The sequence below is a fragment of the Bos grunniens genome, chromosome 13 (genome assembly GCF_055505025.1).
Source record: "Bos grunniens cultivar Pamir isolate PY7600 chromosome 13, Bosgru_T2T1.0, whole genome shotgun sequence".
In the NCBI taxonomy this organism is placed as follows: Eukaryota; Metazoa; Chordata; class Mammalia; order Artiodactyla; family Bovidae; genus Bos; species Bos grunniens.
Genome location: NC_141177.1, coordinates 15,551,139 through 15,695,317, shown reverse-complemented (window position 1 = coordinate 15,695,317; position 144,179 = coordinate 15,551,139). Strand labels below are relative to the sequence as shown.

General features: G+C 45.2%; 2 long non-coding RNA genes across 3 annotated transcripts in view; both read left to right on the top strand.

The window, feature by feature from the left end:
* LOC147360243 (uncharacterized) overlaps nt 1-473 on the top strand; it is a 3,497-nt gene extending 3,024 nt beyond the window's left edge. Inside the window, exon 2 of the long non-coding RNA XR_015139044.1 lies at nt 1-473. This exon is cut by the window's left edge and continues 1,737 nt beyond it. This is a non-coding gene — a long non-coding RNA (uncharacterized LOC147360243).
* A 72,865-nt stretch (nt 474-73,338) lies between these two features.
* LOC147360242 (uncharacterized) lies at nt 73,339-136,414 on the top strand. 2 transcript variants are annotated; one of them, XR_015139042.1, is made up of 4 exons: nt 73,339-73,560; nt 84,005-84,038; nt 135,881-136,197; nt 136,306-136,414. It is a non-coding gene; the product is annotated as an uncharacterized LOC147360242 (long non-coding RNA). The 2 variants fall into 2 exon arrangements; XR_015139043.1 differs by lacking the exon at nt 84,005-84,038 and having other exon boundaries at nt 73,340-73,560.
* The last annotated feature ends 7,765 nt before the right edge of the window (nt 136,415-144,179 follow it).

Sequence of the window (144,179 nt, the reverse complement as noted above, 5' to 3'; positions counted from 1 at the left end):
TTGTTATTTGGTTCCTGCTATAGTAATGCTACATAACAAATAACCCCAAACCAGTGGCAAACAAGAGCAAACATTTTTTTTTCTCTCTCTCATGGGTCTGTGGCTTGACTGGGGTTCAGCTGGTCTTGGCTGGGCCGGAGTGGACTTCAGGAGGAAAGCTGGGTTCAGATCTGCTCCACAGAATTTTATTCTCCTTGGACCAACAGCTCCCCAAAGCATGGTCTTCTAATGGAGAATGGGAGAAACTTAAGAGAGCAAGCAAACTGTCCATGCACACCTGAGCTTCTGTTTGGTCAGGTCTGCTGTCATTCTATTGGTTAAAGTGAGTCACATGGCTCACATGGGCCAAACATCAATGGGGCAAGAGACATAAGCTCCTCCCCTCAGTAGGAGGGCCTACTTGCCATGCAAGTTACATGATGAGTTACAAGGTGAGATGCACGATCTTTTTTAAAAAAAAATTAATTAATTAATTTTTGGTTGTGCTGGATCTTCGTTGCTGCACTCGGGCTTTCTCTAATTGTGGCAAGCAGGGGCTACATTTCACTGCAGTGAACTGGCTTCTCGCTGTGGTGGTTTCTATGCACAAACTCTAGGCACACGGGCTTCAGTAGTTGTGGCTTGTGGGCTTAGTTGCTCCATGGCTTGTAGAATCTTCCCAGACCAGGGATCAAACCTGTGTCCCCTGCACTGGCAGGCGGATTCTTATCCACTGGACCACCAGGGAAGTCTGAGATGCACAATCTTAATGTGATGAAGTAAGAATTAGGACCAAAGATGCAGTTGACTATTTATCCAGAGGGGTTTGGAGATTGATGTATTGGGGTTAAACCTTTAAGTTGTGTGCACATAATTTCATACTTATTTGGGAATGTCTGATAAACTGTTGGGCTGTATGGGCAGGAAGCTAGTTACAAGAGAAACAGGATTCTTACATGAGCTCTTTCTGGGATAATACAGAGCCAGGGTCACAGAATTTACCCAAGTAACAAAACCTCACTCCTTGAAGGAAGGGGTAATTCTCTGGCTTCATGCCCTGCCTGGTCCCTTTCCTCACCATTGACTCATGACTGGTTCCTGGGGAGAGTTTATTGTTTCTGTAAAACTCTGAGTTACTGGGGACTGCTGCTGCTAAGTCACTTCAGTCGTGTCTGACTCTGTGTGACCCCATAAACGGCAGCCCACCAGGCTCCCCTGTCCCTGGGACTTTCCAGGCAAGAACACTGGAGTGGGTTGCCATTTCCTTCTCCTACTGGGGACTAAGAGGCGTTAATTACCTGAGTCTCCTCTGGGGACGTTCACATAAGAGGGGAGAGGGACTTTCTTCTCTCAAACCACAGCCCTTCTTTGTGGGACTTTGAAATCCTACTGGCCGTAAAGCAACTGCAATGACTGTGCTTGGCACAGGGCAGGGCATGGAAGTGCCCAGCGGTGGCAGAAACAATGTCCCACAGAAGCAATGGTACCTTCAGGAAGTGGTGTTGGTGGCCACCTGCCAGAACAACAGGTTCCTAATGGGTGAGGAGAGGCAGAAAGAGTGAAGAACAGGTGCGTGTGGCCTCCTGGGTCCGGCCTTGGAGACAGTACGTTCACCAGTCCTGGTGTCACTCTCCAGCACAAGAGATGGTCCCAGCCATACTCAGACTCAAGCTCCATGCCCAGGCAGCCCTCTCCAGACTTTAGGGGTATGATGGGTTAATTCAATCCAGCAGGTGATGGCAGGGATTGCAAACAATTTTTTTCAACACCGTTCTCCTGTTCATTAAGGATCAAGTATCTTTGGGTGTGAGAGTTGGACTGTATAGAAAGCTGAGCACTGAAGAATTGATGCTTTTTGAACTGTGGTGTTGGAGAAGACTCCTGAGTCCCTTGGACTGCAAGGAGATCCAAAGAGTCCATCTTCAAGGAAATCAGTCCTGAATATTCATTGGAAGGACTGATGCTGAAGCTGAAACTCCAATACTTTGGCCACTTGATGCGAAGAACTGATTCATTTGAAAAGACCCTGATGCTGGGAAAGATTGAGGGCAGGAGAAGGGGACAACAGAGGATGAGATGATTGGATGGCATCACTGACTCAAGGGACATGAGTTTGAGTAAACTCCAGGAGTTGGTGATGGACAGGGAGGCCTGGCGTGCTGCAGTCCATGGGATCGCAAGGAGTCGGACACGACTGAGCGACTGAACTGAACTGATCTCCTCTCTGCCAGTACCGTGGAAGGGCCAATTGAACAAAGGACACTTGCTGCTTTGAGAAACTCATCATCTAGTGCAGGGCATGCCCTGGCCCGTGGGCCTGAATTGGCCCACCACACCATCCTTTTTGTATATAATTTTTTTTGAAACACAGCCAAGCTTGTTTGTTTATACGATGTCTCCAGTTGCTTTCAGAGAAGGCAGTGGCAACCTACTCCAGTACTCTTGCCTGGAAAATCCCATGGATGGAGGAGCCTGGTAGGCTGTGGTCCAAGGGGTCACTAAGAGTCGGACATGACTGAAGCATCTTAGCAGCAGCAGCAGCCAGTTGTTTTGGTGACAAGGACAGAGTTTGAGTGGTTGAGACAGAGACCATGTAGCCTCTAATGACTAAGCTATTTACTATTGGCTCTCCACAGGAAAAAATGGCAATCAATAGTCCAGCGAAAAAGTCAAACAGATAAATGCTATGCTGCTGCTAAGTCACTTCAGTCGTGTCCGACTCTGTGCGACCCCAGAGACGGCAGCCCACCAGGCTCCCCCGTCCCTGGGATTCTCCATGCAAGAACACTGGAGTGGGTTGCCATTTCCTTCTCCAATGCATGAAAGTGAAAAGTGAAAGTGAAGTCGCTCAGTCGTGTCCGACCCTTAGCGACCCCATGGACTGCAGCCCACCAGGCTCCTCCATCCATGGGATTTTCCAGGCAAGAGTACTGGAGTGGGGTGCCATTGCCTTCTCCAAAACAGATAAATAGGCAATGACAAATATAATAGTCCTGTGACAGAAGTAAGTGCATAGCTTTGGGGGTGGGATGGGATCAGGCAATGCTTCCTGGAGGAGGCAACGTCTAATCTGAAACCTAAAGGATTGGTTCAGCAATTTCAGCAAAGGGTAGGGAGAGATGACTGGTGGAGGAAAGGAGGAACAAAGGCAAGAGGTAAGAGTGAACATCGGGTCTGGAGCTTAGAGTACCTGGAATCTAGGGTGAGGTGGGAACCAAGAGAAGAGGTTGTAAGTCGTTCAGGCAGTGTGTTGGGGCTCTGATTGTCTTTGAGGAAGTCGATATTTATCACTGGGATGGGGGTGGTATGCTCTGTACTATGTTGATGATATGAATATGTTTTGCTTTTTATTCCTTTCTTGGGACTGGGTTTCATTGTTTTCAATTTACAGACATGAACATTGAGTGTTGCAGTAAAGGAACGGGCACTTGTGGAAACAGGGCTGGACAGAAGGATGAACCACTTGTGCTTCACAGCCTTCAAGTGCTGGGCAGCTTAAGACTTGTTCCTGCAGCCACACTCAGCCTTTCCACTGGGGCCACTGCCTGGGGTTGGGCTCCCTGGGCTGTGTGTGGGCTCAGCTCCACGTCTGGCTCTTCTTCCTCTTTTCATGCATTAAACCAATGCCCTGTGCCATCAGTCTCTACCTCTTTGGGGCCAATATGATCTGCAAATCCACACTCAGGGTAAAAACTTGGTGACTTAAGGCAGCCGCCCTTCATCACCTGAGTGTGAGGCACAGCATCATCACTCCCCTTCGTGCATGCGGGACAGACTTGCCAGGGGATCACCAAACTCCCCCCTTGAGTCTGACACAGCCTCAGAATCCTCAACACAGTCCTCCATCCATCAGCCAGTATAAGTCTCATCCTTTTCTCAATCCAGGGAGAACATTGAGCTCATACAGTTACTTTCAGCACAAACCTAACCATTTCCCCCAGGCAGCCTGCCTTTTCATCAGCTTTGCTTTTGAACCAGAATTCAACACAATCCAGCAAATGTTCACTGAGAATCCACCAAGTGTCAAGGAGCAGGGATTGAATAAACATGATTTCTGTGCCCTAAGGAGCTCACATTCTGATGAGAGACGTTGATCTCAGCTACCTCCAAAGGCAGCCTTCCTCTGCTGTTATTCATGGTGGTGCTGGGCGCGCTCCATGCAAAACTGGATTCAGCATCCCCTCCATCTGAGATGGGGGACTATTTCTGGATGTGGCTGTGTGGCCCGGAAACTCAGCCTCTCAGACCAGTGAGGGAGGAGAAATACAGATGGAGAGGTGGCAGGCACAGGGGCAAGGGAACTGCGGTGGCTCAAGGAAAAAGACGAAGTCAGGTTTGGACCAGGTTGGGATGGATGAGCAGTGCCTCTGGCCTGAGGGATGGGTACAGTACCAGGTCCCTGGAATTTTCTGAGAAGTCAGTGCGCTCTGTGGCTCAGCCACCCATCCATTCCAGGTCCAGTAGCGGAAAGAGCTGACCAGCAAAGAGCTGAAGGATCAGGTCCCCCAGATAAGAACAGAGCAAGAAGGAAATGTGGTCAGGCTCTAGAAAACTGCCTATTCTTGGAAGCTGGGGGCTGATCCTTCTGGTTTACCTTCTCATTGCCCAGCACTGATTCAAGGACACTGGTTGGTGGGGTGTCCTTGTGTTTAGAACTCCCTGGGGGAGCTTTTGTGGGCTTCCACTGCAGGGAAAAGCATGGTCATTGCAGCCTAGACCCCACCTCCCCACCCTGAGAGCTGGCGGTCGCATTATTCCCCAAAGGACACAAGTCCCTTCTCAGACCTCGTCACAGCCTCTGATCACTTGCCTTCCCATGGAGATTTCCAGAAGCTACTAACTAGGGCCATAAATAGGCAGAGAAGGGAATGTGAGCATGAGTGTGTCTGTCTCAGGCTCTATGTGTGACACACACACATGTACATACACACACACACAGATCTACTTCATCAGAATCAGTTTGCAAACTTCATTTCTTTAGGATGAAGAGAAAAGAAAATTATTATTAACATATCAATGGCACTTCCATGCTGGGAACAAGATTACTCTCAGGCACACACAAGCGCCCGGGGAGTCACAGACGCTGTATTTTAAATGTGTTCTGTCTCCGTATCTCGCTTTCTCCCACCCTGCCCCCACTTCCCTTTTATTTTTAATTTTTTTTTTATTCCTCCAAGCTTGTTTCTCTTGAAATTTCCACCTTGTGGTTGTGTACTGCTGACTTCACATTTGCTGTGGTGTGAACTCCACATCTGTGAATGGATGACAGGAAAGATTAATAGCCCTGCTCCCTTCTCCTTGACTGTGGGCCCAGCTAATGAATAAATAAATAAATAAATAAACAGAGCTCCAATCCCCTAAATAGAGACCCAGAGCCGGGGAGAAAACAGCATTTTGCTGAATCCATTCTTTAAGGAAAAACCCAACCTCTAATGATCTCTGATTTACATAGTCGGCAGTTTTTTGCTAAACATTTTACAAAGACACAAAAGTTTGGGGTGGAGAGATGGCCCCCATGCTTTTGGCAGATGGAGGCAAGGGCCCCAAGAAGCCCACGAGCCAAGCGGGGCTGGTGATGAGAAGGAGCCGACTTCCCACCCGGACTCTCTTAGGTCAGGGACCACTGAGTCAAGTGATGATGGAGAGGGTGGCAAAGTGACCCCTCGAGGGTCCCGTAGTGATCCCTACTTACCGGATGACAGGAAGTGTGAGATCTCATCAGCTTCCTTCTTGCTCCCAGTTCCAGTGAGAGAGAAGCTCAGACTGCGAGGGTGAGGCTTCTCAAACTTGAAGAGGTGCATCAATTTCCTGGACATCTTGTCACAATGCGGATCCTGATCTCGTAGTTCTAGACTGGGGCTGAGAGTCATCATTTCCAACAAGCTCCCAGGTGGTGGTGCTGCTGCTGGTGGTCCAGGGACCACAGTTAGGATGGCAAGATGCTGGGGAGGGAACAGCAGCCCAGGCTGTGTCCCCTCCTCTGTGGCTCTTGTCTGAGGCAGCAAGACAGAATCGTCTTCCTTCCATCCCCGGAGCTCAGCTGTTTTATCTGGTTCTCCAATCTCTGTTCACTCTATGGGCCTAATTATGCCCAGGCACCCCAGCCAAAACCAGCAAGTACGTCCTCTCTGAAGCAGGCATGGAGAATTCTGACCTTCACTGGCTGCATTTTTAAAGTCCTGTTGCCTCTCTCGGTCACTGCATCTTTAACAAGATCAGTCTTTGGATAGGAAGATGCTGTGCAAGGGGACTTGGTTGAGGGCAGGCAGGTTGAGAGGCCACAGTGGCTCCTGAAGTCTCTGGTTAGGCTGACCAGAGGTAGGGTTCAGGGGCAGTGAAGTTAGAGGGGCTGTGAGCTGGGCTCCTCTGTACAGCCAGGAGTCTGCGGGCTAGAATGCACATGTGCCAGCCGCTGATCTTAACTTGCTATCCCGGTACCTGTCAACTCACTTGTGATGAGAAAGCAGAGGTGAGACCAGTTCTGAAAAAACAGGAATGGGAAGCCCACCTGGTGCCAGACACTCCCCCCATTCATGGTCTCTCTGCCTCAAGCAGATTTGATCCAAGGAAACCAAGTGGCTTTTCAGCAGGGCAGGTGGGCCATTGCCCACGTGGTAGGGAAGAAACAAGACTGGGATGACTTCCTGCTCTCTCTCATCCATCACTCAGCCAGGACGACTGACATCCTTTTTCTTGATTCCTGGCCCGTGAAAGCCTCAAGGCCAGTTACAAGTCACCCCAGTGCAATTCACCCTTACTCTCTGGATCAGCCTCAGATGACCCCAGTCCAGTCAGAGGCAGCTGGATCCATCCCACTCCTGGCACCGCTGCCCAGTCTGTTTGCTCTTCACCATCCCATTCATTCCTCAGAACCTCAGTTTGCTCATCTCATCTCATGAAACTGGTTAAAAATTGAGTTTTTGTTTAAAGTCAGTGCTCTTCCCAGGTGAAACTACTTTTTTTTTTTTTCTTGGCTTGTTTTAAGGGTAGTAAAGGGAAGGGGAAAACTTTGCTCTTTTAATTTAATCATTACATTCAGTCTATGATGACATATTTGATTATTAGATAGCAGTGCCACTAATAAGTTGTCAGAAATTAATTGCAAGCATCAGTTCCGCACTTAGTTTATGGCCAAGACAGCTATCTTAAGATAAATGGCTCATATTTTGGTGCAGGGTTTGATGTTCAAAACAAAATGTGACAACAATAAACAAATGTTAAAAAAAACAAGAGGGGACCATGACATCTTCCTCTTGCGGTTGAAGAGGGGAGAGGAGACAACACTATAAGTTGCCTGGGCCAGGATATCAGAACATCATCACGACCTCAGACCTGGGAGCCTCTTCTTTCCACTCCCACCACCTGAGCCCTTTCCCCATGGCCCTGTTGGGCCGTATCTTACCAGCTTAGCTGGGCATCACTTCCCCTAGAAATGGTTCATGAAACAAATCCCATGAGATGTTTTGCAAAAAATATATTAGAAAAAGATAAAAATTGGGAAGCATAACATTTCTCTCTTGCATGAGAGAATTGGTTTAACTTTGCTTGATTCTGTCTTGCCCAGATGTGTTTGACCATGGAAATTTTTTCAGTATAATGCAACAACTGGGGTCAGGAGATGGGAACAGCTGACAGTCTCCTCCTCTAAAGCCTGCCCTCAAAGGCATGGCTGGTGGCATCCAGGTGGTATGATACCAGGGGAGGGTGGGTACCAGCTTTTCGCCATCCCAGTCACGGGTGCAGGCATTTCTGTCCCATTCTTTTCTCCCGAGCTTCTGACCCCATGATTGTCTGTGGCGTTAGCTTCTGATACCTGGGCATTTTAAGCTGTCCCCTTGCAGAGAAAGGTGAGGACTTAACCTGGCAGCCACAGAGATCAGCGCAACCAGAGCCTCCTGCTCTGTTCAGCTCCAGGGGTGAGTGTAGTGAGAGAACCAAGGCGGTCTGTATCCCTGAGGCTGACGCTCTCTGTGGCCTGACCACATCCCCCTGGCGTTCATCTTCCAGAAGGTACTTACTTGGCATCCTGCTGAACCCATCTGTGACTTTGTTAGGAAGATTTGTCTCTGCTATTCCTTGGGGAAACCTGGAAGGGCAGCCCTTGGGACAAGTGAGTGCCTGATGTGTGCATGTTAGTGTTTCCACTCCTGTATCAAATTACCACAAATTTGATGGCCTAAACAACAGAAATTTATGCTGTCACAGTTCTGGAGGCCAGAAATCCAAAATCAAGATCACTGGGTCAGCAAGATGCCCTGGAGGAGGGCATGGCAACCCACTTCAGTATTCTTGCCTAGAGAATCCCTTGGACAGAGGAGCCTGGGAAGCTATAGTCCATGGGGTCGAAAAGAGTCAGACATGACTATAGGGACTTAGCACAGCACAACACAGCACAGGGCTGAAATTAAGAAGGCCCCTACTCCCTCCAGAGTCTCTAAGGAAGAAGCCATTCCTTGCCTCTTCCAGCGTCTGGTGGCTGCCTACACTCCTTGGCTTGTGGCGACACATTACTCTCATATCTGTCTCTGTGGTCATGTTGCCTTCTCCTCTTCTGTTTGTAATATCTCCCTCTGTCTCCCTCTGATGAGGATAGCTGTGATTGCATTTAGGGCCCACCTGGATAATCCAGGGAAGTTTCATCTCAAAACCCTTAACTTAATCATGTCTGTAAAGCCCTTTAGTTACCATTTAAAATAACATTTGCAGGCTCCTGGGATTAGGACCTGATATCGCTGGGGCAACCGTGCAGCCTGCTGCATGGGGGTTGGAGGGTAAGTGGCCCGCTTCTTGCCCCTGGGGTAAGGTAGGACTGAGTCCTGTTCTACTGATCTCCTCCTCCAGGGGATTTTCCCGATCAATCCAGGGGACTGAAGAACTGGTGTCTCTTGTGACTCCTGCTTTGCAGCGGGATTCTTCACTGCTGACCCACCAGGGAAGCTTAACAGTGACTGTAGATCCTCCCAAACAGGAAGGTTGTACCACATCCTTTCAGAGCAGATTTCATTCATCAAAGGGAGAGCCTCCCATCTGTATCCACCCCGACATGTCACCGTGAAGCAGGAATCGTGGTGGGATGTGAATCGGTTCCACCATGGCCACCATCATTTCTTTGATTCAGAGATTTGACCTTATATGGATACTGGGGACACAGAGGCCCTCATTAAGCTAAGCAACTCGCAAGCGATGTTAAATCTGACAGCTGCTTAGAAGAAGAAATATCATGTGGAGGAAGGACGTAGGGCCGGATGAGATTCAGAGAATGGCCCTGTCTCCACCAGCTACAGAGAAAAACAGGCCCTCCACTCATTGACGTTTTGGAAAACAACTTGCTTTCTGGAAAAAAAAAAAAAAGCCCTGATTTATAGTAATTGCCAATTTCTGTGGTGTCAATACCCCCACTGTGGCCAATTTCAAGTTACCAACTTGCCCACTGGCTTGAAAAATTCCTGAAATTTTAACAATCTGCTCTTGCAAGCCAGTATGAGCTGGCTCCAGCATGTCATGACCCAGTCCTTTTTTTCATCTTATTTTAAAATAATTTTTATTTTATTTGTTGGGAAGGATTTTCGTTCAATTTTATTTACATTTTAAACTTACAGAAGAATTCCAAGACTAGTAAAATAGGCTCCTGTATACCCTTTACCTTGATTCACCACGTGTTAACATTTTTCCATATTTGCTTTGTTTCTCTTTCCAAATACATACATGTTATTATTATTTTTATTATTGTTATTATTATTGCTGACTCATTTCAGGCACACGACTCTATTCTGAGGTACTTCATCATTATATCTTAGAACCCTTATCTTAAGGAACCACATTGGCACTATATTATCATCTGATTTGTAGCCTGTATTTAAATTTCACCATCTGCCTTAATGGGGCTTCCCCAGTGGCTCAGTGGTAAAGAATCCACCTGCAATGCAGGAGACGCAGAGAGGAGGGTTCGATCCCTGAGTTAGGAAGATCCCCTGGAGGAGGAAATGGCAACCCACTTCAGTAATCTTGCCCAGAAAAATCCCATGGACAGAGGAGCCTAGCAGGCTACAGCCAATGGGGTCCAAAAAGTCAGACATGACTGAGAGATTAAACAACCACAATTGCCTTAATATCCTTTATAACTATAACCATATACATATGTACACACACACACACACACATACACACACACACACATTTTCCTGGTTTAAGATCAATGTTGCATTTCTTTATACTGTTTCTTTTCTCTCCTTTACTGGGAATTATTTTCTCATACTTCCTAGTCTTTTATGACATTGACATTTTTTGAAAAGTCTAGGAAAGTTTGTCAAATGTTCTTTTTTATTTTTTAAGCCCATTTTTAAAAAAGATAATTATTTATTTGGCTGTGCCAAGTCTTCACTGTGGCATGTGGACTATTCCATTTTCATTGTGACACACGGGATCTAGTTCCCTGACCAGGGACTGAACCTGAGTTCCCTGCGTTGGGAGCACAGAGACTTAGTCACTGGACTGCCAAGGAAGTCCCTATTGAATGTTCTTTAATTTGATTTCTTTCCCTCAGGATTAGATTCAGATTATGTATTCAGGGGTTGTTATGGGCTGAGTGTTGTGTCCCTTCCCTCCTCCTCCCATTCATATGTTGAAGCCCTAAACTTGATGGTGATTGTTTTTTGAGATGGGTCTTGGGGAGACAGTTCTGGTTAGGTGAGGTCGTAGATTCGGGGTGCTCCTATAAGTAGGGACACCAGAGACCAGTCTCCCCATGAGCAGCACTGAGGAAAGACCTCATGGGCACACAGAGGGAAGGGAGCCATCCACCAACTGAGAAGAGAGTTCTCACCAGAAATTAAATCTTCCAGCATTTTGACCTTGGACTTCTCCATCTCCATACCCTTGAGAAGTAAGTTTCCATTGTTAAGCCATCCAGTCTATGGTGTTTCCTATGGCAATCTGAGTTGATTGACATGCAGACAGAGATAGTATTTTTAAATTTTTTGACACATATGCTATCTTAATTTATATGATTACTATTAATTTAACTTATATAAGGAGTATAGGGAAAAAGATAAGGAGTGGAGAAAATAAATATCACTCACGGTTACCCCGCCCAGGAAGGGCCACTCCTGACATTTCACTGTGTATCCTCTCAATGTCTTATCTCTGTGTCTGCATATTTTTTTTTTTTAAAGGGAATTATATGTACATACTGACATATCAAACTTTTCTTTTGTTAGTGAACATATAATGTACATCCCTCCATATCTTGTGATGCCTTTCTGCACCACCTATGGCTATAGAGTATTGCTATACATTTATATTATTTTTAATTTTTTTCTTCTAAAGCTTAATTTTGGTCATATCCATCATAACTTCCTTGAGGAAAATTCCCCATTGTGGAATAGATGTATCAGAGTTCACACACGTTCAACAATTTTGATAGATTTTGCTAGACTATCTTTTACCGGCAGTACATGGCATGTGCCATTTCCCTACAGCTTCCCCATCACTAGGAATTCTTTTATTTTAACCTTTGACATGGACAGAAAAATGAGTCCTTATTTAAGAAAATATTTTAATATGGCCGATGACCTTCAGAAAGATATGGAGATTAATAAAATGAATGTTTACGTACCTTGCATTTGGCCGATTATCCGACTTTACATTTTCCATTTTGACTTTGGCTTCCTTTTAGCCATAAACGACACATGATGAACACATTTGAAGCCTCCTGAACTCTTCCCGATGCCTTTCCAATTTTTTTCCCAGAGAAAACACCAGCGTGAAGTTGGAACTGACCACTCCAAGTGTGGTTTTTAAGCCTAGCACGGGAGGCAGGTGGTTGTTGTCATTCACATTTCCACAATGACTAATGACCTTGAGAATTTCCAGATGCTTTTTGCTCACTCCCATGCTCTGTGTCGTGCATTGGTTGGTCAGGTCGTGCGTCTGTTTTTATTGTTGTTGCTGTTTGCTTGTTAGGAGGCTACAACCCCGGGGTAGGCTTCTGCACTCCCCACCCGGCCCCTCCTCTTTTCTGAACTTCGTGTAACACAGGTCTGGCCTTGATAGGCTACTCCTGAAAGTGCTTCAAGGATGCCTCCATCTCTTGTAGGCCATGTTCAAATGCCTCAGTGAGTTGATACATTGATATGTCCCTGACCTGGCCCTCTGCCACCCCATGTTCAACTTCTCCACTCTGATGTCTTCTCCCAACCTTCTGGGTCCTCTGCATCAGCCCCCATTCTCAAGCATGGCACCCATTCATGACCATGAGTTTTTGATTATGCCATTTCCTTTTCTTGGAGTGAATGGCCTTATGGGATAAAAAACTTTTATTTATCTGCAAACTCCACAAGAATGGTTACCTGTTTCTCCCATAGTGATTCTGTTGAACTTTGCATGCATCTCGGACCACTCTCTAGATGGAGATTATTTGTGGACTCCAGGTATCAAATGGCTTTCCCTAATCCTTTGAATTCTAGATAAGATTGATTAGAGCTTCCATTATATGTCTAAAGTGTATTCAAACCCTCCCAAGTTCTCTACCTCTCTTTCTGGGTCTTACATTTTCGGTGACACCTCTGCCTTGGGCCTTTTGTCTCCAGAATTTCAGTCTTTGATTAACACTTGCAAATCCAATTGGAAAACTCAGCCCAAAACTCCCTCCTCCCAAGCATTCATTGGATGCCAAGTGCAGTAGAACTCAGGTCATATTTAGGGGATGAGGGGTTGACACCATTGGAAAATACCTTCTTCTTCTTTTTTAAAAAATTATTAATCTTTTAATGAAACACTTCTTCAGTGTATCTTACCCAGGTGACAATATTAAACATGTATAACATTAAAGTCACAAAAATGCTACTTTATCTCATTCTTCAAAGAACACATCAATTTAAGTTATAGGAAGGGATGTCCTAGATAAGAACTCAGAAGACTCGCATTTGGGTCATGGTTCTATCACTAGGTAGTCGTTTGATCTCCTTGCCGCATCTCAGTTTACTAATCTGTAATATGGGCTTTTGTCCAACACTGAGTATATCCATCTAGAAAATATTCTCATCTTAAACAATATCAAACCTGTCCATCATCAGGGCTTCACCCAATGTCACAGGGCAACACCTTCCCCAACTTCTTCCCTTCTCAACTGTTTCCCTTTTTCACACTCCCCTGTTCTTTCCTCTCAATAGTAAAAAAAAAAAAACCAAAACCCAAAAAACAGAAAAACTCTTCCTTGTCACATGTAGAGAAGTTCAGTTATTTTCCTCTGCTGACTCCCTGCCAGGTCCTTGGGTCCTCCCTATCTATTGCAAGTAGAGGCCTTTTCACCAAGACAGTCTGCTGTCTGCTCCCAGGGGTGCTGGCTCGTAAGAAGGGCTCACCTCTGGTACCGTGGGATGCTTGCTTGTCACCACCTAGGCACTGGGGCCCCTTGAGAACAGAGGCCATGAGACAAACTAGCTTCATTGTTGCGGGAATGGTTATGAGGATGAAATGAGATTTTTTCCCTCCTCTTTCTTCTTATTAGGACTTGTTACTGATATTTACAGTGGTCTTTGTATAGACCTAGCTGCCTATGTGTCTGAGTGCTTCTCGACTCTTGCGGCCTCAAGGAAAGTGATCAGAGAGCCCAGATGCCAGTGTGTTTGGGAGCAGAAGTGGGACATGGCACCCTTGGGCTCTGCAGGGTTTGCCTGGCAGCAAAGGCACCCTCGCAGGAGCCGTTTTTCCCTGGCCTGATCCAGCCCATTCATGGTAGCATGCCCGAGCCTTTCCTTTGCCTGACATTTCTGAGCTCTACCTCTGTGCCATATTATTATTATTATTTTTCTCCAACACCTCTTCCCTAGATTGATCAGGTGTCACCCTTTCTTTGATGTGAGTAATATTTTTATTCCCATTTTAGAGATGGAGAAGTTGAGGCTTGGAAACGTTCCGGCAGAACTGGGGCTCAAATCCAGGCAGTTCAGCTCTGCATCTTATGTATAAAAGACTGGTCAGGGAGGGACTGGAGCCTTGGAGAAGGGACAGTTGTCCACACTGACCACTGGGGCCAAATGCCTCTGAGTAGGGGATGACTTGGGTGTTCTAGGAGCCACGCAGTAGAGGAGCCAGTGTTTGAGCCCAGTTTGCTCCACTCACCTGTGTTTCACTTTTTTACCGGGTAAGGCTGAGTGACTTGATCCGGGTCTCCTGATTTTATCGTGAGCAGTGGGATCAGACTCGAGGCCTTCTAGGTCCAGCTCTGGCGCTCCTTCTAGCACACTATGTGTGTTAGTCGCTTAGTCGTGTCTGATTCTTTGCGACCCCATGGACTGTAGCCCGCCAGGCTGCTCCATCCATGGGATTTTCCAGGCAAGAATACTGGAGTGGGTTGTTATTTCCTGCTCCAGGGGATCTTCCCAATTCAGGGACTGAACCTGGGTCTCCAGCATTGCAGGCAGACTCTTTACCATCGGAGCCATCAGGGCCCTGTCTCAAGATTGTCCATCTGTTTACCTGATTTTCTCTCTTTGCTTTTTTAAGAGTGTATTTATTTATTTAAGCATGTTTGTTTATTTATGGCTGTGCTGGGTCTTCATTGCTGTGTGTATTTTTCTCTAGTTTCAGGGAGTGGGGGAACTGCACTGAATGAGGGAGTGGGGGAATGAGTACTCTAATTGCAGTGCTCATGCTTTTCATTTCAGTGGCTTCTCTTGTTAAGAAGCATGGACTCCAGGGCATGTGGGCTCAGTAGCTGCGGACCATGGACTTAGTTACCTGTAGCATGTGGAGTCTTCCCAGAGGAGGGATCGAACCTGTGTTCCCTGCATTGGCAGGTGGATTCTTAACCACCGGACCACTGGGGAAGCTCTATTTATTTGCTTAATTTATTTCTTTGGCTGTACTGGGTCTTAGCTGTAGCACTCAGGATCTTCTATCTTTGTTGAGGCAAGTGAGATCTTTGGTTGTGGCATGCAAACTCTTTGTTGTGGCATGTGGGATCTAGTTCCCTTATCAGGGGTTGAACCCAGTCCCCCTCCAGTGGGAGCTCAGAGTCTTAGCCTGTGGACCACCAGAGAAGCCCCTTTCTTTGCTTTTGCCTCCTTGGCGAGGTGGCCAGGTGAAGACACACCAGGACCCTCCAATCCAGTTTCCAGTGGCCTGATGGTGTCTATGCCTGCAGACTCTGTGGGCCATATTTCAGGGGCTGAGGAGGGCGCTGGAGGTATGCATGGGGCCCAGGGTCATGTTGTCCTGCCTGTGTGTTCTTGCCTCATCTGACAGTGTGTTAGCAAGTGACAGATCTGGTTCCTGATGACATTTGGTGAGACCTGGACAATGATTTTTGCTTCCTTCCCTGCTCTAACACACACACACACACCCACACACCCACACACACCCACACACCCACACACACCCACATACATCTTGGTACCAAATGGCTCTAGATTTTGGGAGCAGACCTGTCCTTTAGTTCCAAGCCTTCTGATCTGATGTGGGGTTCTGGGGGCCGATGATGGGGACATCGACTTGTCACTTTGAATTGCAGAGTTTCTATCCATAATGCATAAAGGGGCCTCAGTGAGTGGCCACAGCCTCCCGCCATCCTGCGGCTCAGGGAAATTAGACAGCTTCAGAGCCCCTTATGAAAATGCAATGTATTACCGTTGCTTTTTGATGAGTGAATTATGCATTGAAGAGTGGCAAATTCCAAGATGCTGCCTTTATTAGGAGCTTGATGCAGAGCAGGGTGGACAGTACTCCCTTCCAAGCTTGTGATGGAATGTTTAATAACTTTTTCTGACCATGCTTCCCGGAGGTGGTGTTTATAATAGGTATTCCCCTCCCCCCTCACTTTCATTTTATCAAAACATTGATGTTGAAGATTACTGCTCTGTTTATGCAATTGGAACCTCTTCCTAGGTCAAGGGGCAGAATCATTTGGAATGACAAAGGCAGCAACAGAAATCATTTTTTTAAACGAATCTGTCTCATGTGCCTGTGAACTTGGACTTCTCAGGTTTTTAAAGACCCATCCATTTGGAGGGGCCAGACACTTCCTGAACTTCAGGCCTCCAGGCAGGAGACAGGGGGTTCTTTTGTCAGATGGAGGCCTGTGATGGTACCCAGGACACAAGGGTCATCTTCTCCCATGCTTGGGGCAGGAGAGGCTCATGGAAAATCACTTAGAGATTTAAAAAATTTTTTGGCGTGCGGGGTCTTTGTTGCATTGTGTAGGCTCCTCGCTGCGGGCTGGCTTTCTCTAGCTGTGGTGCACAGGCTTCTCATTGCGGTGATTTCTCTTGTTGTGGAGCACGGGATCTAGGGTGCCTGGGCTCAGTAGTTTCAGCACACACAGCTTAGTTGCCCTGAGGCATGTGGGATCTTAGTGCTTGGACCAGGAGTCGAACACAGGTCCCTTGCTTTGGCAGACAGATTCTTATCCACCGGACCACCAGGGAAGTCCCCCACTTAGAGATGATCTGAGCATTTCCCTCCCTCTGTATGCTTTGGTCCAATTCTGACTGCCATGGCAGGTGGGGTTAGGGGCTTGGACTGCCCGGGTACCCATGCTGGGCATGTTTTCATGTTCATCTTGAGTAAAAGAATTTGTGCCCCTGTATGAGGTGCAGGATTTGTGATTTCTTGCTGTTTCCTAGACATTCCCAGCCCAGCAAACCAAACACTCCTTCTAGTGAGCAAATCTGATCACGTCACTCCTTTGCTTTGAAGTCTTCCATGGCTCCCCATTGCTTATGGGGCAAAATCAAAACCCGCAAGCCTGTCCTAAAAAGTGAATGATGGTTTTGACCCACTGACCTTGCTAGCCCTCTTGTTACACCTCTGGCCCTCACAATCCACGCCAGCCAGACCAGACCATTGTAACTTTCAGGCTGGATAACTTTGGAACTCCCAGAATTTTCTGGAATCCTTTTATAACTTTGCACACATAGTTCTCTCAGCGTGGAATGCCTTCCTCTACTTATCTGTCTGGCAAATTCCTACCCATCTTTTAAGACCGAGCTTTGACTCTGTCTCCTATGGGATGTCTTCCTTGATTTCCTGGGCAGACTTAAGTCCTCCCCACCACATCCATGTACTCACTGTGTCTGTACATACCTCCATTCTAGCTGTAATCGTATCTGGTTTTAATGACTGACTTGTCTTTCTTCTCAGTTTGTTTCTTTTTTAAAAAATTATTTTTATTGGAGTATAATTGCTTTACAATGTTGTGTTAGTTTCTGCTGTACAACAAAGTGAATCAGCCACGTGTATACAAACATCCCAGCCCTCTCAGACTTCCTCCCCGCCACCCGCCATCCCACCTCTCTGGCCATCTCAGAGCACACAGCTGAGCTCTCTGTGTTATATAGCTTCCCACTAGCTGGCTATTCTGGGCTTCCCTTGTGGCTCCGCTGGTAAGGAATCCGCCTGCAATGTGGGAGACCTGGGTTCGATCCCTGGGTTGGGAAGATCCCCTGAAGAAGGGGAAGGCTACTCACTCCAGTATTCTTGCCTGGAGAATTCCATGGATCACAGAGTCGGACACGACTGAGTGACTTTCGGTTTTCAGCTATCTATTTTGCACATGGTAGTGAATATATGTTAATCCTGCTCTCCCACTTTGTTTCTTGTTCAACTCCTAGATCGACGTGGTGCTGAATAAAGGTTCATTGTTTGTTTCTGTGACTTCTTGGGTTACCTAACGTGAGGGTGTGCACTAAGTCGCTTTAGTCTGTCCAACTCTTTGTGACCCTATGGGCTGTAGCATGTCAGGCTCCTCTGTCCATGGGATTTCTCAGGCAAGAATACTGGAGCAGGTTGCCATTTCCTTCTCTGGGGAATCTTCCCAACCTGGGATCGAACCCACGTCTCTTATGTCTCCTGCACTGGCAAGTGGGCTCTTTACCACTAGTGCCACCCGGGATGAATCTTGGCCAAATCCCTTCATGTGTTCAGCACATAAGTACTGAACACCTATTACCTGCCAGGCCCTGATAGAGCCTGACCTTTTATTGGCAGTGTATTGACCACGTATTGGCAATGTAATTTTGTGAAAGTTCTTAACCTCTCTGTGCCTCAGTTTCCTCATCTGTAAGTGGGGATAATGCCAGCACTTATTGATGGCAAGTTAGCGATAATTAAATGGGGTGATAGAGATTTGATGTATCATGACAGCTCCTATTAGCACAGCTCCTATTGGCACACAGTAAACACATCATAAATATTAGTGGCAGCGATAATGTTATTATCATAATTATATTGTCTTAGAGTATGCTAATACTATATAATGTATTTATTATAATATAAATATTATTATTATTCTTTACATTTCTGGCTCTCCTTGCACTGGCTGGGTCTCCATCCTTCCCTGGCTGCCTTGCCCTGCACTTGGCAGATGGGATGTGGATCATTTTAATTAGGTTTTATTGGGCTGTTATATGGGTCATAATTGCGGCCATTATTCATTTTCATGGGGCTGCTGACACAGCCTCGATTTAGACGTGATGATATCTTGACGAGACAAGTTGCCGAATCAAAAGGATCCCGGTTTGAGGGGCTGGAGCTGCGGCAGGAAAAGAGCCCTTCTGAGCCCCAGAGGCTGATTTAGAAAAGTGCAATGCCAGGAATGTTCATCAGAGAAGGAAGAGATGGTGACTTGCAATAGTACCCTTGGTGTGGCTGTTGGGCTTCCCCCACAGCAGTGGGTCATTCATCCCACTTGGCTGTGTGCGCCGGGCTCACCACTAGGTCCCCAGTGCCTTGGACAGCATCCAGCACAGAGGAGATACTGGAAAAATATTGCTGAATGAAAGTTACACTTCCAAGTGTTCAGGATGGCCAGGGCGTGAAGTGTGACGGAGCACACAGGCTTGTGATTGTGATATGGGAGCTGCTGCACTGCCCCTGGGTCCGGAGGCCTGTGATGCTCTTGAGAGCCATTGAAACTGTGGAGAAGTCAGTTGCAGGCCCATGGCTTGGTCTTTCCCTTGAGCTCCAGTTCTCTAAATCAACATGTTCTTAAGTTGAGAGCTGACTCATTGATAAAGACCTTGATGCTGGAAAAGATTGAGGGCAGGAGGAGAAGGGGGCAATAAAGGATGAGATAGTTGGATGGCATCACCAACTCAATGGACATGGCTTTGAGCAAACTCCAGGAGATAGTGAAGGACAGGGAAGCCTGGCGTGCTGCAGTCCTGGGGTCACAAAGAGTTGGGTAGGACTCAGCGACTGAACAACAACTAAGCTAGAATAGATGAATTACTGTTTTCTCACCTCCCTCATGGGATGGAGTCATATTTCCCTGCCCTACTGATGTTAGTCTTGCTCAGATGACACCAAAACATTAGCAGACCTGATATAAGAAGAAGCTGTAAACATGCTTGTATGGTCGGCTCTACCCGCAGCATTGCTAGAGATCGGCTGTTATGAAGACACGTCAGTCTCAGCGTGAATGTGGCTGGAGCAGACCTGAACCCAGTTTTCAGCCTGAAGACAAGTGAAGACAACTTCTGCTGGAGGTGGAGCCTAGAAAAGCTGAACCCAGCCAACCTGTGGACCTGGGCATATGAGAGCAGAGGCTGGTTGTTAGAAGCCTTGGCATTTTGGGGTAGCTGTTACGTGGCATTGGTATGGAGTTGCTGACAAATACTAAGCCCTAAGGCATTTCCGCTGGAATGCATTTAACCCTTTGGGCTTCTATATAAAATTGTTTGAAATGAGAGTTCAACCGTTGAAAACAGGTTGAAACTTCTAGACCAGTGGTTCGCAGACAGGTGATTCTGCCCCCTAGGGGACATTTAGCACTACCTCGGGAAATTTTTGGTTGGGTACAGCCCTGGGAGAGTGGTATCTAATGGGATGCGTTTAGACATCTAGACAGTCCCCTCTGACAATTAAGTGAATTCGAAATGACGATAGTGGTCAACAGAAGTTGAGAACCCTGCTCTAGACCATGTGAACCTCCAGTTTCTCTCCTCTTTCCTCCCTCCCTTCCTTCTTTCTTTTCTTCCTTCTTTCCCTTCTCCCTCCCATCTTTTTCTACTCACTCCCTCCTTCTCTCCATCTTAAACAAGACAGATATATAGCCAGCCCTCAGGGGATTTATATTGAGTGGTGAACTCAGATATGTAGATGTGAACCAGTGGTGGAATGATGATAAAGGCCATGCAGGTGGCGGTGACAGAGAATGACAGAGGGGACCACTTTTAGTTGGGGTGATTAGGGTAGGCATCTCTGAGCAGCTGGCAGTTAAGTGAAGGGCTAAGGAGGAGAAAGAACGACCACAGGCAACCTGATGAGAGAGTGTTCCAGTTTTGGGACTATCACGAGCAGAGGCACCAGGTGGGAAATGCTTGGTGTGTTCTGGGGATCAGCAGGGACCCCTGCCTGATGCAGGAAAGGTGCAGGCCAACTCCTCCCTCTCCGGCCTGGTACTGGAGTTACTGAACTATTTGCATCAGGTCTCATCTCTGCATTGTGGAACTTCCAGAAATGCCCATGGACTCTGAACCATGGATCAGAGCAGCAGTGAGAGGCAGGAAGGGCCTGCAGCTGGGTCACAAGGTGTGAACGGGTGTGTAGGAGCATCACCAGGGTAGTGTTGTCTCCTGTACCCCCCGCCCCCCACCCCTCGTATGTTGATGTCTTAGCCCTGCCCAGGACCTCAGAATGTGGTCTTATTTGGATTGGTCTTTACGGAGGCAATCAAGTCAAAATGAAGTCATTAGAATGGGCCCTGATCCAAAATGACTGGTGTCTGTACAAAAAGGGGGATTTGGAGTCAGACAGGCGCACATGGAGAATACCATGTGATGATCTAGGCTAAGAGGAGGGTGATTCGTCTACTAGGAAACCGAGGAACATCAAGCATTGCTGGCAAACCACCAACAGCGAGGGGAGAGGCCTGGACGAGAGTCTCCCCCAGAGCCCTCCCCCGCTGACATCTTGACCCTGGACTTCTGGTCTCCAGAACCAGGAGATGATGAATTTCTGTTGTTTAAGCTGCCCAGTGTGTGATACTTGGCTGTGACAGCCCTAGGAAACCAACACAAACTGGCTGGAGAAAAAAGGGCCTGCTTGGAGGGATAGTGAGGGGCTCTGTCTGGGTGGGTGTAGGCTGGGGAGGGGGTTGAGGTCGGGGCAGAGATACTTTCACTGGTTCCCATTTTGGCCTTGGGCCAGGCAATACTGGAGGCTGCAGGCCTGTGCTGACCTGGGGCCGTCACCTCTAGTTCTCAGTGTGTGTGTGTGTCTGTGTGTATGATGGGGATGCAGAGTGTGGCAGGGTGCAGAGGGGAGCCAGAGCCAGAGGTATAATTAGGACCTGAGAAGAAGTGCCGTGGAGCTGGCATTTCCATCTCTCCTGGAAGAGAAAAAAGAAGCGGTTGGTTGGCTGTGACTTCTTCAGCTGAGTCTCATCCCTAATTACACCCAGACGGAGCCTCTGGGCTGCAGCGGCTGGCCCATCTGCAGCCGTGGAGATGCCCAGGATCCAAGCCAGGTGTGGGTGTGCGGGTCCTTGTGTCCAGAGAGTGGCGAGTGGACCTTAATTAGAGAACTAATGGCTGCAACTCGACTGGAACATCCACTGCCTCCTTGCTGGTCTAGAGCAGGACTCCCTCTTCATCTGGGCTTTCAGAGCAGCGCTTGGGTGTGGCTGGGTATTTGTGAGCCAGGATGTGTGTAGCTGGGTGTATGTTCGTGCACTTGCAACCTGTGCTCTGGCGATGTGTGTGCAGCCCTGTGACTGCACGTGCACAGGTGTGGGTGAGTTATGATGTGTGCCTGTGCATTTGTTCTTGTGCATCTCTGTGTGTGCTGCTGGGTATTTAGGACCAGGCACAGACATGTGTAACCATGGTCGTGTGTGTGCTCAGGGGTATGGTGGTAAATACACATGTGTGCAAGTGTTGTGTATGTGTGTGTGCTCAGATAACTCTTTTCCCTTGCGTGCATGCTAAGAAGCTTTAGTTGTGTCTGATTCTTTGCAACCCTAGGGACTGTAACCCACCAGGCTCCTCTGTCCATGGGATTCTTCAGGCAAGAATACTGGAGTGGGTTGCCATGCTCTCCTCTAGGGGATCTTCCCGATCCCAGGGGATCGAACCCAAGTCTCCTGAGGCTTCTGCATTGCAGGTGAGTTCTTTGCCACTGAACCACTGGGGAAGCCCTTATTTGGTGATTCTGTTTGTATGTGTGGATGTATATCTGAGTGTGTTCCTGGTCACTGTGCATATGTACAGTGTGTGTGAGTGCGTGTGTAAAAACAGGGTTCCAGCCAGGTAGCATATGTTTGCTCAGGGACTTGCCCAAGGGAGGGGAGAATGTGGAGACTTCGGGAGTGGTTGGTTTGCAATGGGGAGCTCAGCCTTGCCCTGTTGCCTTATTCAGTTGTGCTGGACTGAATGAAGAGGCTGGTCTGGCCAGCCTGCCATGGGCAGAGCAGAAGGCTGGGCTCAGATAGTTCCCTGGGGACAGCCTGAGTCCTTCCAGGGGGAGCTCTGAGTTTCCTGCTCTGCCTCTGGTCTCCTTGGTGATGCAGAGCTGGGGTTGGGCGCTGGAGGGCAGGGATGTGCTCCTCCATATAGAAACAGGGAGGGGAGCTCCAGGAAGCTCTCATGATGGGACTTCAGGAAGGCGGCTTTATGAGGACTTTAAGGGGCTGGAGGAAGAATGGAAAAGATCTCTTTCAAGTGCAAAACAGAACTGAGAATTAAAAAAAAATTTACTTATTTTTATTTTTGGTTGTGCTAGGTTTTCGTTGCTATGCTCCCACTTTCTCTAGTTGCGGTGAGTGGGGGCAACCCTTCATAGTGGTGTGCTGGTTTCTTGTGGCAGTGGTTTCTCTTGCTGCAGAGCATGGCCTCTAGGTGTGTGGGCTTCAATGGTTTCAGCACACGGGCTCAGTGGCTGTGGTGCACGGGCTGAGTTGTTCCGCGGCATGTGGAATCTTCCCAGACCAGGGATCAAACCTGTGTCACCTCTACTGGCAGGCAGATTCATATTCACTGAGCCAGCAGAGAAGTCCCAGAATTGAGAAATTTTAAACTCCAGATGAGCCCAGGCTGACAAAAAGGAAACGGGTGATGTTTGCAGAGGTAGCGCAATCTATTTGGATGATGAGAATGAAGGGTTTTAAGCAGGTTCAAAGAAGAGATAAAGAAATTGGAGGGGGCAGAGTGGGCTTGGAGGGCTGTGATCAAGGGCTGGAGAGCCCTGAGTGACCAAGCAGAGGAGATGGGCTCTGTGCCCGGGTTTGGCTGGGGTTGTCCAGAGCATGAGATGGTATGGGCAGAGCCTTCTGGAGGGCGAGCTGGATGGGGGAGAATTGACACAGTGAAAAGACTGATCAGTTCAATCTTTATCTTCCTCTCTCTCTTCTGTCATATAGATCATTTCCTAAGACCTCTGTGGACCCTATCCAGCCCCTACTGGGGGTCAAGGATACAGGGCCGGAAGAGAACAGGTATTGGCCCAGAAGTCCTGAGTTAAGTGTTTCCTTGGCAGCTCATTCAGTAGCCTTTTTCTCTGTCTGCCCGACTGCTGTGCTGGGAGTTGTGGACGGTGCAAACAGCTCACAGACCCCAGGTGCTCCTGGAGCCCCCCGCCCCCTCAGCGCCTTCAAGGCCCTAAAGCAAGTGAATCTGCTATGATCCCTCCCGTGGAAGGGGCTGCAGGATGCTGGACCAGAATAATTTCCTAAGTTGTCCTAACTTACAAGACACAAGCTTCTGGTCAGGCAAAGCAGGTAGCTGTGCAGGCATGTACACTGGGCACACACACACCAGTCTTCAGCACCAAGCAGGGCTCGGCCTCATCTAGTCTTACGGTCTTGCAGACTCTTCATTCCCCTGGAGATGAGTCTGGGAAGCATGGAAGGAAACTGAGTGGGTGGCCGGAGGGTCGGGGTGACTGGGAACACAGTCTCTGTGGTGCATGAGGGCACTGATTGCACGGGGAGAAAGGTGACTTGCTTTTGAATTCCAGCTCTGCCCCTAGCGCTGTGTTATCTTGGGGAAGTTATGGCTCCTCTCTGGGCCTCCCCTGCCTCTGAGACTCTGGTCGCTTTGGGTTCTGCAGCTGCCTTTACAATGGCTTCTTTGCCATGACAGTCAGAAAGTCAGCTCTTTCTTTGGCACTCATACCAAGAACTGAGATGGGGCATTTTACTAAAGTTTTGGGATATCAGTGTATTAGTCAGGATTCTCCAGAGAAATAAAACCAGTCAGATATGTATCTGTCTGTCTATCTTTTTATCAGATCTGTCTATCTGTCATCTATCTAGCTATCTAGCTATGTAGATAGATGCATAGATAGATAAACATAGATAGATAGATGGATGCACAGAAAGAGCTCTGTTATGAAGGAATGGCTCACAGGTATATGGAGGCTGAGAAGCCCCCAGTCCTCTGTTCACACACTGGACCCAGGAGAGCTGAGAACCAGGGAGCCAGTGGTGTAAATCTCGGTCTGAATTAGAAGCCCAGGAGCATGATGTCCAAGGGCAGGAGAAGACGGATGTCCCAGCACAAGCAGAGAGCACATCCATCTTTCCTCTGCTTCTTTGCTCTATTCAGTGACCCTCAGTGGATTAGATGATGCAGGTAAGGGTGAAGGGCCATCGGCTTTACTCAGTCCATTGATTCAAAAGCTAATCTCTTCCGGAAGCATCCTCACAGACACACCCAGAAATAGTGTTTTATCAGCCACCAGGCATCTTTCAGGCCAGTAGAGTTGACATGTTAAATTCAGCATCACAGCCTTTGACCAAACACGGACTTCCCTCCTTCTGCTTCTCTGGTCAGAATTGTTGTGACTTTCTATCCTTGAATAGGACAGATGAGTCGTTCACTCTCACACTGGCTTCCGCAGTAGCTCAGCAGTAAAGAACCCGCCTGCAAAGCAGGAGACACAGCAGGAGCTGAGGGTTCAATTCCTGGACGTGGAAGATCCTCTGGAGAAGGAAATGGCAACCCACTCCAGTATTCTTGCCTGGGAAATTCCATGAACAGCCCATGCGGTTGCAAAAGAGTCAAACACAACTTAGTGACTAAACAACAGCCACAAAGCAGAGCTGGATGAGCCTCCTCTTGCCCAGCCTCCTTAGAAACTCACTGGGCTTAGACACAGCTGACTGTCATCCGTTATGGCCATGGGGGATGCTGGGCTTTTGAGAAACATCTCATCTAAACAGAGAGTTTGGAATTTGTAAAAGATGTGAGGACCCGTGTGGAAAATAAACTGCATAGACACTGACAGCTCCGTCGGGACAGAAGTGGATTTGCAAACTGCTCTTGAATGTGAATAGCTCTTTAGATGGCAGGCCCATGTCACTGCTCACCCCTCCCATGGTGTGGGATAGTGGTAAGGTGGGTACAATTATGATGTGTCCCGTTAGAAATTTTCATTGAAAAAAATGAATGAGGTTCCCATTTTTCAGTTGGGGAAATAGAATCACAGAGCTGTTATGTGTTTTGTCTTATAGGTGAGTTAGAATGCCTTTGGCTACAACTAATACAAACCTCACTTGGAACTGTCTTCAACGAGGAGGACAGTTCGTACACTGAGAGGTCTGGACAGAGGGTGGCCCTAGCGTTGGTCAGTCAGCAGCCTGCAGCTTCTCACCAGCTCTGGTTCTTCCGCATGCCCTTCCCTCTATGAACTACTGTTTGCAGGAAGATTGAAGCTTTTTGTCATTTGTGGGTCAGACATTGTGCCCATTTTATGAAGGAGGCAGTTGAGGCCGAGCTGCTGTCCCATAACCTTCCCAGTATGTGTACCAGTTCTTCTCCCTTGAATTCCAGGGCTCCTTCTGACCATGGATGGAGGAGTCTGGCAGGCTACAGTCCATGGGGTCGCAAAGAGTTGGATACGACTGAGCGACTTCACTTTCTTTCCAGCCATATGCTGCCCAAGCCGAGTGCGGGGTTTTACCTCTCTGGGAGAACTCACGCCACAGTTCTGATCTGGTTCTAGGAAGACGCCTCTGTGCTCTCTCACCCTCTGCCCCTTCCATCCCCAGGTAGTGTGGGGATGGACCACCTTGGTTCCAGCTGCAAGAGTGTGTAGAGAGTAGGCCCACGACTGGGAGTCAGTTCAGGGCTGATTCAGAGACCATGAGCGAGACCTGCTCAGAAGGTGTCCATGAAGGATGCAGAGCACCCTTGCCCCTCATCCCCAGAGGTACTTGTTCACAGAATGTGTTACAGAGTCACTGACTCTTCCTAAGGGGTAGTAGACATCATATTTAGAGCAGGTAGATATGGACTTTCCTGGTGGTCCAGTGGTTAAGAATCCACCTGCCAATGCAGGGGAAGACAAGGATTCAACCTCTGCTCTGGGAAGCTTCCACATACTGGGGGCAACTATTGAGCCTGTGTGCCTAGAGCCTGTGCCCTGCAACCAGAGAAGCCACTGCAAGGAGAAGCCTGCACCCCATAACAAAAAATAGCCCCCACTCACCTCAACTCGAGAAAGTCTGCACACAGTAACAAGGACCCAGGACAGCCACAAATAAATAAATGAATAATAATTAAAACAGGCAACAGGTCTGTCTTCAGTTTCCCTGTTTCTAGAGCAGCAGATCTGCTTTATCAGTTTGGGTGACACTAGCTGCTATAACAGGTAAACCCTGCCATCTCAGGGGCTCAGGACAATGAAGTTTATATCTCACTCACATCAAGTCCTCTTGGTGGGAGAACTGGGGGCAAGGTCTGCTCTGCAAAGCTTTTTGGGGATTCAGGTCAATGGAGACTCTGCGCTTTCAGGAGGTCACCCTGAATTTCACCAGCCAGAGCCTGGAGGACTGAGCTTTGGCTTGGGCCATCCTGGGAGAGGCACTCGTCACTCCCCAGGTTCCCTGGGGCTGGGACTCTGACACATGCTCTGTGTTACCCCAGGGGAGATGGAGGTCACAGAGACTGGGGTTACCAGATGTCATCCGGCTCTGTGTCCGGGAAGAGGAGTTAATGGATTTGGGAAGTCTTGAATTTGGACTCTGCTGTACATTATCTGTATGGGACCTTGACTCCCTGTTTTCACATTAAAAGTATGGATGGAGGTGGTCTGCTGTTCGTGTGGGTCTTCAGCCCTTGCATGGAGCCACGGTCCTCTCCCATGGAGTGCTTGCGTACCTGTAGATGCCCTTGGTAATGACTCTTCCCCTGAGGTGCAGACTCCACCGGAACAAGGGCTGGGCCACTGTTAATGAGAGTGGCAACCTTATCAGCCAGCGTGCAGCCTGGCGCTTAGTAGGCATTCCATGAATATATGTAGATGGAGTGTGTATTTGGATAGATTAATACGGATGCATCCACACGAAGGTTTACTCCTTTAAACATGCTTCCTCCATAAATATTTCCAGCTCTCTGCCCCTTCGTGGTGTGTGGTGGGGATGGCGGGGACGAAGGAGGGAAGGCGAGGAGGAGAAGGAGAGGCACGGGCCTCCGGAGCCTGAACTATAAATAGCTCCGGTTGGAATCTGACTGCAGATTCCTCCCGCAAAGTCAGCATCCCCAGGACCTCTCATCCTAGATGGGGACTGGGAGTGCTTCCTCATTAATCACAGCTCTTTAATTAACAGCTCTGAGGCTGGAACCAAAGGTGCTTACCGGGAGAACGCCAGCGGGCCCTGAACTCTGGCCGCCTGTTCTGATTTGGAAGAGCTGGCGCCTGGGGGAGGGGGCCTGGCGTGGCTGGGCACTGAGCCCGGCAGGGGGTGGGGTTTGGAGGGCAAGCAGCTGGCAGGCCAGTCGCCTGTCTCTGCCTCGGACCTCACCTTGCAGAGCTGACTCGACTCTGTGCAAGTTGCAGGCAGCTCTGTCCTCCCAGGGCCCGTGGAGGGGAGATGGCCAGAGAAAGACACTCTCGGACAGCAATCTCAAGACTTGACTGCACCCTAGAATCACTGAAGGAGCTTCAGAAACATTGGTGCAGGGTCCCCTGCGGTCCTGATGTGATAGGTCTGGGATGGGATGGGGCAATGGGAGTTTTCAGAGCTTCACAGGTTATCCTGATACACAGCACCGTTTGAGAAGCACGGTTCAGTGGGAGGCCCTCAGGCTGTACCAGGAGACTGGCTGAGTGTCCGAGGCCCGGGTTGATGAGGGGCCCTCCTCTTCTCTGTGTTGGGTGGACCCAGCAGCAATGGAACCCGCAGTTTCCTTCTCACCCCACATGCCCCAAGGATGCTCAGAAGACTGTCTGCTCTGAGAAGAAGGAACTCAGGGCAGAGGCTGGGTGGGCAGCCTGGAGGGTGGGGAGAAAGCACAGCCTGACACAGGAGGCCATGGTCCTAGGACCCCCGCTGAGCCCACAGTGTGATGATTTTCCTCAACAGATGTCTGACACATTTTTAAACCTCCTGCTCCTTTGTGGGGTGAGGAAATAGGGAGAGACTGGTAAAGGGTACAAATTTTCAGCTATAAGATAAACAGGGTCAAGGGACTTCCCTGGTGGTCCAGTGGTTAAGAATCCACCTTCCAATGCAGGGGACTCGGGTTCAATCCCTGGTCAGGAACTAAGTTCCCACATGCCAAGGGACAATGACTGAGCCCGCTTGCTCTAGAGCCTGTGCTCTGTGGCAGGAGAAGCCCAGTGAGTTGCAACAAAAGAAAGCTGCATGCCACAATGAAGACCCAGTGCAGCCAAAAAAAAAAAAATGATGGATAAGGTCTGAGGATCTAATGTACAACACGGTGACTATTGTACCATTGAAATTTGCTAAGAGAGTTGAACTTACATGTTCTCATCACAGGCAGGAAAAAAAGAGATAGATATATGAGTTGATGGATGTTTTAACTAACTAGATGGTGGTACTCCTTACATAATGGATACATATATCACATCACCACAATGTACACTTTAAATATCTCACAGTTTTGTTAGTTAGACCTCAATAAAGCTGGAAAAAACCTATCAAAACTTTTGTTTCTGTATTCTGAGGACTGATGATGAGGCTCCGTACCACTGGACCTGGGTCATTACAGAGTCTTGCTAGTAAAGTTCTATCTGGGCGGCCATCTCCTCATTTGTAACAGGGGAGTATCACAGTTTATAAATTCCCAGATTTTTGTTTGACATGTGGGAAGTACTCAGAAAATCCTTGTCTAAACCCTAAAGTCCAAATCAGGGTTGGCAAGGAGATTTCATCCCACATGCTTGTCCTTAATTGATTGGCAGCAGCCTCCTGAAAAGGAATGTGAGTCCCAGGATGCTGCAGTTGATTAGTGATGTCTGTCAGGGATACGGGAATGGGAAATGATGGATGAATGTCATTAATTTGCCATCCAGGTCTAGATGTAAATTTAATGAAGTTAAGGAGTGTGTTTTTCTTGTTCACCTTTCATTTGGGGAATTTGGCCCCAACATTCTCCAATCTGGAGTAAGTTGCCTTAGGAGATGAAGACACTCTTGGGGGAGGTGGGTGTTTCGTTGGTAGTAGAAACCCCAACACAGGGATTTATTTGCTGGAAATGGGATGGAGCAATGGTGTGCTAGAGCTGGCTGGTCCTGGGAGGGTCTCCCTATTCCTCTCACCCCCAGATTTAGATCACACTGGGGGTAGATTTGTGGCCAGAGACCCACCATCCTGGCATGGGCTTCAGACATCTGTTTACCCACAGAGTTACAGCCAGACATTCAACACGCTTACACAATCTAGCAAAGGCTCTTCTGCCTCAGTTTCTCTGCCTGGAGCCCAGCTTGTCTGTTGGATCCAGACTTTGGCTTTCATTTCGTTGGGTAGATTGTCTTCCTAATTCTCAGTTGGTACACTTAATCCCATCATTTGGCTCATTCTTATGCATCCTTTAGATCATGCTGTCCAATAGAAATATGATGTCAGACACAAATAGGAGTCAGTTATGTACTTTCTTTTTAAAAAATTTTATTGGAATATAGTTGATTTACAATGTTGTACTAGTTTCAGGTATACAGCAAAGTGATTCACTTGTACATATATCCACTCTTCTTCAGAGTCTTACCCATATAGGTTATCATAGAATATTGAGTAGCGTTCCCTGTGCTATACAATGGGTCTGTGTTGGTTATCTATTTTATATATAGTAGTATGTATTTGCTAATCCCAAACTCCTAATTTGTCCCTCTCCCCACAAGATTTCCATTTTGGTAATCATAGGTTTATTTTTGAAATTTGTGAGCCTATTTCTGTTTTGTAAATAAGTTCATTTGTATCGTTTTTTAAAAACTAGATTCCATATAACACTTAATGCAGTATTCTTTCATTCCCTGTCTTACTTCAGTTAGTATGATAATTGCTAGGTCCGTCCATGTTGCTGCAAATGGCATTTCACTCTTTTTCATGACTGAATAATATTCCATTGTATCAGTATATATATATATATATATATATATATATATATATATATGAACCCCATCTTCCTGTACTTTCAAATGTTCTAGCAGTGATATTTAAAAAGTGTAAAAAGAAACAGGTGACATTAATTTTGATAGTTCGTCTTACGCAACCCAAATTATCCCAGATCTTATCATTTCAACATATAATCAGTATAAAAATTACCCATGAGACATTTTGCATTCTTTCTTTGAGATTCAGTGTGTGTTTTACACTCACAGATCCACTTCAGTTGGCAGGAATCACGCTTCACACACTCTATGACCCAGGTGATGGTGGCTACCATATTGAACAAACACAGGTCTGCGTCTCAGGAAAGTCCCATGTCCCCAGGGAGAGCCTTACGCCTGGACACATGGGCTCCCACCTTGGGCTCTCCTTATCAAAACAGTTACTGTATTTTACTGTTCTTGGTAGTTTAATATGTCTTTTGCCCTCTAGATAATGTTTCTTCTTCCAGTACTTTTACATTTATCTATTTTTTCGGTTGCACTGGGCAATTGCAGCGGGGGGCTGCTGCCTAGTTGGGGTGCATGGCTTACTCGTGGTGGTGGCTCCCCTTGTTGCAGAGTACGGGCCCTAGAGAGCTGGCTCAGTAGTTGTGCTGCACAGGCTTAGTTGTCCCCCAGCAGGTGGGATCTTTCCTGGATCTGGGCTCGAACCTGTGTCCCTTGCATTGACAGGCAGAGTCTTAACTACTGGAACACCAGAGAAGTCACAGATAATATTTCTTAAAGGCAGGGCACAAACATGCTAGTTTTGTGCACCTTTCAGCCCATCTTGCCTGGTATATAGCAGGGGCTTGATAAATCCATATTAAATAAGCAAATGGATGGGGCCCTCTGTTGTCCAGGGTCCCCCTACCCCTTCTGTCTTCTTCTCTACCCCCCATCCTTGCCTCAGTTTCTCAGATCCCAGTACATCTCATGGCCACCCAGCACCTCGGTCAGGATGGGCTTTGCTGGCCTTGTCCTAAGACATCTGACAGCCAGGATTATTAGTGGGCAGCCCAGAGAGGGGCCTAATGGACTTGGGCAGGGCCTGGGGGGAGCCAGCACCGTGCAGGGGGCAAGCAGAGCTGCCCGGGATGAAGGATGGCCCTGTGTGCCAGTCCGGGGAGGCGCGCTGCATAGACTTCCTACCGATCGGAGCCAGCAAACGTTCCAGGGACACTGCTAAATGCCTGCTGTAAATCTCGCTTAAAGGGCCATCAAGAGCAGCTTTTGGCTGCGAGCATCTTTGCCATTATTCTTTACTAGGCCCTTTTAACGTAACGGGGAACAAGGCAATATTTTGTTCATCTGTAGCTATTGGAGAGAAGCTCAGAGGAGTTTAATGGAGATCTGGGCTGCAGGCTTATCCTGGGCGGGACGTGGGGTCAGCTGTAGCAGGCTCTGGGGACTTCTGGGGTGGGGCGAGTTCTGGAGTGGTTCCTGTGCTGGTTCTGAGGGGCTGGGCCCTGTGGTCTACGAGGATGCAAGTGGATCCCATCTCCATCTCAGGGTCAACCCATGCTGATTAGGTGGGCTGAGGGGCTGGATATTCCGGAGGCCCCTACTAACCCTTGGGTCCTGAGCAACCTGGGGCGGAGAGCAGGAAGCCCACAGTGGAGGCACAATGGGGCCAGGCAGTCCTCTGTCCCCAAGTCACATGCCCTTTCAGCTTCAGTAGGAACAGCTTTTCATCAGTTCCCAACACAGTCTGTGATCCGCTCCTTTTAGGGACCCTTCAGCCCTGGCCGCCCTCATTCTTGAACTACCTATGCAAGGTGAAGGTCCCCATCAAACTGTTTCCAAAGGAGCAATAGCTTGCAGCCCCTCTCTTGGGGGAGACACCCTTGTCCTTCAAGTATGTGAACTAGTGGGAGAGCAGCCAAGAGTCTGTCTGGCTCCTCCACCAGCCAGGGAGAGTGAAGTGAGAGTGAACGTCGCTCAGTCGTGTCTGAGTCTTTGTGACCCCATGGACTATACAGCGCATGGAATTCTCTAGATCAGAATACCAGCCAGGGAAACTTCCTCGTAAATGTGGGGCTCCTTGGTGACCCTCAGGCAGGGCTGACACCTTGCACAACTCGAGAAGGATACCATTCATATCACACACACACACACAGACACAGAAGTCGCTCAGTCATGTACAACTCTTTGCAACCCCATGGATTGTAGCCCACCAGGCTCCTCGGTCCATGGGATTTTCCAGGCATGAATACTGGAGTGGGTTGCCGTTTCCTTCTCCAATTCATTCATATCACAGTCTAACTGAATAGAACTTCCTAGATTTGTGCAGTGCACAGCCTGGCAACCACACACCACAGCCCTGTCGTCGGTCTCTGGCAGGTCTCTACTTTGGCATGTTGCTGAATGCCAGGATGGGGTCTGACTGAGTAGTTCTCAGAAAGGGTCCTGATGGCTTAGAATCTCTTGATATCCAGAACTATCGCTGTCACTGTTGTGGGTCTGAGGCCCACTTTTCTCTTCTTCAGAATGCTAAATCAGGGGTTGGCAGACTCTGGAGTTTTTCTATTCATGTATGATCTTTGCTTTCAATCTTCAGTATTGAGTAGAAGCCACAGAGATCATATGATCCACAAGTCCAAAATTATTTACTTTCTTGTCCTCTTTTTTTTAAATTGTTTTGTTGAAATCTAATTGATTTACTGTCTGGTCTTTTAAGAAACAGTTTGCCTCACCAAGATGAGACACATCTTTATGGGTCCTAACAGGGGATAGAAGGCAATCGTGGGCAAGTTGCCCTTCCCAACACCATGAAGCCCCGAACTCCTGGGAACTTAGCTGCTACACCGGGGAGAAGGAGCAAGAGGGTAAGAGTGATGCTTTTGACCATGTTTATCTCGAAATGCCTGAAAAATAAAGTTGACTGAATTTATCCAAAAAAAAAAAAGAAGAAAGTTTACTACCCTCATTTTAGATTGTGGTAAAGGAAATATGACTTCTCAATGCTCACCTACCTGACAACTGTGGAGGTCCCTGGGGACTTTGATTGACTCTTTTGATCAACTAAGCCCAGGCATATATACCTGTTTTCTTCCTGTCACTGGCTTAGTAGAACTAGGAATGTCCAAATGTCTTTGTTCTGCCTTGTAGCTGGCACCCAATTCAAGAACATGTGACCCCAGCCCCTCCACACGGATATGAAAGCCAGTGTCCAAAAGTTCATTCTGCAAATGTTTATTTTACCTGCTGAGGTCAGGAACCTGACCCTGTGGTATAGAGGGATATAAAATGCAGGCCCGTGGGTTCCAACATGGAGCATCTCATGGATTAATAAGGGGGAAAATACAGTCACGTGGATAACTGTAATATGCTCTGGGAAGTATTATAGAACAGAAGTCTTGGGGTAGACTCTTCTATGGAGGCTAGTAAGGGAGGAGGGGGACAAATGAGTTGGGTCTTGCAGTAAGAATAGAAGGCAATGGCACCCCACTCCAGTACTCTTGCCTGGAAAATCCCACGGGTGGAGGAGCCTGGTAGGTTGTAGTCCATGGGGTCGCTAAGAGTCGGACATAACTGAGCGACTTCACTTTCACTTTTCACTTTCATGCATTGGAGGAGGCAATGGCAACCCACTCCAGTGTTCTTGCCTGGAGAATCCCAGGGACAGGGGAGCCTGGTGGGCTGCCGTCTATGGGGTTGCAGAGTTGGACACAACTAAAGCGACTTAGCAGCAACAGCAGCAGCAGCAGGTATGTAAAGGAGCATGGTCTCAGTCCTGATATAGTCTCCGTCCCTCTAGAACTGAGTGTGGGAATCTGAAAGACATTCATAAAAATTATTTCTCTGGGTCTGATGTCTGATTTTACAATCTTTCACACACACACACACACACACACACGTCTCCATTTTCCATCCAGACACGCTCGTCTTTATGCACTTAGTTCCATGGGAATCCTTAGGCAGAGATGTTCTGGGACATCTTCACATCAACTTTGCTCATTCACCACCCCCTCCCACCCTGCCCAGGTGCCTGGTGCATAGCTTTGCTCACACCCCATGGACACTCTGAAGCAGAAGTGCACACACACACATCTGCATGGGTGGGCATTGTCCTCGGTCCTCTGCCTCTAGTGTATGTGACCACCTATACCTCACTCTCCACCATCAATAAAGGGCTTGCTGACTTACTCACATACTATTCCTCCTTAGCTGCTTCCTCCACCTGCTCTGTCCCCCTCTCCCAGTCAAACCTCCCTTCTTGGTGAGGATACATGATCTGTGCTGTGATCTGGGGACAAAGAACTGGGGATTCTGTTCAGGCTGCAGCCATACACGAGCTCTCAGACGCTGACTGAGACACTGGCTCTTGTTGAGCTGAGAACCCTGGAGAGTGGGTTACTCACACAGCCTTGCTTTGAGCACAATTCCGCCATTGGCTCTAGTGGCTACTTTTTGGAAATCAAATCACCAGGAAATGTCTAATACACCTAGGAAAGGAGCAAATGAACATGAAACCATAGTCAGGAGAGGGTAAATTTTAGGGCTGCTCACCTGGACTTCCCTGGTGGCTTAGACAGTAAAGCGTCTGCCTACAATGCGGGAGACCCGGGTTCCATCCCTGGGTCAGGAAGATCTCTTGGAGAAGGAAACAGCAACCCACTCTAGTATTCTTGCCAGCGAAATCCCATGGACAGAGAAGCCTCTTAGGCTACAGTCCATGGGGTCGCAAAGAGTCGGACACAACTGAGCAACTTCACTTTCTTTTCTTTCTTTCTTACGCATAGGTCTGAAATGATCCCTTTCTCCATCTTGGTTGGTGTGAAACTAGGGAGTCAGCTGGTATCCCATATTGGACAGAGTGAATATGGCCATAAATCTATTTATCTCACATACTTCCTTATGGCAGATTTCACAGTGGGCAAATATTCTTGATATTTTCCACTCTCCATTTAATAAACACTATAGAAAAGCTTGAAATAATAAACTGCATGGTAGGAAAAATTTATACATGGCAGAGGAATAGTATCCTTAATATCTTTAAAAAGATTCCTGTACTCTAAGACAAAAATAAGCAAAGTTGAAGAACAGGTAATTCACAAAATAAACCTGAATGTCCTTCAGACATGAAGACATACCAGACTTCCCAAAGAATTTAAGAAATGCAAAAAGAAACCATTTGTTACTTGAAAGATTGGCAATGATTAAACATTAAAAATTACTGATTTCTTTAAGGTTGTAAGGGAGTGAAACTCTCATGCACGATGGGAGATCAATGTAAATTCATTTACCTCTTCTGGAGACACGATGTGAGAAAGTTTATCTAAAATTTAAATGTGTGCACCATTTAAACTGGTGTTTCTCCCTTGAGTCATTTATCCTTAGGCAGTAACAAGCAAATGCACAGAGCTATAGATATAAGGAGATTCACCACTGCATTGTGGATAGGGAAAAAAAAGAAACTAACTTAAATGTACATCTAGATGGGACTAGTGAAATCAATTCTGATGAATGACTAAAAAGGGGACTGGAGATATATTTTCTTTCTTTCTTTTTTTTTGAGATATATTTTCAGTGGTATAGAAAGAGCTCCTTGATATGTAAATACAAAGGCAAGACAGGAGGTGAAATAGCTTGATCCATGTGTAAAATGAGGAGGAAAATGGCAACCTATTCCAGTATTCTTGTCGGGAAAATCCCATGGACAGAGAAGCCTGGTGGGCTATAGACCATGGGGTCGCAAAGAGTTGGACATGACTTAGCGACTGGGCACATGTGCAAAATACCACACATTCCTGTGGATGTACTTGAGAGATAAAAGGGCTGGATGCTGATGGGTCATTGTCTTGGAGTGTCAGGACACCGAGGGATTGTTTTGGTTCTTCATTGGGCCTTTTCAAAGGTGTCAACTTTTCTACAACAAGGATGCATTGTCTATGTCAACTTTAAAATAAAACATTGCAGTGCTATAAGCTGTCTTGTTTGCTGCTGGTGGTTTGCCCCTAATGAAGTCTGTAACAATGGAGTCTGTGAAATATTCATCCTCTCTGTTTTTGGACCACAGCTGGCTACCCAAGGCTCACGTGGACCAAAATGGAGAAAGAGGTCATCTTTAGATTGCTGAGTGAATGAGACAGCCATCCCCCCTTTTCACATGGGAACTTCTGTTCATCTCAGAAGAGTGTGTCTTCCTTCCTCTTGGCTTGTGACTGGAGTCCCCTTCTTCTGTCTTTGCCTCTCCAACTGGACTTTGAACCTATTGTCTTATTTGTAATGATCTATGAGCAAACCTCTCCATCAATGGGGGCTTTTGGTGGGAGTTGAAGAGCTAAAAGAAGAGGATTGGGGCTAATTCAAGTGATCGAGGGAGTCAGTCCTGGCTGGGAAGTTCTGCCCTTAAGCATTATATTGTGCTGTTAACTTGGACATCAAGGCTTGGGATGCTATCCAAAGGAGGCAGAGTTCCCCTGTGACCCAGAGAGGGGCTGGAATGAGGGACCTGGAGCTGGAGGACTCTGGGATGTGGCCACATTTGATGACTGATGGTCTGGACTTGTTAATTCCTTGATGCCTTCTTTGATCTCTTCCCAAAAGGCAATGATGTTGATTAGAATGACTTTAGCTACAGTAACCGTTGGTCTCTTGCATTTCTACGTCTGCCCTGTTGTCAAACCTCAAATCCCACTATCAGCCACATGTCTTGATTTCTGATTTGTGAGATCTGGCCCCTGCACCTTTAAATGTTCAATCTCCACCAGCCAGGATGAGGAAAAGATGGGGGGAAGGAAGTTAGTATTTAGGTGTGAGTGTGAGAGAATGGTGTGTTGAAGGACTGGGAGGGAGGGGTGGGTGCTGGGGGATCCCGAGATATTTTCTTTTTTGTCTGTTTTTTTCCACCCTATTTCTTTTTCTGCCATGTCAACACCAAACAAGACAGGACTAAAATTAATGGGGAAAGCAGCAATTAGCAAATTAGGTTAGCGGCGTGTTGCCGAGTGGCACGGCTGCCAGGTGCGGGGTCTCTGGCAGGATATTTATTAGGGCCTGTCAAAGAAGTGACACTTTGATAAATGGAGTTGGGCAATCAGCCTCTGTACGACAGCAAGCATTGTGAGGCCTCAGCTTGTGCAACTCCAGAAGCCAACCTTTGTTATGATTTTTAAAAATTTTAACAGGCACAGAAGTAACACAACAACAACATCCGCCACCATGGAGAGCAGCCTGGAAGCCAGATCCTGATATCCAGGGGCAGTCGTGGGTCTCAGTTCCCTTGGGAGTGGACCACGGGATAGCATGGTTCAAAGCAGCTGATGTTGTTAAGTCTCTCTGAGTTTTGAAAATGCTGTAGAGTTGGCATAAAGCAACACAACAACAACAAAAAAGGACTGGGTTTTAAAAAAACAAGCAGTGGGAGAGTTCTGGCTTTCCTGGGATCAGTTGCAAGGTGGCTGTTTGCTGAGGGGACAGGGTCTGGAGTTGGGTGAAGGGATCAGACACTGGGAGCCGGTGGAGGATGGGTCTGTAGGATTGTGGAAGGGCCTGCGTGACCCATGCCTCCAAGATCGGCTTTCCCAATGGCTTTTCTGCTGAAGGCGTTCCTCCCCTTGGCAAAAAGATGTGATTCGGCTTTCTTCTGCTTCCTGGAGGGAGGTTTCAATAACCAGTTGGAGGGTACTGTACCCAGCTGATGACAGGGTTTGTGGGGCTGAGCCAGATCTCCGGCCTGAGATGGATCACTGCCGTTTCTGGAAACCCTGGTGAAAAGTAAAAGTGTTTAGTCATGCCTGACTCTTTGTGACCCCATGAACTTTAACCTGTCAGGCTCCTCTGTCCATGGAATGCTCCAGGCAAGAATACTGGAGTGGGTAACCATTCCCTTCTCCAGGGGATCTTTTCAATCCAGGGATCGAACCCGGTTCTCGCGCCTTGCAGGCAGATTCTTTACCCTCTGAGCCACCAGGGAAGCCCCGCCATACCTGGTAGATGCCATTAAAGGCCCCAGCTCCATGCACACAGGGAGACCCTGTCTCTGCTCCTGGGCCTTAAATCTGCTGGCCTCAGTGCCAGTGGAATCCTAGTGTCCACTGAGTCCTAGACTTCCTCAGCGACCTGAGACTGCTCGATTTGTCTGGCTCCGGTCACGTGGCTGTAGTCAAAACTTACCAGCTGATGGTGTGACCAGCTCTCCTGGTCTCCTGGGTCTGGAAATCCTGCTCTGATTCCACTGTGTTTGGCTGAGCCTGACTCCTGGCTTTGAAGCTTCCCCATCCTATGGACCCTGTTTGCAGCCGCTGTCTGTGTCCTGCTCTGGGTCAGATGCATCTGGATGCTGACCTAGGCTGCATGGAGCTGAATTTGCTTTATCTCCTTCTGGATATTGGCTACTGGAGGCTGATGTCCCTACCTGGGAGACAGGCCCACAGCCAGGTGGTCAGCCTCCAGCCTCCCCCTTCCAACTTCCTCCTCTTTTCCATCTGCTTCCTGCTGAGGTTCAGAAAGCCACAAGTCTGAACCCGCCTAACTATGACTTTCCTGTGAGTCCTTGGGTCTGGGGAAGACTTCCAGTGGGTGTGTCCCAAAGGTACATTCCAGGCTCACCATTCCCTAAAAACAGGGGTGAGAGAGGATGGTGGAAGATGGGGTCTGAAGGAGGGGGCTTGGATTGTGACTGCTTATGTCAGGTACTGGCCACCAGTGTCTCCTGTCTTGCCCCCACATTGATCATGAGTCTCTGGACATTTCTTTCTTTTTAAAAATTTTATTTATTTTCTTTTTAGCACAAAGGCTTTGTCTAGCCATGGTGAGTACAGGGTGGGCTCCTCTCCAGTTGCAGTACTTGATCTTCTCATTGCAGTGGAAGATCTTTTGTCATGGAGCATGTGCTTCAGGTGCTCGGGCTTCAGTAGTTGTGCCACAAAGGCCTGGGTGCCCCTTAGCATGTGGGATCCTCTCGGACTAGTGGTCAAACCAGTGCTTCCTGCATTGGTAGGCAGATTCTTAACCACTGGACCACCAGGGAAGTCTTGGAACTTTCTTTGGATGTGAGCCAGAGGCCGTTAATAGAGTCAAACACCTTCCCAGTCTGCCCTGGGGCTCACTCACTGCAGCCCCATCTCTGTGGAAGGAAACAGAGGCATCGGTGATGGATGGCTGGGCTCTCAGAACATGTGCTCATCACCACCTTCAGGAGTCTAGGTGTGGGGTGAAGGGCAGAGTAAACCAGCCCACAATCATCTGCTAGAAACTTCCCTAAAAACACAGGTCTGATGTTCTTCCAAACACAGGTCTCACCCTCTTGGTTTAGGTTGGGACAGGGAAGGGCAGACCCTGATGCGGACTCAAGGCTCCAGACGTGCTCTGGGCAGCATGGAGCCCCTGAAGAGGGACCCCTTCTCACGGGCCACGTTCCTACTGCTGGCCAAACAATCCTGTGTTTTACAGGGGGCTTGGCACGGTTCTGAGTTCTCTTCCTCTGCACCGGAGCTTATGCTTGGGTAATGCGTGCTTTGGACCTTCATGTGTGACCCTAGAATTATCCTTGTTGAATTTCTTCTGCTGGTTTTGTTCCAATCTTCTAGTCTGCTGGATTCCTTTTGTTTCTGACAGATTCATTATTTTTCAATCTGAAGGGCAGTGGTCATCTCTAAGTCTCCCCATAAGTCATTCACCAAGTCGTAAGAGAGGACGGCAAGAACTGAGTCCATAGTCCACCTCCAGAGACTTGTCCAATCCCGAGCACTTTCAACATGAGGGTTTTTTTTTTTTTTAAATTACTTTGTGTTTTGTGTTCAGTTGCTCAGTCGTGTCCAACTCTTTGCAGCCTCATGGAATGTGGCCTGCCAAGGCTCCTCTGCCCGTGGCATTCTCCAGGCAAGAATACTGGAGTGGGTTGCCATTTCCTATTCCAGGGGATCTTCCCGACCCAAGGATTGAACCCAAGACTTTGTCTCCTGTATTGCAGGTAGCTTCTTTACTGCTAGAGCCATCTGGGAAGCCCCTTTTATTGCTTCATTTATTTTAAAATTTTATTTAATATTTTTAACCACGCCCCCTCGAGGCTTCCTGGACCTTAGTTTCCTGACTAGGGATTGAATCTGGGCCATTTCAGAGAAAGCATGGAGTCCTAACCACTGGACCACCAGAGAACTCCCCAAGGTGAGGTTTCATTTGCAACAACACTTATTTTCTAAAGGACTTCTATGTACATTTTCCATTTGATCCTCACAATAGCTCTTTTATAGACTCCATAGATTTTTTTGGGGTCCTGTCTTTTAGACACAAGGAAACAGACGATGTGGACCTAGTTACTCTGCTAATAAGCAACAGAACTTGAGTCAACCCATGTCATTGTTTTTTTAAAATCAGTCATTCTAATTTATTGTTTTTGCTTAAACTACTTATTCTCAGCATTTTTTGGAAACATCACATGAAACAAAACTACAGAGATCACACACGTGCAGCGTGATGGATTTCTATAAACCAAGCAGTCTCATGTAACCAGCACCCAGATCAAGAGCTAAATTCTCCCTGTCCTAACTTGCAAGAGCTTAGATTGGTTTTGCCCCTTTTTGATGGAATCATACTGTACAAAACTCTTGTTTCTGGCTTCTGTCTTTCATGTCATCTTTGTGAAATTCACACATAGTATGGCATGAAGTTGTATAACACTCGTTCTCTTTGCTGTGGTGTATCCCATGGTGTGAGCACATGGCGATGCACTTCTCCTTTCTTCTGTTGACGGGCATTTCTGGCGACTGTGAACAGCGTTGCTGTGAGCAGTCAGGAGCCTGCCTTTTGGTGAACCTAGTTTGTTTTTCTACTGAGGCCTCCCAGGTAGCACTAGTGGTAAAGAACATGCCTGCCAGTGCAGGAGACATAAGAGACGTGGGTTCGATCCCTGGGTTGAGACGATCTCCTAGAGGAGGGCTTGGCAATCCACTCTAGTATTCTTGCCTGGAGAATCCCATGGACAGAGGAGCCTGGCGGGCTATGGTTCATAGGGTTGCAAAGAGTCTGACACAACTGAAGTGACTTAGCACTACACACACAAGAGTGAAATTGTTGGGTCATAGGAGTTGTGTTTTGGACCCAGGCCTGTAATCGCAAAAGCTGTCTTTTATCATATTCTTCCATTCACTTATTTGTTAATGTTTCCAAGAAACATTGAAGGGGCATGTTCTCCTGTCTTGCTTGAGTCTGAGTTGCTGTAGTGAACCAGCTATAAGCCTTATATACTCTCAGTCAAAGCCAAATCCTCACACAGCCCTTATTCTGCACCCCCTCCCATACCATCATCTCCCCCTACTCCCTTGCTTCCTCTGCTCCAGCCAGGATGGTCTGCTGTTCCTTACACAACCTGGCACACACACCCTGGTCTCAGTGCTGGCTGTTTCCTCTCTTCGGGTTGCTCAAGGCCCAGGTATCTGCCTGGCTCCCCCTTCCACCTTCTTCAGTTTCAGCCCAGCCATCTCCTTTGTGGGACCTCCCATAACCACCCTACTTGATGCTCTGGCCTCCCTCCCCATCCATCTCTCCCCTTCACTTGCTTGGTTTTTCTCCATGAGCTCACTGCCATTGGTTAGACCACATATGACACCTGGCTGTGTGCTGGCCATGCTCTTTACCTTGTGTAGCCCCTACCTGGACCTGGGTCCTGACCACTTTTTTCACATCCTGTATCCTCACTGCAGGCACAGAGCCTGCATTGGATGGCCCTTCCATAAATATTTGTTGAGTGAATACTTGTCTGAAATGCAGATAACAGGACTGCCCTGTTGGTCCAGGGGTTAAAATTTCACCTTCCAATGCAGGGGGTGTGGGTTCCATTTCTGGTTGGGGAGTTAAGATCCCACATGTCTCTTGATCAAAAAGCTAATACAAAAAACAGAAGCAATTTTGTAACTAATTCAATAAAGACTTAAACATGGTCCACATCAAAAAAAGTCTAAAAAGAAAAAATACAGATACTATCTCTCCCAAGCATGGGCACCTTGTCAAGAAGGAAATTAGAATAATTTCACTTGACATTCTCCCGGGATGGACCTTAGATCTTGGTAATTGTCTCATTTTTGGTAAATTAGTTGCCAACTGACCAGTTAATAAGAAGGTCTACAATTTTTCTTGGGATTGAATCTGATGGTTTCCTTTTCTTGGAAAATCAATACATTATTTATCTTCTGGCCTTGCTAACATTCCTCTTGATTTCGCAAAATCCTTCATGTGACTCTCAGATGACATCAGCGAGATTGTGCTGTGTCTCCTCCTCCCCCCACCTGGGCTGCGATGCTGCCTTGAAGCAGAGTTTTTGCCTCATCATCAACCTTTCCTGTGCACCTGCCCGCTGTCCTGGGCTTTGAGGACACAAAGGCACAGAGGACACTTTCTCTGCTTCTGGAACTTTCTCACAAGTCCGTGGGGTGAGAACTGCAGGCAGAGGGACAGTGGCTGGTGAGAGTAGGGGACTGGAAGGGCCGTGAACGTGGGTGGATAAGGATGTGTCTGGGCATGGGGAGCTCGAGTACTCTGGTGGGAGGTTTTTTGCTGTGGATTATAGTCAGTGAATGTGTATTGAGCTTCTACTATGTGGTAGGCCCTGTGCTGAGCCCTGGGGGACACTGGGGTGATGAGGACACAGATTCTGTCTTCATGGAGTTCACAGCCCAGTAGCCAAATCCATCTATAACTAGACAAATAAATGAGAAGAACACTTTGCTTGTGTTAAGCGCTAAGAAGGAAATACATGTGGTGATGAGATTCACAGTGGGGTGAGGAAAATTATTTAGATGGCAAAGGTCAGTGAAAGCCTCTCCAAAGACCTCCAAGTTGCTGGCCATGGGGAATGAAGGAAGGGCATTTCAGGCACTAGCAGTGGCCTCAGGGAGGAAAGGGCTTCGTGTGTTATAGACTCTGAGAGGAGACCAGGATGTTGGGTGGAAAAGGAAGAAAGTGGTACCCCATGGGATGGGAGGAGTAGGCAGGGCTCAGACCTACAGGGCTTTGTAGGTGATGAGAGGCCATTGGGATTTCTTCTAAGAGCAATGAGGTGCATTTGGGGAAATAGCGAGATTTTATTTTTATTTTGCAAATATCCCCATGACTACCACATGGAGGACAGATTGAAGAGGGGCAAGAATAAAAGCAGCAAGTTGTAGGAGGGCTGCAGAAGATGTTCTGGAAGTAAGGATGGTGGCCTGGGCTGTGATGAGATGGGTGAGACAGAGAGAAATGGCTGGCTCTCAGGTTTGTTTGGGAGTCTGCATCAACAGGACTTGCTGATGGGCTGGGTAAGAAGTTAGGAAGGAGGTAGAGATGACTCTAGTTGTCAGTTTGAGCATCAGGGTGGTTGGTGGTGTCACTGGTAGGAGGAAACTGCTTATCCATAATTCTCTTAGAGGTGAGTGATGGGTTATCAACCATCCAAGTCATCACAGGTGTGATCACCTCCTTCCATCATCAGAGTCCCAAGAAGGCTCTCTGCCTTTATTTTGCAGTCAGGAATCATCCAGAACCTGCCAGGCCCTGTGCTGGGTGAGGATCTATTGTTTGCAGGCTTTGCACAGGTGATGGAGTTTTGGAAATGAATCAAGTATCTCTGCCATGGACAGAGAAGCCTAATGGGCTACAGTCCATGGGGTTGCAAAGAGTCGGACACGACTGAGCGACTAACACTTTCACTTTTAAGAAACTCACAGTCTAACTCAGCTTTGTGTCCTAACCCTGATCCACTGTGATGGTTGGTGCTCTCTGTTGAGAAGAAAATCTGGCCTTAATGAGAAAGAGTATTATGATCAATTGGCCATGTCTGCCAAAGCCACAGGATGGAGGAAGTATTACAGTGCCAGGCTAGCTAGGGTGTGTGTGTGTTAGTTGCTCAGTTGTGTCTGATTCTTTGCAACTCCATAAACTGTAGCCCATAACCCACCAGGCTCCTTAGTCCATGGAATTCTCCAGGCAAGAAAACTGGAGTGGACAGCCATTCCCTTCTCCAGGGGATCTTCCCGAACCAGGGATGGAACCCTGGTCTCCTGCATTGCAGGCAGATCCTTTACAATTCAAGCCAGCAGGGAAGCCCTGGCTAGCTAGTATTTTAAGGCAAATTCTCACCCCTCCCCCATAAAGTGGGCATGGCTCTCAGAACCAGTGCCTCCATGGGGCAAGTTTCTCTGAGGCACAGTTGATGAGTCTTTCCTCTTTAGAGGCAATGTGGTGTGGTAGGTAGAACACATGGAATCTGGAGTCAGTAAATGCTGGCCTGTTGGCTTGCCTGGTTACCACTTATGTACCATATGCTACTGCTAAGTCACTTCAGTCGTGTCTGATTCTGTGCGACCCCATAGACGGCAGCCCACCAGGCTCCCCATCCCTGGGATTCTCCAGGCAAGAACATTGGAGTGGGTTGCCATTTCCTTTTCCAATGCATGAAAGTAAAAAGTGAAAGGGAAGTTGCTCAGTTGTGTCCGACTCTTCAAGACCCCATGGACTGCAGCCCACCAGGCTCCTCTGTCCATGGGATTTTCCAGGCAAGAGTACTGGAGTGGGGTGCCATCGCCTTTTCCGTATGTACCATATCATATCAGATCAGATCAGATCAGTTGCTCAGTCGTGTCCGACTCTTTGCGACCCCATGAATCACAGCACGCCAGGCCTCCCTGTCCATCACCAACTCCTGGAGTTCACTGAGACTCACATCCATCGAGTCAGTGATGCCATCCAGCCATCTCATCCTCTGTCGTCCCCTTCTCCTCCTGCCCCAATCCCTCCCAGCATCACAGTCTTTTCCAGTGAGTCAACTCTTCGCATGAGGTGGCCAAAGTACTGGAGTTTCAGCTTTAGCATCAGTCCTTCCAAAGAAATCCCAGGGCTGATCTCCTTCAGAATGGACTGGTTGGATCCCCTTGCAGTCCAAGGGACTCTCAAGAGTCTTCTTCAACACCACAGTTCAAAAGCATCAATTCTTTGGCAGTCTTGGGCAAATTTTGTCACCTCTGTGAGACTCAGCTTCCTCATCTGAAAAATAGGAATGATGCCACCCCTGGTCAACCGAGTCATGAGGATTACATGGAATTTCTTCTGGCACACAGTAGGCCCTCGATAAACGCAGGTTGTGGTAGAAATGGAGAAGCTATATCTGAAGCCATAGACGTGAAGGAGGGTTTTCTGCTCACTCAAGCAAAACCTGGGCATGAATGCCTTCAAGTCCAGGGGTCTATACCTGTCTGCACCAGGTGAGCTAGGCAGCCTTGAGCCTCCTGCAGTTACAGGGACATTGGTTTGGGCTGTGTGTGGTGGGAGGGAGTTAACACTGGATAGGTTGCAATGTGAACTTGGACTATTTAAATGTTAGTTCTGTGGGTGGAGCTTCCCAGGGGGCACAGTGGTAAAGAATCTACCTGACAATGCAAGAGATGCAGGTCCGATCTCTGGATGGGGAAGATCCCCTGGAGGAGGAAATGACAACCCACTCCAGTATTCTTGCCTGGAGAATTCCATGGACCGAGAAGCCTCGCAGGCTAGTCCACAGGGTCGCAAAGAGTCGGGCACAACCGAGCGTTCACAGCACACGCAGTGGTATGGCTGCCACATGGAAGGGCCAGATGATTTTGTCCCTGGAAACCACAGAGTCTGGGCAAGCGGGTGCATCTTTCAGGCCTGTGCCCTGATAGTGGTCCCAAATTCTAACAGAAGCAAGAACTTAAGCCCTGTGGATTAGTCCGATTTTTACACTCCCCCCATAAACTATTACCACCACCACTGCACCGCTGTAACAACAAACAACAACAACAATAACCCCAAAGGAAGCTCCTTGTTATTTTGTTCATTGAGAGTCACCAGGAGCTAGAGCAATGTCTGGCATAAATATCTACTATTTACAGATAATTATAATTCCCACCATTAGGTGGTAGCAGCTAATATTTAAATAATGTTTACATTCACATCTCATTTAATTCTCACAGCAACCTTATGACTTAAGACAAGGGGTTGGTGAGCTAACCCATATGCCAAGTCAAGCCTGTAGCTTATTTTGTAGGCCCACAAGCTAACAATGATTTTTACATTTTTCCAGAATTGTAAACAAACAAACTCAAAGAAGAATATAAGAGTCCCATCTGACCCACAAGATCTAAAATATTTACTGTCTTACTCTTGGCTGGCCTCTGATACACAGCATTTGTCAGGATAGGCTAGTGTTGTGCTGTGGTAACAAACAGCCCTCAGCCTCAATGATTTAGCCTAATAAAGGTTTATCTCTTGCTGACTCAGGCCAGAGAAGGTCTTTGCAACCCTCCAGGGCATTGATCTTCCAGATGATCAGTCACTCAGGCTCTTCTGATCTGGTAGTTCTGATATCTTAACACAAGGCTCCTTGGTTTTTTTCTTTCTTTCTTTTTTTGGGGGGCGCTGTGCTGGGTCTCTGTTGATATGTGCAGGCTCTTTCTTTCTTTTTTTGGGGGGCGCTGTGCTGGGTCTTTGTTGATATGTGCAGGCTTTTCTCTAGTTGTGGTGAGTGGGTTTCTCATTGCAGTAGCTTCTCTTGTTGTAGAGCATGGACTCTAGGTGCTTAGGCTCAGTAGCTGTGGCACACAGGTTTGGTTGCCCTGAATCCTGGGCTGTTCCTGGACCAGAGGTCAAACCAGTGTCCCCTGCATTGGCAGGTGGATTCTTAACCACTGGACCACCTGGGATGTCCCCTCCATGGCTGGTAATGGCAGGGGAAGAGAGGGTGAGAACCACATGGGGACCTTCCATCGTCTCAGTCAGACACGACTCTTGCACTTGCATGTATATTTCACTAACTGGAAGCTGTCACAGGGCCCCACCTAACCAGGAGGGGCTGGAAAGGAACAACCTGGAATGAGATGAGGAAATTGAGCTCTGGAGAGGTGAATGCCTTGCTTACAGAGCAAGGAAAATACAGAACAAGGGCACTTGCCAGGCAAGAATGATTTCCCAAACCCATGATCTGTTACATTCTCTTTCCCTTCTATACTTCCTGTCCCAGCTGCAGACTCCATTAGACATCTCCCTGCTTTGAAGTGGTTCAGACAGAATGTACCTGTGGTTGCTGGCATGTATCCCAGAGAAGTCCTCTTAGTTCTGCATCTCCCTCCTCCAGCCTCAGTCCTCCTGGCTCTGGCCCCAATGGGGGTGGAAGGTGCCACGGCCTGAGTAACTCATGGCTCCATCGGCTTCCTGCAGTGATGAATGACACCCATCCATCGTGGGCTCCGCTGATGGCCTAGCTCATCCATCATGACTGGGTGCTCCCAGGTGATGTATTAGTGCCTGGAGAATGGATTGCTCAATAGCCAGTCTGCTTGGGAAGAAAACTGAGCCAAAGAGAGGATTCAATCTAATTACCTGCTCAACCTGGCTGGGCTGAGAGGTCCATTGGCAGCTCCTCTTGGGCTGCCTGCAGAAATATGACTTGCAGTTCTGGAGCTATCAGGTCATTCCCAACTCATTGCTGATGAGCAGAGCATTATTTTTGAAGACAAAATACTTTAAGGAGGAGCTATTAGCAGATTTGCTTCATGATGCAAAGCCAAGAAGACTAGTGCTGGGGATCTGTGAAATGTGAACCAGAGAATATTGAGGTGAGGAATAATTGAGATGGATCAGAGTTCAGTGGATTGGTCAATGGTCAAGACGGTGAGCTTTGCAGTCACGTAGTCTTGGGTTTGTGTCCTATTTCTGTCACTTGCTGTGTGACCTTGGGCAAATCATTCAGCCTTTCTGAACCTCAGTTTCATTTCCCATACAGTGAGAATAACGGTTGTGAGGATAACTGATTTCTCTCTCTTTCTCTCAATTCTAAGCAAGCACCCTGATACAAAGTAAGTGATTATGATGGTGATAATAATAATAACAACAATTATTATTATGAGATGATTGGATGACTTCACTAACTTAATGTACGAGTTTGAGCAAACTCAGAGAGGTAGTGAAGGACACCAGGGAAGCCTGGTGTGCTGCAGCTCATGGGGTTGCAAAGAGTCAAACATAACTTAGCAAACGAACAACTGAACAACAAATCATAATAATTATCATAGTTGTCACAGTTAAAAACGTCATATTTATTATCATAGTTAAAAATTTCAGAATTGTTCTTTGTTACTTAGAGGTTGCAGTATTTCCAGGGAGGCAGCCAGGTATAACGATCCCTGAATTTTATAATATTTGTTACTCCCCAACTGAGAAGTGGAATGACTAGTTTCATGGCTAGTTCAGCCAATAGAATATGGAAGAAGTGATGCTGTACCATTTCTGGGCCTAGGGAGCCTTTAAAAGAATTGGACTCTTTTACTTTCCTTTTCTTGGAACATTTGCATTAGAGGAAGCCAGCCGCCATACAAGCCTAAGTGCCTTGAGACTTTCATGCTGTGAGGAAGCTCAAGTTACTTACCTGAAGAGGCCATATGGAGCAAGATGACCAAGCAGCCCCCATCTCCCCCAGGCATGCCAGCTGAGGTGCCAAATATACGGGTGTTCAGCACAGTCGAGCCTTCAGATGATGACAGCAGCAGCAGCCATGTGACTGCGTCTGCACAAAAGGCCCCAGGTGAGATCCGCCCAGCTGAGCCCAGTCCATCCACCGAGAATGAGACATTATTTTAAACTACTAAGTTTTGAGGTAGCTTATTATGCTGTAATAAATAACTGGACAGAAGCCCGTCTGTATAGTGGATTTATTCAGACCAGTATTTACGAAATAAGTACTTTATACATATTATTTCATGGACTCTTCATATCAACCCTCCAACTTTGGTATTCTGATCTCGTTTTAACAGCTGAGGAGCCTGTGGTATGTTAACATTCTCATTCACATCTCTTCATACCACTTGAGAGAGCTCGAATTTTATGTTTATTTGTGCATTAAAAAAGTTTCTCCCTTTCCAGACCATGAGAACCTATACAAGCAGGGACTGCATCTGCTTTATCACCATAGCTTTGGCGCCTAGTAGAGGGCCTGACATACACTTATTGCTGTTGTTTAGTTGCTAAGTAGCTTCCAATTCTTGTGTGACCCCCTGGACTGTAGCCCACCAATGTCCTTTGTCCATGGGATTTCTCAGACAAGAACCCTGGAATGGGTTGCCATTTCCTTCTCCAGGGGATCTTCCGAACCCAGGGATCAAACCCTGGGTTCAAACTGAGTCTCCTGCGTTGGCACGCAGATTCTTTACCACTGAGTCACCTGGCAAGCGACACAGGGTTAGTGCTCAGTAAATATTTCCACGAAGGTCTTTGGCAGCTCTGAGCCCCAGGGGCCTTTCCTGTCTTTCACTACCCCTTATAGCAAAAGGACCCCTTGGTCCCTTTGTGTGTGGAGACTTACAGTGGGGCAGGAACAAAGGCAGAGAGCGGGGCTTCATGACTTTCATTCAGGCAGCCTTTCAGGGTGAGCAGCAGGCTGTGCAGGAGATGAGGGCAGTGGGGAAGTGGGGGTGTTTGGGGTTAAAGACCAGCCGAGCAGATGGATGGAGTGGGGGTGGGGCAGACATTGAGCACAGCTGCTAGGGTGAAGCCAGGGCCGCAGGGGCCAAGCCCCCGGCGGCTGATTTCCTGGATGGTTAGAGCTGAGTTTTAATAGCAGCCTTGGTGGCGACAGTGATTGAATTCACTGCTACGAAGCCCGTGGCCTGGGTCAGGCAGTGGGTGGGGGACCGGGTGCAAGGTGTATGCGCGGTGGCGCATGCGTACATGCTGTGTGCGTGCCTGTTCTGGGTTTGGGCTGGTATGGGTGCTGTGTGTGGTTGTGTGCACCCGTGTGACTTCCTGGAGTTGTGTGTTTGAGCCAAAGGGAATAGCCTACAGAATGGTAATTCCATAGGGATCCATGAAATACACGCACATTGTGCGCGTGCGTGCGCTAAGTCGCTTCAGTCACGACCGCCTCTTCGCACACTGGAGGATAATAAATCAGCCAAAGGGGTTGAGTGTACATGGCTCCTGCATGAGTTCACGCTGCGTATGACATGGACTCAGAGTGGTGTTTATGATGTGAGTGCAAGTGAGCGTGAGCTGTCTAGAGGCGATTGTGCACGTGTTTGCCTGTGTGCATATGTGTGATGGTGAGGAGGACGCACCCGTCAGGGTTTGTCTGCTGCTCTTAGATCGTGACACATACACTCCAGTGGCTGAGTGAAGACACGTCTCCTTCAATAACTGAGTGGCCCAGGGATCCACTGGGTCCTGTTAGAATATACCTGTCATCCTCTCTCTCACCAACATGTGAACATGCAGAGACGTTCTAGAGCTGCTCCAGGCACCATTTGAAAAAAGTATTTTAAAAGGCATTTTAATATACTTAGTTTTTTATTTTCCTTGCAGTGACCTGCAAGATTTGTATTGTTTTCTCCATTTACTAGAGATAGGGTAAATGAGACTCAGAAAGTTTTTTTTTAATTAATTATTTTTATTTTTGGCTACGTTGGGTCTTCCTTGCTGTCCACGGGCTTTCTCTAGTTGCCGTGAGCAGGGGCTACTCTTTGTTGACACGCGCCGGCTGCTCACTGCCGTGGCTTCTCTTCTTGCGGAGCGCGGTCTCTAGACCCATTGACTTCAGTAGTTTGCAGCAAGGGGGCTCAGTAGCTGTGGCGCACGCGTTCAGGGCACTTGGACTTCAGTAGTTGAGACACATGGACTTAGCTGTTCCGCAGCAGCATGTGGAATCTTCCTAGACCAGGGATCAATTCATCTCCCCTGCATTGGCAGGTGGATTCTTAGTCATTGTACCACCAGGGAAGTCTGAGACTCAGAAAGTTGTAATGACTTCCCTGAATTTCCACGATCTTTAAAATTAATGGCAATAAAGTTTATATCTGTCCTATACACAGATGTTTTCCTCCCTTTTTATTAAAGTATAGTTGACTTACAATATTATAAATTTCAAGTGCATAGCATAGTGATTCACAATTTTAAAGGTTATACTCCTGTTACTGTTACCATAAAATATTGGCTGTATTCCCTATGCTGTACAAAATATCTTCATGTCTTATTTATTTTATATGTGGTAGCTTGTGAAAAGTGAAACTGAAAGTCGCTCAGTTGTGTCTGGCTGTTTGTGACCCCATGGAATTTTGTGAGTCCATGGAATTCTCCAGGCCAGAATACTGGCGTGGGTAGCCTTTCCTTTCTCCTGGGGATCTTCCCAACCCAGGGATTGAACCCAGGTCTCCCACACTGCAGGTGGATTCTTTACCAGCTGAGCCACAAGGAAAACCCAAGAATATTGAAATAGGTAACCTATCCCTTCTCTGGGGGTACCTTTTAATAGCTTACCCTATTTTGCGCCCCCCTTCCCTCTCCCCACTGGTAACCACTAGTTTTGTTTTCTCTATCTGTCAGTTTACTTCTTTTTTTGTTATATTTACTAGTTTTAGTTTTGGAGTTCACACAAAAGTGATAACATACAGTATTTGTCTTTCTTTGATTTATTTCACTTAGCATAATACCCTTCAGGTTCATTCATGCTGTTGTGACATAAATTTCCTTAAATTTTTAATGGTTGAATAGTATTCCATTGTGTTTATATACCACATCTTCTTTATCCATTCATCTCTTGATGGATACTTGGGTTGATTTCATATCTTGGCTATTGTAAATGGTGCTGTTATGAACATTGGGGGTGCTTGTATCTTTCTGAATGTTCTTTTTCAAAAGAAAAAATGTTTTCATTTTCTTTGGATATATACCCAGGAGTGGGATTGCTGGATCATATGATAGTTCTATTTTTACTTTTCTGAGGAACCTCCACACTGGCAGCACCAACTTATGTTCTCACCAATAGTGTGCAAAGGTTCCCTTTTCTCCACATCCTCACTAACATATGTTATTTGTGGTCTTTTTTTGATGATAGCCCTTCTGGCAGGTGTGAGAAGATAATCTCATTTGGGGTCTTAATTTGCATTTCTCTGATGATGAGTGATGTTGAGCATCTTTTCATATCTAGGAGCCATTTTGACCTGACATTGGATAATATATGCTGCCCCATCTCACAGAGGCCCTTGTGCCTTCCAAAACTGGGTGTTTTATCCCTCCTGAAGAATGGACCCAAAGCAGTCAATATCATTTTGCTTCTAGAAGATGAGGAAGAAACAGGCTTGCAGAAGGTAAGTAACCTTGGCATGGGACAAACAAGCATAGACGTAATGGGTAGCGTATAGTCTGTGCCCAAAGTGGCTGAACTGTTTTGTATCCCCTCCAGCAATGAGTGAGAGTCCCTGTTGTTCCACTTCCTTGCCAGCATTTGGTGGTGTCAGTGTTCTGAATTTTGTCCATTCTATTAGGTATATCGGAGAAGGCAATGGCACCCCACTCCAGTACTCTTGCCTGGAAAATCCCATGGATGGAGGAGCCTGGTAGGCTGCAGTCCATGTGGTCGCTAAGAGTCGGACATAACTGAGCGACTTCACTTTCACTTTTCACTTTCATGCACTGCAGAAGGAAATGGCAACCCACTCCAGTGTTCTTGCCTGGAGAATCCCAGGGATGGAGGAGCCTGGTGGGCTGCCGTCTATGGGGTCGCACAAAGTCAAACACGACTGAAGTAACTTAGCAGTTAGCAGTGTTCTAAATTTTGTCCATTCTATTAGGTATATAATGATATCTCATTGCTGTTTTAATTTCCATTTCACGGAAATGTGCAGCATCTATTTTTAACCTTTTTTTCCTTTTTTTTCTTTTTTTTTTTGGCCAAGCAGTGCTGCCTGTGGGATCTTAGTTCCTCAACTAGGGATCAAACCCTTGCCCCTTGCAGTGGAAGCATGGAGTCTTAACCCCTCAACCACTGGGGGAGTTCTTTGTATGCTTTTCATCTGTGTATCTTATTTGGTGAGATGTCTGTTAAACTCTTTGACCCATTTTAAGATCAGGTTGTTTGTTTTCTTATTGTTGAGATTTTGGAATTCTTTCCTGGTGACTCGGTGGTAAAGAATCCGCCTGCCAGCACAGGAGACAGGAGATGGGGGTTTGATCCGGTTTTGGGAAGATCCCCTGGAGAAGGAAATAGCAACACACTCCAGTATTCTTGCCTAGAAATCCCACGGGCAGACAAGCCTGGTGGGCTACAGTCCATGGGGTCACGTAGAGTAGGGCATGACTGAGTGACTAACACTTTCACTTTCATTGTTAATGGAGGAGGTTATGCATGTGCGGGAATGAGGTATATGGGAAATCTCTTTATTTTCCTCTCAATTTCAACATGAACCTATAACTGCTTTGAAAAATAAAATCTTAAGAAAATTAAAATTATTTAATATTCTGCTACCTTAGAGATAGGGCTTTACTGGTAGCTCAGCAGTAAAGAACCTGCTTGCCAATGCCAGAGACTTGGGTTTGATCCCTGGGTTGGGAAGATCCCCTGGAGGAGGAAATGGCAACCCACTCCAGTATTCTTGCCTGGAGAATCCCATGGACAGAGGAGCCTGGTGGGCTATAGTCCATGACGTCATAAAAGAGTCAGATACAACTTACCCTCTAAACAACAACAACCTAGAGATAACCACTGTTAGTATTCAGCCTTCCAGATTTTCTTTTCTTTTTAAAAGTGGTGGTTACATTATGTATATATTTTATAATCTGTTATTCCATTTAATACAATGTGAGCAACCTTCTGGTTTAAGGATATATAGAGCCACATCATGATTTTAAATGGTTGCATAATATTCCATCATATGATACCTTTATTTTTTATTAAATTTATTAATGATAATAGTAAGTCCAAAATTCTGGATCTTTAGGCTGCTTGCAAGCTCTTGCTGTTAGAAACAGTACTATGATGAAATACCTTGGAAGATATATCTTCTGGCACTTGCCTAATTATTTCCTTAGAATAAATTCTTTGAAGTGGGATTGCTAGGTCAAAAGCAATGTACTTTTGAAGGGCTTTTGTTACATATTGCCAAATTGCTTTCCAGAGCCACTATATTAATTTGCAGCCCTAGCAGTAGTGCATAGGAGTGCCCTTTTCTTGATTTCCACGTCAATATTGGGTATCGTCAATCTCCTAAATCTTTGCTAATTCTAGCAGTGAAAAATGGCACTTTATTGTTTCAATTTACATTTCTTTGATTCCTAGTGAGTTGGAATGTTTTTTTTCAGAGGTGCCTTGTTAGAATATCTTAGTGGTGACCCTGATGGAATCTCCCCAACGCAGAGGAGAGGATTTGTGTGTTCATTCATCATACACGTGAATTTGCGTCTCGTATGTGTCAGGCAGTTACAGCAGGGAATAGGACAGACACCGTCCCTGCTCCAGAGCCAAAAGACAGCAGTGTGTGTGTCTGGAGGAGGAGTGTGGTCAGGGGGGAGGCTTGCATTTTAGCTCTAGTGACATCAGGTCCCTGAGGAAACAGTGAAGGAACGACAAGAGGCAGTGACTCAGTTACAGTCAGGGCTGCGCTGAGCCATCTTGGATCCTGATGCAAAAGGAAAAATCAGAAATACTAATCCTGTCTTTATTCAAATTTCGCTATTTTATTTATCATAGATTTTTGCATTAATGATGTTTTAAAAAATACAGCATTATAGTAGTAGGTATCTTGATTTCTGGGTTTTATTGGCATATCTTTAGATTTTATGCTGGAGATGAGAGTGTCTTATTCATCTTGCCTTTTTAATCCTGGACCTCCTTAATTTTCCTAAATTTCCTAATATCCCTAATTTTCAAAAATTCAGTGGATACACAGATGAGAGCCTGCAACCTGGACTCAGGGGTCTCCTGACTCATAAACAGATGCTGTTCTGACTACATAACTAGAAAGACTTCAAGTCAGTCTAATAACCATTATTTTGAAGAATTGCTCTATGCCAGCCCCTGTGATAGGTACCAGGGATATAAAGTCAAAGCCCTCAGTCCCGGCTCCAGAAATTGAAAGTGAAAGTCGCTTAGTTGTGTCCGACTCTTTGCGACCCCATGGACTATATAGTCTATGGAATTCTCCAGGCCAGAATACTGGAGGGGGTAGCTGTTCCTTTCTCCAGGGGATCTTCCCTATCCAGGGATCGAACCAGGTCTCCCACATTGCAGGCAGATTCGTTAGCAGCTGAGCTACCAGGGAAGCCCATGGTTCCAGAGGTGATATTCAAAGTGAAAGTGAAAGGCACTCAGTTGTGTCTGACTCTTTGTGACCCCATGGACCATACAGCCCATAGAATTCTCCAGTCCAGAATACTGGTGTGAGTAGCCTTTCCCATCTCCAGGGGATCTTCCCGATCCAGGAATCGAACCCGGGTCTCCCACATTGCAGGTAGATTCTTTACTAGCTGAGCCACAAGGAAAGCCTAGGAATACTAGAGTGGGCATCCTATCCCTCCTCCAGCGGATCTTCCCAACCCAGGAATCCAACTGGGGTCTCCTGCATTGTAGGCAGATTCTAAAGTTCGAGTAAATAATATGCCCCTGTAATTATCCATTAGCTACTCCTGTTCTTAGAAGACATGGCAGGTTGTTATGCCATCTTGTTACCATCCTGGCTGCCATCTTTGGTGGACTGAATACATACAAAGGGCTTGGGCAATGAAGTGTTAATAGCAATCTAAACATAATTATAATAAGTACAAGCTATTTAAGTGCCCCTTATGTGCCAAGCATGACACCAGGCACTTGTACTAGTTAAGTCCAGTGAGGAAAACAGAAACCACTCTAAGTATTTACAACAGAGAGAATTTAATTAGGAATTGATTACACAGGTGATGGAAAAGTTGAGAAGCTAAACAGGAAATGGTGAGGCCATTAGGAATTTATGCAATAGCAGAAAGCTGCTACAACTGGCAGGGCTGGAGAGACAAAGGAAGAAGATGGGATTATCAGAGCCTGAGGGCAGAAGTTGGAACCTAAAATGATTTGTTTTACTGGAGCTGAAACAAGAGGAGATTCAGCTCTTGCTAGAGATGTTGCCTGAGAAGGGAGGAAGGAAGTGATGAGAAATACTGATTTTGCCTTCCTTCTGCCTTTCAATCTCCCACTCATGCCTCCCACTGGTTCAACCCTGCTGGAAACCATCTGACCTTGGATCTGACTCAGAGGTCAGCTCTCTTTGTTAGAGAGAAAAGCAGGGGAATAGGGAGGAACTGATCTGACAGCAAACAAGTCTAAGAACAGCCCCCTACTGCACATAAAACATCTTTAGAAATTCCTCATTACCATCCTGAAGTTAAGTACATGATTACATTTTAAATATGAGACATCAGAAACCCTGAGGAGTTCAGAGATTTACTGCAAGGGCATACAATGAGCAATTGGAGGTCAGGCTTGCTTGGGGTCAAGGTCATACCTTTTCTGCATCCTAGTCTCTCTTTCTGTCCTGAATCCCACCATCATCCAGGGCATCTTCAGTTCTCATGTAAGCCACCCATTCAGTGCCCTCGCCTCACCGTCCCTTGGTCTCTTCATCTCCAGTGACCTTCACTTTAAGTCTTCCTCAGCCACCAGGGCCATCATATTGCACAGCTTCACTGAATTCTATATGATCATTGGTCCTTGGAGTTACGCAATGTTATGGCTCTCTTGACAGGTAACCATACTCATGGCTATGGTATGGATCTGGTCATCACATCTGAACTCTTGACCTCTGAAATCTTAGCTTCTCAGAGTTCCTTCTCTGTTCTCCTTCCTCTTCCTTTCCTTCATGCTCATTGATTTGCCTTTTTGACCTTACTCTGAAGCCATGACTATTTTTATTTTTTAAATTAAAAAAATTAAAAAGATTTTTTTTTTTTTTGCCACACTGCCTGGCTTGTGGGATCTTAGTTCCCTGACCAGGAATTGAACTTGGGCCTTCAGCAGTGAGAGCACAGAGTCCTAATTACTGGATTGCTAGGGAACTCCCCCATGAATATTTATATTCATGTTCTTATCAGTTCTTCCTGAATCTACTCTCTTGCAGATGCCATCTAGGTCCCACGGGTCATACACTACCTCAGGACTTCTGTGCTCCCTGGTCAGTCCTACTGCTGGAGAAAACCATACAACTATGGAGACTGGGTTCATTAGACATTTATGATTTCCATATCTGTTTAATGTCCTAACTCTCTGCTGAGCTGTAGCTGGAGAACTTCTCTTTTCCCCATAGTACCTACTCCTAACATCATGATTGTCCCTTGAGCCCCAGGCTGTTCTTTATTGGGAAAGGTCCCAGTGCCTACATTCAGATGTCTCAATTTTGGACGGATGCCAATAGACTGCCCCAGAACCCACTGGAAATGTAGGAGTGAGAAGATAGCGAAAGTACCAGGTTTTGGGGTGTTTTCATAGAGGTGATGATAAGGACTTGATTTACTGAAGAGAAACGCATCAAGGAGACTGAGATAGAAGTTGGACATTTTCTTCTAGAGCATGTGAAATGCTTCCTTTTTTTTTGATGCTCTCAGTTTTCCAAGAATTCTAGGCTCAGTGGCTTTTCAAGTGTTAACACACACTCTCTCCAGCCTGTGCCTCTGCCTTTAATTACTCTACTGACTGCAGACACTACCTGGAGCCAGGTCCTGGCTGTCGCAGCTTCAGAGGGAGTTTATTGCCAACCATGCATTGTAGGGACTAATTGTGAGCCCCGTGCACCTGCTGGTCCCCCCTGTGGCAGGGACTTCAGGGGGAAGGGTTATTAATGAGCTTGTTGCTCATTATAATAAAACAATGGGGAAGTTGGCAGAGGGACTGGAGGTCCAGGTGTGGTGTCAGCAAAGGTTAGTTGGCATTTCTGGAAACAGGACTTTACAGTCTTATCACCTGCCTCCTTCTGTGGCTCTCGCTGTGACATCAGTGATAAAAGAGCTGTCATTCTGAGGGACACGCACAGTCCTTGTGAGCTCATGGCCGGGGGAGCCACCTTGATGGAGGACTTGCTGAGCCCACACATGGTCCTGACTGGGATGGTCTGGGACAGACGGTGTGCTGTGACCTCAGCCCCGGAGTACTGGGGACAGACCCAGCTGAGCCCAGGTGACCTGGGCGTAATAGATGCAGCCGAGGGGATGGAGTGGAAGCCAGTGGGAGGCCACCAGAATGACTAGCTCCTGCAGGTTGAAGGGCTCTGGGTAACATCCTGCTTCTGGCACAGGTGAAGGATGGGGCTAGGGTGAGGCAAGTGAGGAGCCCAGGGTGCCAAATTCAAGGAGGCTGTGCAAATAAAACCCAGCAGGACCCTGTGGGGCCCTCCCACATGCAAAAACCTTTCTATGTCTCCTGTTTCTTGTTTGTAGGAAAAAGGCTTCAGCCTCCTAGAGCTTCTCTGAGTTCCAAAGGGCAGATTCAGTTACTATTTAGAGGAGTCAGGGAATACAGAAGGGAAAGGCAGTCCAGAACCAATAGTGCAGTGATGCGCAGGGACCTGCTTCCTCCTCGAGGGATGTTCACAACGATCTGATGCACACCGCTGAGTTCTTCTGTAGGACCTAAGGCCCCCACCCAGGTGGAGGTTGGCAATTTCAGGCTGATCACAAGCTTGTGGACCACAGGCTAAAGGTTGGCACCAGATGGCTGATGATTGAAATTCCTAGAACATCACCCTGTTGCCTCATCACCAACCTATCTGAGGAAAATCACACCCTCTGTGGCCCTCCCCTGAGATTTTGTCTATAAAAACTCTTTGCCACCAAACCATCGAGGGGTTCAAGTCTTTTGAGCATGAGCCTCCCATTCTCCTTGCTTGGCCCTGCAATAACCATTTCTCTGCTCCAAACTCTGATGTTTTGGTTTGTTTGGTCTCGCTGCATCAGGTACATGAACTGGGGTTTGACATCACAAATGCAGGAGTAACATTAACAGTTGTTGGTATAGCCAAAAAAAAAAAAAAGGAAAAGAGAATTTCCATGTGGTCCAGTGGTTAGGACTCCACACTTCTACTGCAAGGGGGCCTGGTTGAGAACTAAGATCTTGTATGCCAGACTACCAAACAAAAGCAAAAACAAACCAAGAAACCTAAAAAAAGGAATGGATATGGCACCGAAAATTATATTCAGTATCTTTTGATCAACTATAGTAGAAGAGAAAATAAAAAAAAAAGAGTATATATGTATCTGAATCACTTTGCTGTATAGCATAAATTAGCACAACGATGTAAATCAATTGTGTGTGTGTTAGTCACTCAGTGGTGTCTGACTCTTTGTGACCCAGTGAACTGTAGCATACTAGGCTCCTCTGTCTATGGAATTCTCCAGGCAAGAATACTGGAGTGGGTTGCCATTTCCTACTGAATCACTTTGCTGTACAGCAGAAATCGGCACAACACTGTACATCGACTACACTTCTATTGAAAAAAAATGAGTGAGAATCTCCTTAAGTTTTGTGCCCTGAGTGCGTCACCTTAGTTTGGTCCATCACACTTGGGTGGCTGTACCAGAAGGGCTGGATGCGGATTCCTCCTTGTCCCTTGGGGCCTGGGCAGGTCAGTGGATGTCATTTCCTGGACCCCAGTTCTCCAGGGACTGACCTGGAGACTCTTCTGGAGGCCCACTCAGGAAAAGACAGCTAAAAAGCAAGTGGGCAGTGTCACTGTTAATTCTTTTCTTCTTCCTAAAAATATTTATTTATTTGGCTGTGCTGGGTCTTAGTTGCAGCATACAGGATTTTAGCTGTGGAGTGTGGGATCTAGTTCCCTAACCTGGGATAGAACCCAGACTCCTTGCATTGGAAGCGAGCAGTCTAAGCCACTGGACCACTAAGGAAGTTCCTGTTAATCCTTAAGACATGTGGACGTGTCTAAGAGAAATTCCATAATGTAGTGGCGATAAGTGCAGATTCTTGGGTTAGAACTTCTGGATTCAGGTCCCAGCTTCACCCTTTACCAGCAGAGTGGTCTTAGGCAAGATGTTTAAGACCTCAGCATCTCGGTTTCTCATCTGGATGTGGCCTTCTTTCTGTTCCTCAAGAATCTAAGCTTGTTTGCAGCTGAAAGTGCCTTCTCCAAGGTCTTTGCAGAACCTCTTCCCATTGAAGTCTCAGGTTGAATGTCACCTCTTTGGCAAGGCCTCCCCAGGCAACACTAGCTAAATGAGGCACTTGTAATTTTCTTTTAACTTCTTTTCTAATCTCATTCCTGTTTCAGAATATTTGTGTTTTGTCTGGGGATCATTTAAAATCTAAACTAGCTGATTATTTTACCTATGCAATTGTTGCTTTTCCTTTAAGACCCAACTATTGGATTACAAAAAAATTCTACTAATATTTTCTTTCTACTAGTTTATCTCTTTCAAATTTTATGAATTATGTTTTTTAAAAATGTATTCTAACCTACCAAAAATAACATTTGGCTTGTTTGTTTTTATTATTGGTTGCTAAATTGTAACCAGGAAAGTAACTAGGACTAACAATTTTAGGTACAAATTTGGCACATTTCGAAAGTTTTCATTTGGCTTAAAACAGGGTTTTGAAAGGGACTTTCACTGGTGCCCTGAAATATGTGTGTAGAACCCAGAGATACTGTCAAAGAGATGTCAAGTATATGTCAGTATGCTTTAGGTGCAATACCCTAAAGCATCTTGCAACCTGGGGAGAAGGGTGAGTAAGAAATCCTCCAAGACATATGAAAGGTCTTCTGGGATGGCCATAAAAATTCATCAGCTGTGGAAACACAGCTGACTGATGACCCAGCTGCTGTCTAAGTGAAGCCATCACTGTGTTTGGGCCAGGGTTACACTTCTCATAGCCTACTCCCAGCAGTGACTGACCACAGCAGGGCTGCTAATGCAGACCTACTCTTGTAGTATGCCAGGTCCTACTCCAGGCAACTTTGGCTTGAGGACTCTGCATCCTCCTGGCAACTGGGATTAACACGTAGTCCAAGACCCTTTATATCTATTCCTTCTTCACCTCCTTCTCCCTTGCAGGGACAGACCTACAGTGCTGCCAGGAGGCCTTACTTTATCCTTCAGAGGTGTGTTTTCCAGAGAAACAGAACTGATAGGATTTGTCTGTTTCTCTATTATTTAGCTATCTAGAGACCCAGGAGAATTGATGGTATAGTTTCAAAACTGAAGATCAGGAGTCTCAAGACCTGGGAATAGCTGATGTTTCTATTTAAATTCGAAGTCAGGAAAAACTGATGCCCTGGCTTGAAGGTAATCATACAGGAAGAATTCTCTGTTAGTTGAGGGAGGGTTGGCCATTTTGTCCTATCCAGCCCTTCAACTGATTGGATGAGGCCTACCCAAAATAATTTTTCCTCAGTCTGCCAATTCAAATGTTAATCCCATTCAAAAAAGCTCTCTTAGGAACATTCAGAGATAATGTCTAACTGCATATTTGGGCATCCAAGGGAAGTTGACACATGAGACTCAACTTGTTTTAGCTGAGGCAGGTGGTCTTTAGCATTGATTTCAAAGACTCATGACTTTAGGGTTGAGGTGAGTTTGTGATTGACTTGGGTTTTTACTCATCGTGTCAAGAGGGCTGGTCCACCCAGTAATTTCTACCTTGACTTCATTGGCCAGAATAATTGGCCACTGCTATTTTCAAGGGAAACTGAGCAAAGTAGTTGGTATCTTGGTACACTGTCTCCCTGCAAAATCAGGAAGAATGGGTGTTGGGTGGTGAACGAGTAATCTATAGCAATATCTGCTCCATGAAGTAGATTGTTGATCTGGGGTTCAGCAGAGTTTCAGCAGGGCTTGTAAAAGAATCTTCAGCTATTCTTAGGGAGAAGACAGAGAATATGGACTGGATTTAAGAAAATCCCAATAGATAAATAACTAGCTTTACCTATTTAGAACAGATTAATGTGTGGGTATTATCCTGCAGAGAGGTCTCTACTGGAGCGCCAAAGGGCTCGACTTCATTCCCGATCCTATTTAGCATTTTAATTCATATTTGCTTTTGGCTGTGCTGAGTCTTCCTTGTTTCGCGGGGTTTTCTCAAGTTGCAGAGAGCAGGAACGACTCCCTAGTTGTGGTGCGTGGGATTCTCATTGCTGTGGCTTCTCTTGCAGTGGAGCACTGGTTCTAGGCATGCGGGCTTCAGTAGGTGCTGCACACAGGCTCAGTAGTTGAGGCTCCTGGGCTCCAGAGTTGTGGTGCTCAGGCTAAGTTGCTCTGCGGCATGTGGGATCTTCTCGGATCTGACCTGTGTTTCCTGCATTGGCAGGTGCCTTCTTTACCCCTGAGCCACCAAGGAAGCCCCTATTTAGCATTTTTAATGAATGATTTGGATGAAGAGATAGAAAATCCACTGATGAGATTCACAGATGAAATAGAGATGAAAAATAAAAAGTGTGAAGAGGTTGGATGAAAGAATCAGTACCTGAAAAGACCTTGGCTACCTGTGTGGGGCCAAATCTTAAAAAATGAATCAGCACAAGAATAATGGAGTGTCTTGCATTGGGATGCAGAAGCAATGACCCAAATCCTGGGGAGGGAAGCTTCAGCTTATCCTAGCACGTCTCTAATGTCTTGGGGCTTTTAGTTCATGCTTGACTTCATATAAGTAATCAGGGTGATATGGACCCCCCAAGCCAGTTTGCTCTCAGACAATGTTAATGGAAATACACAAGAGCTGAGATACTGGGCATAGAATGAGAGTTCAGTAGAAGGAGAGTGTCAGAACTGTTGCAGGGAAAAGTCAATTCCATCTCACGTTGGAACTGTTTCTTTGACTTGCTTTTCATTGCTTGTGTTATTATAATCATACAGGAGGGCCTGCATCAGAGGATCCGGCCCCTCTGTCTGCCTGTCAGAGTGCCTTTGTTCAGAGCCCTGCCCACCTGCAGATGGAAGGAAGGAAGACATTAACACACCACCTGCCTGGGGCTTGCCATTCTAGGAGATACTTGCAAGATTAATGGCCTTTTTACTTTGTTTCCTCAACTCCCCCCATCACTGATCTATAAAAGAACCTGGAATCCAGACCCAGATAAAATGGTTTTTTGAGACATCAGTCTGTCCTTTTCTCTGGCAGGTCAGTGGGGCAGCCGGAGGTAGTGGAGGTAGTAACAAATTACTCTGTAACAGACCAGGGGTGGGACTTCTCATGACTCAGTGGTAGAGAATCTGCCTGCAATGCTTGAGATGCAGAACATGCAGATTCAACCCTTGGGTTGGGAAGATCCCTTGGAGTAGGAAATGGCAATCCCCTCTAGTATTCTTGCCTGGGAAATTCCATGGACAGGGGAGCTTAGCAGAGGGGTTGCAAAGAATTGGATGCAACAGAGCTTGCTTGCATGCATATTTGGGGTATCCAGGTGAAAGGTGAACCACTTCGCTTCCTTCAAAAATCTGTCAGGATTTGGGGAACAATGCTTGCTTCCTCATTTTATGAAAGAAGGGGACTTGAGGAGATGAGAACCACTGATCTACGGAAAACTATAGGATCTGGAGACATCCAGGAGGTTGACTGACCAAGGATGGAATAAGATATCATTACAGACTGGTTCCAAATAGGGAAAGGAGTAGGTCAAGGCTGTATATTGTCACCCTGCTTATTTAACTTATATGCAGAGTACATCATGAGAAACGCTGGGCTGGAAGAAGCACAGGCTGGAATCAAGATTGTCGGGAGAAATATCAATAACCTCAGATATGCAGATGACACCACCCTTATGGCAGAAAGTGAAGAGGATCTAAAAAGCCTCTTGATGAAAGTGAAAGAGGAGAGTAAAAAAGTTGGCTTAAAGCTCAACATTCAGAAAACGAAGATCATGGCATCTGGTCCCATCACTTCATGGGAAATAGATGGGGAAACAGTGGAAACAGTGTCAGACTTTATTTTTTTGGGCTCCAAAATCACAGCAGATGGTGATTGCAGCCATGAAATTAAAAGATGCTTACTCCTTGGAAGGAAAGTTATGACCAACCTAGATAGCATATTGAAAAGCAGACACATTACTTTGCCAACAAAGGTCCGTCTAGTCAAGGCTATGGTTTTTCCAGTAGTCATGTATAGTTGTGAGAGTTGGACTGTGAAGAAAGCTGAGCACCGAAGAATTGATGCTTTTGAACTGTGGTGTTGGAGAAGACTCTTGAGAGTCCCTTGGACTGTAAGGAGATCCAATCAGTCCATTCTAAAGGAGATCAGTCCTGGGTGTTCTTTGGAAGGAATGATGCTGAAGCTGAAACTCCAGTACTTTGGCCACCTCACGAGAAGAGTTGACTCATTGGAAAAGACTGTGATGCTGGGAGGGATTAGGGGCAGGAGGAGAAGGGGACGACAGAGGATGAGATGGCTGGATGGCATCACCGACTTGATGGATGTGAGTTTGAGTGAACTCTGGGAGTTGGTGCTGGACAGGGAGGCCTGGTGTACTGCAGTTCATGGGGTTGCAAAGAGTTGGACATGACTGAGCGACTGAACTGAACTGAGCTGAAGAGGTGGTGAGTCCCTGTTGTTAGAAGCATTCAAGCTGGGGAAGGCGACTATCAAGATAAACATTGAGTGAATAGACAGATGAGTTGCACCCTAATAGAATTCCTGTCTGTTCCTGGGGCTCTTCAATTCTCTAAATTTCTGATGATCTCTGGGGCCACCTGGATCAGGGGAGGGACTGATCATGGAGGTACAGATGCTGCTGGTCTGAGGTTCTCAGGAGGTTGATGAAACTCTGACTGTTCTAGGAGGGGACTGATTAAGTAACCATGACGAAAGGTACTGTTTCCAAAGTGGTCTTTAGGTTTGACCACAGAAGGGTAAATTGAGTCAGAATAGGACATTAGCTAATACAGTGTGGGGCATGAGGGGTCAGCAGACTACCCTCTAATTTGAGATATCCTGAACCTTGGGACTCAGGGCTGGAGATGACCAGGTGTGTCAGGATCTTGGTTTATCCGTCTCCTCATTGTGGGTCAGTCATCTGTGGCTTCATTAATCATTAGTTCATGGTGTGATGGGTATGATTATATGGCTGTAAGTAAGTACTGCACTGAAGTTACTGAAGCATTATAGAGCATGTGCCAGGCACCCTGCAGGAGCTAGAGATGTGAGAGAAATCAAATGTGGTCCCTGGACTGGAGGGACTCACAGCTCAGTGATGGAGAGGACCCAAAATCAAATAGATATTTATGGGTAGAAGACCTTGATAGATAGTTGTGTCGGGTATAAGAAAACCTATGTAACTACTTATGCCTGTGGCAGGGGCATCAGAGGATGTCGTTATAAAGTTGAGTCACAGATGGTCAGTGCTTCAAATGAATAAGAGCTCAGGGGAGGCTTTCCAGGTAGGAGGACAGTATGTGCAAAGGGCCAGTCTTGCAATGTCCTGGTGAATTCTGGGAATGGCACTGTTTTCTGAGTAGCTGGAAGAGGGAGGTTCATGGTGAGGGGTGAGACTCAGAAGATTTGAATCTGACATTGAAGGCCATGCTGAGGCATCTTTACTTTGCTCTGTCGGCCTTAAGGATCCACGTGGGGCTGTGAAAATAGGGCAGGGTTGTGATCTGGAATTTCTTCTAGAGGTCACCTCTTGGGGTTCTGGAGTTTGTGGGCCAGGCAGGATGAGGCAGGGGACGGGAGACCAGCTGGACCCAAGCTGACTGCACGGGGCTCCTTTCTTTGCCTCCATTAGGTTGTTTCCAGATTGAATGATTCATAGAAAGATATCTGCTCTCCAACTCTTCCTTCTTTGGGGGGACCTCATTGGCTTGGGGGAGGCGCTCTGTGCTTATTTAGTAATCATGTGGGGTTTCCTGGGAGAACCCCAGTGTCTAGGTGGACTGCTGGGGACAGAGAAGAGACATCACTATTTGCTCTGTATCTGCTGTGTGCCAGGGACTTCACACAAGTCATTTCTTTCTCTTATTTCATTTTTTTTTTAAACTTTTTCTTTTGTTTTGGGGTATAGCCAATTAACAATGTTGTGATAGTTTCAGGTGGACAGCAAAGGGACTCAGCCATATATATACATGTATCCATTCTCCCCCAAACTCCCCAACCATCCAGGCTGCCACAAAACACTGAGCAGAGTTCCCTATGTTACACAGTAGGACCTCATTGGTTATTCATCTTAAATACAGCAGTGTGTACATGTCCATCCCAAACTCCCTGTCTTCTCATCCTAACTCTGAGAGGTTGCAGGTTTCCACGGGTGGAAAATGAACCCTAGAGAAGTGACAAAACTTGCTGAAGGCCTCATAGTTTGTCAGTGGCAGAGCTGGGATTTGAACCTGTACCTATCGGCTCTCAGTTCATCACCAGAGTACCCCCACTGTTTGCCTACCCCCAGGGTTGCTGATGAAGGCAGGCTGGTGGCATCACTGGCTGGTAGACTGCGTGTATCAAGAGCCTGGCCATCCAGGGGTGGCAGACAGGGCTCAGCGACTTGCTGGCAGCTCCCTGGTCCTGTCTGTCCCAGGCTGTCTCCCACACAGATTAATTGCTGCTCGTGGGAGGTGTGATGTTCCCGGTACATGCGGGAGGGAGCGTGCAGCCATGCTGATCGCCAGGCTGTACTGGCACAGCTGGCAGCCTGCACAGCGCCCTCATCAGAAAGCCATCCATCAGCCGGCGGCACTGCACTGCCCTCCAAGTCCAACTGCCGAGCTGGCACCTCTGGGCCTCCTCAGATGTGACAGGCACCCCCTGGCTCAGCACCCCTGGGTTGGGCCTGCATGTTTGCTTCCTGCCAGGCTCCTGGGGGTAGTGGAGCCTTGCCTGATTGAGTGTTTCACTCTTTGGGGGTTAGTCTTGGGAAAACCCCAGGCTGGGGTTCTGGGCATTTCTTGAACAGAGCCCCCTGTCTTCCTAGGGGAAGAAGCTTCTGAGAGGAGCAAGAACTCCCAAGACACAACCGTCCCCAGTGTCCCACAAAGTTCCAGAGGCCAGAGTGTTCCTGTGTATCCCAGCTGAGACCAGGCTGCAGGGCCAGGCAGGGCTGGGGTGTGGCCCAGCCAGACCACTGCTTGGATCTGTGTAGATGGGGAGGTAGGAGGGAGCCTGCCTATGTTCAAAGGGCTCTAGCTATTCTGACTCTGAGGTCCTTAGTCCCTTTTACATGAAACAGGTGCCATTAATTTGAGCTCCCAGGTTTAGAGCACTGATTCTTTTTTTTTTTTTAATTTTTAAACTTTACAATATTGTATTTGTTTTGCCAAATATCGAAATGAATCCGCCACAGATATACATGTGTTCCCCATCCTGAACCCTCCTCCCTCCTCCCTCCCCATACCATTCCTCTGGGTCGTCCCAGTGCACCAGCCCCAAGCATCCAGTATCGTGCATCAAACCTGGACTGGCAACTCGTTTCATACATGATATTATACGTATTTCAATGCCATTCTCCCAAATCATCCCACCTTCTCCCTCTCCCACAGTCCAAAAGACTGTTCTATACATCAGTGTCTCTTTTGCTGTCTTGTATACAGGGTTATTGTTACCATCTTTCTAAATTCCATATATATGCATTAGTATACTGTATTGGTGTTTTTCTTTCTGTCTTACTTCACTCTGTATAATAGGTAGAGCACTGATTCTTAAACAAACCCCTGTGTCAGAATCATCTACAGGCCTTGTGAAAAGTGAAGACTGCTGGGCCACATCCTCAGAATGTTTGATTCACTAGGTCTAGGGTGTTTGGTCTCTAAGTCATGTCTGACTCATTTGTGACCCTGTGGACTGTAGCCTGCCAAGCTCCTCTTTCCATGGGATTTCCCTGGCAAGAATAATGGAGTGGGTTGTTATTTCCTTCTCCAGGGGATCTTTCCACCCCAGGGATCAAACCCTTGTCTCCTGATTGCAGGTGGATTCTTTACCACTAAGCCACCTGTGAAGCCCCAGGTCTAGGGTAGAGTTCAAGCGTTTGTGTTTCTTTCTTTCTTTCTTTTTTTTTTAAAAAAACATACCCTGCTATACATTACATCCCAGAACTTATTCAACACCTCATCTATTTTGCTCATACCCCATCCTCTGTCTCTGGAAACCCCTAATCTATTCTCTGTATCTACAAGTTCAGTTTTTTTTTTAAAGATTCTATATATAAGTGAGATTATACAGTTTTTCTCTTTGTCTGATTTACTTACCTTAGCATAATGCCATCAAGGTCCAACTCATCTGTTGTAAATAGCACAATTTTCTTCTTTTTTTGGCTGAATATTCTATTACGTGTGTATATATCTGTGTCTACATCTGTACCTATATCTATCTATTTATCTATTTCACATCTTTTTTTAATCCATTCATCTGTTGATGGACACTAGGGTTGCTTCCATCTTATTTGTTGTAAGTAATGGTGCAGTGAACATGCAGGTGCAAATATCTTTTAAAGATAGTGATATTCGGATTTGTAACTTGTTCCCAGGTGATGTCAATGCTACGGGTCCAGGGTCCATGCTTTGAGAACTAGTTTAGAGAAAGGCCATTGAAAGCCTTCCTTAAAAAACCTTCTTAAAAATTTGCAGAAATTCAAACTCTTCGTTCCTTTGAGCTGTTGCTGCTGCTAAGTCGCTTCAGTTGTGTTCAACTCTGTGTGACCTCATAGACGGCAGCCCACCAGGCCCCCCCGTCCCTGGGATTCTCCAGGCAAGAATACTGAAGTGGGTTGCCATTTCCTTCTCCAATGCATGAAAGTGAAAAGTGAAAGTGAAGTCTCTCAGTTGTGTCTGACTCCTAGCGACCCCATGGACTGCAGCCTACTGGGCTCCTCTGTCCATGGGATTTTCCAGGCAAGAGTACTGGAGTGGGTTGCCATTGCCTTCTCCGGTCCTTTGAGCTGTTAGTTCCTGCTTAATTATCTGATCGCCAGCCTGCCCAGGTTGTCCTAGACCTGGGAATCTGAGATAAAATTCAGTCCCCTCCTGTGAGTGACAGGAGCTCTTTAAGGAGTGGTCAGCTGACTTTGGTGATGGAAAAGAAACACAAAAAAGCAAAATGGCTGTCTGGGGAGGCCTTACAAATAGCTGTGAAAAGAAGAGAAGCAAAAAGCAAAGGAGAAAAGGAATGATATAAGCATCTGAATGCAGAGTTCCAAAGAATAGCAAGAAGAGATAAGAAAGCCTTCCTCAGTGATCAATGCAAAGAAATAGAGGAAAACAACAGAATGGGAAAGACTAGAGATCTCTTCAAGAAAACTAGAGATACCAAAGGGACATTTCATGTAAAGATGGGCTCAATAAAGGACAGAAATGGTATGCACCTAACAGAAGCAGAAGATATTAAGAAGAGGTGGCAAGAATACACAGAAGAACTGTACCAAAAAGATCTTCACGACCTAGATAATCACGATGGTGTGATCACTGACCTAGAGCCAGACATCCTGGAATGTGAAGTCAAGTGGGCCTTAGAAAGCATCACTATGAACAAAGCTAGTGGAGGTGATGGAATTCCAGTTGAGCTATTCCAAATCCTGAAAGATGATGCTGTGAAAGTGCTGCACTCAATATGCCAGCAAATTTGGAAAACTCAGCAGTGGCCACAGGACTGGAAAAGGTCAGTTTTCATTCCAATTCCAAAGAAAGGCAATGCCAAAGAATGCTCAAACTACCGCACAATTGCACTCATCTCACATGCTAGTAAAGTAATGCTCAAAATTCTCCAAGCCAGGCTTCAGCAATACGTGAACTGTGAACTTCCTGATGTTCAAGCTGGTTTTCGAAAAGGCAGAGGAACCAGAGATCAAATTGCCAACATCCACTGGATCATGGAAAAAGCAAGAGAGTTCCAGAAAAACATCTATTTATGCTTTATTGACTATGCCAAAGCCTTTGACTGTATGCATCACAATAAACTGTGGAAAATTCTGAAAGAGATGGGAATACCAGACTACCTGACCTGCTTCTTGAGAAATCTGTATGCAGGTCAGGAAGCAACAGTTAGAACTGGACATGGAACAACAGACTGGTTCCAAATAGGAAAGGAGTACGTCAAGGCTGTATATTATCACCCTGCTTATTTAACTTCTATGCAGAGTACATCATGAGAAACGCTGGACTAGAAGAAACACAAGCTGGAATCAAGATTGCTGGGAGAAATATCAATAACCTCAGATATGCAGATGACACCACCCTTATGGCAGAAAGTGAAGAGGAACTCAAAAGCCTCTTGATGAAAGTGAAAGTGGAGAGTGAAAAAGTTGGCTTAAAGCTCAACATTCAGAAAAAAAAGATCATGGCATCCAGTCCCATCACTTCATGGGAAATAGATGGGGAAACAGTGGAAACAGTGTCAGACTTTATTTTTTTGGGCTCCAAAATCACAGCAGATGGTGACTGCAGCCATGAAATTAAAAGACGCTTACTTCTTGGAAGGAAAGTTATGACCAACCTAGATAGCATATTCAAAAGCAGAGACATTACTTTGCCAACAAAGGTTCGTCTAGTCAAGGCTATGGTTTTTCCTGTGGTCGTGTATGGATCTGAGAGTTGGACTGTGAAGAAGGCTGAGCACTGAAGAATTGATGCTTTTGAACTGTGGTGTTGGAGAAGACTCTTTAGAGTCCCTTGGACTGCAAGGAGATCCAACCAGTCCATTCTGAAGGAGATCAGCCCTGGGATTTTTTTGGAGGGAATGATGCTGAAGCTGACACTCCAGTACTTTGGCCCCCTCATGCAAAGAGTTGACTCATTGGAAAAGACTGTGATGCTGGGAGGGATTGGGGGCAGGAGGAGAAAGGGACGACAGAGGATGAGATGGCTGGATGGCATCACTGACTCGATGGACATGAGTCTGAGTGAACTCTGGGAGTTGGTGATGGACAGGGAGGCCTGGTGTACTGCAATTCATGGGGTCGAAAAGAGTCGGACATGACTGAGCGACTGAACTGAACTGGGCCAGCTAGAGCAGGGTCTTTTTTCTTTTTTGCAAATTAATTAATTTATTTTATTTGGAGGCTAATTATGGGCTTCCCTGGTGGCTCAGAGGATAAAGCATCTGCCTGCAATGTGGGAGACCTGGGTTTGATCCTTGGGTCGGGGAGATCCCTTGGAGAAGGAAATGGCAACCCACTCTGGTACTCTTGCCTGGAAAATCCCATGGATGGAGAAGCCTGATAGGCTATAGTCCATGGGGTTGCAAAGAGTTGGACATGACTGAGCGACTTCACTTTCTTTCACTTTACTTTACAATATTGTAGTGGTTTTTGCCGTACATTCACGTGAATCAGCCATGGGTGTAGATGTGCTCCCTATCCTGAACCCCTTCCCACCTCCCTCCCCATCCCATCCCTCAGGGTCATCCCAGTGCAGCCCTGAGCACCCTGTCTCATGCATCGAACATGGACTGGCCATTTATTTCACATGTGGTAATATACATGTTTCAATGCTATTCTCTCAAATCATCCCACCCTTGCCTTCTCCCACAGAGTCCAAAACTCTGTTCTTTACATCTGTGTCTCTTTTGTGTCTTGCATATAGGGTCATCATTACCATCTTTCTAAATTCCATATATATATGTTAATATACTGTATTGGTGTTTTTCATTCTGACTTACTTCATTCTGTAAAATAAGTTCCAGTTTCATACACCTCATTAGCACTGATTCAAATGCATTCTTTTTCATAGCTGAGTAATACTCCATTGTGTATATGTACCACAGCTTTTTCATCCACTCATCTGCCGATGGACATCTAGGTTGTTTCCATGTCCTAGCTATTGTAAACAGTGCTGTGATGAACATTGGGGTACATGTGTCTCTTTCAATTCTGCTTTCCTCGGTGTGTATGCCCAGCAGTAGGATTGCTGGGTCATATGGCAGTTCTATTTCCAGTTTTTTAAGGAATTAGAGCAGGGTCTTTATCAGAGTAATGCAACTGTAACCCCATTCAGATGCTTATTATGTTAGTTGTCCTTTGGCCAAGAGTCTTTTGAAAGGATGACCTGAGATGATATATGTGAAAGATCTGGTTTGTGGAGGATGCACAGTCAAGGCTAGTTTCCTCCTTCCATCTCTGACCCATAAACAGAGACAGATTTGGCTACAACTGACAAGAGTCAGACACGACTGAGCGACTTCCCTTTCACTTTTCACTTTCATGCATTGGAGAAGGAAATGGCAACCCACTCCAGTATTCTTGCCTGGAGAATCCCAGGGACAGAGGAGCCTAGTGGGCTGCTGTCTATGTGGTTGCACAGAGTCGGACACGACTGAAGCAACTTAGCAGCAGCAGCAGCAGCAGCAGACCCTCAGAAGAAGCTGTGCAGAGGGGAGAGTCTGGGGAATAACTCAATAGGCTTCCCCTCCTCTTGCAGCCCATCTGATGATAAAAGAGACTTTGCCCCTGGGGTCCTTAACACTGCAAGCCTCCGCAAGCAGGGCTGTCTTCTCCTGGGGTTTGCTCCTTTGACATTTTCCCAGTGCCAGGAGCTGGTCTGGTCATAAGCCCCAGTACACTGACCTTTATAAAGATTCTAGGGTGTTCACACTGCATTCATTTTTTTTTTAAATTTTATTTATGGATTTAGTTTTGGCTGTGCTGGGTCTTCATTGTTGCATGGGCTTTTCTCTAGTTGCTGTGAGCAGGGGCAACTCTCTAGTTGTTATCCACGGGCTTCTCACTGCAGTGGCCTTTCTCGTTGCAGAGCACAGGCTCCAAGCATGTGGGCTTCAGTAGTTGCGGCTCCCAGGCTCTAGAACACAGGCTCAGTAGTTGTGGCACGAGGGTTTAATTGTTCCACGGCATGTGGGATCCTCCTGGATGGGGATTGAACCTGTGTCTCCTGCATTGTCAGGCAGATTCTTCACCACTGAGCCCTAGGGAAGCCCGCTTCATTTAAAAAATCTTTTTATTTGACTGCATCAGGTCTTCGTTGTGACATGAAGGATCTTTAGTTGTGGCATGCAAACTCTTAGTTGTTGCATGTGGGATCTAGTTCCCTGACCAGGGATAGAACCTGGGGCCCCCTGCGTTGGGAGGGCAGAGTCTTAGCCACTGGACCTCCAGGGAAGCCCACACACCACATTCTTTGGGAAAGATTTTCAACTACACCCTTCCTTCTCATCCCACCTCTTGGGGGTTTCACCCATCTGTCCAAAGCTGTTTGCCAGATGCTGGATGTCCTGTGATGGCAGAGAAGTCCTCAAATTTTCCAGAGTCTTCAAAGGAAGGGTCTCAGATACCTCCTGGGGCTTAAACTTGCTGCAGGATAGGTAAGTTTGGTTGGAAATCTCCAGCTGAGTCTCGTTGATCTGTGTTACTGTAAGCACCAGAGAGTATTTTACTTCCTACTTCCCAACAGTTAGCCTTCGAAGCCAAGGCACCTGTTCCAGTTTAGCTGTTGCACTTTTGAATTCCCAGGGAGAATGATTTACCTCTTTCCTTTGCTCTAGTACATGTGATTTTGCGATTTGGGTAGTAACCCCGATTCCCTCCAGGAAAAAACATAAGACGGTGATTCAACAAGGGATAAAGATGTTTTTTCTCCTAGACTGTACATTCCTTCCATGAGGTATGTAATCTTAACTCCATTTTGCATCTCATGCTCGCTTACAGCACTAATCAGGGCTGCAACAGTAGTTAGCACCCATATTCCCCCCTCTCCACTGTTATTGTAATTGGCTGGAGTCATGGATGTCCTGGGTAACAGGGTATCAACTTCTGATTCTATTTGCTGGCTCTTCTAGGGTAAGGATGCCAGAGGCAGGGAGACTATAATGGAAAGCCCAGACAATTGGTATGGACTGTGTCTGATGGGGTCTTATCTTTAGCAAAGAGAGCATTTTTTATTTTAACAAAGGTGATTTTGTTAAAATTAACATAATTTTTATTCAAAACATGGGTGTTGACTTTATCATTTTTGCTTTCTGTAATGCTCTAAAGAGGAAACATCAGTCCACAAGCCATGGAGGAGGAAGATGTTACATTCTGAGACTTGGAGTGAATTCCCTACTTTTAAAAAAATTTATTTTATTTTATTTTTGGCTGCATGGGCTCTTCATTGCTGTGCCTGGGTTTTCTCTAGTTGTGGTGTGTGGACTTCTCGTTGAGACGTCTTCTCTTGTCGCCGAGCACAGGCTCTGGGGTGCCGCTTCAGTAGTTGTGGCACGTGGGCTTAGTTGCCCTGAGACATGTGGGATCTTCCCGGACCAGGGATCGAACCTGTGTCCCTGGCATTGGCAGGTGGATTCTTAGCCAGTGGACTACTAGGGAAATCCTGAATCCCCTACTTTTGAGACAAGAGACAGAAGATTGAGACTTCTGACTGTCAACCCCAAGTAAATGCCTTCATATGCCCCAGGCTCACCCTTCCCACAGCCTCAGGGGACACTGGACCAACCTTTGCCGTGAACCTTGCCAGTTTCTCTTTGCACCAATGCATAATGTCAAATGAGGGGCCCCCGCCAAGGCGCCTGCTGCTTGCTGCCAGGCACTCCTGATGACTTCAGCTAATTTCTGAGTCTGGAAACATTGTTGACAATGTGATTTCTGAAACGTGAAAGGCGTTATCTCGTCGTGCCATCTGCGGCGTGTCTGTCTGAGTTGGGGCTTCCGCTGCCACTCTGCCCCCTCGCAGCGACTCTCACTGCTCCGTCATCATCTCCCACAGCTAATTGCTCCAAACTGACAGGGAGTCTTTTTTCATTTAGAGATACAGAGAAATGGAACTTTCTTGCTGACGTTTCCAAGTCAAGCGTGACTTTTGGAATTGTAATTTGATCTTTTGGTTGGGAAGAGGTTTGGGGAAGGGCCTGATTTCAGCACTGGGTCAGGAACAACTCCCAAGAAAGAAGGAACTTTAAGAAGTGGTGACTGGGGTGGAAAACTCTCCTGTGATTCTAAGTTGCAGGGAGCTGGTCATTAAGTGGAGTGAGCTGCCTGGGAAGGTAGTGAGTTCTCTGTCACTAGAAGTATGCAAATGGAGATGATATTTTTTTATTTGCTTGGAAAGCCTTCAGTGGATTCAAGCTGTGTGGCTTTCAAGACAGAGTCGTAGAAGGTAGCATCTCTTTCTCTCTCTTTCTTTCCTCTCCCTCTCCACTTGTTCATTGTACTCAGCCACCATTTTGTGAGGAAGTCCAACTAGCCCACGCAGAGAGATGACTTGGGAAGCCAACCTTGCCCATCAAACATGTGAGTGAATGGACCTTCAGATGGTTTCAGACCCTAGTTTTTGGGTCTTTCAGCTGAGGCTTCAGATATCATGGAGCAAAGACAAATTGTTCTCACTGTGCCCCTCAAGAATTCCTGGTTCATGGAAGCCGTCAGAGCTAATGAATTATTATAGTTGTTTTATGCCCCTAAATTTTGTGGTTAGTTGTTAGATAATCACAGTCATTATCTCCATACCTACATCATGCTTCCTTCCAATATGCCACTAGAGCTTCTGAGATATATATATATATATATATATATATGTGTGTGTGTGTGTGTGTGTGTGTGTATGTGTATATATATATATATATATATATTTGATCTTTAGTTGTAGTATGTGGGGTCTTTTAGTCTTGGCAAGCATGCAAACTCTTAGTTGTGGCTTGTGGTCATGTGGGATCTAGTTCCCTAACCCGGGATCGATCCCAGTTCTCTTGCATTGCGAGCATGGAGTCTTAGCTACAGGACCACCAGGGAAGTCTCTGATATTTTTCTTCATAGCATTCTTCAAGAGTTTTTAATTACATATTTACACATTCAATTAATTTCTGTCTGCTCTTCCAGACTGGAAAATTTATGAGTGCCAGCAGTATGCCCATTTTGCTCACCAACACTTTGCCAGAGCCTGGCATAAAACGTGTCTAATAAATGTGTTAAATGAATGAACTAATGCATTCATTACCTTTCCCCTTTAATAGCTGCAGACACTTCAAGCTCTGCAAGTGAAAGCTCAAGGCATCATCCTACCCCTTGACTTGATCTTGGCAAAGGCACTGTTGCTTCTTCAGGTACTCAGACCACGAACTTGGAAACCACCTTAGTCATTTCCCATCCTGCTTCTCATAAAGGACTCCAGGTCTGTCCATTCTACCTTAATGCTCACTACTCTTTCGTTCCACCCCCATTACTCCACCTTGGTTCAGTCTCATCATTTCTTCCCTGCATCACGTCAATAGACTCCTGACCGGTTCACTTCTCTCCAACACATCATCTAAACTGGCAGGTGGACCTTTTCACAATGCATATCTGAGCCTTTCATTTTTGGCTGAAAATTGTTCACTGGCTCCACATTGTCTTTATAATAAAGTCCAAAATCCTTGGTGGTCACCCCAAATCATTTGTGGAGACAGGCAAGACAGAAAGTAAAGACACCAAAGCTCCTTGCGGGGTCCTACAGTTCATCAGCGATCTTCCCGGGGATCACCCCACATCTTTCATCTCTTGCTACTTGCCACCTCCTCTTTCCTCCCCGACCCAGTCCCAGATGTGTGCTCCAAACACATCAAGCTCTTTGGGTTCATCCTAAATCATCTGTATTCATTTAGGTGCCAGAGATATAAATCCAACTTGAGCTAACTTAGGTCATAAGAAGAGTTCAGTGGCTCAAGGGATCTAAGGAATTATTTTAGGAAGGGCAGGGACGAGAGTTTCCAGACAACTAGACCAAGGAGTCAAGTAATTACCTCCATCTATTCCAGCATGTCAGTGTCATCCTTTCTCATCACAAAAGGGCTTCTTCTATGCTCTCTTTACCATCCTAATCTTAATGGCATGAAACAACAACAATCATTTATTACCATCTCTCATGGTCCTAAGGGTTAACTTGGTACAGCTGGTTGCTTCCTGTCCAGGTTCTTTCACGTGGGTTGCAGTTCAATGTCAGTTGACGTTGAAGTCATCTTCCTTACTCACATATCTGAATCCTGGGCTGGGGCTGGGATAGCTGGGACTCCAAACACATTTCTCTGTATCTTTCTCTGGTCTCTCCATGTGCTCTCTCTAGAATAGCACCCTAGAAGCCAGAGTTCTTATATGACAGCTCAGAGCTCCAAAGGCTGGTGTCCCAAAAGAGATTGATAGAAGACTCATGGTCTTTTCTAACAGAATCTTGGAAGCTGCTTCTGCCACAGTCTGTGCATCAAATTAGTCAAAAAGACTCCTCCAGGTTCAAGGGGAGGGACCACAGATTCATCTCTTGATAAGAGAAACACCATGTTTGGGACTTCCCTGGTGGTCCAATGGCTAAGACTCTGTTCTCCCAAGGTAGGGGACCTGGGTTCGATTCCTGGTCAGCTAACTAGATCCCACATGCCACAACCTGACATAGCCAAATAAATAAATAAAAATAAATATTAAAAAAAAAAAGAATTCACCTGCCAGTGCAGGGAACATGGGTTCGATCCCTGATCCAGGAACCAAGGATCCACATGCTATGGAGCAACTTAGCCCATGCACCACGACTACTGAAGCCCATGCACGCTTGAGCCTGAGTTCTGCAACAAGAGAAGCCATCACAATGAGAAGCTTGTGCACCGCAACTGGAGAGAGCCCGCACATTGCAACGAAGAGCCAGCGTGACCAAAAAGAGAGAGAGAGAAAGATCATGTTGAAAATCACCATATTTTGCTGCTGGAAACCTGATCTGCGACAATTCTTTGGTTTGTCATCTTACAATTTCAGCCACCCTTTGGCCCCAAGTTAAAATCCCTGAGAGTGGGGTTGGGGGTCCCAGGGCCCATTGTATGTCAGGCGACCCAAGCCCAGTGAACCTGGACTCGGGGAACGACTGTCCTAGAAGCACACGGCGGCCCTGGTGCCGCCTGTGTGGCAGGTCTCAGAGTGGGAGTGGTGCCAGGCAGGCAGTCCCTTGAGTGTTCATGGCTCCAAGAGCAGTATGTAGTGCCTCTACACAGTTCCTCACATCGTGCCTTCTACCCGGAACGCCTTCTCATGCTCCTTTCTATCCTGATCAATCTTCTTTGTCTTTCATCTCTTGTCTCAGGAAGCACTTCCTCCAGGAGGTCTTCTCTTCCTCGAAACTCCCAACGCTGGGTTAGGTGTTTCCTTCTCTCATTCTATGCTTACCTTCTAAAGCTTTTTTTTTTTTTAGTCTATTTATTTATTATTTTTTATTTATTTCTTTGGCAGCGCTGAGTCTTTGTTGCTGTGCATGGGCTTCTCATTGCGGTGGCTCCTCTTGTTGTGGAGCACAGGCTGTAGGTACAGACGGGCTACAGTGGTTGCAGCGTGTAGGCTCAGCAGTTGTGGCACATGGGCTCAGTTGGTCCACGGCAGGTGGGATCTTCCTGGACCAGGGATCGAACCTGTTTCCTCTGCGATGGCGAGTGAATTCTCATCCCTAGTACCACCAGAGAAGTCCTCTATGCTTACCTTGGTTAGGTAAGCCCTTGATTAGGACTAATTACACTAACTCACAATTTCTTTCTTCTTCTTTTTTACCTGCTAAGACAATATATCCAATCTTTTTTTAACTGATGTGCAGTTGATGTACAATATTACTTTCTTTAAAAAGAAAACCTGCCCCTCTTACAGAGCTGTGAGCTTATTCCTAGCACCTGCTTCAGGATCTGGCACCTAGTGTGTGTGTGTGTGCCTAGTTGCTCTTAGTAGGCGCTTGATAGTTGCATGTGGAATGAATGAATTTGCTAGAGCTCAGAGGACGCTGCCCTCACAATGAACTGCTGTGTCCCCTGCTGTGAGCAGATGGCTCGGCTGCTGTGTGCTGGGGCAGAGAGAGGCCAGCTCTCCCCACCACTGCCCAGGGGTGGAGCATCTGCTGGCTGCTGTGGGAGTCCTAAGCTGGCCTGCAGATGGAGGGGGCTGAAAGCCCCCAAGTCCACAAGCTCCACAGTCCTTGTGAGTCTCACTGCTACTGAGGGGCCACAGGAGGCCATGAAGACATCTGGGAGAGGAGATAGTTCTGGAGGAAAGCATCCACGCCAGAGGCTGAGCTTCACGCAGATGGAAGAACCAGTCCTGGGATGGGATTTCTGACATCTGCTTGTGTGAAGGCCTGAGGTCAGAGGGCCTCTGAGACGGCACTGAAAGTTGGCTTGATTGTTTGAATTAAGCCAGCCAAACCAGAGGCTACGGACCAGGCAGAAAAAAGACCAGCCAGAGCAGCCATGTATTGAGTCCTTCAGATCAGATCAGATCAGATCAGTCGCTCAGTCGTGTCCGACTCTTTGCGACCTCATGAATCACAGCACGCTGGGCCTCCCTGTCCATCACCAACTCCCGGAGTTCACTGAGACTCACGTCCATCGAGTCAGTGATGCCATCCAGCCATCTCATCCTCTGTCATCCCCTTCTCCTCTTGCCCCCAATCCCTCCCAGCAGCAGAGTCTTTTCCAACTGAGTCCTTGCTGCTGCTACTGCTAAGTCGCTTCAGTCGTGTCCGACTCTGTGCGACCCCATAGACGTCTGACAGCCCACCAGGTTCCCCTGTCCCTGGGATTCTCCAGGCAAGAACACTGGAGTGGGTTGCCATTTCCTTCTCCAGTGCATGAAAGTGAAAAGTGAAAGTGAAGTCGCTCAGTTGTGTCCGACTCTCAGCGACCCCATGGACTGAAGCCTACTAGGCTCCTCCATCCATGGGATTTTCCAGGCAAGAGTACTGGAGTGGGGTGCCATTGCCTTCTCCGAACTGAGTCCTTACCATGCTCCAAGTACTACACTGAGCTCTATACTGGAAGGCGAACTCCTTTAACCCCTGTGAGGCAGGAACTCCTATTATCTTAAAAGAGAGTAAAGTTCAGAGAAAAGAAGTACCTTGTCCGAAGCTTCATGGCTCATAAAAACCAGAGCTGGGATTTGAACCCTGTGTCTGACTCTAAGGGCTCAGCTCACCTACAGTATTCTGAGTAGAAGCACCACCCACTTCCCCTCAGTGGGGCTGGTGGGATGTGACTGCTCCAGATATAAGTTTTAGGAGAATGCTGGTTAGGGCTTTAAGTTCTTTGTTTTTATGGGTGGGGAGGGGGGGCTGGTGCTTGGTAGACTCTGACCATGAACTACACCCAGAATGGTGACCTTAATAAGCTTTGTGCGATCCTCTGGACTTGGTGATGCCTTCGTATAATTTCATCAACTTCAACATTTGACTGAGACCTCCTAAGAGACCCTGAGCCAGAATCAGCACGCTTACTTGCTTACTTTTGATTTCCTGGCACATAGAAACTGTGTGAGAGTATACAGGTGTACTGTGTTAAGTCACTGAGTTTGGGGACTGATTTGTTATGCAGCAATAGATGACAAGTACCGATTTTGGTACCTGGGAATACATGCTGCTGTAACCCATCTATGGGAGTGGCTTTGGAAACTGTTTTTGGCAGAAAATGGAAGGACTTTGAGGAAAGTGTTAGTGAAAAACTAATGTGCCTTGAATTAAACAAACTGTTTCTTTTTTTCCTTGCATACCATGTGGTTTACAAGAACTTAGTTCCCCGACCAGGGATTGAACCTTGGCCCCGGCAGTGAAAGTGCCAGGTCCTAACCATTGTACCACCAGGGAATTCCCTTGAGCAGATGGTTAATAGAAGCCTGATGGATTCAGAGGATGCTAATAAGGGCTTCCATGAAACCCAGGAAATGTTACTTGAAATTGAAAGAAAGGGGATCCTTGTTATGTAGTGGCATATGGAGTTTAGCAATGTGGTTGCCTATAGAAATGTAAGGTGTAGGAAACATACCTGCTGAATTGAGTGTTGAGGAATGTCCAGACAGGGTGTTGAAGGAGCCACCTGGTTTACTGTTCCTTTTAGTAAAATGTGAGAAGAGAGAGATAAGCTAAAGGAAGGACTATAAAATAAGAAGGAACCAGGACTCTACAATTTTGAAAGTTTTCAGGTCTTTGGGGGCAAATGATGCTGAAAGTAAGGAATGGGTTGTGCTGTGCTAAGTCGCTCAGTTGTGTCCGACTCTTTGCAACCCTATGGACTGTGGCCTGCCAGGCCCCTCTGTCCAAGGGGATTCTCCAGGCAAGAATGCTGGAGTGGGTTGCCATATGCTCCTCCAGGGGATCTTTCCAACCAGGGATTGAACTGACCTCTCCCACATTGCAGGTGGATTCTTTACTGTCTGAGCCACCAGGGAAGAAAATTAAGGAATAGACAAATATAAAATTTGAGGCACTTCTAGGAAAGCATGGTTTAAAGGTGATGTCCGTATTGAAAGTGAAGTCTCTTAGTTGTGTCCGACTCTTCGTGACCCCATGGACTGTAGCCTACCAGGCTCCTCCCTCCATGGGATTCTCCAGGCAAGAGTACTGGAGTGGGTTGCCATTTCCTTCTCCAGGGGATCTTCCCCACCCAGGGATCAAACCCAGGTCGCCTTCATTCCAGACAGACACTTTAACCTCTGAGCCACAGACTTCAGGAAATGCTAAAGTGGTACTTAAGAGAAATATTTAGTAAGTACAGCAAAATGAATCAGCTATACATACATCCCCTCTGTTTTGGATTTCCTTCCCATTTAGGTCACCACGGAGCACTGAGTAGAAGTTCCCTGTGCTGTACAGCAGGTTCTCATTAGTTACCTGCTTTATACATAGTTTCAATACTATATATATGTCAGTCCCAATTTCCCAATTCATCCCATCCCCTCTTTCCCTTAGATATTCATAGGTTTGTTCTCTACATCTGTGTCTCTCCATTTCTGCTTTGTAAATAACACGTCAATCTTATATACCTCTATCTTTTAATACTTGAAAATATATGCCATTTGTAAGAGTTTGGGGAAGGGTGGGTTATTCTCTGACCTGGACAGCAGTCCATTAGTACTTTATTATTTCCTTTAATCCTCATAATAACCTTGTGAAGGTCCTCTCATTGTCTTCACTTTTTAAGTGAGGACATGGAGGCTCAAATAGATGAAGTGACCTGCCAATGCCACTCACTCAGTAAACTGTAGTAGACCCAGGATCCAAATCCAGGCAATTCCAGAGTGCATACTTTAACCCCTGCCATTTTCTATAGGACTTCTCAGAGCCTTTAATAGGCTAATGGGCATGTGAATCTCCAAGAGTGGTTGTGCAAAATTTCAGTTTATTCCAGTTAAACCTCTCTCATGACTATGACTCCAAAAACATACTTTGGGAAATGGTCTTGCAGAAACTGAGCAGAATAAAAATTGAGAAGAAGTCATTAAAGTGGGCTGAAGTCATTAAAGAAGTCATTAATAGTTGGATTTTGATAGATGGGATAACAAACAGTACCTAAGCGTCAGTCCCTTTCACAACACAAATTCACTACTCTCTTATGTTACTTACTCTTACCATTAATGAGATTGGAATACAGGTTGAAAGAGTCAAAGACTCATCCAAATCTAGGACATAGTATGCTCATGACAGAAGGGAAGATTAAGAGATGGGTAGAAACTTGGAATGCCTCTTAACTTCTACATGGACCTAGCATATGTCACATCTGTTCACTTGCCACCAGCCAAAGCATGTCACATGGTCAAGCCCAAAGTCAATAGGATTTCATGTCCTCTTAACAGGTCATGAAGGAATAAATAATTCCAACAACATGGAAAATGGAGCCGTTGAGCGCTCTTGGGCAGGCATCTTCAGTAGCAGAAGGGAGGGAAGATGGAAGTTGAACTGTAAAGGCTTTAGGGAAAGGCTGGGAGATATGAGAGGGGCAGAAAACAGAAGGCATGTGGGCTGGTGGTTTTTATGGTTTCATATGGCCTCATGGGTCCTTAACAGTCCACCTAGCTTAAGACATGATGCTGGAAGCTCCAAGAGAAATATAGGGGTACCCGAATATCTTCTTTGTTATCAGCCATCAGTGTTAGAAATGTGTTGCTGGCTTGCTCATTTCCATATGCTTTACACATTCAGAGAGCCCTCTGCACAAATTCTTTTGAATCTATTTATACATCTTCATTTACCTTTCTCCCCCTTTTCGATTACTCCCTAATCAGCAGCTGATGATGCCCACCCTATAACCTGAATGTGATGTCATCTTTGGTATCGTTCAAGAAATAGCACTTAACAGTTGTTAAATAGAGGAGTTCATTTTTAGAACACTGCCTGTTTATCTTCTCCTTCTTTACAAAGGTGATTAAGATTTATTTTTTCTTGGATGAGAACAGGCTTCATTGATTTCTGCCCCATGAAGAGATAGGAGGACAGTCGCATTAGCCAGAGAGGAGGTTAACCCTTTTCTTCCAGTCACTGAGGAAGTCTACACGGATGCCTCCTGCACACGGTTTAGTGGGTAGACAGAGTCAGAATTGTCTTGCTTTGTACAGAAGTAGTAAACCCTGAAATCAGAGAGTGTGATCTTTCTGGGCTCAGTAGGGAGGCTATTTTGAGGATTTTAAATCGTGGGAAGCTTCCTCCTGGATAACTAGCAGGGGTGAGTGTAACTTGCCCCAGAGCAGCTCTAATTGCTATCTTCTATTCTCCCATGCTGGGGTCTGTACTTCCTTTCTTTCCCGCAGCTTCTACACCTCCTTGTATTCAAACTCCCCGATTTGACTTCCTGGATTTGAGTATCTCCTGGATACAGAGTTCTACATTTTAAGCTATTTATTATAGATCCAACTTCTGGGTATCAAAATCTGTATTAGTTTCCCATTATTGCTGTTAACAAATGGCCACACATTTAGTTGCTGAAAACAATACAGACTTATTACCTTATAATTCTAGAAGGCAGAGTCTGAAACGGGTCTTACAGGGCCAAAAGCAAAGTGTTGACAAGGTGGAATTCTTTCTAGAAGCTCTAAAGGAGAATCCACTTCTGGGCTTTTCCAGCTTCTTGAAACTGTCCACATTCTTTGACTCAGAGCCCCCTTCCATCTTCAAAATCAGCAATGAATGGCTGGTCTGTATTTCTTATGGTGTCATCTCTTTGGTGCTGACCTTTCAGCCTTTCCCCCATTTAAGGACCCTTGTGTTTATAGTGAGCCCATCTGGATAATCCGGAATAATCTCTTTATCTTGAAATTAGCTGATGAGCAACCCTTGACATGTACCCTTCACGCATTCACAGGTCCGGAGGATCAGGACACGGGCATTTCTGGGAGGTAAGTGGGAATTATTCTTGCTATCATAACGTCTAAATCTTTTGCTCTCATAAAATATGCCAGTGGAGATAATAGTACTTTACTTGCCTTGGTGAGGGTGTCTTCTTTACTCAACCAACTGATTCAAACGCTAATTCTTTTTATGAGACATCGTCACAGACACACCCAGAAAAATGTTTTACCAACTATCTGCGCACCTCTTAGTCCAGTCAAGTTGACAATATAAAATTAATAATCACTTGGTCACAGCTAAAGTTGAGAGGAGTCAACAGGGGGCAGAGCATGTAGAGCCTTAGAAAACATGGTAAGAATATTGGCCTTTATTGTGAGATTCATGAGATGTCCTTGGTCCCTATCTCCCCATCCTTTTCAGGGAGAATGAAATATTTGTATATTTCCAACTTTGGATACAGTAAAATTTCCAGCACATTTATTAAATGAATAAGTGAATGAAGGAATACATGTGTTCCATGCATGTTTAGCACTTGCATATAAATATACATACTTACATATACATGTGACCTTTGGTTTCCACCTTGCCATGCAGCATTTATTAACATGGAAGAATAACCGGAGTTTGACAGAAGCCAAGTTATACTGCAAGCAAAGCAGTTAGAGCACGTTTTACCTTCTGGAAACATGCCATGCTGGCTTCATGAAAGACAGGGCAGTTCCTAGAGAAGCATTTAGCTGTTAAAAGAACCTGGCATTAGATTTAAATTGACTGATGAAATGGCACCTGATTTGCTTACAGCCAGAGGGGCCTGGGTAACTTTTGGAAAGGCCCAAATTTCTTATTGTGGAGGGAGAGCTTGAAGACTGTTATTAGGCAAATCAATGGATTAAGAAATAGTTTTGGGGAGTCCTACGCCCAGAAGCATGAAATGGTCTTCAATTCTATAGCTTCCCCATAGAATGCTTGGGATAAATGGTAACCATGGTCAGGAAGACTGTAGAGTAACATGAAAAATGCTTACTATCAAATCCCAGGTGGGATGTAAAGCAGTATATGGAAGAGTGTGAATGATTTTCTGTTTTGGTTGCATTGGGTCTTTGCTGCTGTGCACAGGCCTTCTCCAGTTGCGGCGAGTGGGGCTAGTCTTCCTTGCGGTGCCTGGGTTTCTCATTACATTTCCTTTCCCTGCTGTGGAGCATGGTTTCTAGAGCACACAGGCTTCTGTAGTTGCGGGTCACGGGCTCAGTAGTTGTGACATGTGGGCTCAGTAGTTTCAGAACACAGGCTTAGCTGTCCCTCGGCATGTGGGATCTTCCTGGGCCAGGGGTCAAACCCCTGTCCCCTGTGCTGGCAGGTGGATTCTTTAACCACTGGACCACCAGGGAAGTCCTGTAAATGATATTTTTAATGTTTATGTAAAAATCTGCTAAGGAACAATATGGGTGGTGGTTATGTTAAGATAGTGGGACTATAGTTAATGTGTTTGATAATAAAAATAGAAGCAGCTTGGCTTTGGCTTCCCTGGTGGCTCAGAGGTTAAAGTGTTTGCCTCCAGTGAGGGAGACCCGGGTTCGATCCCTGGGTCTGGAAGATCCCCTGGAGAAGGAAGTGGCAACCCACTCCAGTACTCTTGCCTAGAGAATCCCATGGACAGAGGAGCCTGGTAGGCTACAGTCCATGGTCACAAAGAGTTGGACACGACTAAGTGACTTCACTTTCACTTTATCGAACATTTAATATGTCTGGCGTTGTATTCAGCATTTTGTGTGGATCATCCTATTTAAACCTCATAACAACTCTATGAGGTAGGTGCTCAGTTGAGGAATGAGGCTGAAGAAACTGTCTGAGAGAGGTTCCCTGGTTTCTTCAAAGCCATGCAGGTGATATATTAGTTGGTATAGGGTAAGGTGTGCGTGGTAACAAAATCCTCAATCTCAGTGATCTTACAAAGTGAAAGCTTTACCGCTTGCTCATGTGGTTCAGATAGTTCTTCTTGATGGTTCTACTTGAAAGGTGACTTAGGGACCCTGGATGTTCCTATCTTGTAGCTCTGTCCCCTCAATGTTCTTATGTCCAGTCATGTAGACCAGACAGAGAGAGAGAGTGGAGAAGTCCCACTTGTGACTTAAAAACAGCCTTGATGGGGCTTCCCTGGTGGTCCAGTGGTTAAGACTCCAATGCAGAGGACCTGGGTTCCATCCCTGGTTGGAGAACTAAATCCTGCAGGCCACAAATAAAGATCTCACAAGCTGCAATGTAGATCTGGAGCAGCCAAATTAAAACAAAACAAAACAAAACACCAAAAACAGCTTTGGACAGGAAGTGACATTTCAGCTCATATTTCCATTGGTAATAACTCTGTAACATGCCCCTATCCTAAACACGTGGGAGTCTGGGAAATGTAATCTTTCTGTGTTCAGAGGGAGAGGAAATAGTGTGATGGATACAAAGCACTGCTTCTGGGAAGTGTTCCTAGGGAGTGGCTGAGCTTGAATTCAAACCAGTTTTCTGATTCTCAGGGATTCTGAGAGCTGGAAGGTGTGTAAAATTTCAAGGCAATGGAGTAGTTGCTCCAGCGTAGCTGGGTGTTGAATCAGTAAGCATAGACTTTCTTACTAAAAACAAAGCAGGCTCATTAGCAAAACAAGATCATTTAAATAGTATTCTTAGACTTTCATTGAATCAGCATCACTTGGAGGGCTGATTAAAACAGACAGCTGTGCCCCATCCCAGAGTTTCTGGTTCCCTAGGTTCATGTCAGAGCCTGGGAATCTGCATTTCTAACATGTTCTCACAGGGTGATGAGGCTGATGGTTTGAGGGCCACACTTGGAGAAATAGGCTTCCCAGTGGCTCCTGCCAATGCAGGAGGCTCGAGAGATGTGGGTTTGATCCGTGGGTTGGGAAGATCCCCTGGAGAAGGAAATGGCAATTCACTCCAGTATTCATGCTTGGATAATCCCATGGACAGAGGAACCTGGTGGGCCACAGCCACAGGGTTGCAAAGAAATGGACTAAACCACCACCACGTGGAGAACTACTGATGTATAATAGAGAGTTGTTGTTGTTCTAGTCGCTAAGTCATGTTCAACTCTTTGCAACCCCAAGGACTGTAGCCTGCCAGGATCCTCCATCCATGGGATTTCCCAGGCAAGAATACCAGAGAGTGTTGCCATTTCTTTCTTGAGGGGATCTTGCTGATTCAGGGATTGAACCTGTGTCTCCTGCATCGGCAGGCAGATTCTTTACCACTTAGCCATCAGGGAAGCCAGTATAGAGAATAAAGAATACTAAATATTGACATTTATAAAACCTGTAACTGTGATATAAATATTCAGGGTACACTCTCATGGTAAAAAATTCAACCTTTGTAAGAGTGAATGTCCCTTTGCATCCTTGATCTGTCCTGCCCTGTCTTCATCAGTCTTGTCAGAGGCAACTGCTGGTACCAGGCTCTTGTGTGTTACTCAAGTCATATTCTATGCACTTAGAAAGATTATCGCTAAATATGAGTGTATATTGTGTCATATATCAGTTTTACACAAACATAAACTTACGCTACTCTGCAACTGTTTTTCCCCCTTATTCAATGTCTTAGAGATCTTTCCAAAAGATTAATACGTAGATTGACATCATGCTTTTTAATACAACTTAGAGTTCCCGCTTTCTTATATTTTCCTAATCATTTTTAATGAAGTCATATTTCCTCTATAGTAGTAATAATCGAGCATTTAAAATAGCAGTGGAAAGAATAGTCATAATAGCAATTTATTGAGGGACAATTTATTAAGTGCCGGCACTATGTAAGTCTTTGTGCTTTATCTTTTTAAATCCTCTTGGTAACTCTGTGGGATTGGTGTTATTATTGTACTTTACAGATGAGGAAATTGAGGCTTAGATGGATTAAATAACTTGGCTCAATATATTATATTCAGTAGATGGTACAGACACAAATTGAATATAGATTCAACTTCCTTCAAAAACTGTTCTTTTAATCATTATTCCTTGATGTTTGTAAGTATTAAGGCCTATTATTTTTTAGTTGTTGTTCCCTGTGCTACATATAGGTCCTTGTTTATTGTATATAGAGTGGTGTGTATCTCTTAATCCCAAACTTCTTATTGATCTCTCCCTCACCTTCCCTTTTGGTAACCATAAATTGGTTTTCTATGTCTGTGAGACTGTTTCTGTTTGTAAATAAGTTCATTTGTATCACTTTTTAAGATTCCACAAGTAAGTGATGTTATATTATGTTTTTTTTCCTCTGTCTGATTTACTTCACTTAATATGATAATCTCTAGGCCCATCCATGTTGCTGCAAATGGCATTATTCCTTTCTTTTTTATGGCTGGGTAATGGCAGACAGTGAAGAGGAACTGAAAAGCCTCTTGATGAAAGTGAAAGAGGAGAGTGAAAAAGTTGGCTTAAAGCTCAACATTCTGAAAACGAAGATCATGGAATCTGGTCCCATCACTTCATGGCAAATAGATGGGGAAACAGTGGAAACAGTGTCAGACTTTATTTTTTTGGGCTTCAAAATCACTGCAGATGGTGATTGCAGCCATGAAATTAAAAGATGTTTGCTCCTTGGAAGGAAAGTTATGACCAACCTAGATAGCATATTCAAAAGCAGAGACATTACTTTGCCAACAAAGGTCCGTCTAGTCAAGGCTATGGTTTTTCCTGTGGTCATGTATGAATGTGAGAGTTGGACTGTGAAGAAAGCTGAGCACCGAAGAATTGATGCTTTTGAACTGTGATGTTGGAGAAGACTCTTGAGAGTCCCTTGGACTGCAAGGAGATCCACCCAGTCCACTCTGAAGGAGATCAGTCCTGGGTGTTCTTTGGAAGGAATGATGCTAAAGCTGAAAGTCCAGTACTTTGGCCACCTCATGTGAAGAGTTGACTCATTGGAAAAGACTGTGATGCTGGGAGGGATTGGGGACAGGAGGAGAAGGGGACGACAGAGGATGAGATGGCTGGATGGCATCACTGACTCAATGGACATGAGTTTGAGTGAACTCCGGAAGTTGGTGATGGACAGGGAGGCCTGGCATGCTGTGATTCATGGGGTCGCAAAGAGTTGGATATGACTGAGCGACTGAACTGAACTGAAATATTCCATTATATATATGTATATTTATAAAGAAGATATATATGTATATATATATAAAGAAGATGTGTATATATACATAAAGAAGATGTAATATATATGTATATATATAAATATATTGCATCTTATTTATCCATTTATCTGTTGATAGACACTTAGGTTGCTTCCATGTCTTGGCTATTATAAAACATGCTGCTATGAAAATTGAGGTGCATGTATCTTTTCAAATTGTAATTTGAATCTTTTTGGATATATTCCCAGGAGTGGAATCGCTGGCTCATATAGTAGTTCTACTTTTAACTTCCTGAGGAACCTCCATACTCTTCTCCATAGTGATTGTACCAATTTACATTCCCACCAGCAGTGTAGCTAGTATAGTTTCACACACTGTCTCCAGCATTTATTATTTGTAGACTTTTTGATGATGGCTATTCTGACTGGAGTGAAGTGATACCTCATTGCAGTTTTAATTTCCATTTCTCTAATAAATAGCAATGTTGAGCATCTTTTCAGCTGCCTTCTGACCATCTATCTATATACGTCTTCTTTTGGAGAAATGTCTATTTAAGTCTTCAGCTCAATTTTTGATTGAGTTGTTTGTTTTTGATAATGAACTGTATGAACTATTTGTATATTTTGGAAATTTAGCCCTTAACAGTCACACTGTGAATATTTTCTCCCATTCTGTAGGTTGACTTTTTGTTTTGTTTATGATTTCCTTTGCTGTGCAAAAGTTTACAAGTTTGATTAGGTCCCGTTTGTTTATCTTTGCTTTTGTTTCCTTTGCTTTGGGAGACTGACCGAAGAAAACATCGCTATGATTTATGTCAGAGAATATTTTGCCTATGTTTTCTTCTAGGAGGGAACTATTCTTTATGAGAGTCAGCAGAAGCCACTGAGTCCTATTCAGTGATGAGAGTGACAGAGCCTAAACTGGAAAATTAAACCCTGATGAACTAGTTTAACAACCACTGAGGATGGAGTTACAAGAAGTGACATGAGGGGAGACAGGCTCATTGCCCCAGGAGCGGGTTGCAGAATATTTTTTCCTTTCTCCAGAGTTTGGGGTGAGCTCTTCAGACCGAAACACTTAGTGTCAGACTTTCCTGTTGTTGTTCAATTGTGTCTGACTGTTTGCGACCCCATGGACTGCGGCATGCCAGGCTTCCCTGTCCTTCACCATCTCCTGGAGTTTGACCAAACTCATGTCCATTGAGTTGGTGATACCATCCTACCGTCTCATCTTCTGTTGTCTCCTTCTGCTCCTGCCTTCAGTCTTTCCCAGCATCAGGATCTTTTCCGATGAGTCAGCTCTTCTCATCAGGTAGCCAAGGTATTAGAGCTTCAACTGCAGCATCAGTCCTTCCAATGAAATGTCAGACTACAAGTTACCTTTAAGTTTCCCCAGGATAAGATTCCTTAGCTTAACTTAGTACGGTTAAGACCTAACGTCGTCTCTCTTATTCTGTGCTCTTTTTCCTTCTCTAGGATATTTAGACTCCTCATTCTTCTTCCTGGCCAGTGCTGGACCCTGATGTTATTCCCTGGCTGTGACAGTTATGATACTTTTGGTTTACAAGTTTAAAAAGAACCAGTTTACACTAAATGACACAGGAAATGTATTGGCTATAGTCAACTAGTTCAGAGATTCATCCTTTAGGTATGGTTTGATCAGGGTGTTTGGCTATGTCTCACTGGGTTGGTTTTATCTGGGTTGGTTTTATGATGTGTCAACTTGGCTAAGTTAAGTTGCATTTTCCAGGATTCTGTTTCCTGTTAAGGTGGATCACAAAGTACAGCTTCAGGCAAAATTTAGAGGGCAGAAACGAAGCAGCATCCAGTTTTGTTTTCCTCACTCAGAAGCTCTGAGAACTGGGGCAGACACATGGAGCTGAGAAAGTCATTGGATATCCTATTTCACAGTCACATGTTCTTTCACTGGTTCCGAAGCTTGGTGAGAGTGGCTGGGCTCAGAGGAGTTACAGCCTTGGTTACATGTCTAAGTAACTGCAAAACCGCCAGCCTGGTGGCGAGCATGGGCCACCAGTCCAGGTTCCTTCTTCCCACTGGCTGATCTTCTGTTGGAACCCTTATTGTTCATTTGATCTGAAAATGAGCAGGCCATCCAGTCAACTTAAAGATGTTCTAATAATGTTGCACTTCATGCTTGGGCTCAGGTGTGGGATTTCAAGCCCTTCCTTCCCGGGATATTCTTGACTCCTTAAAAGATTAAACTCACTTCTTCTAAGACATTCCTGCACCCCTAGTTTCATTGTGAGAAGTGTGCTGTGTCAGGTGAGGAGAGTCCTCATTAGACCTTTTCCCTGGGTGTAATGTCTCCTCCTACCTGATTTGCATAACCAAGAGAGCCCTGTAAGTGGCTCTTCTCAGAGCAAAAAAGGCAGAGTCCTTTGCTGGTTCACTTTGGCAGAGATGAGTCCCTAGCTGCTCTTGTGAAAGAATTAAATTTCTGCCTTAAGAGCAACCCCTTATACCTGAACTGACTGTATGTCTTTATGAGATGATCTGGTATTGATCACCCTGTGGATAACCATGAAGCTGCCCCTGGGATCTCAGACTCAGCCTAGAGCCCATTTCATGTCCAAGTGAATCAATGGAGTGATGTTTATTCAATAAGGACAGGCTTCTATTGAGTTCAATTGTACTAGGGAAGACATAGGGACGAGGTAAGCTTGGGAGGATGGACAGGATTTTGAGGGAGGAGTAGAGCCTGGGAAGGGAGAGATGCCATAAATAAAGGCCTGAGGGTGAGCCCAGAGAGAATTTCATCCCTGGGGAGGTGATGAATCTGGGAGTGGAGGCCTGAGCTCTGTCCTACCACTTTCTGTAAGGCTTCAGTCATGGGCACTGTTGTGCCCTGTCCAATACAAAACAAATCTGAATTTGCAAGTAAGGAGAAAACATTATTCGACTAATCATTTATGAGGCAAAGAATAGGAATGTGAAAGGCTTGTGTCTGCCTCGTCAAAGGTAAAACAAGGGGACGTTGGTGACACTTACCTAAGTCACGTGGGGACAAGTGCTTTCTTTGCGGTACTCTGTTTCCTGGGACACAAAAGGGTGGGGGGATTTCTTTCTTTCTTTTTTAAAATGGATAATTAATACTCTACTTCGTCATCCTATTGATGAGCTCTCAATACTATGTGATTATAAGCAATGTTTATACTTGTGTAGTGCATGCGTGCTCAGTAATGTCTGACTCTTTGCAACTCCATGGACTGCAGCCCACCAGGCTCCTCCATCCATGAGATTCTCCAGGCAAGAACACTGGAGTGGGTTGCCATTTCCTCCCCCAGGGGATCTTCCCATCCCAGATATTGAACCTGCATTTCCTGAATTTCCTGAATACCACTTGGGAAACCCGTTTACATCTGTATCCATGTAGAAATACTTCTATAAACTTAGTTGTTAAGTGAAATTGCTGTTTTAGAGAGATTGTGCATTTAATTTGATTTTTTATTTTTGTAAATTTTTAATTGGAGGATAATTGCTTTATGATGTTGCTTTGTTTTCTCCTATACATCAAAGCCAATCAGTCAAGTATATTTATCCCCTCCCTCTCGAATCTCCCTCCCACTTCCCCCCATTCCAGCCCTCTAGGTCTTCACAGAGAGCTGGGCTGGGCTCCCTGTGCTATACAGCAGTTCCTACTGGCTATCTATTCCACACATAGTAGTGTATATATGGCTATGCTACTCTCTCAATTCATCTCACCCTCTCCTTCTGGGGATGGGGAGCAGTGCAGGCATGGTTTCTTAATCTTCACTGTTTTCCAAAATCACAGGGCACAGGTGTAGAGTTCAGCATTATCCCCAGATTCTGAGGGATCCTTTTCACCAGTGTGAAAGGACCCGTGTGCTTTGTTGCTGACTGCTCACTTCTTCAACCTTTTTCAGAGGATTGCCTGGGGTACAGAAGCCTGTGTGGGTGGGCATGGGGTTCTATACCACAGCCAGAGGTGCCTGGGAGTTATGTCCCCTGCCCCTTACTAAGGCCCATAGCTAGTGACTGAATGGTGTGCATGTACAAAAGCCCAGATCCTATACTTAAAGCTGGATGTGGTCTTTGTTGGTGCTGTTCAGTCATTCACTCATGTCCAACTTTTTGCGATCCCATGGACTGCACACACAAGTCTTCCCTGTCCTTCACTATCTCCCAAAATTTCCTCAAACTTATGACCACTGAAAGTTCAGTTCAGTTCAGTCGCTCAGTCATGTCTGACTCTTTGCGACCCCATGAACCGCAGCACGCCAGGCCTCCCTGTTCAGCACCAACTCCCGGAGTACACCCAAACCCATGTCCATCGAGTCGATGATGCCATCCAACCATCTCATCCTCAGTCGTCCCCTTCTCCTCCTGCCCTCAATCTTTCCCAGCATCAGGGTCTTTTCCAATGAGTTAGCTCTTCGCATCAGGTGGCCAAAGTATTGGAGTTTCAGCCTCAACATCAGTCCTTCCAATGAACACCCAGGACTGATCTCCTTTAGGATGGACTGGTTGGATTTCCTTGCAGTCCAAGGGACTCTTAAGAGTCTTCTCCAACACCACAGTTCAAAAGCATCAATTCTTCGGCACTCAGCTTTCTTTATAGTCCAACTCTCACATCCATACATGACCACTGGAAAAACCATAGCCTTTACTAGACGGACCTTGAAGTTAGTGACACTATGTTACCATCTCATCCTCTCATCCTCTGTCACCTCCTTCTTCTGCTCTCAGTCTTCCCCAGCAATACAGTCTTTTCCAGTGAGTTGGCTCTTTGCATCAGGTGGCCAAAATATTGGAGTTTCATTGTCAGAATCAGTCCTTCCAATGAATATTCAGGGTTGATTTCCTTCAGGATTGACTGGTTTGATCTCCTTGCAGTTCAAAGGACTCTCAAGAGTCTTCTCCAGCACCACAGTTAGAAAGCATCAATTTTTCGGCACTCAGCCTTTGTTATGGTCCAACTCTCACATCCATACATGACTATTAAAAAAATCATAGCTTAAGTAGTGTCTTTGCTTTTTAATATGCTGTCTATGTTTGTCATAGCTTTCCTTCCAAGGAGCAAACATATTTTAATTTCATGGCTGCAGTCACCATCTGTAGTGATTTTGGAGCCCAAGAAAATAAAATCTGTCACTGTTTCCACTTTTCTCCCTTCTATCTGCCATGAAGTGATGGGACCAGATTCCATCATCTTAATTCTTTGAATGTTGAGTTTTAAGGATGTGATCTAAGGGTAGTAATACCCTGAAGTTCCCTGCAGTATCAGGCTGAGGTTCACCAGAAATTGTACTTTTGCTCTTTCCTCTTCTGTTCTGCTCGTCCCATACCCTTACCAATTTTTCTCATAGCACCTTTTACTTTTTAATTAAAATATTTTTTGATGTGGTTTATAGCATGAGGGTTCTTTTGTATTTTTCATATACTTATTTATGTTTGTAAAAAATGAGAGACAGTAATTATATATTCAATGAATAATTTTTCCATTTTTGGGTAATACTGAACATCTAAGAGATTTTCTTTTTTTCTCATTTCTAAAAATTTATTTATTTTTAATTGGAGGACAATTACTCCATATTGTGTCGGCTCCTGCCACACACCAACATGAATCAGCAGAGATTTTCTATAACACAGGAGAGTTAAGAATGTGCTGTGCTGTTAAGAATAAAGGTATATTATTATTATCAACCGGGGCTTCCCTGGTGGCTCAGATGGTAAAGAATCTGCTTGCAATGCAGGAGACCTGTGTTTGATCCTTGGTTTGGGAAAATCCCCCATAGAAGGAAATGACCACCCACTCCAGTATTCTTGCCTGGGAAATCCCATGGACAGAGGAGCCTGGTGGTCTATAGTCCATGGGGTCGCAGAGTTAGACATGACTGAGCAACAGAGCACTCATGTATGCACTATTATCAACCAGTATATTGTGATGAGATTATATATTTCAGTAACATGTAAAAATGATCTATGCCTCATCTGGACTTCTAATAATAGAAAACATTAGATTAAGTGAACATTAATATAAATGTCCAATAGAAATCATTAAAAAGGGAAAGATAATGCCCAATATTTGATGTGTAAAAATCATCATTTATATGTATAGCATTCTAGTTCAATGTGTGTATACACTGCAAAGTGATCATTACTGCAAGTTTAGTTACCACCATCATAGAGCTGATCTCCAACATTCTTCCCTTCTGGTACCCCATAAACTGTCCTCTGTATCTATGAATTCATTCTTGTTTATTTTATTTGTTCACTATTATTTTCACTTTTTTTTTTTTTAGATTCTGTGTATGACAAAAATCATATTTTGTCTTTTGTCTTTCTCCATCTGACTTATTTCATTTAGCATAATGCTTTCAAGGTCCATCCAAGTTGTGCAAATAGCAGAATTTCATTCTTTTTTGTGGGTCACAAAAAAGACAGTCACATACACATATACCTGGTCTTCATTATCCATTCATCCATCTGTAGGCTCTTACGTTGCTTCCATACCCTGGCTATTGTAAACAATGCTGCTATGGACATAAGGGTGCGTGTATTTTTCCGAATTAGTGTTTTTGTTTTCTCCGGATAGATATCCACAAGTAGGATAGCTGGGTCATGTGATATTTCCATTCTTAGGGGATCTTCCTGACCCAGGGATTGAACCCGGGCCTGAATTGCAGGCAGATTCTTTTCCGTCTGAGCCACCAGAGAAGCCCAAATTTTTTAGGAATCTCCACACTGTATTGTTAACTGTCTGTACCATTTTACATGTTCTCTAACAGTGTGCAAGAGTTCCCTTTTCTCTACATCCTCTGAAACATTTGTTATTTGTCTTTTTGATGGTAGTCATTCTGAGAGGTGGGAGGTGATATCTTACTGTGGTTTTAACTTGCATTTCCCTGATCAGTAATGATGTTAAGCATTTTTTAATGTGCCTATTGGCCATCTGCGTGTCTTCATCAGTAAAATGTTTATTAGATCCTCTGCCCATTTTTCAATCATATTGTTTAATTTTTGTTATTGTTGAGTTGTATGAAGTCTTTATATATTTTGGATATTAACCCCTTATTAAATATCTGATTTGAAAATATCTCATTCAGTAAGCTGCATTTTCATTTTGATGATACTTTGCTCTGCAGAAATTTGTTAGTTTGATGTAGTATCATTGGTTTATTTTTTCTTTTGTTTCTCTTGCCTTTGGAGGCATGTCCACAAAAACTAGTGTCAATGAAATTGCTGCCTATGCTTCTTTCTAGGAATTTTATGGTTTCAGGCCCTAAATTCAAATCCGTAATCCATTTAGAGTTAATTTTTGTATATGGTCTAAGATACTGGTTGTGCAGAAATGGAAGGAAAGGAAGAGAGGGTGAACTGGTTTGGCCTTCAGATCAGTCAGTCAGTTCAGTTGCTCAGTCGTGTCTGACTCTTCATGACCCCATGAATCGCAGCATGCCAGGCCTCCCTGTCCAGTACCAACTCCCGGAGTTTACCCAAACTCATGTCCATCGAGTCAGTGATGCCATCCAGCCATCTCATCCTCTGTCATCCCCTTCTCCTCCTGCTCCCAATCCCTCCCAGCATCAGAGTCTTTTCTAATGAGTCAACTCTTCGCATGAGGTAGCCAAAGTATTGGAGTTTCAGCTTCAGCATCAGTTCTTCCAAGGAACACTCAGGACTGATCTCATTTAGAATGGACTGGTTGGATCTCTTTGCAGTCCAAGGGACTCTCAAGAATCTTCTCCAACACCACAGTTCAAAAGCATCAATTCTTCAGTGCTCAGCTCTCTTCACAGTCCAACTCTCACATCCATACATGATCACTGGAAAAACCATAGCCTTGACTAGACAGACCTTCGTTGGCAAAGTAATGTCTCTGCTTTTTAAATGCTATCTAGGTTGGTCATAACTTTCCTTCCAAGTGCTGTATATTGTCACCCTGCTTATTTAACTTATATGCAGAGTACATCATGAGAAACGCTGGGCTGGAAGAAGCACAAACTGGAATCAAGATTGCTGGGAGAAATATCAATAACCTCAGATATGCAGATGACACCACCCTTATGGCAGAAAGTGAAGAGGAACTAAAAAGCCTCTTGATGAAAGTAAAAGAGGAGAGTGAAAAAGTTGGCTTAAAGTTCAACATTCAGAAAACAAAGATCATGGCATCTGGTCCCATCACTTCATGGGAAATAGATGGGGAAACAGTGGAAATAGTGTCAGACTTTATTTTTTTGGGCTCCAAAATCATGGCAGATGGTGATTGCAGCCATGAAATTAAAAGACGCTTACTCCTTGGAGGGAAAATTGTGACCAACCTAGATAGTATATTGAAAAGCAGAGACGTTACTTTGTCAACAAAGGTCCATCCAGTCAAGGACATGGTTTTTCCAGTGGTCATGTATGGATGTGAGAATTGGACTGTGAAGAAAGCTGAGAGCTGAAGAATTGAGGCTTTTGAACTGTGGTGTTGGAGAAGACTCTTGAGAGTCCCTTGGACTGCAAAGAGATCCAACCAGTCCATTCTAAAGGACATCAGCCCTGGGTGTTCATTGGAAGGACTGATGTTGAAGCTGAAACTCCAATACTTTGGCCACCTCATGCGAATAGTTGACTCATTAGAAAAGACTCTGATGCTGGGAGGGACTGGGGGCAGGAGGAGAAGGGGATGACAGAGGATGAGATGGCTGGATGGCATCACTGACTCGATGGACGTGAGTTTGAGTGAACTCTGGGAGTTGGTGCTAGACAGGGAGGCCTGGCTGCGATCCATGGGGTTGCAAAGAGTCAGACACGACTGAGCGACTGAACTGAACTGAACTATTATGTGCCAAGCATTGTGCTAAGAGCATCTAGTCTTCAGGACTGCCCTGTGAAGTGGACTGTATTATCATTCCCATCTTACAGATGAAGAAACCGAGGTTCATTTGTGCAAGACCACACAGCAAATGTGTTGGGGGCAGTTAAAATCCACGTGGTCTGATTCCAGAACACTCCCTCCCCAGACACACTCAGGAGATGGGTCCGTGTGTGTATATGTGTGGACAGGTGTGCGTGTACACAGAAGCACGAGTGCAGGGTGGGGGATGCAGGGGAGGTGGAGCACAAGCAGAAGAGAGGAAATATGATCTCTTGGCTGTGTGTGGGCCCCATGGCTGCAGTCAGGCAAAGCGCTGGCCTGCTTTAGCTCACTTTTATGTTTTTATTTAGAAGCTTCAATACCAGACCTGATGGCAGAAAATGTGCAGTAAAACGTGGGGAGGCCGCTGGGTAATGGCCCCTGTAAAGTGTTAATTGCCTATTGAGACTGCAGACTCTGTCGATGCGTGGGGATCTGAGCTATCGACAGGCCCTTATTTATTTCGGGCCCGCAAAGCGGGCTCCTCCTCCGAACAGGCTTCCAATCAGTCACGCTTCCCTGGACTCGCCAAGAAGCCCCAGTCAATAAGTCTGCTTGCTGCCTTAACCCTTTGAAGCTGGCAGTGGGGTCTATGGGGCTGGTGTAGCCAAATGCCTCCTCACAGGGGAGCCTCCACCCACGGTGGTCTTGAAGGAAAGTTCCCCAGGATCAGTGCCGACTCCATGCCTGGCAGGGAGCTGTTGGCTTTCCGTGAATTTTCTCTGATGCTGGCCACTTGGAGAGGCGGGTAGCATCTGTCTGAATGGAAGGGGCAGCGAGGCTCAGAGAAGCTGAGTGAACATCTAGTTATCACAAATAGCACATTGCATTCTGTTACAGGCTGAATTGTGTCCCCTACCCCTATTCATGCACTGAAGTGCTAAACTCCAATACCTTAGATTATAACCCTATTTGGAGAAAAGGTCTTTAAAGAGGTGATCAAGGTTAAATCAGGTCATTAGAAGGAAAGTCCTAACCCAAAACCAACAGTGTCTTTATAAGAGGAGGAGGTTAGGACACAGACACACAAGGAGGGAAGAATGGGGAGAAGATGTCACCTACACACCAAGGAAAGGGGTGACAGGAGAAATCAACTCTGCTTGATCTTGGATCTCAGACTCCCGACTTCTAGAGCTGTGAGAAAATCAACTTCTGTTGCCTAAAGCTCTCAATGTGTAGTACATAATGGCAACCTGAGCCAACTAATACAAATTCCAACCAGTTGGCCAAGTGTACAGATTGAGAATATCCCAGAGGAAGGGCTGTGAGAGCAACAAAACCTAGACCCAAAGGAGCAGTTATTGGAGGAGGTGTCCAGGTGCTACTCCTCTGATATGATCAGATTTGCCTTTTGAAGGAAAAGATCACTCTGGTTACTGTGCTTGGAGAATGGATGGTAGGATGGGAGAACAGAGCAAAGAGACAGAGGGGACTCTGTGCACCAGCCAAGATGGCGGCTTGACCAAGATTGGAGGCAATGGAGAACAAAAGAGGTGGACTCATTTGAGATGGATTTTGGAGATGGAACTGACAGAATTTGCTGATGGATTGGGAGTGGAGGTGAGAAGGAAGGAGTTGATGAAGATAATGCTTTGGTTTCTGGCTTTAGCAACCTGGTTTCTGCAGGAGCTGTTTATCAGGAGGGGAGAGAAGAAGAGAGAAGGAAATGGCAACCCACACCAGTATTCTTGCCTGTAGAATCCAGTGGACAGAGGAGTCTGGTGGGCTGCTGTCCATGGGGTGGCACAGAGTTGGCCATGATTGAAGCAACTTAGTATGCGTTGGAGAAAGAAATGGCAACCCACTCCTGTATTCTTGGCTGGAGAATCCCAGGGACAGAGGAGCCTGGTGGGCTGCCATCTATGGGGTTGCACAGAGTCAGACACGACTGAAGCAACTTAGCAGGAGCAGCAGCAGCAGCAGAGAGAAGAGAAATCGAATGGTTAGTGGATGGCTACAGGCTTGAAGTGGGCTGTCCTCTGAGGAGGGTAAATTTTTTGAATGAGGGTTGTATGAATCTATTCAGTCCTTTCCCCATACCTCTTGCCCACAGGGGATTTTTACAGAAACCAGAAATTATGTGGTTGTTTTTTCTACATCAGAATTAGACTTTAGTTTGTCAAGCGTGACATCAAATTCCCCAAGTCCTCGTCAAAGCCCTATTGTGAGTTCTGACACCGTGTAAATGCATGCTTTTGAAACCTACATTTGGTCTTGTAACTTCTGTATAAAGCATATTTTTTCTTGTATAATATTTATAACAGAAAATGTACCACTTAAATCCTTTTAAGGTGTACAATGCAGCGACATCAAGCACCTTCATGATGTCATACAACTGCCATCATCTAGTTTCAGAACTTTTTTTTTTTGGAGGCACTGCACAGTTTGTGGGATCTTAGTTCCCTGACCAAGAATTGAACCTGGGCCCTCAGCAGAGAGCTCGGAGTCCTAACTACTGGACTACCAGGGAATTCTCTTAGTTTCAGAACTTGAATCACCCTGAAAAGTAACCCCGTACCCATTAAGCAGTCATTCCCCATTCCCTTTACATCTGGTAGCCACTGATATGCTTCCTGTTGCTATAGGTTTACCTATCTGGACATCTCGTATAAATAGAATCATACACTGTGGGGCCTTTTGTGCCTGGCCTTTTCACTTACATTACTGTTTTCAATGCTCATCAAGATGTATCATCTGATGATACATGTTGTGGCATGTATCGATACTTCATTCCTTTTTATGGCTGAATAATATTCCACAGCATGTAGATACCACATTTTGTTTGTCCATTTATCAGTTTCTGAGCATTTGGATTGGATTTTCTTTTGATTACTGTGAATAGAGCTGATATAGTTGTTCGTGTATACATTTTGACTTGGATGTCTGTTTTTGGTTCTTTAGGGTACATATCTAAGGGTGGAACCACTGGGTCCTATGGTAATTTTATATTTAACTTATTGAGGAATCTATACAAAGCATATTGAAGATAGCTGTTAGCTTCCATTTTAGAGAAGAGGAAATGGAGGCCTAACTATCATCTGTATTGCTGTCAACTCTCAGCATTTTAACTCCTGCCTAAATGTCCTCCATGGTCTTTACACTCATAATTTGATGCCTGGTGGACATTTCCACCTGTGAATCTTATAGCACCTCAAGTACAGAGAGTCTGAAACAGAACACACCATCTCCTTCCCCTCATCTTCAGAACAGCTCCATCTTCAATTTCCCATCTCAGGGAGTGATACCACCATCCCATCACCCATCATGCGGCATCATCTTTGGCCTCTCAAGGGATGGGGCCATTATTAACTATGTGACTGTAGGAAGTTATCAATCTCTCTGTGCCTGATTTCCTTGCCAGAACGTGGGAGCTAATCTCATCGGGCTGTGTAAGAATCCAGTAAGATCTCTATCTCTGCCTCTCTCTCTTTGTACTCACCATGAACTCAACACACCTTATCATTACATTGAATACTTTTTGGGTGAGATCTGTTAGCATCCACTGGGACTGGTTCTCACAGAATGCAGTTGAGGGAAATGGTGAACTTTGGCAGTGCAGCATCAGCAGTATCTCAGTTCTATGGAATCAGGATACTGAGGGCTGAAGCCCAGGAATCGGTGCAGTGAACGAATGCCCCAGGTGATTTTGATGCTTGGCCAAGTTTGGAAACCACTGCATTCAGCTAATTCTATTCTGTCAGTAGTAAATGCCTTAAGAACAGATTCATTTCATTCAAACATAAATATCACCACTTCCCTCCCTGAATCTAATGAAAGCATCAATCCGTGAACCTTCAGACAGGTCTCAATTTCTTCTTACAGCTCCTGTGGATCTTGGGAAGCCTTTCCTAGGTGGTCCGCACTAGAGTTGTCTGTTACCAAATGGTGTCTTTGCTGTCAAGGCTGGAAGTGTCTGGATGTTAACTGAGCAATGACTTCATTCTCGATGACATATCATTGGCTATAAAGTTGAGTACTTTGTGACTCGCCGTACGCTGTCCTTTGGGAAGCATGGCTGATCCTGACTCATCACAGGTTTTACTGTGCAGACCCTAGATTCAGAAAAGGACAGAGGAAGATGTTACTAGGGTTTCAAGGAAAAAAAAAAGGGTTCCAGGTGCAAATGAGCTTGGAGAACACAGTGTTAAACACAGTGACCCAGGTTCCTTTACTGTAGGACTTCTCAGAGCCTTAAATATGGTAGTGAGCCCTGGGTATGCTAATGTTCAAATGAGCTACAACTTCAACTGACCCAGGCTGGACAAGGAGAGAGGCTTCTCAAATGAAGGAATTTCTGGGTGGTTGGTTTCTGACAACCTGATCTGTTTTGTCAGGGGCAGAAGCAAAACTTAGAGGAAGCTCTCCCGAGGTTCTGTGCTGAGGAAGGGGTCAACATGGGGAAGTCGTGGTGATAATGAGGGGGTATAGGACACTGAACATGGAGATCTATCCATTGATTCATTTTGATTGATATCCATCAATATCCTCATGCCCCCTATCTGGTTTGTTCTATCTCTGAAAAGAACTACTTTGGCTTCTGATGAAGGCATGCCAGACCTTCTAATGACCTGGGTGCTGGGGCTGGCGCCATGCCACCTGCCTCCAGCACCACATGGATGTCTCAGTCAGACCACCCACCATGCCGAATGTGTGTACATCCATCTTCTTCATTATGAGCCACTTGAGGGCAGGTCCTGCCACTTATTTTTCTCTTTCTTCCAACCCCCATCACAGTGCCAGGCACACAACTGGAGTCGGTTAGTTGGTTAGTCTCCTTGCTTGTTCTATCAAGCCACTGGGATACTGTGTTTTGCGGGGAGAAAAGAGAGAAAATCGGGAGGGAAGGAAGAAAGCTTGAGAAGTGCGCGTGTGTGTGCGTGTGTGTGTGTGCACGCGCACTCAGTTGCTCAGTCATGTCCGACTCTTTGTGACCCCATGGACTGTAGCTTACCAGGCTCCTCTGTTCACGGGATTTTCCCAGCAAGAATACTGGAGTGGGTTGCCATTTCCTCCTCCAGGGGGTCCTCCAGACCCGGGGATTGAACCTTTGTCTCCTGCATTGGCAGGAGGATTCTTTACTGCTGAGCCACCTGGGAAGCCCTATAGAAATGCTTGTTGTTGTTCAGTCACCAAGTCCTGTCCAGCTCTTTGGGACCCCATGGACTGCAGCATGCCAGGCTTTCCATTGGAGGAGGGAATGGCAAACCACTCCAGTATACTTGCCGTTAGAACCCCATGAGCTGTACAAAAAGGCAAAAAGATAGAAATGCTTAGAGAATGCTTCATCCACTGTAGTTATTAATATGGCTCTTGGGCTCTGCCCACCATGTCTCCAGCACAGGGCAGCTCTGCTTTATCCTTTCCTTGGTCTCCCTGGCTGGAAACCAGAGAACCATCTTCCTATCCTTTATTCGAATGCTGCTCGCCTCTCCTGTGTCTCCTGCATTGGCAAGTGATCCTTGGCCACCAAGCCACTTGAGAAGCGAGGCAGCTGGTTAAATTCTCAGGGGCTGGAGGGAATTGGGAAAGGGCTATAAGCCCTTGGGTCTGCATCACCGTTTCTGTCCAGACTGTCACCACTAGAGAGCACAGCGCACCCAGGAAGAGGGTCTGCGGAGCCCTGGCACTGGCCCAGCCTGGCCCTGCGCCGCCCCCACCTCCACCTCTCCTGGCAACACCCCAGTGGGCAGTGGAGATCTGGATGAAGCTCAGCCCTGCCCCAGACACTTTGCAATCTTGGGCCTAATTAAAACACCACAGACGGTCTGAACCTCGCATTAAAATTTGATGAGAAATTGATCAGCCAAGCAAACAGGAAATTTAGCTGTGAGTGAAGGTAATGTTTGCTCAAATGTGTAATGAGGCCCATGGGGAATATTTGTGGGGACCCCCATCATGTCTGAATCTACTCCTGCTCTGCAATTTCCTCTTCCCCACGCGCCTCTCCCCTCGAAACATACCAGGATGCTTCCAGAGAGAACGGGGAACCAGAAAAGTTTTGACTTGACTTTACAAATTTCCTTTGAAAGCCCAAAGTGAAAGTGAAAGGCACTCAGTCATGTCCGACTCTTTGCGACCCCATAGACTATACAGTCCATGGGATTCTCCAGGTCAGAATACTAGTGTGGGTAGCCTTTCCCTTCTCCAGGGGATCTTCCTGACCCAGGAATCGAACAAGGGTCTTCTGCATTGCAGGCAGATTCTTGACCAACTGAGCTATCAGGGAAGCCCTAAAAGCCTCAGCAGTGTTTGCGAACAATAGCTCAGGAAGAGCAGAGCTGGGTGGGTGGGTGGGTGCCATTACCTACTGGTGTCCATGTTTTGTGATAATTGATTTCATAATTAGTTGTTGACTACCTACTGTGTGTCACCTCCACGTTAGACCCTGAAGATAGACTGGTATGTAAAATAAGTCATGGTTCCTGCCTCCAGGGATATATAGTTGAGCAAGACAAGCTCTGAACCCCAATTTCCCCATCTGTATAATGGGGGTGTTGGTATTGTTTCATGTTGGGTTGTTGGATAAATTTAAATGAGAAAATATGCACAGAACACAAAGGACAGGAACCTCATATATTAAGGATCAAATGAAGATTTTTCTACACCCTTCCTCCCCATAGCCTGCATATCAAGTCTACCAAGACTTCTAAGCTTTTCTCTTATTGAGTTTTCTGCAGGTGACATGACTTGATATTCACTTGCTGGGGGTGTAACTGAGGTTGAAGATGAAATAAGTCACATGACAGATCTTACGGGAACTGGAATTGGCTCAGAAGTTCTACTAGAAAGATCAAAGAGAAGGAATTCTTTGGTCATCTGATGGAGAAAGTTTCTCCAAAGATTAGGCAAAATTTCTGGAAGCTTAACACTTCCCTTGGACATCCCCAAGATCCTTTCAGCAGGAGAAGAGAGGAGCCTGGAGTGATTTTCCTTCTATTCAGGCTGTCATGAGGACCCTTTGCCCTAAGGGTGATGAAGTGCCCTCAGCTTTCCCATCTTTTTATCACTCCTGTCTCCATCCCAGTGCCAACTATCAGGCATTCCTCATCTTCATTCCTACCTTGAAGCCCACCATCATCCATTCCCATTCCTGTCCTTTTCACCACTCTTCGCCATTTGTTCCCTTCATTGCTGCCAACATTATTAAGATTGTCACCATTATCTTTATTGCAAAATAGCCCCATCATTGGTTTGTAGATGCAGCCAGGTTTTGTTGGCCTGTCTTTTATTCATGGCCTTACAAATTTATAAGACGGTTGTGTTCATGAAATTTCTGGGGTAATTTCCTTTGCTTGGTTCTAAGGTGTATGCTCCCCTACCTCATATGTTTTAATGTTTCTAAAGTTAGAAGGACAGGGAAGCCTCATGTACTGCAGTCCATGGGGTTGCAAAGAGTCGGACATGACTGAGCGACTGAACAACAACGACAAAGTTAGAATGCATCCTATAAAAATAGCAACAATTTTCAGTCACAGGTAGCAAAATGAGTTGTCACAGCATTATCACTGTCTTAGCATTCTCTTAGAATAGGTCACTGGACTTTCAAAGATGGAAGACTCTGGGGGAGTGATCAGTTCCCATGTCCTGGAAAACTCCTACTTAGATGCATAGTATTTAACTACGGCAATGAATGATGTCCGAGTGTAGCTGTTCAAGTTATGTTGATATGGAATGCCATTAAGGCAAAAGTTTGAGTTTAACCAAATGGGAAGTGTAGACAAAACCTGGTTATTCTTCAGGTAATAATGTCATTCCCCAAAAGTTTCTAAAACAACTGGGACTAGGAGCATAGAATTAGTGGAAGAGGGTGTAAGCTTGGTGCTATGCGTAACTGTTTGTGGCAGAAAGATTCATTCAGAAGACCCTTTAGGTACTGAACATGATTATCAATTATCTTGTTACTCTGGATTGGATGTTTTTCAATGAATTTTATAAACGTTTATAACTGATCTTTTAGAAAGCTATAAATTTATATATTTCTTTTTATATTTCACTTTCTAGCTAAGCCCTACTGTTAGTTTTTCAAAGTTTTCTATTACTTATTTTATGCATTCTAAATTTCTAATAATAACATTTGCAAATAATACCTAATTCCTTTTTGTCAATGAGCATTGGTTTCTGTTTCCTAGCTTATTGCATTGGCAAGAAATTCCGTCAGGATCAGTGTACTCAGATTTTCTATTAATAATACTGAACCAACTCTGATCATTATAACATTGTAATTTTTCTAGAAAATTACCCTACAGTGTTTTTTTTTTTAAAGACCACTGGTTATATAGCTGTGTAGCATTTTGTCTATTAATTTAAAAATCTCTCTCAGTTCTGCTCTCATAGCTTCTTTTTCATTCTTAAATTTGTGTAACCCAAATGTTATGGACTCATGGTTATCAGGTATCATAAGAAAAATCCTTGCATTTCAAAATCTATGTATTTCCATCTGATTGGGGTTGATGTATCTATCCTGCTTATTTCTTGCTGCTAAGACCAAAGCATGGTGGACTCTGAAATCCTATTAATTTTCTAATCCGATCTTTCAGTGGTAACCATAATGAACATACGATATGGGTAAATACAATTTTATTTTTACACAGTTGGGATCGTATTCCATATTGTTTAGTAACCTGTTTTGCTCAGCGTGTTCTTTAATGACTCCTAATACTCTACAATATGGACGAACCATATGCTCTTTACTCACTTCCCTGTTGTTTTATCGTCAGGTTGTTCCATTTGTTTGCCATCTGAAGTCATTTTATGATGAACATTTTTGTAAATAAATATTTGTTCACATTTCCAATTATTTCCTTAGGACGAAATCCTTAAGTGGGTATGAATAATTTCGGCATCCTTGATACATATCACTAAATTACCCTTTAGGAATTTGAACTAATTTATACTCCCACCTGCAGTCTAGAGAACCTAATGTGCTCCACTGTCACCAACATTGAGGTTTTTTTTTCATTGAGTTTTCTTTAATCTTTGTACATGTAATGGATTGCAGATGAAATCGCGTTACTGTCTTTATTTATTTGGCTGCGCCAGGTCTTAGTTGGGGCACACAGGCTCTTCGATCTTCTTGCGGCATGTGGAGACTTTTAGATGTGTTGTATTGGATCTAGTTCCTGGACCAAGGATTAAACCTGGGTCCTTGCCTTGGGAGCGTGGAGTCTTAGTCACTGGGTCACCAGGGAAGTCCCACATTACTGTCTTAGTTTTCTTTTCCCTTTTAAAAAAGTTGTAAAATTTATTTCTGGCTGTGCCGGATCTATGTTGCTGCGTGGGTTTTCTCTAGTTGCGATGCGTGGTGCTTACTCTAGTTGCGGTACGCAGTCTTCTCTTGTTGCGGAGCACAGGCTCTAGGTGCATGGGCTTCAGTACTTGCCGCACGTTGGCTGAGTAGTTGCGGCTCCTGGGCTCTAGAGCACCAGTTCAACAATTGTGGTGCACAGGCTTAGTTGCTCTGATGCGTGTGGGATCTTCCTGGATCAGGGATCGAGTTCATGTCTCCTGCACTGGCAAGTGGATTCTTTACCACTGGATCACCTGGGAAGCCCTTACTTTGACTTTCTTTGATTATGAGTAGGCTGAACCTTTAAACTCTTCTTTATTTTCCATTTATAGTTCTCATATGAACTTTCTCATCACTCCTTGGACTCTGTTTCCCTTATCTCATCATTTGTCTTCTTATTGCTCTTAAGTGTGCTCCAACTCTCAAGAAACTTTAGAGTATTAACTGTCACTTACATTGAAAACATTTTTCTCAGTTTGCTGTTGCTTTTAAAATTTCTCTAGTTAGGTCTATCCATTTTTTTGAGATTTACTTATTTTCATTTATTCCTAGTGAATTCTTCAATCAGATAAATATAGATTTTAGCTTTCTCCAACAGATGGAATTTAGGGTCTTTTGGTGAGTTTGACACAGGGCTCCTTGTGTGTGTGTGTGCTCAATTGCCCAGTCGTGTCCGACTCTTTGTGATCCTATGGACTGCAGCCTGCCAGGCTCCTCTGTCCATGGGATTCTCCAGGCAAGAACACTGGAGTGGATTGCCATGCTCTCCTTCAGGAGATTTTCCTGACCCAGGGAGCAAACCCTCATCTCTTCTGTCTCCTGCATTGGCAGGCGGGTTCTTTCCACTAGCCCCACCTGGGAAGCTCACAGAACTCAAGTACCTTCAATGAAAGAACAGGTCTCCTTTGTATCTTCTTTGGATGAGACCAGAACTCAAGGAAGGAGGAAAATGGAGCAGTCGTGGGGATGGTTAACCGCCCAGCTCCTCCAGTCGTCTGGCTCTATCTGGTGATCCTGGGATGGTGTGTGTCACTTTCTGTCTTTCTGAGCTTATAGCTTCCGCAGTTTAAATGTTCACAGTAGCACTATTGACAATAGTCAAAACATGGAAGCAACCTAAATGCCCATCAATAGATGACGAATGGATAAAGATGTGGTATGTATATAATGGAATACTACTCAGTCATAAAAAGAATGAAATAATGCCACGATAGACCTAGAGATTGTCATACTAAGACAGTGAAAGGCAAATATCATATGATACCACTTATATGTGGAATCTAAAAAATGATACAAATGAGCTCACTTACAAAACAGAAGTAGACTCACAGATGTAGAAAACAAACGTGATTACCAAATGGGAAAGGGGGGAGGGGCGTAAATTAGGATTTGGGGATTAATAGATACACACTATTGTATAAAAAATAGATAAAAAACAGCGACCTATTGTATAGTATGGGAAACTATATTCACTATCTTGTAATAACTTATAATGGAAAAGAACCTGAAAAAGTATATATCCCTGGGTTGGGAAGATCCCCCGGAGAAGGAAATGACAACCCACTCCCACTCCAGTATTCTTGTCTGGGAAATCCCATGGACAGAGGAGCCTAGCCTACGGATCTCAAAGAGTCAGACACAACTTAGCAATTACACAGAAATATATATATATATATATATATATATATATATATATAAAATATATGTGTGTGTATATAATAATACATAGCAATACACAGCAATAATACACAACAATACACACACACACACACACACACACACGTCTTAGACCTTCAAGGCTGCATTGACCTCCTTACTGTAGTGTCCCTCTTCTTTCCAGGCCTTTGTTCTCCAACTCATGGTTCTTCCCTGCCATCTGATTTTGTTCCCATTCACCCTTGTCCATTGTCCATGTTTTCACATCCTTGAGCCTCAAGGAGAGTTGGAGTCTTGGTTCTGATTTTACTGGAGTGTGGGATCCTAGTTCATATCCTCCTGAAAGAAGAACTTGAATGTGGGCTCCTTTATTTATCTGGATCGTGATTCTGGAAACACAAGTGAGGGAGTATGGAAAGCAGGACAGGGAAGGAAGAAAAGTCAAATAAATGGCATGCTAATGAGTGTAAAATGATAGCTGTGGGCTGCTGGGGCCCAGTCCTGCTGGGAACCTGCTGAGACACTGTGGTGTGTACCTTAAAATCCTCCCACTGGGTGGTGGGGGGCTCAGACATTTATCCACTGACTTTTATATTGCATTGGTGGGAGGAGGTACTTGGGAGCATTTGTGCTTGCAAGAGGCGAATGAATTCAAGGCATGCTAGATATGCATTGGAGAAGGAAATGGCAACCCACTCCAGTGTTCTTGCCTGGAGAATCCCAGGGATGGGGGAGCCTAGTGGGCTGCCGTCTATGGCATCACTCAGAGTCGGACACAACTGATGCGACTTAGCAGCAGCAGCAGCAGCAGCAGGTAAAGTCCTATGGCAGAAGACAAAAGAGACACAGGAGCAGGCACTGCAGGTGGGGAGTGCCGGTGTCCTGGAAATATCTCCAGCTGCCACTGTAGGAACCCAGGTGGGACAACGGGACGCGGGCCAGGGCATCCAGAGCATCTGCTAAAGAGGAGGCTCTCCATCCACTGTGTAAACTAGTGAGCTCCTCTCTGTGGGAAGCTGCTAAATACTGCTGCAAAACTGATGGAAGACCCCATGTCTTATCAGCCTTTTAGTTCCAATAGGCTCTGCCTACTCCATCTTTTCCCTTTTTTATTACTTGTGTCAAAATCACTGTCAGAAATCATGTCAGAAATGAGTAGCTTTAAAAGCTCACACATATTCCTGGACTCACATATATTCCATACATTTCTCACACAATTCTTTTTTTTTTTCAGTATTATCAACTGTAATTATCATACTATACATTAGATCCTCAGACCTTATTCACCTTATAAATGGAAGTTTGTACACTTTTTTCAGAGTCTCTCCATTTCTCCAGTTCCCCAGCCTCTGGCAACCATCTTTCTGTTCTCTATTTCTGAGTTTGATTTTTTTTTTTTTTTTAGATTTTACATATAAGTGATACCATACGGTATTTGACTTTCTCTAGTTTATTTCACTCAGTTTAATGTCCCCTAGTTTCGTCCATGTTGTCTCAAAGGGCAAGATTTCCATCTTTTTAAGGCTGAATATTTCAATATAGATATATTGGATCTATATATGCATTAAAAGACTTTGATATCTATGTATCTATTACATTTTCTTTATCCATCCATCCATCCATAAACACTTAAGTTGTTTCCGTATCTTGACTATTATAAATAATGTTGCAAGAAATACAGGAATGCAGATACGTCTTTAAGATAATGACTGTTACATTTAGATACATACCCAGAAGTGAGATTGCTAGATCATAGGATAGTTCTAGTTCTATTCTTAATTTTTTAGGACCCTATATACTGTTTTGGAGAAGGCAATGGCACCCCACTCCAGTACTCTTGCCTGGAAAATCCCATGGACGGAGGAGCCTGGTAGGCTGCAGTCCATGGGGTTGTGAAGAGTCGGATGTGACTGAGTGACTTCACTTTCACTTTTCACTTTCATGCACTGCAGAAGGAAATGGCAACCCACTCCAGTGTTCTTGCCTGGAGAATTCCAGGGATGGCGGAGCCTGGTGGGTTACTGTCTACGGGGTCGCACAGAGTCGGACACGACTGAAGTGACTTAGCAGCAGCAGCAGCATACTGTTTACACCTTGCTCAATTCTTTAATTTCTGCCAGATTAATATATCGCCATAGAAGCAGCTTCCAAATGCAATAGTAATCATAATAATAACTGTAAAATATAACAGGTAATTATATTGATTAAAAATTATTTTTAGTCATGTACCAATATAGGAATACTTAATGATTTCTGACTATCATTGCCATTATCTTTTCACGTGTCTCTTACCAGCACTCAGGCTGTGGCTAATTGTCAGGATTAGATTAGTAGCTAGAAGTCTTTGGATAGACTAGAAAATTTCGCCTGAGACTTGGTGATGGTTGGGCACGGATGACTAATGTGAATAGAGTTTGGTGTTGTGCTCTCTATATACACATTAAGGGGCTTGGAGAGGAACTGCACAGCATGTTTTTGTCAGTGAGGAATTGCTTGACTTGCACTGGCATTTTGGATAAGTGTTTTCCCATAGTCAACATCCCTTTGCTTTTTTCCTTTGCCAGTCTTTGCTGATTAGCCTCATGCAACAAGAACCTCTTGCATCACTGGAACATTCCAGAAGAGAGCATTCAGGATCATGACTTGGCTACTTGGTCCCACAATAGATGATTTTCCACAAGAATCCCTGCCATGGTTTTGCTCCCCTTCTCTGCAAAGATTTAAGAGGCCAGTGGTTTAGAGACTTCTCTCAGGCATTGTTACTTTGACAAGATATACCAGGGTAACTGACCAGCTTGCACTTGGTATTATCATAAATAATTAAAACAAAGCTACATTTATCAAAACAAATGCATCAAGCAGTGTGTCTGTTTTGCTGAACCCTAGGTTCAAAAGGATTAGAAAGACTTAGAAATTAACCAAATTTGTCATTAGACACTGCCCCTGAATGAGTGACTGAATATTGATCTATGTCCCAGAGGAAACGACACTGTAAACAGCCATGGTTTAATGAAACATGGTAGGGAAGTGGGGCAGCCAAACTGGGTTAGAATTCTAATCCTCTCTTTATAAATGTGCCTTCAAGTAAGCTTGTGCACTTGGGTTTCTGCATTGATGAGATGAGGTAGTAATACCCATCCTTCAAGAGAGCTGTAAAGGTGAAATGAGATAACGTATGAGCAAACATTTTGTAAATTCAATAATGGTATGTAGATGTTACATGCTTTTGTTGTTAAATATGATCTATAGCCTACAACCCCCTCTCCCTCTTCCCGGTTTCTCTCTGAGGCAGGATTTCTCAACCTCAGCACTATTAACATTTGGAGACAGATGCTCTTTGTCGTGAAAGGTGTCCTGTGCACCGTAGGGATGTTCAGCAGCATCCCTAGTCTCTGCTAACTAGATTCCAGTAGCGTTGTCCTGGTCATAATAACTAAAAATTTCTCTAGACATTGCCATATGTCCCATGGAGGCCAACAATAGGTCTTGGTGGAGGACCACTACTCTGAGAGTAGAAGAATGGCTGAATAGTTCCTGGAAATTCTTTGGATCTTGCTTTTTTACTAGTTGATGGCATTTCTATATGTTAAAAATGCCAGAAGTCATTCTTTGCAATTCTCTTGTATTCCATGCTGCTGGGTGGATGTAACAGTCAGTTCAGTCTAAGTTACACTGTGGTAACAAACACTCCTCACAATCTCAGTAGCTTAAAATAGCAACTGTTTATTTTTGGCTCACCCTGAATGTACATTTCAAGTAAGATCTTGTTCTCTTCTACATTGTCTACACTTTGGGATCCAGGCTGATAAAGAAACCGTCATGGGATGATGGGGCATTGCTAGTCTGTTGAATCTTCTTTTGCTCACATTTATGGCTACCATGGGAACTTCATGGAGGAAGCCTTCTAAGGGTTTCAGGCACAGAGGGGGACTAACACAATCTGCAGTCTGCAGAGTGTCACAGCATGCTTGGATGAAAAGTCAGGCAGAAGGTTATTCATTTACTGGTGTATTAACATAATGACAGCCACCCTGTCACCTGTGGGCCGATTTTGTCACTTAACTGATGGAAACTGGTGGATATGGAATCTCAGGGCATTCGGTTTGCCTTTGCTTTTCTAGGTAATCTTGAGTCATTTAGGGGCTGACTTTAGCCTTTTACAGAAGACAGTGGCTGGATGCAGTCTTAGTTGTTATAAGGTGTTGGCCTAGAAGGCTGCAGTCCATGGGGTCGCTAAGAGTCGGACACGACTGAGCGACTTCGCTTTCACTTTTCACTTTCATGCATTGGAGAAGGAAATGGCAACCCACTCCAGTGTTCTTGCCTGGAGAATCCCAGGGACGGGGGAGCCTGTTGGGCTGCCATCTGTGGGGTCACACAGAGTCAGACACGACTGAAGCGACTTAGCAGCAGCAGCAGCAGGCTAAGCAAAAGGGCTTCCCTGATAGCTCTGTTAGTAAAGAATCTGTCTGCAATGCGGGGGACCTGAGATAGACCCCTGGAAAAGGCTGCCCATTCCAGTATTCTGGCCTGGAGAATTCCATGGACTGTATAGTCCATGGGATTGCAAAGAGTCAGACATGACTGAGCGACTTTTACTTTCACGTATCAGGCTAAACAAAGAACACATGTACACCCATGGTTGATTCATGTCAATGTATGGCAAAAACCACTACAATATTGTAAAGTAATTAGCCTCCAATTAAAATAAATAAATTAATTTTAAAAAGAAAAAAAACAAAGGCAAATGAGCTTCTTGGCTGCAGGACTTGTCAGAACCTTTATTAGGTTAATATGCACCTGTCTCTCCAAGACATAGATTTGCATACACATTTTCTCAATATTATTTTACCAGGAAACCCTCTTCACCCACCCCTCTCTCCCAGGAGTACCCATCCATTAGCATTCTTTATAGCACAGTTTAGACATAATGGCTCCAGGCTTCCTCATCCTGGAAGCTTTTTGGTCTCCACACCAAGGTATTTTCTTCTGTGCTTCCTCTTCCTCCAGCCTCTGCATATATTTTCTTTCCTAGGCTGGAGATAATTCATTAAAGCAAATCTCCTGCTCCCTGCCTCCCTCTTCTGATACACCTTTCCACCTCCCAACACCCTGACTAAAAAACGCCATCAATATTTCATAAACTCACGGTGACAAATTTATTTTAATGTGGTCCACTGAGAGCTGGAGATTGATTGGTCCCTCAGAAGCGTGACATGTTTCAAAGCAGGATATTCATGGCGTGTTTTAGTGCCTACATTAGTCAGAGAGGAGCAGAGCCCGGATTTATCATCGTTATGACTTTCTCGGTATCTATTCTCTGCTAGCCACTGGCAGTAACCCTCTGAATGCTCCGTATTGATTGGCTTTGTGTCTGTAAAATGTGCTGGCCAGGGAGGTGGGGGGCTTGGGTTGTCATCAAATGGAGCCTAGCTTGTTGGAGTTTCTGCATATCGGTAGCCCGTGTAACTCAAATCCTATGGGTCTTAACTCACGTGGACATTGGAGGGAGAGCATTGGTCTCCTTGATTCCTGAACAGTTCTCGGGATTGGAAGCTGGGGGCTATTCTGCCAACCGTCACTGTGCAATCCTGCTCTGCTGGCTGGGGAGGTCACAGTAGGTCACCCCAGGGTAAAGACCTCCACATCCAGGGTCCTGAGGCCTGAAGATCTCTTGGGACCACAGATTTTTTTTTCTCTATACTTCAGCACAGGCCCAGTGCAGAGCCAAGACTGGCTTTAGATTTGGGAAATCCCTTGCTCCACAGATTACATATTAATTATCATCAGTTCAGTTCAGTTGCAACGGCAGCTAATATTTATTGAACATTTACAAGGTGCCAAATACAGTGGGATGTGGATTACAGATGCAATCTTTTCTCACAACAACCCTGGGAAGAAGATATTACTATTATTATTGCTATTATTCCCATTTTACAGATAAGAAAATTGAGGAGGCTTAGAGAATTTAAGCAGCTGATTCAAGTACCAGCATCTGGTAACCAGTGTAGTAAAAAGTAAAGCCCAGGGCTACCTGACTCCAGACCTCAACTCTTAACCACTAAGCTTGACTATCTTTCTAGATGCAGCAACCCAGGAAACCTACTGCTATTGAAATGATATGCTCTATTTAACGTAGTCTTGCTTATCCACTAGGCAGAAGACAGGGCTCCCTGATAGCTCAGTTGGTAAAGAATCGCCTGCAATGCAGGAGACCCCAGTGCAATTCCTGGGTCAGGAAGATCTGCTGGAGAAGGGGTAGGCTACCCACTCCAGTATTCTTTGGCTTCCCTTGTGGCTCAACTGGTAAAGAATCTATCTGTAACATGGGAGACCTGGGTTTGACCCCTGGTTTGGGAAGATCCCCTGGAGAAGGGAAAGGCTACCCACTCCAGTATTCTGACCTGGAGAATTCCATAGGCTGTAATAGTCCATGGGGTTGCAAACAGTCAGACTCGACTGAATGACTTTTACTTTTTCTTCAGCAATATTCTTGGGCTAATTTTATTTTCCACATGACTTTCAGAGTACATAAGCTATTATTTTTTAAATTACTCTCATTTCTCATTAAGTCAGATCTCCCCAAAATAATATGAATTAATAGGGCCCTTGGGCTTCCTTGGTGGCTCTGACAGTAAGAATCTACCTGCAACGCAGGAGACCCTGGTTTGATCCCTGGGTCAGAAAAGGGAATGGCTACCCACTCCAGTATTCTTGCCTGGAGAATCCCATAGACAGAGGAGCCTGGTGGTCTACAGTGCTTGGGGTCATGAAGAGGTGGACATGACTGAGTGACTAACACTTTCACTTTTTCAGTAGGGCCCCATCAAACTGCCATATCATCAAAAGTCACATTAACTCACATGCAGCCAACTTGCCTTCCACACACATTTCTTTAGCACTTACCTGAGCACAGGCTCTATCCAGAAGGAGTTTCTGTTCTAGCAAGAGAGAGGTATGTGCACAGCTGGTCATGTACCAAGGCAGACTGTGATGAGAAGGAGGGACATTGTGTGATTGGAAAGCTGGTGACAGACCAGTTAAGTCCACTGAGGGGACTTTCCTTGTGGTCCAGCGGTGGGGAATCTGCCTTCCAATGCAGAGGATGCGGGTTTGATCCCTGGTCAGGGACCTAAGATCCCACATGCCATGGGGCAAGTAAGTCTGCATGATGCAACTACTGAACCCGAACATTCTAGAGCCTGTGCTCTGCAATGAAGACCAAGCACAGCCAAATATATAATATATATATAATATATGTGTGTGTGTGTGTGTATCTCACTGGGGACTTTTTCTGGCCATGCATCGGTTGTTTTGGGCTGGGAAAGATAAAAAGGATTTCAAGAAGCAGAGTTGGGTCTGAGGACGTTCCATTCAGGGGTGTTGTAAACAGAAACACAGTGATACGGAAGTGGCATGGAAACATATTGTGTATGCCAGGGACATATAGCTTAAGTCACTGGGAAACGAGAGAGAAACCCGTTGAGTTTATCCTCTCTTCTTGTAGGGATAAACGTAATAACACATTTTCTCCCCCTGGGTAGAGAAGAATGCATTAAGCAAAATGACTGTGAGACGAATCCTAGCTTCACTTGGCTTCCATTAGAAAGCCAAAGATATATATCTGTGGGAGGGAGGCAAAATTCCTCCAGCAGGTGGTATTGAAGCATATTTACGAGAAAGGAGTAGAGGCAGCAGGCATTTGATCCTGGTGACTGTAGACAGCAGCCGTGCTCAGAGGAGTGGGTGGGTCCCTCCACGGTCACCTTTCCATGATGTCATTTTGTAGGGATTTTGTCAACTCTAGGATTTTTCCTGAAGTGAAGGCCCTGGACAGTAGATCTGTTGGTATTCAGGAAACATTATTTGCAAGACCCAGAAATTAGCTTCACTTTTTGCCAGGGTATAATGCAAGCACCTTGTTCTGAAAGCCAGCTCACTAAGACTCTGAATTCCTGAAAACGTTTTCCGTTTTCTCTTTTTTGGAGAAAGGAGTGAAGGTCAGGAATACTAGCCTCTGTCTAGAATTTACTATAAAAGCCAAATTTCTAGGAATGGGGCCCAGAAATATGTATTAATAAAAAATATTACAAATCTACAGAGAAATTCTAAAGTGCAGGAATGCCATGCCTGATTGGGCAGGTTTGCCTTGCATAGCATTGAGGGTACCATTCACATCATAGTCAGTGGGTCAGGTACTCCTAGATTTGTGCAGTATACAACCTGCACAGCAGTTCATGGTGGCAGGCATTACATTGCAGAATCACTGTGGTAGGGACTGGCATGGATCAAGTCAAACCAATGCATTCTTCCTTTCCATTTACACACTGGGTCTGAGATCTCTGGGACTCAGAGTAGAGTTGCCACCAGGGCCTTGTACAAGCCTCATTCTCCAATGAGGAAGATCCAGGCAGAGTCTTCATCAGCAAATGATCAGATAGATTTAGGCATTTTGGTAATGAAATGATAAATGTAATGTGTTAATGCTTATCAAATACTGTGGCCCAGGGCCTGGTGTATATTAGATATTTAATAAACGTTAGTTTCAACCTCTTTCCTCTTTGCCTAGAGTTTCTGTTAATTGGATTTTATCTTATAAATCCTGACTCATAGACTGGGCTTCATTGTCATTATCCATAGTAACAGTTGAACTCTGACTCATAATCTCCTAAGACTTTAGTCTAGAAAATGAAAGAATTTATACATTTTGATTATGCAAAAGTTTGAATTTTATTTTAACATAGCATTAGACACTCATAGAGCTTTGGGAACAAAATTCCAAGTTATAACTGAAGTTGGAATTCTCCCAGGAGTGACTGATGGCCTCCCTGGCCACGTGGAGCTTTGGGGTGTATTCTTAGCTTCTGGTGCTGTGGAGTTATTTTGTGGAACCCTCTATGTTTTGCGCTTCCTGGCATCCTGGCCTTGAGTCACTACTGAGCTCAGAGTTTGAATCCAGCAACTCATGGAGGACTGGCATTTTACTGTCTATCTCTGAAACTGTTTAATAAGCCAGAGGATCCTCAAGCCAAGTCTGGAAACTTTGCCCATTTACCTTCTTAGTTGATAAAATAAAGGTAGAAGCTAATGCAATGTGAAGAGAGTCTATAGGGCCAGAAGACTTGCATTTGAATCATGGCCCATAACTTACTGGCTGTGTGATCTTGGATAAGTTACTTAAACTCTCTGAAGTTTGGTTTTGCCATCTGAAATGGGGATAAGCACACTCATCTCATCTGATGGATGGGGTGCAATGTGCTAACATATATGGAATGAACAGTACAGTGACCAGCATGGTCATTCATTTGTTAAAAAATGTGAGGGGCTACAATGACTCAGGCCTGTGTTGAATATGGAAAATGTAATAGGAGCAAGGCCCACAGGGCTGCTGTAGTCACAGATCTTAGAGTTTACTGGGGGAGACTGAAAATAAAAAGTTGGAAATTGTCTCAGAGTAACATGTGCCAAGAGGGAAATTGGGGCTACTCTAGATTGGATTATCAGGAAAGCTTCTGGGAGGAGGCAGCATTTGATCTGAGAACCAGCTGATGAGAATATGTGAAGAAGACAGGCATGCAGCAGAGGATGAGCATTTCAGATGGTGAGAACAGCATGTGCAAAAGCCCTGAGGCAGGGGCAAGTATGATGTATTAGAAGATATGAAAGAATGCTGTGACATAAAATGAAGCCAGTAGATCAGGAAAGTAGTTACTCTATTCTTAGTGCAACTGAAAAATTGGAACAGAGTTAATGCTACTTTTTCTCTTCCTTTCTATGAACTCAGCTACATGATTCATACTTTATACCAGTTAAGAGGGTGTTTGAAAGAAAGTGAAAGTGAAGTCGCTCAGTTGTGTCCGACTCTTTGCAACCCAGTGGACTGTAGCCCACCAGGCTCCTCTGTCCATGGGATTCTCCAGGCAAAAATTCTGGAGTGGGTTGCCATTTCCTTCTCCAGAGGATCTTCCCGACTCAGGGATCGAATCCAGGTCTCCCGCATTGCAGGCAGACGCTTTAACCTCTGAGCCACCAGGGAGTTATAGGAAATATAACTGACTTGTAAGAAATAATGTGATTTATTTGTTTAGCTAAACACAATATTAATATGTTTAGCGATATGAAGATGTTGGTACTGGTTCAGTAGCTCAGCAATGTCATGTCCTCCCTGTAACTTTCTTGGCTTCCCCCCTCATGGTCACAAAATTGTTGCCACAGCTCCAAGCATTACATCCTCACACCATGCTTAGAAGAAAGAAGCAGGGGACAGTGAGAACAGACAGTTTCTCTTCAAATGCCTCTTTTCATCCAATCAGAGAAAAGTTTTTCCCATTGGAGTTTCCTGTATCATGTTGGTTAGTGTGAAGTGATACCCTGGGGTCAAAGTCTCTCTACCTGCTATCTGAACAAAGCTGAGATTCTATTGTCTGGGAAAAAAGTATAGTGATTGTTATGCTTCCCAAATTCCTACCCACCTCCCTGAGTGAAGGCCACAGAATTTAAAATTTTGACCTCAACTAAGGTCAACAGTTCCCAGAGGTATCTTCAGTCTCCTTGGAGGCTTCTTTCTGACTTTTGCATTTTCCTCTGGCACCTTCTCAGGCCACTTGTACCCTGCTGCTCTTTAGCAAGTTGAAGGCACAGGATTTAATTAAAAGCAAAAGCTTGACATACGTGTTTTTAATTATAATAGAGACATGTTGCCTGTTTCACAAAGGTGACAGTTTGCCAACAAAGTGTGAACATCTTCCTACTTCACTTGTTGGCGGTCCCATCACAGAGTGGCAGGGTGATGCCAGGAGATGGATCTGGTGTGAATGACTTGTTCTGGCAGTGAAGAATGAAGCTTGAGTTTCTCCTGAGGAGTGCCAGCTGACACCTGTCATCAGGTACACGGAGCTAATGAGATCTGGGGGGCAGCCTCCAGCCCCACCCTTCCACCCAGGCTTCGGGCTTGCCTGTTAGAGAAATGTAGTTCTCTGCTCATCCTGGAGAACTGGGGCATCCATAACTCACTGCAGATTATCCTTCCTCCAGGCTGGAGTCTAGCTATGAGGCAAACTGTTGATTCAGTCACTAGGATGTTTTTACAACATCAGTGTATCTAAATTTAGGTCAATCAGCTGGCTGGGAGTTATGCTTGCATTTTTCTCCTGGGCTTCTCAGGTGGCTCAGATGGTAAAGAAATCAGACTGCAACACACGATACCCAGGTTGGATCCCTGAGTTGGGAAGATCCCCTGGAAAAGGGAATGGCTACCCACTCTAGTACTCTCGCTTGGGAAATCCCATGGACCCACCCAGAGGAGCCTGGTGGGCTACAGTCCATGGGGTCACAAAGAGTTGGATACAACTGAGCGACAAACACTCTTTTCATTTTCACCTGAATGTTGGGCCAGAGTAGATTCAGCCTTGGTGTACTCATGGGAGGCCATTGGATCTTCTAGAGGGGAGGTATTTCTTATAACCTAAGAAATACCCAGATACAGGGAACAGGAGCTGATTCAAAGTAGCTCAGACAGAGAACTTCCTGGAGCTATCCAGGGACTCTGGCATAACTCATCAGCAGGAACAATAGATGAGCTTCTTGTCCATCGGTGCCATTCCTCTCTGGAGACCTGTTTCCTCTGTGAGTCTCTCAATTTCTGCTGCCCTATTGATCTCTTTCCCAGTTCTCAGTGCTGATCCATGCTCAGCTCTACCTGAACTTGCACTTCACTGCTCATTCATTTATTAATTCATTGGCTCATTGTGCTTAGTTGCTCAGTCGTGTCCTACTCTTTGTGACTCCAAGGACAGTAGCCCTCCAGGCTCCTCTGTCCATGGGGATTCTCCAGGCAAGAATACTGGAGTGGGTTGCCATGCCCTCCTCCAGGGGATCTTCCCAACCTAGGGATCAAACCCAGGTCTCCCACACTGCAGGCGGATTCTTTACCATTTGAGCCACCAGGCAAGCTTCATTTATGAAACAATCACACATCAATATGTATATAATTACAAACGGAGATAGCTCCTCTGAAGGAAAGAATTATGTATGGTGTTCTACAGGCAACTGCATCATTCTCTGGGACACGGTTTTCAGAATCCCAGTTGGAGCTCGTGATTGGTCCAGCCTGGAACACATGGTCCAATCAGTGATAGCCAAGAGGGAAAGGCATCTGTGCATAATCAGGGCTATGGATGGAGTATGCTTGTCAAGCATGGGGAGTGAACTGTGAGGAAATACCTGATCCCTTTACTATAGAGAGACTTTTATTTCGTTTTTAAAAACTTTTTATTTTGTGTTGAGTATAGCTGATTAACAAATACTGCTTTGATAGTTCCAGGTGAACAGGGACGGGACTCAGCCATACATATACATGTATCCATTTTCCCCCAAACGCTGCTCCCATCCAGGCTGCCACATAACACTTACCAGCATGATAAGACCAGGTTGTAGAATCTTTTGTCTGCTGACTTAGCATCATTAATGGAGGAGGGGCTAGTTCTGACCCAGGGGCAGGCATAGAGAGGGTTAGGGGGTCCATGATGACAGCCTTGTGAGAGCCCACAGAGCACCCCTCCTTGAAAAAGTTCATTAGGAGTGCCAGACAGTCCCCATGTTTAGGTCCACAGAGGGGCAGGCGAGCTGTCCAGGTGTTCCAGGGCTGGCTGGCTCAAACCAGGACTTTCAGGAAGGCTGTTCAGAGAGAGCGCAGAGCCAGTGTCCAGGGTTCCGAGGGCTGTGTGACCAGGAGTGTCCATCTCCGGCAGCTTGAGCCTGACTCCCCGCTTTACTCCGCCCACTTGTAAGTTCTCCGTAGCTGGCAAAACGAGGGCTTCCTTGGCCCACGTAGCTCTCCTGATGTGCTACCAGCTAATAGGCTGGGCCGTATTTCAGAAGAGTTGCTACAAGGGAAACTCAGCCTGTAAGTCAGGCACTTTAGTTCTCCAGGCGTGAAAAACAACACTCTTTATCTCTGGCCGTGCCTGGCTTTGTGAGCTGTGTCTAACGGCTGCAGGAGGAAATATACCACAGCACTGTCAGAGTGGTCCCCAGACTCTGGTAAGTGGGAGGCCCCCCTGCCCGGAAGTGCAGAAAAGTCAGTCTTGACCTGTGATTTGTTTGCTTTGGTACGGGGAGGGAGGAGGGAGGAGGTTTCAGGATGGGGAACACGTGTATACCTGTGGGGGATTCATGTTGATATATGGCAAAACCAATACAATATTGTAAAGTTAAAAAAAAATAAAATAAAATCATTCAATATTAACCAAACTAAAGCCAGAAAGAAAAAGAAAAACAAACAAACAAACAAAAACAAAAATAAGAATCCTTATCAGATTTTCAGAGTGTTAAGTCAAACACCGCGTGAACAGAACTTACTTAGCATTGAGCTCATTCCGCAGTAAGGGTGTAAGTGTGCCCAGCAAACTTAGATGTCATTCATACTAAGTAGTTTTGCCACATATGTTTCAGGTGCAGTTCATTCTTCCCATCCCATGTCAGTCTAAATCCATATTGCTGGGATCTGGCCTATTCCAGTTTTCTTTGCAGTCTTGTGTAGCAGCCCAAGAGGCATCCAGTCACACATGCCTCTCCCTTGTCTATATTTAGGGCAGGTATCCCACTTGTGCCCCTATGAGAAGGTTTGACTATCACCAAAGGATGCCTTTGCCTGGCTGATTCTCATTTATTATTTTAGCCTCAGTTTAGCATCACCTCTTCCAGGAAGCTTTCCTGAGAAGCATCCTCCTTTGTACTTTAACCATTTTTAAAAAACCTTGGTACATGAAATATTGTGGGCTTCCCTGGTAGCTTAGTGGTAAAGAATCTGCCTGCCAATGAAGGAGATTTGAGTTCGATCCCTGGGTTGGGAAGATATCCTAAAGAAGGAAATGGCAAGCCACTTTAGTATTCTAGTCTGGGAAATCCCATGGACATAAGAGCCTGGCAGGCTACAGTCCATGGGATTGCAAGAGTCAGACCTGACTTAGCAACTAAGCAACATATGAAAATATTGTATTTGCCCAAGAGGACAGCAACAGTATTTCCCTTCCCTGGGCTTCCCAGGTGGCCCTAGTGCTAAAGAATCCACCTGCCAGTGCAGGAGATGCAGGTTTGATCTCTTGGTCGGGAAGATCCCCTGGAGTAGGAAATGGCAACCCACTCCAGTATTCTCACCTGGAAAATTCTGTGGGCAGAAGAGCCTGGTGGGCTACAGTCTATGGGATCGCAAAGGGTCAGATACAACTGAGGACTGAATGCACACACACACACATGCACACACACACGCGCGCACACACACATGTTGCTTTACAATATGATTTTGTTACTCTTCCTAGTGGTAGGGTCTATGTCCTCTCTTCTTGAACCTGGGTGTACCTTAGTGATGATCTTGGCCAACAGAACAGGGTGCAAGTGGTGCTGTGTGGCTTCCAAGACTGGATTATAACGATGTTGTACAACTTCTGCCTTACTCTATTGGGACGCTCACTCTCAGCTCACAACCCAGCTGCCATCATGAGAGGAAGCCCAAAGGAGTGCCATGGTGGGAAGCCACATGGAGAGGTGCCAGCTGACAGCCCACTGGGGTCCAAAAGTGTAGTGAGCGCCAACTGCCAGTCATGTGAGGGAAATGCCTCCAAATGAGAGGTTAGCAAAGATTTTCTCTAAAAGGATGGATAGTAAATATTTTTGGCTTTGCAGGTCATACAGTTTCTGTTGCCACTACTTGATCTCGCTGTTGCTGTTCAAAAACAGCTATAGTGGAATTTCCCTGGTGGTCTGGTGGTTAAGAATCTGCCTTGCAATGCAGGGGATGGGGGTTCAATCCCTGGTTGGGGATCTAAGATCCCACATGCTGTGGAGATGCTGCAACTAAGACCTGATGCAGTCGAATACATAAATAAATATTAAAAAAAACCAGCTATAGACAATACATAAGTAGATGGACGTGGCCAAATCTGGCTTGTGGACTATAATTTGCTCTAGATGAGTTTTACCCTTTTCACTGAATCACTCTCATGCTTCTAATCATCCCAGTTGAGCTCCTGCTAGAATTTCTGACCCACAGGATCCACAAGTACTAATATTGTTGCTTTCTACTGTGACGATTGGTCTGCTTTATTAGCAGCAATAGTACCTGGATCAGTGCATGTCTATGTTATTTTATGATTATCTGTTATTGTGTCAGCATCTCTTTCTAGCTTCTGAGCCCATCAAAGGTAGATACCCAGTATTCTTTCTCTTCTTCCTTCTCCTTTTTTCAGCAGATCTGGTACAAGTGCCAGGCATTGTGTTACCTTTACTTGAATTGTTGCCTTTGGTTTTCCCAATAGTTAGTGCACCTTTGTTTTACAAAGGTAAACAAAATGAGTCTCCATGGGGTCAGTAAATTGTCCAAGGTCATTTGGAACCATGGTCTCCTTGATACCAGGGTCCAGGATCTTAAGCGTGATGTCATTCAGCCTTAATCTTTGCTGTATGAAATAGAGGTAAAAAAGTTTGAGAAGCACCCACTAGATAGTAAGACACTTGATCCAAGGTCATGCTTGTCTTTCCTTACTCCACTCCCAGTGCCTTGCAGAGTTCCTAGGGCACAGTGGTTGGACAGCCATTTTTGGTTGGGTGAATGAATGAGTGAGTTACTGGCACACATTGGCTTCTCTTTTGGCTGATGTCAGACACCATTGGGCTAAGAGTCAAGGATGTCTCCTGGGAGACCATTTACTCCAGTGAATGACTATTGTATAGAGATGGTTGGTGTTCTCTTTCTGTCCCCTTGGTCTATTTCAGCTTCCTGTTTCTCTCTGTCTGAAATAGTGACTTGGCCTGAAATCAGGTGGTCAGAAGTGCAGGGGAGTCAATGTCCCAGGAATAACCCTCAACCAGTGAGGGATGGGAGTTGGTGGATAAATACCCCAGCTTTTTACCCAGGTAAGCGACACTGACAAGTACACAGCTGTCTTTCCTAGGACCCCCAGTGGGATGAGCCCCGTTTGTACTGTTCATCAGCATATCCTTTGTTGTCTTCCCTCCTTTTTTGTCTCATTTTCCCAACTCTTACAGTATTTTTTGAAATTACTTCCCAAATAGATAACTTGCACCCAAGTTCTAGTCTTAAGATTTGCTTAAAAGCAAATCTAAGGCATTTTCATTGGAGAAGGTAATGGCACCTACTCCAGTACTCATGCCTGGAAAATCCCATGGACGGAGGAGCCTGGAAGGCTGCAGTCCATGGGGTCCTGAAGAGTCGGACTGGACTGAGTGACTTCACTTTCACTTTTCACTTTCCTGTATTGGAGAAGGAAATGGCAACCCACTCCAGTGTTCTTCCCTGGAGAATCCCAGGGATGGGGGAGCCTGGTGGGCTGCCGTCTATGGGGTCGCACAGAGTCGGACATGACTGAAGTGACTTAGCAGCAGCAGCAGCAGCAGCAGGGCATTTTCATAGAGGGAAACTGAAACTAGGACAAGTGTGTATTGTGAACAAGTGTGTATGTAACAAGTGGTGCATATTCTAGGACACGTGCATAGGACAGATTTGCATCAAAAAGTCTGACTTAGTTCAGAAACATAATTATTGATGATATTTTCATAGATATGGTTTTCTTACCTGTAGGTATATATAGTAACTGGAATTAGGCTAACCAAGATGTGCTTATTATTTTAATCAATAAATAAGAACAATTTGTAATCAGCATATCGATTGCATTTAAGTAATTGGTACTTCTGAAATACTTTAGAGAGATTTGGAATGGTGCTATCTTGGGTGGTTTTAATCATCTGCCCCCAATCTTGCTGCCACTATAACTTCCTATCAAACTTCTTCATGGATCAAACTAAGGTGCACTAAAGTCTAGCCCCAGCTGGGTTCTATTGACCCCACAGAGAAAGGATGGACACATTGACATCTTGGGGGTTAGTTGGAGTTTCTAACCTAGCATATGAGGGGTTCAAGTGTTGTCCTAGGGATTCTGTTGGAATTTATTTATTTATGGCTGTGCTGAGCCTTTGTTGCTGCTTATGGACTTTCTATAGTTGCGGCCAGCAGGGGCTACAGCTGTGTGGGCTCATTAGCTGTGGTGTATGGGCTTAGTTGCCCCGAGGTATACGGGATCTTCCTGGACCAGGGATTGAACCCATGTCCCCTGCATTGCCAGGTGGATTCTGAACCGCTGGACCACCAGAGAAGTCCAAAAATTATTTTTGGAGAATATTTGTGACCTAGAATATAAGTGCAGCCCTCTAGAGAATATTTGTATGACTCTGCATGTCCCTGGAGGCACTACCAATTTGGGTTCCCTAGGCACTAAATTTATGGCTTCTAGCTTTTTTTTTTTTTTGACTCCTGGGAGATTGACTTTGAGTTGCAGATTCACTGGTAGGGGGCTGTGGTGGCTCGTGGTACCATTTTTCTAGGACTTGTGAACCATTCCTGCTCTGCTCAGTGCTGATCGACTTTTTATTCAGGTCTTCATGGAGTGCTTCCCTGATGGCTCCCTGATGGGCTTCCCTGGTGGTTCAGCTGATAAAGAATCCACCTGCAATGTGGGAGACCTGGGTTTGATCCCTGGGTTGGGAAGATCCCCTGGAGAAGGGAAAGGCGGGAAAGGAAAAGGGAATACTACCCACTCTAATATTCTGGCCTGAAGAATTCCATGGACTGTATAGTCCAAGGGGTCGCAACAGTCAGACACAACTGAGGGACTTTCACAAGGGGTGCTGGAGGACTGGCAGGGGAGAGTGTACTTTCGCTTCAGCCTTTCGTGGACAATGTAGACCTCTGTGGTCTCAAGTGATGGAGGAGGGTCTCCTAACAGACTCTCGATGCTCAGTGAACTTCGGGCTTTGTATTCTGTCCCTCACATTCTCTGAGGCTGTGAAAATGGAAGCTCAAATAATCTGTTTGACACATACCTTCAGGGCAAAAGCCTCCTACACATTCCACGCTTGTGTGGGGTCCAGTCTTTCCTTCGATTTTGGCCTGATAATTCCTTTCATGATTTTAGGATGATTTATAAAATGTATTATATGCCAGGTTAAATATATTGAGTTTATTAGTAGTGAGGCCAATTCCAATACTCAGCCATATTATAAGAAATTGATTTTTGCCTCAGGGATTTTCCATGGAGACTCTGTCAGCTGAGCTTTGGGTAGGAACCCTTACTGGGAGAAGATTCTCAGGTTTAAAGGTTATGGGGTCTCTAAACCTACCTCATCCATCACAGCTTTGGACATTAGTCTACTGGTGATTCCATTCACATTAAACCAGGGAAAGATCAGCCCGCCAGGGGATCATATATACTTGTCCTGTGGATTGACAGGGATTGGAACAACTGCTATCTCTCTCAGAAAAGAGGGCTGAAGTCCTGACTTAGTGAAAATATTCTGCTATGGCTCCCTAAACATCACCACTGATTAGCTCCACCTTCCTTACTCTGGGAACAAAGGAGTTTCCAATACTTTCTTTAATGTCAGGTAGGGTTGGCATGGAAAGTTCTACCCTATTTTCCAGGGTTTGACTGAGACTTTTTTGTGTTCTAACAATATTTGTATAAGAGGATTCCCATGGACAATCCAGCCACACCCAATTAATTAATTAATTAATTCATCTATCCATCCTCCCATCCATCCTTCCATACATCCACCCATCTATCCAGCTAACAAATTGGGCCACAGTAAAAGCCCATTCTGAGACAAACTCAGAAAGGAAACTCAGACATATAAATAAGTCTCCCCTGAAGGATTCAAGGTATCAGTATGTCCCTTCACAGACTTCTCCCTGGGCCAGGTGTTGAATAAAACATTCTGTCATTATCACAAGCAAATTACTGATAAAATATATTTTATATAAAATGAGAATGAAAGACAAGATTGTGTGAGAAAAATAGATGTTAATAGATTCTTAAAAAAGACAATTTGGCCACTGCTAATTTTATAGGATTTCAACGGGGAAAGACAATTTTCTCCCCTTCCGTGTTCCCCTGCCTCTTCTACTGGAGGAAGGGGGGTTTTAGAATAGGTCCTTTTGTGAGTGAAGCTCTGCATGAGAGGAGACTGGGCTGTGCTGCTGTGACAAGTAAAACCCCGGATCTCCATATAATGTTATAAAGATTTATTTCTTATTTATGAAAAATTCATTGACGGGGTTCCTGGTTTGTGTCTTTCCTATGCAGTTTTCTTTGAAGTATGGCTCAGGATCCTGCTATTTTGAGATGTGACCATTCTTAACACTATCAACCAATTTGAACTAATTGATGTTTATTTATAGAACACTCTATCCAACAATAGCAGAAACCACATTCTTTTCAAGAACATGTTGGATATTTACAGAAATAGACTATATTCTGGGCCATCAAACTAATCTAAAGTCTTGATACATTTAAAATAATTCAAGTCATAAATAATATTATCTCTGACCACAATGGAATTAATTAGAAATCCATGGTATAAAGATCTTTGCAAATTCCCCGGATATTTAGAAAGTAAGTACTGCACTTCTTAAACCATGGATCAAAGAATGAACTAAGAAAATATTTTTAGCAAAATGAAAATTAAAACACCACACATAGAAATTTGAGCAGAGAGCTTAAAGCAGTATTTAGGGAGGCATTTACAGTACCGCTGCTGCTGCTGCTAAGTCGATTCAGTCGTGTCCGACTCTGTGCGACCCCACAGACGGCAGCCCACCAGGCTCCGCCATCCCTGGGATTCTCCAGGCAAGAACACAGGAGTGGGTTGCCATTTCCTTCTCCAATGCATGAAAGTGAAAAGTGAAAGTGAAGTCGCTCAGTCGTGTCCGACTCTTAGCGACCCCGTGGACTGCAGCCTACCAGGCTCCTCCATCCATGGGATTTTCCAGGCAAGAGTACTGGAGTATGTTTCCCCCAAGATATCTGTTCTCATCACTTCTGCTCAACATTGTACTAAGGGTTTTGGCCAGTGCAGTTAGGCAAGAAGGAAGATAAAGAACCTGAATTGGAAAGGAAGGAATAAAATGGTCTTTATTCACAGATGACGTGTTGTTTATATAGAAAATATCATGGAATCTACAAAAAAGCTATTAGAACTAATATATGAGTTTAGTAAGTTTTCAGGTTACAAGATCAATATCTAAAAATCAATTGTATTTGTATATATTAGCAATGAATAATTGTCAATTGAAATTAAAAAGCAGTATCATCTACAATAGGATAAAAATAGGAAATACTTATGGATAAACCTGACAAAATGTGTGGAAGATCTATACATTAAACTACAAAATAATGCTGAGAGAAATAAAATAAAATCTAAATAAATGGAGTGATATGCCTTGTTCATGGGTCAGAAGGCTCAATATTATTAAGTCAATTTTCCCCAGAATAATCTATAGACTTAACACAATTTTGATCAAAATGGGCATATTGACTCTAAAAATTTATATGGAAACATTAAACATCTAGTAGGGCCAAAATTGGAGAAGGAAATGGCAACCCACTCCAGTGTTCTTGCCTGGAGAATCCCAGGGACAGCAGAGCCTGGTGGGCTGCCGTCTATGGGATCGCACAGAGTCAGACACGACTGAAGCGACTTAGCAGCAGAGCCAAAATAACTTTGAAAAAGAAGAACAAAATTTGAGGGCTTTACAACTACCTAAGTGCAAGATTTATTTCAGTGCTACAATAAGTCTTGACATTAAGATAGGTAAATATATAAAGTCAACAGAATGAAAGAATCCAGAAATACACACACACGTATATATATGGTGCAGATGGTAAAGAATCTGCCTGCAATGTGAGAAACCTGGGTTCATTCCCTGGGCTGGGAAGACCCCCTTGGAGTAGGGCATAGCAACCCACTCCAGGATTCTTGCCTGAAGAATCTGATGGACAGAGGACCCTGGTGGGCTACAGTCCATGGGGTTGCAAAGAGTTGGATACAACTGAGTGACTAAGCACATAGCACATGAGAACAACTGATTTTTGACAAAAGTGTAGATAATTCCAAGGGAAAAGGGTAATCTTTTATTTTTTTTTTAATTTTATTTTATTTTTAAACTTTACAATATTGTATTAGTTTTGCCAAATATCGAAATGAATCCGCCACAGGTATACATGTGTTCCCCATCCTGAACCCTCCTCCCTCCTCCCTCCCCATACCATCCCTCTGGGTCGTCCCAGTGCACCAGCCCCAAGCATCCAGTACCGTGCATTGAACCTGGACTGGCAACTCGTTTCATACATGATATTATACATGTTTCAATGCCATTCTCCCAAATCTTCCCACCCTCTCCCTCTCCCACAGAGTCCATAAGACTGTTCTATACATCAGTGTCTCTTTTGCTGTCTCGTACACAAGGTTATTGTTACCATCTTTCTAAATTCCATATATATGCGTTAGTATACTGTATTGGTGTTTTTCTTTCTGGCTTACTTCGCTCTGTATAATAGGCTCCAGTTTCATCCACCTCATTAGAACTGATTCAAATGTATTCTTTTCAATGGCTGAGTAATACTCCATTGTGTATATGTACCAAAGCTTTCTTATCCATTCATCTGCTGATGGACATCTAGGTTGCTTCCATGTCCTGGCTATTATAAACAGTGCTGCGATGAACATTGGGGTACACGTGTCTCTTTCCCTTCTGGTTTCCTCAGTGTGTATGCCCAGCAGTGGGATTGCTGGATCATAAGGCAGTTCTATTTCCAGTTTTTTAAGGAATCTCCACACTGTTCTCCATAGTGGCTGTACTAGTTTGCATTCCCACCAACAGTGTAAGAGGGTTCCCTTTTCTCCACACCCTCTCCAGCATTTATTGCTTGTAGACTTTTGGATCGCAGCCATTCTGACTGGCGTGAAATGGTACCTCATAGTGGTTTTGATTTGCATTTCTCTGATAATGAGTGATGTTGAGCATCTTTTCATGTGTTTGTTAGCCATCTGTAAGTCTTCTTTGGAGAAATGTCTATTTAGTTCTTTGGCCCATTTTTTGATTGGGTCATTTATTTTTCTAGAGTTGAGCTGTAGGAGTTGCTTGTATATTTTTGAGATTAGTTGTTTGTCAGTTGCTTCATTTGCTATTATTTTCTCCCATTCTGAAGGCTGCCTTTTCACCTTGCTAATAGTTTCCTTTGTTGTGCAGAAGCTTTTAAGTTTAATTAGGTCCCATTTGTTTATTTTTGCTTTTATTTCCAATATTCTGGGAGGTGGGTCATAGAGAATCCTGCTGTGATGTATGTCGGAGAGTGTTTTGCCTATGTTCTCCTCTAGGAGTTTTATAGTTTCTGGTCTTACATTGAGATCTTTAATCCATTTTGAGTTTATTTTTGTGTATGGTGTTAGAAAGTGCTCTAGTTTCATTCTTTTACAAGTGGTTGACCAGTTCCCCAGCACCACTTGTTAAAGAGATTGTCTTTAATCCATTGTATATTCTTGCCCCCTAAGGGTAATCTTTTAAACCTGTATACATATCCTATCACATAAAAATTTTATCAAAATGGATTTTGGATCTAAATGTAAAACATTAGGGATTTCCCTAGTGGTCCAGTGGTTAGGATCTATTTTGATTAATAAAGATGTGTTTAAGCCTAATTATTAATATAAAGATTTAAAATTCATAAAAAATAAAATTCATGATCCAAAAACTGCAGTTGCTTTTGCACCACCCTAATAACAACAACCACGATGGTGTGATCACTCACCTAGAGCCAGACATCCTGGAATGCGAAGTCAAGTGGGCCTTAGGAAGCATCACTATGAACAAAGCTAGTGGAGGTGATGAAATCCCAGTTGAGCTATTTCAAATCCTAAAAGATGATGCTGTGAAAGTGCTGCACTCAATATGCCAGCAAATTTGGAAAACTCAGCAGTGGCCACAGGACTGGAAAAGGTCAGTTTTCATTCCAATTCCCAAAAAAAGTAATGCCAAAGAATGTTCAAACTACTGCACAATTGCACTCATATCACATGTTAGCAAAATAATGCTCAAAATTCTCCAAGCCAGGCTTCAATAGTGTGTGAATTGTGAACTTCCAGATGTTCAACTGGATTTAGAAAAAGCAGAGGAACCAGAGATCAAATTGCCAGCATCCACCATATCATCACAAAAGCAAGAGAGTTCCAGAAAAGCATCTACTTCTGCTTTATTGACTATACCAAAGCCTTTGGCCGTGTGGATCACAACAAACTGTGGAAAATTCTTCAGGAGATGGGATATCAGCTCACTTACCTGCCTCCTGAGAAACCTGCATGCAGGTCAAGAAGCAACAGTTAGGACTGGACATGGAACAACAGACTGGTTCCAGATTGGGAAAGGAGTATGTCAAGGCTGTATATTGTCACCCTGTTTATTTAAATTATATGCAGAGTATATCATGCGAAATGCTGGGCTGGATGAAACACAATTTGGAATCAAGATTCCCCGGAGAAATATCAGTAACATCAGATATGCAGATGACGCCACCCTTATCACAGAAAATGAAGAACTGAAGATCCTCTTGATGAAAGTGAAATAGGAGAGTGAAAAAGTTGGCTTAAAACTCAACATGCAGAAAACTAAGATCATGACATCTTGTCCCATCACTTCATGGCAAGTAAATGGGGAAACAATGGAAACAGTGAGAGGCTTTATTTTTTGGGCTCCAAAATCACTGCAGATGGTGACTGCAGCCATGAAATTAAAAGACACTTGCTCCTTGCAAGAAAAGCTATGAACAACCTAGACAGCATATTAAAAAGCAGAGACTTTACTTTGTTGACAAAGGTCCATCTAGTCAAATCTATGGTTTTTCTAGTAGTCATGTATGGATGTGAGAGTTGGACTATAAAGAAAACTGAGCACCAAAGAATTGATGCTTTTGAACTGTGGGTGTTGGAGAAGACTCTTGAGAGTCCCTTGGATTACAAGGAGATCCAACCAGTCAATCCTAAAGGAAATCAGTCCTGAATATTCAGTGGAAGGACTGGTGCTGAGACTGAAGCTCCAATACTTTGGCCACCTGATGTGAAGAACTGACTCATTGTAAAAGACCCTGATGCTGGGAAAGACTGAAGGCAGGAGGAGAAGGGGACAACAGAGGATGAGACGGTTGGATGGCATCACTGGCTCGAAGGACATGAGTTTGAGCAAGCTCTGGGAGTTGGTGATGGACAGGGAAGCCTGGTGTGCTACAGTCCCCGGGGTTGCAAAGAGTCAGACATGACTGAGCAACTGAACTGAACTGAATGACAACAACAATAATCTTCGGAAGATACTGTCAAGGAAATGAAGACAAGCCACAAATAAAGGTGAAAGCTTTGCAAAGAAACATATATATGCTCATGGACTTGCCTGAGAATATACAAAGAGCTCTTAAACCTCTACATTAAAACACAAACACCCATTGAAAAATCAGCAAAAGACTTGAACAGAAATTTCATCAAGGAAGATACATGGGTGGCATATAAGCTCATGTAAAGATGCTCAACATCAGCAGTTATTAGAAAAATGCAAGTTAAAACTATATGAGGAAAAAAAGCCCATAAGAGGATTTATCTACATAGCAATGAGGGTGTTTAAAGGTGAAAAGACTGATCACATAAGTGTCAGCAAGGTTGTGGAGCAACTAGAACTCTCATACATTGTTTGTGTTCATGAAAATGGTACAACCACTTCAAATCACTATTTGGCACTTTCTTAAAAAATTAAACAAATGTGTACTGAATGATATAGATATTCTATTCCTAGATATTTAACCAAAACTTGTACAGAAATGTTCATAGCAGCTTTATTCATAGGAGTCTCAAATTGGAAGAAATTCAAATGTTTATCAACAGGTGAATGAATAAACAAACCACGATACAACCATGTGATGAAATACTGCTTAGCAATAAGAAGGAGTGGATTACTGTTATGTATAACAACATGGATGAATCTTAAAATATTTATGATTTAGGACTCCCCTGGTGGTCCAGTGATTAAGAATCTGCCTGGCAGTACAGTGAGGTGGGGGTTCAGTACCTGGTGTGGGAAGATTCCACATGCCGCGTGCACACGCCAGGGCCTGCGTGCTGCAACTATGGAAGCCTCTGTGTCAAGAGCCTGTGCTCCTCTAGAAGAGAAGCCAACTCAGTGAGAGGCCTGTGTTGAGTTCTTCTGTCTCTGCCCATGGGCTGAGCTACCTGAAGTAGGATCTTCAGGTGTGTGCATCCACAGGTCAGGGTGTCTTTGGGATATGTAAATGTGGATTGACTTATCCCTACCCCATCCCCTTCTGCGCTTCCAGAAAGGAGACGAGGAGGCTCTGTGTGATTGTTTCTCTCTTAGAAGGCAGTGCTTTCAGTGGCTGAGAGTCTGGACTTGGATGAATCTAGGTTCAAATGCTGCTTCAGCTACGATGGGGCATGTGACTTCATACAAGCAGCTTTGCCAAGGTTTTTTTGGATTGTATTCCTTAATGTGAAATGGCTAAGAGGTCCCTTTATCAGGAGCATAATTGAGACATCTAGGGTGACTGCCATATGGCAAGCTCTCTGTCAATGGTCTCATTTCTATCATTGTTCTTGTGGGTCTGGTATGTGGGGCTGAGTGGTCCTTATGGAATGTGTGTACAAGTGCATAAATGTGAGTGTGTGCATGCATGTGGTTGAGCACGTGTGTTATTGTATGTATGTGTGTGTATAAATGTGCATGTATGTAACTGTGTGCGTATCAGTGCAAATGAGTGTGCATGCCTGTAAGTGTGTGTAATTCTGGGCATGTGAGTCAGTGTGCATGCATGTGTGTGTAAGAGGGCAGGTGTATGAGTGTGTATGTGCTTGTGCACGGCATGAGGGACTCTTCAGGGTGGTCCCTCGGTTGGGAGGGTGAGCTGGGGAGAGGAGGCTCCTGATACCACCACATCCCTTAGCACCCACTGTGATGCCCACAGCAGTATGAGGCCCTTTGGCCCCAGTTCTCAGCCATGTGCTTTGCGTTGAGCTGGATTCTGTATTGTACAACCTGCCTTATTAAACTAGATATTGTGCCTTTATGAATCTTTAATGTGAAGCACTTTGTGAGGAGTCCATATTCCCCTCAATTGAGCTGTATTAAGGAGGTTGCTGGGGAGAGGAACACTTTCCTTAGAGGCTGCTGGGGGGGTGGGTGGAGTGAAAGATTCTCACGGACAGAGGGCCAGAGGTTCCCACAGACAAGAGGGGGAGGTTCCCGCAGAACCCTGGGGAGTGGCTGGTTGAAATCTATCAAGGCTGCAGCATCTGGTTTAGGTGTTGCTCTTGTGAAGATGTTGACTCTGGAAAGAGAGAGGATCTTTGTACTTTACCAGCACCTGGTCAGGTTGGTAGGACAGGGTGGGAGATATGACACATAGTTGGATTAGAATGGCTTTTTCTTGGAGCCAAAGCCCTGTGGTTCCTTGGGCTCAAGTTATAGACTGGCTGCACTTTCTGACCTGCCTGCAAGCCATGCCTAGAGAATCTCCCCCAACTGGCTGCCTGTGGTCCCCATGTCAGACCTTCCTGCTGCCATATTGATTGGATAAGGCTTGCTCCTCGGTTGCAGATTAAATGACCAGTTGCATCCTCTCTTATAAACTTAACTTGGAGATGTAGAGGCAGGCGTTGGTGGTGCCAGGCATTTGAGTTGAAAGTTCACATCCAGTTGGGGCAAGAGTCGGTGTCCTGAAACCCTAACTTAATTGATTTATTAGGTGGTCAGTGGGGGTCGGTGGCAGAAGACACACAGGGGAGGAAGCCAGTCTGAAATAGGAAGATAAAGGAGGCTGCAGACAAAAGTGGAACTTGGGGTCAGAAACAGAGAAAAAGAGAAAAGGGACAAAAGATTTCCTTCCTCCATGACCTGGAGTTGGTTTGATGTTAAAGGTCTTTCCAGTGCTGAGCTTTTGGGTTTGGGCACCCAAGTTTTACTGAGGCAGTCATAGGGCAAACCTTTTGTCTTTGGATCACCCCCATAGACCTTTGCTATGTTTTCTGTTTTATAGGTGAGGAAACCGAGGCTCTCGTGAATGACGAGTGCCTGGGGCACACACTGGGAGGACACGGAGGCAAGGCTGAACTCCACTTTCCCAGCTCCCCACTCTGGAGCCACACCGGCCTGCAACAGCCCAGTCCTGCCTTGCAATCACTGGACTTGCCCCTTTGTCAGGACCCTTTTTCCTAACATCCACATGGCCTTCTGCTCCTAATCCTTCAGCTCTCAACTTAGTGACACTTCCTTGAGAAAACTCTCCCAGCCACTCAGTCTAAAGTAACCACTCCATTCCATTATCTTGTAGCTGAGCCCCTTGGGGTTGCCATGGTTGGTATCTATATGTTAGTTAATTTTGTCCACATTGCATTTGTCACAATTTGTAATTCTCAAATTTGCACAATGATTTTATCATTCACATTTTCCTTCTCTTCTCAGCTATAAGCTCCATGAAGACAGAAATGACCTGCATTTTTACTGTGAAAAGCCCATGCAGGACCCAGAACTTGGCATAGAGATGGTATTTAATAAATACTTATAGAATGTCTGCTGGAGTCTTCATTTTTCCTATGAGAAAGTGGAAATATGAAAAGATTAAGAAATCTGCCAGGGTTTCTGAGAAGATAAATAGCTGGAACAGGGCTCTAGGGTCTGATCCAACTTGAGTCCACACTCTTCCTTAAATATCATGCTACAAAATTCCCTGTGATTGATTAATCCTCTGTGAAACATGTCTCTTCTCTGGGCTGGAAGCTGTGGCAGAAAAGGTTTTTGCTCTTATCAGTCGGAGTTATGAGCCCATCCTTGCCCTTTACCCTCTGACCTGAGCCAGCGTGGTCAGAACTAAAGCTGGGGGTTAGGATAACTGGATTCAAAGTCCAGCCCTGCACTAATTTGCTGTGGAAAATTAGGTAGGTCAATTTCTTATGTGTTTCTGGCTTCCCTGTATGATGGTTAATTTTATGTGTAGACTTGATGGGTGTTTTTAGGTGAGATTAACATTCCAATAGATGAACTTTGAGTAGGGCAGATTGCTCTCCATAATAAGGGTGGGTCTCATCTAATCAGCTGAAGGCCTGAATGGAATAAAGGGAACTGCTTCCCTGAGCAAGGGGGAGCTCTCCATCAGACACCAGTGGATTTTGTCTGCATCATCAGCTCTCCTGAGTCTTCAGCCTGCTGACCCACACTGCAGATTCAGACTTGCCAGCCTCCATGATTGCTTCATCCAGTTCCTTTTAGTAAATCTCTTTCTCTCTGTGTACACACATCCTATCAGTTTTTTCTCCCTGGAGAACCCTGACTAACACACCCTGCCACCTATGTGGCTGAGGCCTTAGAGTGCTCTGTGCTAAGACAGACCACAGTGTCAGGGGCATCCCATTCAGGTGTCAGTTGACCTCACCACCCCCTTCCCCCCACCATATTCCATTGTCACAGCTCTCAAGGTTCCTTGTTTGCAAAAAACAGGTGGGTTTGAACCTGAGATGATGGGGAAGGATGTCAAAGGCCAAAGGTGAAGCAAGGACACCACTGGCCTCAAGCACTCAGGGTGTCTCCCTCTGAGAGTGGGCTGGGGGATATTTACCCTCTTGGAGGCAAGAGACCAGGCACTGGAGGGGTGTGGGCAGTGAGGGGTGGGAGAGTCTAGTACCCTGGTACACTGGGCTGGAGGTTAGTGGCAGAGGAGGCCACTTGCTGTGTGCGTGTGGAGGGGGGAGGTCCCACCTCCCTGCACCCATCACTCAAGGCCAGTGGGGAGCGTGGTGGCTACTCCGAATCTGACTCCCTGCACCCAGGCACAGCTTCAGTGCAGGAGGCCCTGGGGAGGGGGGCGAGGGGCCACCAAAGAGGAGGGGGCTGGGGAGCCATCCTGCGGTGCTTCCCCCAAGCAGCCTGAGCACACGCAATTATAAGACAGTGGACAGATGACAGAGTTAGTTAATGTAACAAGCCCTTTAAGCATTTAGCCACATTCGAGTGTTTAATCAGCTGTGTAAAGTGCAATATCTATCTTTCAATTTTATGCCATTAGGGGAGACAAGATTTTGATTAGGTACTTAATCTGTGCACGGAAAAAACAGGCCCACAGCAAGCCTGGGATGGGGAGGGAGAGGGACATTGGGCGGGGGATTCGATAAAGGGGAAAGACAGAAATTTAACATAAAAGAGAATTAGTGCAGCTCCTTTCAATTTAGTGCCCAGGCTTTATGGCCTAATCAATTAGAGGCCTGGCCAGGCTGCTGGGAAGTGGCTCGGCTGGGCTGGAGGCTCGGCCGTATTAATTCCCTTCATTACGCGGGGGTCAGGCTGAGGGCTTTGCGGGGGCTCTGGGAGGCGTGGGTCACTTTTCGGGCATCGGTTCAGGAAGCAGAGGGAGGCGGTGGAAGGGTGCCAGGCTGGACAGACAGACAGGGCTCCTGGGAAAGGGGAGCTGGGGGACTCTGGGAGGTGGAGGGTGGCGGTCGGCCCTCCGGTCCTGGAGTGGGAGGGGCCTGGGTTTGCCAGCTGGCTTTGTGACCTGTGGGCTGTGTGGTCTTGGGCACTTTGCTCACCCTCTCTCTGCTGCAGTTGCAGAACCATGATCGTGGCCATCTCAAAGGGCTCCATGATGAGGAAAAGAGAAAATGGCAGGCTGAGGGCTTAGCATCGCATTGAATATAGTGTGGACATTCACTCAGGGTTAGCTAGTGTAACTGTTATTTTCTTTTATTTCTAATATTATCCTAAGTGTCATCAGAGGTAAAATTTTAACAGAGGCACTTCCTTAAGCCTCTGTGTGTATGTGTGTTAGTCGCCTAGTTGTGTCTGAGTCTTGCAACTCCATGGACATTTATTAACTTCCTTAAACATTTTATTGTCTGGTGTAACTGTGCTTTGGTTTTAAGTGTTAGGCACTTAGTCATGCCCAATTCTTTGCAACCTCACGGACTATAGCCCAACAGGCTCCTCTGTCTATGGAATTCTCCAGGCAAGAATACTGGAGTGGGTTGCCATGCCCTCCTCCAGGGGATCTTCCTGATTCAAGGATGGAACCCACATCTCTATGTCTTCTCCATTAGCAAGTGGGTTCTTAACCACTAGCACCACCTGAGAAGCTCACTCAGAAGTACAATGAGACCTCATTTTTCTGAATCACAAATGGGTGGAGAGAAAGCAGATTTGAAAAAAATTTTTTTTTTTGGTTTAGATTACTCAATAGTTTTTAAATTAAAGAAGAGGGTATTTAGATGGGGGAAGTTGTCATGACTCTAAAAATAAATAAAGCCATGGACCTGATATCCATGTAAGTCTGAGTTGACTACATGGGCACATCAGCTCCCAGCACGTGAGGAATGGCAATCTCCAATCTCCATTCAGTTTTCCTCAAAGATGAAGAAGCCCTTGGTCCCTGAGGGATACAAGGGTAAAATGGGAATGAGCACCTTGACGATTTCTTTTTGACGCAGTGTCCCCAGCACCTCAGCATACAGAGAATGGAGCTGAAAGCATCGGCGCTGGGAGTAAGGTGAGCATTGGGTTTGCTGAGATTCCAGAGTAAACTATTAAAAGAACAGCACTAGGGGAAGTAGGAACCATGGGAACCAGCAAACAGGCTGGTTTACGGGCACATCCTTCCTCAACAGACGTGGGCAGGAGAGGGAGAGTTCAGGTTTATTGGCTACTGACTGACTGACTTCTCTCTTAGCAGCTATGGGACTTTGGGTAAGCTCCTCACCCTTCCTGTAACAGTTTCTTTGATTGTAACCCAGGGGTGATCGTGGCTCCAATCTCACAGGCTGGCGGTGAGCACCACACGAGTTAACCTACGTAAAATGCCAAGAACCATGTGTGGCACTGACCAGGACTTAGGCAAATACTAACCCTGACGCTTATTGGCTATTATCTCGGCATTTTTTAAAGTGATGTGGTGCCGATTGCACAAGTGAAAAACCTGAAGTTCAGAGGGCTTCAGTGACTTGTCCAAGATCACATAGCTGGGTATGATGGGGATGAGACGGTTGCCTTGATTTCTAGTGGCTTTTAAAAGCCTTTCTGCCCATAGTGCCGACTTGACAGCATAAGGCATGGCCAAGTGAATCTAAACTCCAGCGGGCATTTGGGAAGTAAGCTCACGCAATATGTGTTTTTCAGCAGCTATTATGTGTGTTGCACTACATCCCTGAGAGGGCAGGGACCACGTCTGCCACGGTCACTGCTGCCGAGCAGTCATTTAACACCTATTTGTGTAATGAGTGAGTGAATGAATGATTGGCGTGCCAAATCCTGAGTATCCTTGGGGAGAGAGTGGAGAAATGTGAATTATACAACTTTCCTCTTAGCTGGAGCATGATCAGCGCAGGGGAAGGCAACATCATAGAGTGGGAAGAGAAAAGACAAACTGAGCAGGAGTCCTGGATCATCTCCTTGCTGGTTGGAGTTGGTTTTGTTCATGGTAGGTTCATAGGTTCTCAGCAAATGTTTGTCAAATGACTAAAGAAATGGGTAGGTGAGTGACAGAGATGGCCTTGCCAGTTCCAAGGGCTTCCCTGGTGGCTCAGATGGTTAAAGAATCTGCCTGCAAGTCAGGAGACCTGGGTTTGATCCCTGAGTTGGGAAGATCCCCTGGAGAAGGAAATGGCAACCCATTCCAGTATTCTTGCCTAGAGAAGCCCATGGACAGAGCAGCCTGGTGGGCTACAGTCCATGGGGTCACAAAGAGCTGGACACGACTGAGGACTAACACTTTCACTTTTTTTCCAGTCCCAGATTGGCAGGTGAGAGTTTTTGCATGCTAGGACTTCAAACCTTTCTTCAAGGGGCAGTACATGGTTGAGTCTTCCAAAATAAAATGTGACACATAAAAATGTCAGCCATGGCACTTGGATTCTCAAAACCAGCTCTATGAACACAAACTTGGGCAAGAAAGACAACTTGCTCTTCTTGATTCCATAGTCATGTGGACCAAAGGTAGGTATTTCTATAAAGGGCCAGATGGTCAATATTTTAGACTTTGAGGACCCTTCTGTCTTCATTGCAATTACTCAACTCTGCCATGGCAGTGTGTGAACAGCCATAGACAATTGGTAAGCAAATGAGTGTGCTTATTTCTGATAAAACTTTATTTATAAAAACAGCCAGCCAGTGGATTTGGCCCATGGTGGTTGCTCACCCATGCGTGATTTAGATGGTGTATTCCCAGGAAGTAATCTTTCTGCACGTAACCTCACACCTGAGTGAAGACACCTTGGTTCTCAGCAGCTGCATCCCCATTTTATGGAGAAGACCGAGTGGGCGGTACGTGGAGTTTGCTCTAGAGCCGGATTTCGCAGGCTTTTGTTTAGATGTGGCAAAAAAATATCAGTCTTCACTTATATGTCTTAACACTTAACATACATTTTTCCCTGGCATATCCTAAGGAACCTGGGGACAGAGGGCCTATTACTCTTGCCCACTTTACAAGTTGAATTAACCGAGGCTCAGGGAGGTTCAGTGACTCATCTATGGTCACCCAGCTAAGAATTTAATGTTTATTTTTATTGGGGAAAAGCAATTTGAATGAAAATGAATTTCATATCAGAAATGATAAAAATCTCAAACAAATGGCACACTATTTTCCAAGAATTGAAAGAAAAGGTTATCAAAAGGAAATTCTCTAAATGGAAAAAATACAATATAATAAGGAACTTTGGACTATCAGGAAGAAAGAAATACGGTAAAAATATGGTAAATGTAATATGTTTATCTCCTCCTCCTCCTGCATTTTCTACATTATGTTGATAGTTGAAGTAAAAATTTTAACAGCAAGAAAAAGTCAACCTTAAAAAAACACCCTTCCCCCTACAAACAGTTCTTTATTTAAGAAGATTCCTTGATCATCCAATCTATTCCAGAGACTTCTCTGGAGCTGGAGCTGGGAATAAAGTAGAGTCCTGACCTCAATGTGCTGCCATTATACTTGGGGACGGTGGATATGTGTACTAAGTGAATAAACGATGCAGGAGGTCAGATAGGACTATCAGACAGGATTATCAGTCAGGACAGGCTCACAGTTCCAAGGCTTAATGGCTTTAAGCAATGTTTAGCAAACTGTGATCCAAGATCCAAAGGCTGCTCATTATCTCTTTTTGCAAATCAGGTTTTACCAGATCACTGTCATGTCCATCTGTTCATGAACTGTCTATGCTACTTTCAAGTAATTGCAATGAGGGGCTTCCCTGGTGGCTCAGTGGTAAAGCATCCATGTGCCAAGCAGGAGATTCGGGTTTGATCCCTGGGTCAGGAAGATCCTCTGGAGAAGGAAACGACAATCCACTCCAGTACTCTTGCCTAGGAAATCCCGTGGACTAGAGCCAGGTGGGCTGTAGTCCATGGGGTCGCAAAAGAGCTGGACGTGACTTAGCAGCTGAAAAGCAACATGCTGCTTTCATGTTACAGTAATCAAGTTGAGTAGCTGCAACAGGAATCTTCTGGCTCTCAAAGCCCCCCCAAATTTGTGACCCCCGCCTTAAAACAACTATAGTTTATCTCTTTCCTGTGCTTCGTGTCCTTCTGAATTAGCCTGGGAACACTGTTTATCAGTCACTCAGGAACTCAGGCCAGGGGAGCACCCACAACCTTAAATGTATGTAAGGGAAAAGAGTTCTGGAGGGTCTCATATGAACGATTAAATGCCTAGCTCAGAAGTGACACTTAATTCTGCTCAGAATTTATTGGCCACCCAACAGAAGGGGTCCAGTTTGGTTGCAGGCCTGGAGGTAAAGAGCTGGAGACATTTGGTGGGTCAGCTGCTCTGACCACAAGTGCAAAGGGATATCAGTGAGCAGGGTAAGCTGATGGGAAGTCCTCGGGGCCTTTCACTTTTCTTTTCTTTAAAAATATTATTGAAGTGTGGTTGATTCATAATGTTGTGTTAATTTCTTCTACACAGCAAAGTGACTCAGTTATACGTACACTGATATATATGCTTTTCATATTCTTTCCCATTATGGTCCATCACAGGACACTGAATGTAGTTCCCTGTGTTATGCAGTGGGACCTTGTTGGTTATCCATTCTACATATTAGAGTTTGCCTCTGATAATCGCAAACTCTCATCCCATCCCCGCTCCTTGGAACGCAAGTCTATTCCCTATATCATCTGTGAGTCACTTTTTTCACTTTTATGTATTTTTTAATTGGAGTATAATTGTTTTACAATGTTGTGCTAGTTTCTGTTGTACAATAATGTGAATCAGCTCTAAGTATACATATATCGCCTTCCTCTTGAGCCTCCCACCCTGCTAGGTCATCACAGAACGCTGAGTTGAGCAACCTGTGCTATATAGCAGCTTCCCACTAGCTATTTATCTTATACATGCATGTGTGCTCAGTCATGTCTTACTCTTTGTGACGCCATAGACTGTAGCCCACCAGGCTCCTCTGTCCATGGGATTTCCCAGGCAAGAATACTGGAGTGGGTTGCCATTTCCTTCTCCAGGGATCTTCCTGACCCAGGAATCGAACCCGTGTCTCCTGCATTGCAGGCAGATTCTTTACCACGGCGCCATCTGGGAAGCCCACTATTTTACATATGGCAGTGTACATAAGTCAATGTGGCTCTCTCGATTTGTCCCACTCTCTCCTTCCTCTTCTGTTTCCAAAAGTTCATTCTCTACCTGAACGTCTCTATTTCTGTCCTGCAAATGAGTCACTTTTAAATAACGCAGCCTAGATGTCATGGAAGAGAACCCAGCTGGCCTTTGAGTCCATGTCTGTCCAGCTTGAAGCAAGGTCTTCTCAACCTCTATGCTCTGCAGCCATGGCCTGGGGAAAGTAGGTGCTGGGAGGGGCACTGGATGGTCGGATTAAGGAGTGTGTCTCCTTGGGAACTCCTGCTGGGGGTCCTGCTAGGCTTGCTCCAGTGCCTTGACTCCATCTGGGGTTTCTGACTCACCTCCACAGCGTGCATAGCCGGGTGGTCTTGGCTGGTCAGTCCTGGAAAGGAGGGGTCGGGGGAGGAGCGACTGTGGCTCCACAAGGCACTACATTAACGTTATTAATAACCCTCTCAGCCTTTATTGAAAAGATGCTCTCTGCGTCTGAATTTGCCACTATGGCAACCCATTTATTAAGGCTGTAAGAGCCAGAGTTGCTTCAGACCGTATTTATTACCATGATTTGCGGAGGGAAGGCTCTGATCCCAGAGCTGGGGCAGCTGGGGGAGAGGACGTGTTGTTGCTGAGAGGCAAGGTCTGGGCTCACCTCGCCAGGAGGTCACCGGGGAAGCACTTTCTGTCTCTTCCAATTAGATGAGGACTCAAAGTGCAGGCAGGGAGTTCGGGGCTAAACAGA